The sequence below is a fragment of the Thermobia domestica genome, chromosome 13, assembly GCF_964235325.1.
Source record: "Thermobia domestica chromosome 13, izTheDome1.hap1.1, whole genome shotgun sequence".
NCBI classification, from domain to species: domain Eukaryota; kingdom Metazoa; phylum Arthropoda; class Insecta; order Zygentoma; family Lepismatidae; genus Thermobia; species Thermobia domestica.
Genome location: NC_137466.1, coordinates 113,563,209 through 113,707,387, shown reverse-complemented (window position 1 = coordinate 113,707,387; position 144,179 = coordinate 113,563,209). Strand labels below are relative to the sequence as shown.

Here is a 144,179-nt window from a genome sequence, read left to right as displayed (position 1 = left end):
GACTGTTGGGCGGCCTCTTCTGGAATCCATGGAAATCATAGAGGATGCAAAGAGACTGCTGCAAGGTGTGTACGGAAATGTAGGAGAAAAAGTTCGAAAGAAACTAAATGCAGTGCTGGAAAGAAACCCGGGTTACGACAGCCTATTGGCAGTGTGTGAGATTCTCAGTGGTGAAACAAGAACCCCCCTGAAGCTATTTTTCCCAACTACATCCCCCTGTTGGAATACGCTCCTGTTACCTGATGTGATGTGGAGAGATCATTCTCTGCATACAAGAATATTTTATCCGGTCGCCGACAAAATTTTACTTCTGATCATTTGGAAATGTGTCTTGTAACCCATTGTGCAACAAAACACAGTTGACTGCAGGCACATCTTTTGTAAGTACTTTATTTCAAATTAAAAATATTCATTAGTGGAAATATTCTTCAGTCTTAGTTCAACTGGTATTGTTTAAAAGATAAAGGACTACTTTTCCCTGCATGAAATAAATATATATAAAACAATACATTTCGTCTTAGGTTGCTTTTAGTATTTAAATTTGTATATTGCGTATAATTCATTTCAAGATTGGGCCGTGGTGACGGATGCGCATTTAGATTTGAAACGGGACCACACCACACCACATGAGATTTCTGACGTACAAATGCCGTATGCATTGCTTTTCTCGGGACTTTCCTGTTTCTCTCTAGCCGATTCACATCTTCCTTCATTAGCGTCTGATTTTTATTATCCTGCAATTAGTTACGTCAGTGACGTATGGCTGCCTCAGCTGTTCAAGCATTTCACTTCATTGGGGGATTTGCATTAAGCAGGATAAAGTGTAGTAGATTTTCCATTTTATTTCCATAATTCGTTTAAATATTTCATACTCATACACGTGTAAATATTACGTTTTCATAAATATGTAACATATGTAATATTACATATTCTTGTATACTATTACATATTTCTTACATTTTTAAGCGATTTTTGTTACATATTTATGTACATATTTAGGGGGTTGATATTACATAAAAATCCGGACTTTACTTATCAGAGTGCTGTGATTAAAAGTTACTTTTTCTATTTTTTCTTCTCATTTTTCCTTCTTACAGTAATTATACTATTTGTATAATTTGCTTGTTATTTATTTGTTTAAAAAATATAGGCTTGTTAGACTTCCAAACTATGCTATGCAGAAGTGTCAGAAGTATTATAGAATGAAATTGTCCGTTCGTTTGTCGATAGGATCAGAACAAAGACGGTAAAGAATCTCAAATGCGGTTTCTGGCAATCTATTTATTGTCTCAATTATAGGTTCTGTCTTCTCCATTAATCCTCTATTCAAACCGAAAGTGGTTAAAATAAACTGTTTCAAGTTTCAACATTTATCTCCGTAAAATAAAAATTATTAAGTAACAATAAACGGTATTTCTGCAAACGATTTTTTTTTTTTTTTTTTTTTTTTTTGTCGATGCTGAGAAGGCGACGAGGGACAAATTTCACTGCAACTTGACGTATGTTCAGTTCATCGGATAGAATCCGTTGATATGTACCAGTACAACAGTCGAAGCCTCTTACAAACATCGTGAATTGCCTGGCTTCTGTCTCCACGAATCACATCATGCACTTTCATTATTATTTCTGGTGTTGTGCATATTAACGGTCGACCAGAATGTTTATCTTCCATAAATTCGCGGCCTTCTTTGAAACTCTTGAATCATTTAAATATTCTTGTTTAACACAGTGCACTTTCATCAAATGCTTCTTTCAGCATTCGATGCGTTTCGGCTGCAATTTTCTTCAACTTGACACAGAACGTGATGCAAATCCGTTGCTCTTTAACGTCAGCCATTTGACAAATCGCAGAAACACTGAAACACGTCCCGACACGCACAACTACAACTCACAACTGAATGTGCCAAAGATGACACAACTTCGTGGTGCAGTGATTCATACATGTACCTCGAGATATCTAGCGGCGGAATGTTGTACTGCTACTGGTTTACCGGATATTCTTGGATATTTTGGGTAGCTTCGTATATGTACTACTTGAAATTTGAGTATTAAATTTCCATAGTTTGGAAGTCTATCGTAGTTTCACACTATGAAACGAAACTTACTTGTTTTCATTCTATAGTCTTCATTCAAGAAAATATTTTAAAATGTAATAAATAAATAAATAAATAAATAAATAAATAAATAAAATCCATGCAGTACCATATTTCTGTGGCTAGAAGGAACATTAATTTCAATGGGAAAAAAGTTAGGTTACGACCACTTCAGTTCATGAACAATGTCATGGAAAAGATTATGTTTGTAGCCCTTGGGTTCACTGTACTTAAAAGTGCCGTTAGTGATGCAGTACCGGTACATTTTCTCGCATTAAAAGATGCTTTTATAACATCCTCATTAATAAAATCTCGGGACCTACCTACGATTATTATATTATTAGTATTATAGAATACTTAATAATATAATAATATTCTTTAAAAGTATCACAAGACATTTCAATATCTCTAAAACAGAAAATAAATAAGGGGATTTAAACTAGCATTAATAATAATTGTAAAGTCTAAAAAAATGCAGTGCTATTTATTTTATTATTTACGTGTCGCTATAGGCTTAAGCCACATATCTTAAGAACGTCATGATTTAGCGTATTATGGTTTTCCTTCGTTAGCAACTTAGCTGAGTTCACTTATCAGCTGTCATTGGCCCTGAACATGAAAACTGATTATTTTATATACGTACTTGAGAATTGTTGTCCCGGAAATTTTGCCCCGATCTGGTGGTATATACTTGGTTTTAAGTATATACTTCGTCTATATTTCTTGTTTAAAAATTTCCAGATTGCAGTCTTTTGGCCAATTAATTTTCTTTCCCTCTTTTGCAAATAGCAATAATAGTAATTCTTCCACTTACTGTATATTGTTTTTGCCAAATTGGCTTGTTCGGAGAAAATATGATAGAAGATTTTAATCCTTCGCTTTAAAAGTTCAAAATCTCTCTCTGTCTAGATGCGGTCTCCAGTTTTGAAAAAAAAAAACTGATATATTTGCTCGAAAATGTTCTGTGTCATAGTCGTGTATGTCAGAGAAAGATAATGATTTCTAAGGCTATTCAACGTCACCAAAGCTAATTAAATCTGTCTTTTATTGTTCCCTGTACCTCCAATGCTATTCTATTCTAGTCAGTATTGGCATATGGCTTCAATCTTTCTCTTTCCGTATTTCGTTAACCATAAAACGAAATAAAATAAAATAAAATAAAGGAGCTTGAGGTCTAGTGAATCCAATTATACCGTCTAATTGAAGACATTATAATGAGAAACATATATCGTTTGAAATGTCATGTTTCTTTATTTTTTATTTAACTTGAAGTTTTTGTGAAAGGTTTGCAAAGCTTCATCTTTTTAAAAAAGAATGTTGGGTTGGCGGAACTTGCATCTTTTACTATTTTTTTTCTTTCTTTTCTCGTAAGCTGACAGTAATTAAAACCACGAACATCATGGCAAAAGTGGATTAAAACAATACCTCTGTGTGTGTGTGTGGGTGTGTGTGTGTGTGTGTGGGTGTGGGTGTGGTGTGTGTGTGTGGGTGTGTGTGTGTGTGTGGGTGTGGGTGTGGTGTGTGTGTGTGTGTGTGTGTGTGTGTGTGTGTGTGTGTGTGTGTGTGTGTGTGTGTGTGTGTGTGTGTGTGTGTGTGTGTGTGTATCTGTATACTTACCTTAGTAAGCCGTGTGTTTTTAAGTTATATATGCTCTACCGTTGCTCACAATTAAATTGTATAATACCAGTAGATAGGAGGAAGTATTAAAGAAAATATTGATAATTCTACAATTTTTAGCGTCGAACAAAAAAAAAGCTTGTAGAAATATGCGACATAAACCACCAGATACATCTAATCAAGATGAACAAAAGAGTAATACCTCCTGCGTATAGTTTTAGAGAAAATCGAGAAAAATTTATATACAACATATATGAATACCACTCATTCTAGCTTTGGAACTTCTTGTATAAATTAACAGACAAATTCTGACCAAAGCATATATTAACTAATAAATAATAGCGTTACACTTAAATTAAAAATTACATTAATTAAATTACATTAATTAAAAATTGTTAAAGGAAAGGACGAATATCATTGGTTCATGGAATGACCTCCGCTCATGTTAAGAAGTATATAAGCTGTAATCTTAGAAATTGTATTTCATACTGTGTTTGATGAAGGCAAAGTTAATTTGCCGAAACTGTAACGCTATTATTTATTAGTTAATATATGCTTTGGTCAGAATTTGTCTGTTAATTTATACAATATATATATATATATATATATATATATATATATATATATATATATATATATATATATATATATATATATATATACACGCAGGAGGACCAGAATCTAAGGTTACAAGGTCGACATTTCTGGAGTCACATCACTTTTAGAGGTATGAATAATGTGTTTGATACATGGACTTGGCAAGTTTACTCAGTTTCAGCCGCCCACCATCTACAGCGCTAGTTGCAGGTAAACGAAGAAGTCGGATCATTTATTCAATTTTTGTGGGCGAAATATAACCGCGACTCTAATTCACCGGTAACTGGTAGGGGTTTACGAAGAGACTCTAATGTCTCGACAGCATGTCGCAGAATGGTGTCGAAAGTTTGCAGTCAGTGGATATAACGTCTTCGACGAGGAGAGCGGTGTTGGAGCAGCTTCGCTGGGACATCATCGACCACTGTCTACAGCCCGGACCTCGCTCCAAGTATCTTTCACCTGTTCCCGCACTTGAAGAAACACCTAGGAGGCCATCACTTCGCTTCAGACGAGGAGGTGAAACACTTCGTGACAACGTGGCTGAACACGCAAGGACAGGATTTTTACCAGAGGGAATTTTCAAACTCATCCCATGATGCGATAAGTGCCTCAACCGATATGGAGACTATTTCCAAAAATAACCTAATGTATGTACTATTTGTTGGCTGTGTTGGTTTTATGAAATAATATATACATATTCCACTGTAAGCTTTGTAACCATAATTCCTGACTACCCTCGCATATATGTAAACTAAAAAAAATAAATATAGGTGATAAGCCAATGCATTACTTGCTGTTGAAGAAATTGGCTATATTTGGTGTACCTATTTGTATTATTAATAGATTTGTTTCCTATTTGACTAACAGAAAAGTTGTGATAAAAATATAAAGGTAGTATTTTAGACCAACGGCCAAGGGGGTGATAACTCCCCCTCCCCCACTAGAGAACTTTTGCCACTACATTAGAAATGTTCCTTAGGGTCCTTAGAATTAAAAAAGTAGTTGTTGGTCAATATATAAGTGCAACACCTGGGTACTGGGGCCCTTAACGCTTAAGCACCCTTATTTATTTACAGACATCGATGGAATCTCTTTAAATGACCGTAGATCAGTCCGTTAGAGCAACACTGGAACAAGTTATACCTTCATCGATTTGTAAGGGTGTAAGCTTTCAGTTTATGTAATGAACAGGACATTTCTGTGTACAAAGGAAAAACTAATTGAGGGATATTTAAGAAAATTTCCGTTAAAAACGTCCTTTCTCGCTACTTTTTAGTTATTACGTGGTAACACTGCGAACTAGGTGAACAATAAAATGTATTTAGGGTCTATGTGTCCTATTTTATGTTCAACTTAACTAAAAAATTTCGTCTTGATCCAGTAAATAGCAGCAGAGGAAATATGTTTTTACATAGTTTTTACAGAGTTCATAATAATAGAGTTTCATTGAAGTACGAGTATAACTATGTGTCAATGTTCCGACGTCAGTGCAACACTGGAACAAGTTATACTTCGATCGATTTATGAGAGTGTAGGCTTTCAGTTTTCGTAATGAACGAGGCATTTTTGCTCAAAAGGAAAAATAATTTATGGATATTTAAGAAAATTTCCCTAAAAAGTCCCTTCTTGCGATTCTTTTAATTAATACGTGGCAACACTGCAAACTACGTGAATAATATAATGTATTTATGAGTCCTATTTTATGTTCAACTTAAACTGAAGCTTTCGTCTTGATCAATCAAATAGTAGCAGTGGAAATGTATTTTATAGTATTCACAGGGTTCATAATAACTGATATTCATGTAAGTACGAGTATAACTTTGTGTCAATGTTCCGTTTTTTTTATTATTATTATTATTATTAATAGAAAACAAGTTATACAAATTATTGTAGTTGATTTTCTCATTCGTTATATTATGACAGATTTCCAATACCGAGAAATCCCCCAGGAAGGTTTTATGGTTTGTTGGTCCATGGTATAATAGAAAATATTTCAAAGCAATAATTTTACTGTTGTGCGGTTACTTTTTTTTTTTTTTTTGGAAAACACTTGTTGTTCTGGTATTCTACAATGAATACAACTTCCAAACATGTGTGCTGGTATGTGAAGTTATCAAAAAACTCTCGCAGTTATTTCGTGCGGCATGTATTCTTATTACATGTGCACATAGATCAGCGTTTCCCAACCAGTGTGTCGCCAATGAACCGCTGGTATGCCGCGAGGAAATCGAAACAAAATTATTAATTCTATAGCAACCAAATTGCAAGACATAGGAAAAAAATGTATATTTTTGTATTTCATATTACTATGAATTTCTATCATGGAAAAAATTACTGTAACACTGTTCAACAACGAAAATGTAAATTGAACAAAATCAGCTAATTCTTATTGATTTTGTGGTGCTGATCACGAATTTGAAAGTTATTTTCGAATATTAGCTCTACCTTTCGTTTTACAGGCATGTCTAATAATAACGCTTTAAAAATAAATATATTCCCTTCGTTTGGGGTAAAATGTTACACTGATCCGGCAACACTGGAGAAACTATATGAACGCTTGGTTTCATTGTGTTCCTTATCTCAGTAGTGTTCTGCTATTGTTAGAAAAGACATGTTTAGTGCAGTTATCAGCATTTTGGGTGTGACGTTTGTGTAGTGCAGGACATAAAAATACAACTACAAGTACGCAAAAATACTGGTATTTCGAATGTATATTTTTAAATAGTTGTCGGAAATATTTCAAGTGACATTTTGAGGATTTCAATAAACGAAAATGCCGCGAAATTGTGTAAACAGTGCGGACAGCTTCTGCTACGTTTGTGGGGAAGTGACATTTTCCTCACAAAAGCAGACTATAACACCACTAATAAGAAAAGCCTATCAATATTACTTTGGTTGTAAAATTGGAGACCAAGATAAACCTTGGGCACCCCACATTGTGTGTAACATTTGTGCCTGCAATCTAAGAAATTGGATTAATGGGAAGGGGCGCTCAATGCCTTTTGCAGTGCCCATGATTTGGAGGGAGCCAAGCGACCACATCAGAGACTGTTATTTTTGTATGGTTCCTTCCGTCAAGAAGGGAATTTCCTCGAAGAAGAAGCGGGCCTTGATCTATCCTAACATTCCTTCTGCAATGCGCCCTGTTCCACATGGAGAAGGACTACCTATTCCTGACCCACCTAAAGAATACGATCTTTTTTCTGATGATGATCAAGAAGTTGAAGCTCCTGAATCAAGTACTTCGAAGGACCCTACGTTTGTTGTAGAAGAACCTCCATGTGAACCACATAGACTAACTCAAGAGGAACTAAGTGATCTAATCAGAGACTTGTACCTCTCGAAAAGCTAAGCCGAAATTTTAGCGTCACGCTTAAAGCAATGGCATTTATTGCAGGAAAAAGTAAATATTTCAGTGTATCGGAATAGGGAGAAGATGTTCACTTCATTTTTTACTATGGAAGACACACTTGTGGCATGTACAGATGTAAATGGTCTCATGAGGGCACTTAAAATTACGAACCTACGGAGTGGAGGCTCTTTGTAGATTCGTCCAAGGTGAGTTTAAAGGCAGTGCTTTTACATATTGGAAATGAACTTCCTTCAATTCCTGTAGATTACGCAGTTCATATGAAGGAATCTTATGAAAAGTTGAAACATTTACTTCAAGCCATTAAATATTACGATTTTAGTGGCTCATTTGTGGTGACCTTAAAGTAATAGCACTGTTGCTAGGTATGCAGTTAGGGTATACAAAGTATTGTTGCTTTATATGTGAATTTGACAGTAGAGATCGTGGATCTCATTACCGCAAAAGTGATTGGAGTACCAGAGAAACTCTTCAGCCGGGAGTGAAAAATGTGCAGCATGAACCACTGGTAGATCGTAACCGAATTTTGCTTCCCCCTCTACATATTAAATTAGGTCTTATGAAAAGTTTTGTTAAAAGCATGAACCAAGAGGATGAGGCCTATAAGTACCTAAGAGGACAATTCCCTCGATTAAGTGATGCCAAAGTTAAAGAGGGTGTTTTCATAGGGCCACAGATTAGGCAACTATTCAAAGATCACAAGTTCGACGAAATTCTCCAAGGTGAGGAGAAAACTGCGTGGGAAAGCTTGAAGAGTGTTTGTTCACAGTTCTTGGGAAGACACCGAGCAACAAATTACAAATAACTGGTAGCAAAGTTGTTATTGTGCTACGAAAATCTTGGTTGCAATATGTCTCTGAAACTCCACTTTCTTCATTCACATCTAGACTTCTTTCCCGAAGATTGTGGAGCAGTAAGTGACGAACATGCTGAGCGTTTCCATCAAGATATTGCAGCCATGGAGAAGAGATATGAGGGAAAGTGGAGTTCTAACATATTGGCCGACTACTGTTGGACTATTGCAAGGGATGCTCCAGATGTAACCTACAAAAGGTAAGCCAAGCGAAGACGCTCAAAATAAAATAAACATAATCCTGTACAAGGGATCACTTGAAACTTTTGTCTACATTGCAGTGTAGTTCTTGCACAAAAAGGTATTTGTACATATTTTTCATGTTTTGATGTTAATACTGATTTTTATTACGGAATTGTTAATGTTTAACTTGACCACGGTTACTTTATTTTCTGTATCGCTGTGAAACTGGTATTTGCGCAATTTTGAAAAAGGAAGTACAAGGGTATAGAAGGCTATAGGTTAGGGTACTTCTTAACTCCCCAGCTTATCACATAACAGTGAAATAGATAAAAAAAAGTGAAATGTAGGTTTTTACAAGGATTTTGCTTAAATGTTCTATAAATATTAATACATTTGTGTATATATACAGCTACTGTTGTACAAGGGCGTTTTTTTCACAAACTGAGCTAAGAAAATTCTTCTATTATCATTTCCTTTCGTATTATGCTTAAATGAATGTAAAAATCGCAATTTCAAAGAATTTACATACTTTCGATCAAAATTTGTTGAACAGTGAATTGTAATATATTATTCTACATCTACAGAACAGACAGTGTAGCAGACAGTATTTCGGCTCGTACACATTTCCACGGTTAGCTGCTATGTTACGCTTCAATTGAGAGTCATACTAACACCGAGAAATGGAAGCACTTGTATGGTACGCGTCAAGTGAACGTTCGTAGAACATTCATTCGCAACACGTGAATGACAGAAGAACACTTTGTTCAACAGGTGTGTTTTGACTTCGATGCATCACAAGCTGTGTGATTGCAATCATATGCACCGGTTTTGGTTAAAACAGCAAAGTTAAAAGTACAAGACATTTGTTTGTTCGTTCGTTATTTAGTGATCTTCGTTCTTAGTGAAAGGTTGGATACAGTTTTCGAAAAAGAAAGCGTATTTTTAAAAATCTGAGTCCTATATTTCATTGCAATTGTTCTCTATTTTAAAATTAGAATAAAAAATAAGCATAATGAAATAGCATAGGGGAAAACCAGTGATCGAGGTTTCATCTCTGTGAGGAGATCAGTAATCACAGAAATAAATTACCATGGTATTTTATATTTGCAAATAATAATAATAATAATAATAATAATAATAATAATAATAATAATAATAATAATAATAATAATAATAATAATAATATCTATGAGTGTGCCGCGAGAATTCAAGTTACACCCGTAGTGTGCTGCAAGTTGAAAAAGGTTGGGAAACGCTGACATAGATAATCGCACTTAATATAGTGTGTAGTATGTAGTCTTTTAAATGAAGTAATATTTTAAAAAATGTTATATTCTTTGTGTTCTTGTCTGCCTGTAAGCTGATAATACTAGCACATTCGTCCTTAAATCTACGTGTTATCAGTTATTCTAAATGATGATGAGAAATGAAGGAAATGGTGGAATGAAGAAAGTGGGAGGAAACGGGAGAACCCCGAGCAAACCCACGCACACAGTGTTTGTCCACCACAAAGTTCACTTGGCGCGAGCTGGGATCTAACCAAGAACCCCATGCACCAGAAGTGAGCATTCTACCACTGAACCACCGCGGCCCCATATTAGAGATAATTAAATTTCTCTAAGTTCGATACTGCTTTACCGAAGGCCAATAGCCATATTTGTTATTGAAAAGGAAAATGAATCCGTATGGTGAGAGTAAAGCCAGGATATGACTTCTCATTTAGACAAATACTAGTTCATTGTCACATCATTTGAATAATTCCTGTACTGAGCCGGATAAATATAATAAGAGCGTTCATGGGTAGTAGGAAAGCAAATTACAGAAAGCAATATTTACTGTCTAAGATCATTTACTTATTTAGTGAATGACTTTAAATAAAAGTAAGTGCAATGTAAATAAGGGTACGTGTAATGTAAATAAGAGTATGTGTAATGTAAATTTATTAGTAATAAAGCATTATTGTTATTTATGACCCTTTGCCAGATAAGGGCTCATGTACACTCACCAGCCGAAACTTTATGACAATTCGCTACCTTTAGAACGAAGTCGTTGGGCTGACGTAAGAAGCACGAGGCACAGCAAAACCCCTCGCCACACGGTGACAAGGATGCTTATGTGTGGAATTGGGAAGAGTCTGATTGGGGCTACATTGTGATGACCAGACAGACAGGAATGGGCATCTCGAAAACAGAGAGTTGGCGGATGTTTGCGAGCTGCCGTGGTCAGTGGTTTTCAGAGCTGGGAAAAGGACTGTGAAACCAGCATCAAACCAGAAGTAGGGTGGTCATATCTTATTACAAATGTTGGGCATCATTGACTGTCGAGGTTGGTACAACATTATGGGATACCAAACTGTGACACAAGAACCAGTGGACTGATTGTGTCTGAGCACACAGTTCACTGTTCATTGTTAGATATTGGCCTCCGCGGTCGATGTCCTACAGAAGTAGCAATGTTAACTGCACGGCATCGTCGATTATGACAAGAATGGAAACATGCTCATCTTCAACGTCACATATGTCATCGTCATTGAACTGTCTAACAATGGCGTAAAGTTGAATGATTCAATAACTAACGATACTGTCTTCATTACATCGATGGCAGTGTCAGAATCCGTCGTTCTCCAACGGAACAGCTGCTCGAGAAGTGCACAGTAGGCAGACCTCAGGCCGGCCGTTTCTCCTTTATGATTTGGCGAACCTTCATTCAGTCATGCAGAGCCCGGTAGTGCGTGTGGAGGGCACCATGACTGCTCCTAGCTATCGGCAGGTCATTTCCGATCGTGCACACCCATTCATGTAGGCCATATTTCCAGGTGGCAATGGAATCATTCAGCAGGACAACACTCCTTATCACAAGGCAATGTTGTGCTGCAATGATTCGAGGAGCACATTCGAGTAAGTTTTATTTGTTGCAATAACCCCCAACTCACCCAACCTCAGCTCAACTAAACACCATTTTGATGTCATTGAACATCAGATCCGAGCTCATCAACCCCTCCATGGCATTTATAGGAATTAAGTGACTTGTGTCCAGTCACCTACTAAGTCCTCATTGTTCAATGCAAAACCACATTACTGCTGTCCTGCGATACAAAGGTGATCATACCAGATATTAGGTAAGTATTTTGTCTGGTCTTAGTATGTGTTACATTTAACAATAAATTTAACAATAACAGGTAGAAATGCAAATCGATAAACAAGTTTTAAGAATCTTAAGGTATCAAAAAGTAGCATTAAAGATAGTTAAGAAGAGAAAAAGGAACTGGTTAGTGTACTGTTAGAGAACTTGTATTTTGAAAGGTGTGATAAAAGGTATGATGAAAAGAAAACAAGCGAGAAGGACAAAAGAGAAGTACAATAGATGAACGCTATAAACACGTATGTCAGTGTAAGGAAAGTTCTTAATTAACTCCAATTAACTTGATAGTAATAGGATAATACTGACAATGATGATGGTTTTGTGAACTTTAGTATATTACTCGTTGGTGTAGAACATTTTCAGTAAAAATAAAAGAAACACTTTGACCAACAGATGTTAATTCTATTGTAAAGTGCAAAAGTGCCCTTCATTTCACCTCAAAGAGTTCCAATTCTTTGGCTGAGCAATTTTGGAAGTCTCTGAACACATAATGTATGAGTTCATTATCGACTAAAAAGTTCTCGCAGAAGGCCACGCCCATCAACTAATCCGATCACGTGATTTCCGGTTGCAGTTTGCCTCGGAGGAGAAGGAAGGGCTAAGTGTAATCTTAATGCCTTAGACATAAATCTTAAGAGTCACGAAAGAGGCATTCTTTAGTTTCTTTCTCTTAATATTATTATTTCGGTTTTAAAAAGTGAATTTTATGAATATTATTAGAATAAAGAATGCCATATTAAATGGTACAGAAAAAACTTACAGTAAATAATTTATAAAAAGATTAAAAGTTCATAGAAGTATATTATTAATTGTAAAATTAGCAATAACCTTTTGTTAGTTTTTTAATGAAGAAATGTTAGGGATGCTGGAAACAATCAGTACCTTTGATTTTTTTTCTTCGTTTCATCGTTAAATTAGGTTTAAACACCTGTTTACTGCGAAGGCTATATACGAAGGCCAAACCATTTGGATGCATCCTCATTCAGAGTGTAAACGGTCTTCAGCATCAAAGATAAGATTACTGAACATTTAGCGTCAGACATTGGTTTATCTAGTGACAGGAAACAAAATGTTGTGGCTCAACGCCATGGACACAGCAGACAAAGGGAAACTAATTATACTTGCTAGCTTCAGAGATCATTTAACTGATCCATCGCTATAATGTTTCCCGATTTCCGTACCTTGTTGGCGTTTATGTATGTATATGTAAACTACCCCTCGTGCATATTTTTTGCGGACAAACAGGTTATTCCATGTTGTCAGGTTAGCAATGAAATATTAATTCATGAAATATGAACAAGATCGTCTGCGTAGGTTTTGAGAAAAAAATTAGGAAAAGTCACCTCCAAGAATAAACTACCCCGAGAAGATCTTTCCCCAAAAAATGACTTACAGGTACATTACAGTATGGAGTAGTCGTTGAAATTTGATCGAAAAATAAGGGGAATCGTTCAAACCATTTTCGAGAAAATCTCGTTTTTACTTTATCCCTCCCTTCTGTAAACTACTATTATTTCGGGGTAGGAAATTTTTAAAAAATTAGAGAATCTTATGATAAGGTTAAGTTTGAAATTTGGTGCTTATTGGTTGAACGGCATGGTCTCCAGGCGAGTATATGCACGTGCACCCCCTTCAGAAGCTAGGAGTGAAAATAGCAACCCTTTCCGAAAATTTCTGTTTTAATGTTTCCGTTTGGAGCTTAAAAGAAAGGAGAACTTTGCAAAAGCAATAATTTAAGTAGATGTTCTGAATGTTGAAGGAAAAGGATTCACCAAACAAAGCAATATAACATTTGTAAAGTAGGGAAGAAGGAGAGAAGAATTAGAGAGTTAGAGGAGAGAAGAAAATTTTTTTCCTGCATAACACTTGTGACCCTCTTTGAAATGCCCTTCTCCGTTCTATGCATCAGTGTTGTCAGGGGTAAAGAATATTGTCACATGTGACTTGGAAGAGTTTCGGCGTGATTGGTTATTTTGTAGTTATCAGTGCACCCCCCTCAGACAATCCACGATCTGGCTCTGTATATATATATGTATATATCGCGACGAAGGAACGGGCGGGGACACGTGTTTAAATATCACTTTTTCACTATGTAAACATGTAAATCGTTTGAAATCTTGAATTCCTTTTTCATCACCATATTTTTGGATCAAAAGATCCAATATACTTCAATCAAAAATTTTCTTGTATGCGATATATCTGGAGAACTTGGAACAAAAATCTATAATTTCGTTCCTTTCCCGTGGTTCTTAATAAGTATTACTTGAGCCACAATATATGTAAAAGAACATTAGAACGTAAATATTATTTATTTTTACCTTCGATTAGTATTCAGGATACAAACTTTTAATTCCTTTAACATCAATTGTTCTGATGACTTCCTAATCTTCTACCCATCAACTTTCTATTTATTTAATTCAATACCGTAACTTAGGAAAGAGAATAATAATTAATAAATTACAATTTCCTTTTCTTTCTTTACAAAATCTGCTCCGTTATTGCACCTCTGATCTTATTCCTAAGACCAGTACAGATAGATAATAGTACAACATAATAATGAAATATACAACAACATACAACATACCGTTGTATATTGCGTCACGAACATGGATTTCATTTATTGATTAACAATAAATGAAAAGAATCCTGGACCGTAATAAATTACACACATTTTGAACGACCCTTGTATATATATCTAAGATTACATTTTACATCAATAACACATATATTAATCTCATAATTAAGCATATTCTTTAGCCTCACGTTATAATATTGATAACAAGGTCTATCAACTGAAAAATGACAATAATGATACGGTCCACAATTATTTTTACGTTCATTGGGATATATTTAATATAAGGTATATAGTTTAATGCATGAAATGGAGCATAATTACGAAGAGTTAAATATAAACATATTCTCTATTAAGATTGGTCCATTTTATTATTAGGATGTTAACACGGAATAAACATACTACACAAATATACATATAGAACACATAAAGTGATTATGGAGTAATTATAGTTTTGTGAACGCAATAAAACAATATAGTATACATTAACATTGAAAGAAACAATTGCTATACTAGATAAATAGTTAAAGATAAAATAACAAAGAAAAAGACAATAACTAAGTTATATAACTATAAAATACTGCGTTTATCTCACTTGAGATTAAGTTCCCTCTTTTAGACATTATTTATATTAACTTTACTTATAATCTCAGGAGGTCCTACATTTTTGACTAAGTCCATCCATTTCTTTCTAGTACTTTCGGTAGGCTGCCATAACTTTATTTCATCGACATTTCGTAATATTTCACAATGGCATATGTTTCTAACGTACATTTTATATTAAGAACACATTAACCATAGATGTAAGCAAAGGTCAATCTAATACAAATCCGTCGGACGCCTTTTTAATGGTTCAAGTTATACGTTCAAAGGTAGTATTTAAGCAACATTGTATAGCAGAATCTATAGTACTTCCTTGTCTTTCACAGGATGTTACCATATTTTGATTCCTATTTACAAAACTCCTGCCATTTGCAAACCGATTTTGTGAGAATCGGCGATGATTATTATTCCTACTGAAATTTCTGTTGCTGTTTCTAAAATTCCTAGTTCCATTTCTGTGATTAGATTGCGTTCGATTACCGGTATCATTATAGCCATTCATTCTATCATTAAAACTAGGCACCTTAGAATTATTTCCAGGTTGCACATTTATATTACGAACTGAAGCATATTGAGTCTGATTACGTCCAGAATTACCCTGACCTCTATTGGGATTTTTATTGTTCTTCTGCATTAAATATTGGCTTTCAAAGTTCTACACCAACATGACCATGACTAAAATTGACGCATTGTGCAGACATCAGCATTTGTTGCAAACGGAACGGCAATAGGATGCGAATAGAAACAATTATACGCGATTCTGGATTATTAGGATTTAAAGCTTTTAATTCATTATACGTCGATACTACAAATTCAGTGACATTCTTGTGGCTTCGCGGATCAAAGACCTTGGTACGTAATAAAGCATCTCTGTTGGCAAACATAAAGTCATTTTCATAATTGGATAATAAAGCAGCTTTAAAATCCGAATAAGCATGAAGATTTTCTCGAATTTCTTTGAACCACGTTAAACATGGTGCCTGTAGGACGTGCGGAAGGATCTTCAAGAATTTTGACTCCTTTATTCGTATTAGTTCATATTCATCCTCAAACTTTTCGATAAATACCCGTGGAGGAATATCATCGGGCCCACCACTAAATTTTGTCAATGATTTTACCTCGCTAAATCGCAAAGGTCTGTCAGTATTATGGGACTTTAATATTTATATTTACCATAATATTTTGGATTCCTACATGATGAATATTTCTTTCTTCTTCCATCTTCGGTACTTCCTTTGCTATATCCCGACGACTCACTGTCCTCAAAAACTCGATGAGGTGTTCCTGGTTCTGGTTCCTTAAAAAGAGGCTGATTTCTATAGTTACTATCGTGATGGGTTACTGGTTTTGATCCATTATGAGGGGACTGATGTCTATGTCCAACGTCGTGTTCTTCCTTAGTAGAATTGTACCACTCTTGAAAACAATTCATATCCTCTCGAAGTTCTTGGATGTTAAAAGTGTGTTCATTAATTACAGATTCCATTACTTTACCACATCCTCTATCTCTGTATAATTTTGGGATACTCGTTCCATCTTTTGATCATAATGCTTAAATTTCGTAGAAATTTGCTCCTCCAATTGACCTTCTATTTTGCATTGTAACTGGTCCATTTTATCTTCAAGTCGTTCCTCGGCTTTAAGTTGCAGTTGTTTTATTGAGTCCTCAAATTGTTGGTGATTTGCCCGCTGGAATTCCTCAAACTGCTGATGAGTTACTATTTTCTGCTGGAATGCCACAAACTGCTGATGAGTTACCATTTTCTGCTGGAATTCCTCAAATTGTTGATGAGTTACCTGCTGGAATTCCTCAAACTGCTGATGAGCTACCTGCTGGAATTCCTCAAATTGCTGATGAGCTACCATTTTTTGCTGAAGTTGATTCATTTGACAAGATATCTGTCATACTTTCAGGAGCAGGAATCTCCCTTTTCATAAGTCTGTCTTGGACGCCTTCGGTTTCCGACATATTTCTGTGTATTTGTTTACCACTTCTTAGAACGGTAACATAAATATTGGGCTCAATTGTGTTCGTTGTTACTCTACTTCGAAACGATACACTAATTCCCGGTGTGAAGGCACCATTTAAATATGGAACAAAAATCTATAATTTCGTTCCTTTCCCGTGGTTCTTAATAAGTATTACTTGAGCCACAATATATGTAAAAGAACATTAGAACGTAAATATTATTTATTTTTACCTTCGATTAGTATTCAGGATACAAACTTTTAATTCCTTTAACATCAATTGTTCTGATGACTTCCTAATCTTCTACCCATCAACTTTCTATTTATTTAATTCAATACCGTAACTTAGGAAAGAGAATAATAATTAATAAATTATAATTTCCTTTTCTTTCTTTACAAAATCTGCTCCGTTATTGCACCTCTGATCTTATTCCTAAGACCAGTACAGATAGATAATAGTACAACATAATAATGAAATATACAACATACAACATAAAGTTGTTAACTACATACAGTGTAGCTAAACTCAAACTATCACTTAACTGAGTATGATGTGCTTATTCCGTAGAATATACGAAAACTCGATTTAGGGGCCGTTCAAATATTTTGTGGCCCCTGATCCAAAAACTAATTATTGGCTAAGATCGAAATCTTTTGATGCATTTTTTATCATTCCTAAAATTCTTGTTTTCTTAGTTTTTCCTTCCTATCGTCACTCGAAAGTATAGTTGAAAAGCGTAGAAGACTCCTGTACCATTTTTGCAGAAGTTATTTTCAAGTGATAAGTTTTTCCACCCTTTGTTTCTTGAGTTTATTGATTTTCTGACTCATAACAACAGTAAAAGATATTTTAAAAGCGTTTCTAACAAGTGAATATCATGTATATATTCGAATATTGTGCTCAACATATTGCACACCCGATTGAAGAGTGTTACAACTCAAAAGAAATGGAAATACTGAGTTATCATCACTTCAAAAGAGAATAGACACGAGAATACTACCTCTTCATGGTGGTATTTTGGCATAAACGTAACTAAACAAATTAACCCCTAGATGGCAGAAGTACCAGTATTCCAAGGAGCGATTCTGGTACAAAAACAAACTTTAAAAGTCATGTTTCCACTAATGTGTAATTTTGACTTGTAACAGTCTTCCACTGGGTGTGCGATATATAACATTCAGAACACAAAGGAATCAAATCCAATTAAGAAAGTCGTGAGAAAAAGCTTTTTTTAAAAAAAAAACATTGTAACAGATTATAACATCTGGACATAAAACTTGTATGCTCTGACAGTAGCTTCAAATAGAGATCTTAATGATGAAATATATGCATATGACCAATACGAAGACTTGATTTCCTTGTGCACTGAACGCACCATATAAAGGTAAATTTAACGTTAAGAGCAAAAAATAATGTTGTCTTAGTGCGGCCAAGTTCTATGATAGACAGGTGGCCAACTAAAACATCAGTTAATAATGAACGTTTAATGGGAAAATGCAGGTTCCATTAAAAAAAAAAATGAGGCGAGGATAAGATGACCAAGTTAATTTATTTAACTGTACTTCGTAGATTTTTGTGAGATCTTTCTTCTATATATCCAAGATCTCCTTCGTGGCTAAGCGATTAACGTACGTACCTTTGGAGTGGGAGACCCGGGTTCGATTCCCGGCGGGAGCTCATATGGTTCGAATTCCACGTTAATCAGTAGGTTCCGTCTCACATAGTCTCGCTGCTGAAAGAGACGTTAAACTCAAGGCCAACTCAACTCGATATATCCAAACTAGAAGAACGAAGACATTAGAATGCAAATAATTCAAAGCTTTTTCAATTCTGTAAAAAATAAAAATATATGTAACCTGTGAGAGAACGTCATTAAAATTCACTTTTCGTATGAACTGCCTCAATTGTGTAGTTTCTTCTTGTCTAACTCTTTCTTTCTACAAATCCCAAGCTCCACTGCACCCTGTACGCTTCAACTGAGTTCCCTTGCAGTAACGTAATTTCAGCGCTACATACGAAAAAAAACCTTTGCTTCTATACAATCCTATACATACATCTATACATATATATTATCGTAGCTTCATGTGTTACCCACAATAGACCCGTGTTTGTTGTCGAAAGAACTTCTATAGTTTACCTAAACCCTAGAGAACTCGAGTGTTTGAAAACTGAAGTGTATATATATATATATATATATATATATATATATATATATATATATATATATATATATATATATATATATATATTCACCAAAAGAAAGGACAAAAACTTGTTTCGTCGTTCTCTTTTACTACAATATTAATCTTTTTTCACTGTTTCCTTTGTGCTTCGTCCTTAAATTTTCATTTCGGTTATTGTTATCAAGAAGTCTAAACACGTAACACTTGACGGACAGTCATCACAGGACGTCGTTATCAGCACATTGCAGTGTATATGTTCTGTTATTCTGGGTAGAGAACCTTGGATTATATGTAGACAAAAAAAATGTGTCCATTTGTATTTGAAGAAAAATTTATTAAACTGGAATCTGTTGCATCCCATTGTTTTCTCTAATGAGATAATCTGTATTCAATGTTTTATATACAATTCTTAAATTTTGCAAATTTGTGTAAAAATTGTAAGGATTATCTAGAGGGGGAGAGCAGCTGCAGAGATCTAACTACGATAAAAAAAAATATCAGCAGTGTTGTGATGTTACAACGAAATGAATATTTTAATGTATACTCAGAAGTATCATGTGGTACAAGGTACATATGAGATAGGAGGGACGATCTATTTTTATTTGGGAAGATGATGAAATGATGAATAAAAAGCACTAAACTTGTATTTAATGCAGAAAATCCTGTAAACTATGCAAATAAAAATAAGGAAGTACTGATATTATGTTAGATAATAAGCTAACCCTAAGCAAAATAACCAGAATTTTATTTTAAAACTAATGTCGTGAAACAGTTTTGGCAACTAAACACTTTGGCATTATAATACATTATCTTCTTTCTTCTTGCTCACCTCAACCATAGGTTGGTGGGCAACATGTAAATTTGGAAACTTTTCTCTCCCTTGGGAAAACTGTTTCATATTTTGATAGGGCATCTTCCTCATAACTGCATCTAGATATTCTATCCTTGGTCTTTCTCTTCCTAGTTTTCCTTCTGCCTTTCCCCTCTATCAGCACGGTGATCCAATCGGGGTGACGAATAAGAACGCCAAGCGTGCTGTTTCTTCTTTTTCCTATCATCTTCATGATCTGCCACTTTCATTAACTTCCTTTAGTACATCTTTATTCCTTTTCCTTTCGGTCCATGATATACGCAGCATTCTGCGCCAATACCACATTTCAATTGCTTCCAGCTTGGATATTTCAGCTTTTCTCAATGTCCACGTCTCTGATCCCTAAAGCGCCACGCTCTATACCAGGGTTTTAATAAATCGTTCAACGACACATTTCTTGATGTTAGTAGTCCTCTTTTCCTATTGAATGCTTGTTTAGCCTGCGCTATTCTGGAACTTACGTCTTTTTCACTTCTTCCGTCCGAGGATATTAGACTTCCTAATTAGGGGAACGTCTTAACGTCTTCGTTTTTCTCTCCATCTAGCCATATGTTTGCCTCTTCCTGTCCTGCTCTTGTGCACTTTATCACTTTGGATTTCTTATTTATCTTCATGTTGCATGAAAAGAGGTGTGAATATTTTTACGTTTACCAGATCTATGAAACTAAAGCCTTAGAAATTTGAAATTTTGTAGAAAAGATTTCATTGTACCATAGGCAGTATATAAAACGAAATTTTGCGAGATAAAGAGAGTATGGTGAGCTTCAAAGTTTTTTTCCTTCTTCAAATTTACAGATCTAACAGGTAAAACCTTAAAATTTTGTATAATTATTCCCCGTGTACCCTAGGCTACCCATAAAATGGAGTTTTACGAAGTGTGATTCCTAAAGCGGGGGAAGGGGGGGATCAGGGTGAAAGTTGAACGAAGCTCAGCGTTGACAACTTTAGTAGTATCGCATTTGCATCACTTGCATCAACAAGAAGTTTGAAACCAGGAAAAGATTTTATATTTATTTCAGATATGATAAATCTGATAACTATTTTATTAGTTGTAAATAAACTATCTATGCATATTCTAACAGATGTAATCATATATGAAATAATTATATTATTATTCACAACTATTTTCTTTCAGTTCTTAATTTAAGGCATTAAAAAAAGTAATTTTGAATTAAAATAAATAGTTGTGATATTTTTGTGCTCTTTCATTGTAAATCAAACTCAGGAAAATGTGCACAAAAGGCCCACACACTAGGCACAAAACTAGCGAAGATGACTTCATTTTATTATATTTAATGCTCCTTGGAGTAAGTATAACCTATAACTGACTTGATTAAAAAATCTCGTACGTTTACGTCATTGTGAATACTTGAGTTAATACAGCTTTAATATTCATATATATATATATATATATATATATATATATATATATATATATATATATATATATATATATATATATATATATATATTTATATATATATATATAATTTTGTTTCTCTGGACTCAGTAATATTTGGAAATAGAACTTTAATTCATCAATACTATCGTAAAAAATATAGTAAAAAAGAAAAGTATGTATCATATTACAGTCCACGTTATAGTGATGCATTTTTTTATTTTTATTTTTATTTTTTTATTTTTATTTTTTTTTATTTTTTTTTTTTGCTAATGAATATCATATAATATAATATTTGTAACTTAAATTGTAATATCGTAATGTAATCGATAATATTTTTGTTATAAATATTTTATTTCACTTCTATAATAGAATCTTTTTTTAAAAAAAGAACTTCTCTAAATATCAGGTTCAATTTTTATCTTACCTGTACATCCTGTTGAGCTATCAGAATAACCTTTAGAATACCATTAACTTTAAAATACTATACCAGAAGTAATAGAAGTTTCCCCACTGTATGAGTATGTTATATGTTAATAGTATTCCTGGGCAATGTGAGTGATAGATGTTGCCCAATAAGGTGAGCAACATATAGCCTATATTGAAGCTATAACTTTCAGAAGTGCATTAATAACTTTTAACATTGGTGTTCCAGCTATCTTGTAACCAACCGAAATCTTCTGATTATATTTTATAACGTCTTTCATATTCGATACTCCAACATGTATTTCACTATAGTAACTTCACCTTGGACGAAACGAGTCTCAAAATTACTAACTAATAGATCGCTGTTAGGCTAATCATATATTAAAAATTATCTGAGATATGGGACTATGCAATTTCCAAACTTTGATCTTGAAGTAAAATATGTTATCAATTTAAAAAATCAGTGTCGTGGGAAAAAACATCTTGAACTAAAATTTCAGCTAAAATCATTCATCCAGTTGTCAATGATCATGAATATATTATGATACAATACTTTGTCAATTTTGAACAACCGATCTCGTTGAAAATGATCTAGAAGCAAAATAATGTTGAAAGTTTTAAAAAAATCAGGATCGTTAAAAATATGATTACAATATCAATTCTGAACAGTTAATAACGTTATAAAAGTGATTTTACGCTTCAAAGAATTAATTTTGATACAAAAACATAATTAGAAATAATCATGCATAAAATGTTGATATATCCGTTATTATGCAACTTAGTTTTTCCAATTGATGATTTTTAAATTATAATTATTTGTGGTACCGTACTCATTGTCTACAATAAACTGTGAAATTTGTTCTATTTTTATTGTATAGATATTCCACCAATCAAGTGAAAACTAAGTGTAGAGTAGTCTCAGTTCCAAAAGAAATGCGTTCATTATTGGGAAGCGCAAGTGAGAATTACATATAATTTCATTTCAAACCAAGTAATACTAATACAATGACAAGCAAAACTGAAATTACTAAACATGTAAGTACGAAGTTTTCAGTACCTATTTAAAAAATATTACATTAATTTGATAATTGTAATTTTAATTCTTTGTATGATTACAGGCATGTCGAGCAAAAAAAATCAAATTTGGAATAGTTGCTGACTGAGCATCCTAAAATCTCGTTTTCAGATTGGGTGTCTTTTAAATATTTTTTTCCTCCCCCAAGACCGCATATCATTCAAATGAATTGAAGAGTTAATTTGATTACTATCACGATTGATATGATTGAAATATGGATGGCCTTTTCAGATACTTAATTTAGGCGATAAATCCCATCATGTTTTTTTTACACTACACGACTTTCACCTTCCCACACACATGCAAAGTGAGAGGAGGGAAAATAATTTGATACGTTGCGTAGGTGTTTTTAGTATCACAGAGAAGAGTCTGAACAGAGAGAGAAGGAGGATTACTGAAACTAATAAACCAACATTGGGTGAAGCAAGAGGATAACAAAAACGCTTCTATAAAAAAAATTAAACATATTTTTTCCCACTAGTATGTTTTTAAATTCAGTGATTTTTTTAAATCCTAAAATTACGGGAATTCAATTTCATGTTAAAATTTACACGTTTTAATATATTGTTTTGAAAATATAAAATAAGACATGAATACTAAGTTCAATTATGATAATATTTAATAATGAAATGTGAAAGGAATGAAAAAATATTTTTTGTTATAGAATAATGGAATACAAGTTTCTTTTTCCGAAAAAAAAACATTTTTCTATCTGATGAAATATTTTATAAGTATAAACCACCGTTAGGAACATCTAACTTCACAAACTAATATAAGAGCACATTGCACTATTTTCTATTCTTAAGCTATCTATGTGACTATACAGGTATATATTTTTTTTACTCCATTATAAAGGTGTAACCCTGCTAGAAACTGTGCGTTAATATATTATTTGTCCACCATAGGGAGAAAACTATCTCCTATTGTTACCTTATATATATATTACTACTGGCTACCGGAAGCAAAATCACTTTTCTGTGCTACTGGCTACAACTTTAATAATGCCTTGACATTCCACAAAGCCTAAGATCCCTGAAACAAAAGTAACATATTGTGACGATGTGCAGACTCTTTTTAATTATTTAGCTCGTTTTATTCCACCATAATATAGAGATCTGCTCACGCTAATTCTGTAGCGGATGTCACAAAGAAATATACTTGAATTACACCATGATTTTCATGGGAAAAGTGGTTTAATCTAGGGGAATGACAACATTATTTATAAAAAGTAAGTTTATTACATAGCTAAAATGGTAATATATAACAACACTTGATTTAGTGATTCAACAAAAGTAATGGAATATCTGATAGTACATGGACAGCTAGGTGCATTAATATATATATATATTGATTGACAGGCTAGAGATTGAAATATTTAAGTTAGAAGAAACGGAAGATGAAATACAAGTAAGTGACAACAGTTCGTAATCTTGAAAGTTTTATGGTAGGTACACAATTCATTTTAAGTACCGCATGACATCTCTAAACTTGAATTTTATGATGCAACAAGAGATTATACATACCTTATGGTAGTATTCCTGTAACTCTTAGAAACTTTGACGATGATTCTGTCTGGTCACAACCGACGTCTCGAACCTCTGCACCTTTGCACCGGAACAAGTGATCAACCGTTTGAGACCTTGAGGTTCTTTTATATTATTCTCGAGGGTCACACCCAAGCCTCACATCCGTCAGTACATCCGTTTTATCATCTCCACAAATATGGAAACTTATTGCTCATTTGTGTTTTGATTGGCTCTTAGAGACTGCCGCACCCAAAATACGTGGCGTGACACACATGTACATACGTGTACTGTCACAGCCGGAAGAATTCAATAGCGTGATCTCTAGACTTATCTACAGATTCATATCTGTATAACCAATTTCAACATATTAATGCGGTGTCACGTTGCCAAAATCATGATTATATATCCTGTAGGATGACTATGAGTAACCTTTGACATGTAAACTTCCTACAAAATTGCGCAGCAAAAGCAACATTAGTCACCTTCAGAAGGTTTTACGTATTTCCTTTTCCTGTTGCTAACCTGTAGCAAGTCAAGAGAGAAAAATGTCTTTTAAAATGCATATGAATCAAAATTATCTTTTTCAATTCCTTCAATAAAGAGCAATGTAACCATATTTTTGAACTCAGCGTCACATTCCCACTGCTTCATAATTTTCGACCTCGAAAATCATCAAGAAGCGAGCGGTGAAGCTGGAATACAGATATCCTTACTTTTCGAGTGACCCTCGTAAAAAAAAATTATATTGAGAAAAAAAAGTTTTCGCGAAGTGAAGAAAGCATAGGTTACGTATACTTATGAGTCTGTTGTCAGCATAGTCGCATTTCATCTTTTCTTAACAATAATACAGAGAACGTTTATAACAAAATGGTGTCTCTGTTCCTTCACATAACACAACGAAAATGGAAATACAGGTGATTATGAATGAGTTACATCAACTAACAAGAATATTTTAGTGATTAGGAATGAGTAACATCAACTAACAAAAATATTTTAGTGATTAGGAATGAGTAACATCAACTAACAAAAATATTTTAGTTTGACACATCATATAACATTACTGATGTACTATATCAAAGTAAAGATGAACAACATTTCAATGTGCTAAATTTGCAAGAAGTCACTTGAATGAGATATTACACTAAAGTTGAAAAGTCAATGACATATTGAACATGCTACATTAAGAGAAAAAGTCAATTTTCTCAATTATCATAAATGCTACGATTGCAAGAATGCAACATTAGAACAACCTACATAATGTTCATTAACAACTAACAGTTCTGAGTTCTAAAGATTCATTATTAAAAAAAATATCTTGCATAAAAACCTTACCGACAAGCATCCACATTTCATTGGATTTGTAATATATGCAAAAGGAATGCATTGGAATTGTAATATATACAGAGAATAAAGTAATGACAGAGAGTGAATTAGACTACTGAACAATAACAGAGAACCCTTCGGTTTATCATTCTAACGGTGATTTTGTAATGTTCAGCACACTATCTTAAATTCAATCCAGTTCCTTTAGTACAGTAGATTCACTAATGGCAAATTCTGAGCTTTAATAAAAGTAAGTATTAATATACGGTTACGTACGTTAAATACTACAATCTAGTGAGATGTGTACCATCTCATATTCAACGAAATAGGGTCCCATTAGAAATTTAACACTACACAAGTAAGTAAGAAATAGTATTGTTATACTTAGTAACAATGTAATATACTAAGGAGCACAATAGTTTGCATTATTTCATTACATTACACATATATTTTAATTTCAATCTTGTGCTTATGAAGTGATTGAATGAAATAAGAGAACATAAACCACTGATGAAGAGATTGGCACCTAAGATGAATGGAAAAGAAGATATGCCAATACATAAATTGTGATAATTACATAGCAAGACAGCCTTGTTTCGTTGTTTACAAAGATAAATGAATGATTACAATTTAGTCACCTCAAATAATTGGTAATGAGTAATTAGTAACGTAAACTATTAATGGGGTTTAAATAGAGATCTCTACAGTTACATAGCTCGTAGAGATTTGGTTACATAAGGATTCGAGATATCAACAAGGGTTGAATTACTATTATTGACTACCATTGATTTGTTAATTTATTATAATGAATTTCCAATATTTAAGTTCATGTAGATTCAAGGGGTAACTACCGTCAAACTGTTGATATTATGATCTTAAATTTTAATTTATCTCTTTACTATAGGTTATATTATTTTAAGCGTGACAAAACAAACAAATAATAGTTCAATATTGAATTTACTCGTAGCCGTTGCCTTGAGTCTACATGTCATGAATTTAAAATTTATTGGAACCCTGTTTCGTTTTAAGTAATCCTCCAAAATATTGAACAATCCTCTCTTTCCCTTCTCCTCTTTTGTGCGTTTTAAAAGTTTACAGGTGTATTCAAAAGGAGCGAGGAGGGAAAAGGATCCCTTGTTGTTTATTAGTCGGGGACTTCGGAGAATCGAACCAATACTTAGTTAGATTTGGAACCTCCACACCTAGTGGTTCTTGCTTCCGCTGGAGGTTGTGGGCGTTTATCAGGTATAGCGAATTTAGCCAATTAGAGAATTTTAATCATTCACATTTTACTAACTTCTCGCTGGCATTAAAGTATATTGCCACAGGCGATTATTCGCAATCTTAGATTAGGTAAAACCGCAGGCATTTCCTGTTTACTGTCTACAATTTGCATAGACAGGAAGCGTATGCCAATTCAGCTAGGAAAACGTTTACAAAATTTCCAACTGAATAAGAAGTAATGCTATATTCCTTTTTGTTTTTACTGTTAGAACCCACAAGAATCAGGGGCTTAAATGTGAGTGTTATTGAGTGTTCATAATTCACAAATAAAGTGTCGGGTTGGATACTCCTTATTCGAGTTAATGTTCTAAGGATGACACCATACATCATATAAGGAAAGTAATAGGTGTCTCAATTCTTTTTGGTCTATTAATTATTTCCAATAGCGGATGGGTGGATGCCGGATATTTTGTATTATACAAAGCTTGTGACCACGTAGTCAAACGTTGGTAATTCGCGGATTGACATGCACATCTTAGTTACTCTTATGCTTGAGAGTCGCGAAGTGATTGTAATGTAGGTGTTTTTGTGAGTGTTGTTTAAATAAGAAATGCGTATTGAATGCAAGTACAACAATTCTTACTAAAATATAAAAGTGCGTTTAATACTACGGGTAGTTAGGGATTTAAATCATTTTGGAAATATTATAATCGCGTCGGCGTGATTTACTTCAGCATTCTACCTATGGATTACCATGGGAAAAGTGTCCAGTGGTAAGTAGAAACTTAGAAACTATATTCTGACATAGTATAATACTCTAACACTTGAATGTAATGCCACGTTTTGAATTAAATACACCACTATACACCATTAAAGACAATTACTTCCTGAAGTTGTAGTCTGATGTCCGAAGTACAGTAAGGATTTCCAAATTATTTCCAATTTTACAAATTACAAATTTTACTCTTCTTAGGCATTCCTCCCTTTTTCAAGGAACAGAAGTCACACTCAGAAGTCAATTAGATCCATGAAAATAGAATAGAACACGATTAATTTATAATTTACCATTTTCAATTAAAAGATTTAAATAACTAATAAATAAATAATAAGGTAATTCTTCATTTAACTGAAAGACTGATATGATACACCATAGTATAAGCAGAATTTCCTAACGCAATGTTGATAAAAATTTATATAGATATAGCAAGTAGTAAAAAAATGAACTTATAGTAAGGAAACAAAATTAAAAGAAAAAAGTATTTGGAGCAAAGAAAAATAAAATTCTTTGCAATAGTAAATGGTAGTTACAATGATTAGAAAGTCTCACTAATATAAGGAGGGAGCGTATCCAATATTGGGCGCACAAGAAATACGCACAGGAAGCTATGCAAGTAGTCACAATGGAAGTAGTGGTATTAGAAGAAGGTATTCAAATAATATTTGTTATAGGAAGTAATACTTGTTTTATACAATAATTGTTATAGGAAGAGTAATGAGGGCAATTGTTATGTAACATGTACATTCTTCAATTGAACGTAAACGAATTTAAGTAAGTGGAGATCGATGGTAATTTAGACGGGGAATCGAAAAGTGAATAGCTTATATATACTCATTAGTATTACTATTTAACTTAGATGACAGTACAGATCATATGTATTTTATCACTGTTATTATTATTATTATTGGTATTAGCATTATTAGTATTGCATGAAAACTTATGGGTAAGGTTGCTGCTATTCAACTTGACCTAATTCCAATAGTAGAACTAAGAGTGTGTGCTGATAACAGTTGAGTAAGGAAGTAGATAACTTACTTCCGGAATGCAGAAACTATGCAAGAGTACATTATTACATAATAGCAGATAATACTGTTATGAAGTAAGATCGTTGAGAAAAGAAACAATATTTGATTTAACAAATATGAAGTATATAACAAAATTTTATTTAATAAATATGAAATACATAACAAAACATATACTTGATTGGAGAGGGAGACCTTTAAAAAGGGTACAGAACGTTGCAGGATCAGGCCGGAAATAGACCGGAAAAAAAGTAAAGGGGAAAGAAGTCGTCCTAGCTTCGTAACAGAATACTATACCTACATTCATGCCAATGAAAAAAAATAAAGAGGGGGTACACAGGTATTTCGGGGCTACCTATAGTGCTTACGCAAACGGTGAATCGTGAATCGTCATCCATCTGCAATATTTGTAATACAATAATGTATGTAACTATAATACTTTATATAGAATATACTATAATGTTGCATTGCAATAATACAAACAAAACAAGACGTAATTACTTACGACCAATGGCAATTAATAGAGACTTTTATCTGTAAAAGGAAGCAAAACATGATTATACAAAATTAAGATTGTTGTCGCTCGTGTTCTTTTCTTGTCTTTGTTTTTGTTTTCAAATGACAACTACGTTCTCACTGCTTCATTATATAGTGTTCTAGAGTAAAATAATACTAATAGAATTATGGAATTGATTAGTAATATAATACTAATAATGAATTGCATCTGCTTATAAAGGTAGTAGGCTACTACTTGAATAAGATAAGTAGTCAGTGTATATGAAATTTATAACCTATATTTGCACATATCATAAAAATGAGAGTTTCTAATATAACTAAGGAACAACTTATACTAAGCTAACGAAAACTAATAAGGGTACATACAATGCCATGCAATAATATTATATACATAATATTCTATTCCTTTATTGAATTTATACTGACTTCATTTACTTTTGAAGAACATAAGAACACTTAAAGCGAATAAGTACGCAAAAAAAAACTTATTTCCTGTCGCATAAAATAGAAAAGAGAGAGAACAACTTAGCTAATCTCGCATAGTTGAGATAGAGACATATGGTATAATAAGGAAGTGCGTTTCTAATTTACAAGCAATTAATATTTACCGTTGTAACAGATAACATTAACATATTAATTCATATATATAGTTCTACACTCTAACAACGGGTGTCTACAAATAACACATTGTCGAGTTGAGTCTGCACAGTAGGTGCACAGGCTAAATGATTACAATGATTTACGTATAGTAAATGTATATTGACATATACATACATTTATTTACAGCAAGCCTACTATATACATAGTGAAGACTATACTGTTGCCACTTGAATTAATCATAATTGAATTAAACATTCGCATTGCACTAGCTTTTGTGCACGGATGTCTTTTGAATAGTACTCTCGAATCATACATTCCAGATTCTGTTATAGATTGGTGGCGGGGAGTAATATCCCGTAATCGAAGGCAACTTAACCTAACTTATGAACTTATTCATGCTTCTTCATATATTCTAAATGAATATAATATATGTTTTGTGTTGTTTTGTTTTCGTGTGCATTGTTTTTCAGATTATGGAGATTATCTGGTGGATCGAATTCCTTCTAAAGATATGTCCTGCGTGAATTTTATTTACAAAATTCAAATTTGTCGAATTCTTGAAAGTGAGGGGAGGGGGTACCAATACGCACTTGAGATTTGGGCATTATTAGGAATTTCTACATTTTAAGTTCTACCTACATTATTGTTCTGTCTCTCCCTATTAAGGTGTCTTTTAGAATGTCGTCCCTCTATTATGCGGCTGACCTCTATTATTATAATAACCTCTTTTACCACGACCCTTATTATTATAGTATCATTGTTCTCCACGATTTATCAATACACTCTGTCGATTGATTTTAACTTTGGTTGACTACATTCCACATTATGGAGCTCCAAGGGAGCATCAGAGAGGGCACGTAAACCTGCTTGAACCTTAGCAGATTCATACAATTTAAGTAGTCTCTTAACTTCATTTACACACGACCTGGCTCACGAGTAAAGATAATTTCCAAAGCACGGGGGTTCAAACCATTTTTAATATGTAATGTGTACTCATAATTAACTCTAGTTTGTTACATGCTCTTAGAACTGCATACTTAATTCGAAAACGTTCATTCCGTCTTGCCAATAAGGCAATGGTTTACTAAGCTCAGATGAGGTTGCGTGGGCAAAAGCCTATCTGGACCTACAAAGTACAAAGGCGTATCCTGTTTTTAATTATTATTCTCTCCTTGTATTAAAATATCCTTTTTTTTTTAAATTATATTCTCATCAATGCGATTTTCAATCCTTCTAACGGAAGTTTTACCTTTAGCAAATAAAAATAACTTTTGTTTTTCTAACCACTTCTCTTTTTTCTTTTCACTTGGTGTTTTTTGTTTTGTCTGTCTGTCTGTCTGGCCATCGGTCTGTCTGTCAACACCAGGAATATAATACCTACGCAAGGAATCAAACTGTTTCCTTAGTTGTATATATATATATATATATATATATATATATATATATATATATATACATATATTCTTCTTATTCTCTTTTCTTTTTATTCTTTTGTGGCAGGGTTTCCGACCATATATGGATCTTGTACTTCTCTATACTACTCTTTTCTCTATTTATTTCTTCCTATACACATAGATATATTTACTTAATTGGTTAGGTACCTATTTACTTATTTATTTATTGATTGGTTTATTTAAGTATTAATATAACATTTCTTTCAGAAAGCCTGCATCAACATTGAATTTCACGTTAGAAGTTCCTACGCCTATCGCGATAACTTATTAAAATAACATTTTTAATTTGACTATGCAGTGTGGGATGATCTAACAAAATCGATCAGGTTTGGAACTAGAGAACTTAGATAATATAATTTCATTCGTTTAACATTAACTTTCTTTGGCTGATCTTCCTCGTTTACATTTAAGAAATAACCCCGGCTTAGTTGCCAAATTTCTAATGGAGACTAAATCATTTTCCTTTTACGTATGGGCTTTCCTATGCTTATCAATTTTGGCTTTTTGTTTTTACTGCTGACTAATTAAGGTCTTTTGAGCTAGTTTTCTTATACGACTAAGATTCTTTTTCACGAGTTTCCCATACAGGGTTCGACATGGTGTCTCGACTTCGATACCTAATACAGCCTTTCTACCAAACACCAATTAAAAAGGAGAATAAGGATGGTGTTCGTGTCTCGCAGTATTATAAGCGTAACAAGCAGTTCTAACAAATAGAGGCCAACCTTCGGGAGAAGTAGACACATATTTCTTCAATTAGTTTGCCAAATTATGATCATATTTCTCGACTATGGTCTGCTATTCATCAAGGAATCTAGTAATAGATTCTTTAGGACTTCCTTTAAATTTCGGCAATTTCAATACCGGTACACTGGCTACTCGATCTCCATTTTCTTCTCTTGCACTTGATTCATCAAGGTTTTGTCTATTTTCTACTTGGGGTTCTTTCGGAGGGGGTGAATTAACTTCTATTGCCTTATTCTCGTCCAAGGGTAATGAATCCTCTGAGCGAGTTTCACTTCATGATTATTTAAAATTTCTTGCCTAATATTATTATATAACAAAAATTCAAGTGCGTTATCGACAGTGGGGGAATATTTCATTTGAGGAGGGTGAGAAGCAATTTGCGGATATTTAAGAAAACGTAGATTTTCAATACAAGGTTCTTCATTTATAAACTCTGAGTTCTTCGCCTGAGTCATATGAGAAAGGACTCGGTGTTAGTACGTCACGTGCAGTCTTTTCCTGATAGAGCTCCTTCTTTGCCAATTGTTTAATTTCGTCTTCTGAATCATATTTACTTGATTCAGGTGGTGAATTTTCTGGGAGTTTACCCTCCAAGGGTTTTTTTTCACGTGAGGTGGTACATCAAATGGAAAATAAACTTCTTCACTTTCTACCGCTTATGAAACAACTATGTGCTGCTGTTTCTCTTTCTTTAAAGGTGTTGACGCTAACTTAGGGTCAAACTCAAAATCACTCGTCATAATGCCAGGAGACTCTTCGGATGAACTATCTGCACCTTCATTAGAAGGGTTAGTCAGTTGTTCTGGCTTAAGGAAAACCGTTCGTTTCGCGACCACTGGTTTATATTGTGTACTGTCCAAAGGAGTCAAGGATGACATTTTATTACAAGTTTCTTCAAACTTAGCTAAATTTTCCTTATAACGTTGCGTTTTCGTTATCGGTTGCCTATCCATAGGATCCGGTAAACTATACTGATGTGGATGGTTTATACGCGGTTCAAGTAAAGTAGGCGAACTGGCTACTGGGAAACTGGCTTGCTGCACGGGCAGATCTGTTGCTTCTTTTGCCAGGGGACATACTTCGGAGCGCAAAGCCTGCGTAAGCGCGGCGTTCTGAGCAAGAGTTTTTCTGCAATATTTGCAACTTGCTTCCCCCGATTTTACAATATAACAAACATGAAATTTTGGTGCGGATTTCTTAGGTTTGAAAAAGGGGAACCAATGGAAATACATTTTGAATTACTGTTTTCACTATTTTTTTCTCTAATCAGAAAAAATTTAATGGGGGGGGGGTATTTCACTATGAGCAATATAATCAGATCATTAATTTCCATTAGAATCCAAAATAACACAATTGCTGTAATGCGACAATTTACATAATTCACTTAAATTAACATTCACTATGAACATAATATCAAAACCTAAACATAAGACACAAAATAGAAAAGGAAAGATGTCATAGCAGCACCACAAAATTTTTCGTCCCGAAAAATGAAAAAGAAAGAAGAAAAGCTTTGGACGAGCCCCCATTTGTGACGATGTGCAGACTCTTTTTAATTATTTAGCTCGTTTTATTCCACCATAATATAGAGATCTGCTCACGCTAATTCTGTAGCGGATGTCACAAAGAAATATACTTGAATTACACCATGATTTTCATGGGAAAAGTGGTTTAATCTAGGGGAATGACAACATTATTTATAAAAAGTAAGTTTATTACATAGCTAAAATGGTAATATATAACAACACTTGATTTAGTGATTCAACAAAAGTAATGGAATATCTGATAGTACATGGACAGCTAGGTGCATTAATATATATATATATTGATTGACAGGCTAGAGATTGAAATATTTAAGTTAGAAGAAACGGAAGATGAAATACAAGTAAGTGACAACAGTTCGTAATCTTGAAAGTTTTATGGTAGGTACACAATTCATTTTAAGTACCGCATGACATCTCTAAACTTGAATTTTATGATGCAACAAGAGATTATACATACCTTATGGTAGTATTCCTGTAACTCTTAGAAACTTTGACGATGATTCTGTCTGGTCACAACCGACGTCTCGAACCTCTGCACCTTTGCACCGGAACAAGTGATCAACCGTTTGAGACCTTGAGGTTCTTTTATATTATTCTCGAGGGTCACACCCAAGCCTCACATCCGTCAGTACATCCGTTTTATCATCTCCACAAATATGGAAACTTATTGCTCATTTGTGTTTTGATTGGCTCTTAGAGACTGCCGCACCCAAAATACGTGGCGTGACACACATGTACATACGTGTACTGTCACAGCCGGAAGAATTCAATAGCGTGATCTCTAGACTTATCTACAGATTCATATCTGTATAACCAATTTCAACATATTAATGCGGTGTCACGTTGCCAAAATCATGATTATATATCCTGTAGGATGACTATGAGTAACCTTTGACATGTAAACTTCCTACAAAATTGCGCAGCAAAATCAACATTAGTCACCTTCAGAAGGTTTTACGTATTTCCTTTTTCTGTTGCTAACCTGTAGCAAGTCAAGAGAGAAAAATGTCTTTTAAAATGCATATGAATCAAAATTATCTTTTTCAATTCCTTCAATAAAGAGCAATGTAACCATATTTTTGAACTCAGCGTCACAATATTAACATGAAGAAATAATTAGAACTGACTAATCAACCTCGTTTATGAATGATTGACCATCTTTATTGCTGACGGTTGAAGGTTTGATCATTGATCATGTTATCTTATGCTGAAGAACATCGTGTCCGTGTCTTTTCTATTGTCTCTCCCGTAGTCTCTTAATATTTTCATCCCCTCAACTTTTTATAATATTTTACTTGCATTTAGGATTCGTCTCTGGCTACCAGTAACAAACTAACTATAATGGTAAATTTTGGATAAACTGAGTGAGAATAAGAGTTCATTGCTCTCAAATACATACTTTATCATGAAAAGTAATCCTTACAAGGGGCATCACCCAAGTGTCCGGCTAAGATTTCAATGAAAGTTTTCTTTCGGCATGTATGCATTATTTGTGATGCCAGAAATTTTTGCCATGGTGCATGTTTTCTATTATATATATATATATAATTCTTAAGAGTTGTGATATGGTTATGAGAGATTACTGCAGAAGTCCCTTACTACCCTTTGTAAACGGAGTGTTCATTAAAAATGTGAAGAACAACCATATGGATACATGTAAGGCCTAGGGGTAAGTCGTATGGTAGGTATGACCTTGACGGCAGCCATCTTGAAATCCGCCATTTTGAATTAAGGTCAAGTTTTTTTTAAATAGGAATAGGGTAATATGATACACAATTTCGGGCTAGAATTTTATCAGGAAAACAATGGTGAAGTTAGTTTTAATATACGCACATTTGGGGAAAAGTTACAGGCATATTAATTGTTTATACTTACTATGTGCGTAAGTCCCTTACCTCCGCTTCTAACCCGCGTACTAATGATAATAAGTGGATAAAAGCTTTGGTAACACAAGAAATCCGATAAGCAATGCAAATTACGTTCTAATGTGGGTAATGTCATTGTCATACCAACCAACTAAAATGGAGGAGGAAAAATCTTTAAAAAATTTACAGAAACAAACGGTTTCTTGTCCTAAGACATTTGTAGTGTGTAAAAAAAAAACAATTTCAAAGAGACTCATGCCCACAAGACACAACTAGATTCAGATAAGTTAAAAACGTATTGTTTTTTCATAATACAGTTGGTAATCTTTCTATTGTTGTTACTGTCTAAATAAAACATATTTCCAACGATCAGTTTCATTGTCACATCCACAAAAATAGGAGGTTGGGTCGTGTTTTGTGCTATGCCTTCCAAGTTTTTTTTTTTTTTTTTTTAACGTGGTTGGTGAGATTGATATTACAACCAATTTGCTGTATGTATGATCTAATTCTGTGATGGATGAAGAACCACCTACCTCGAACGAAAAATATTCCACTGAAAATAGTTAATGAGTAGGGGGTCTGTTGTAGCAGCAGATCTGGGTAAAATCAGCTGATATCAGACGATTGCTTCAACTACATTTTGGAACGGATTCGTAGCATATTTCTTTGAAATTCTACATAAATATCAAATGTGATGATATCCTTAGAGAGGAATAAGAAACAAAAAATGATGGTGCCAGAGGAAGAATGGAGAATTTGGAATATACAGCATAAGTGCAACGAGATGATGGTTCACACACATAATCATCTTCAGAAACTATTGTTTACCATACAAACACGCTTTGAAAACACGATCTTTTTTTTAGTTTAGTTTCGTGAAGTTTTAAGAAGAGTTGTCGTTTGCTTTTAATAATATTATCTCCTGCTTTGAAGAATGTTTCAAACCAGTCATTATTTATTCATAAGTCGTTCTATTTCAGACATTTCTATTTCATAACAATCATTTCTTTTATAGCTATCACTTTTATCCTGTTTCCATTATAATAAACAAACAATTACATTACATCATTATATCACTTTTGTCTCAGAAACGTCTTATCCCCATGACAAAATGGCTTCGTACAGTTCCAAAAGCAATCTTATCCATTAAACAGTTCCAAAACGACTCTTGTGCAAATTTCTTTTTAATATTTCCTTCAAACTATTGCATAGTTTTTGTTCAAATCTTTAGCAAACATTTATTTGCCCCTAATCAATAATTCTACAAAAAAAATAGCTGATATCAGTAAGCATTAGAAGTTCCCGAACATTTTCTTCGATTTCGGGATAATTTGTTTTGGTAGGCAAGATACTGTTTGGAAATGGACAACTCAACTGTCATACGGGACACGTCAACGCATTCTAGCAGATGAAGTGAACATGAAACAATTTGCAGTAAAGTTTGCTCCCCTTCGTTCGAGCAACATGATCACTGTCACCCATCCATCCTATTTACCCGACCTAGCCACCATGATATTTCTCCCTGTTACCTAAAACGAAATTTTAGTTGAATAGGCAGTGTTTTAACTTCATGGAAGAGATCCAAGCTAAACCGCAACAATTCTTGAATGTACTATAGGGTGTAGACTTCCAGATGGGAAAATCGCTGGCATCGCCGAATACAAATTCTAGACGATTATCTTGAAGATGATGGTCCAAAGAATGATTTCAGGCAAATTTTCTATTTTTTTTTACGTGGAAATTTTTGGAAAACTTTTGGCAGAACCTCGTATATCGATTAAACAGGTAGGTTCTTAAAAATAAAATTTTCAATTTCTACCTTCTCTCTCTCTCTCTCAATTTTCAGTAAATAGTATATTTCTGAGCTACTGCTCCCAATAGTATTTTTGTTTTAAATAATTTTTCTCAATGAAATATAAACGAAATTCATACTTTGTGCGTATGGGTCACTGTTGCCAAATGTCCAGGAGGAAGTAAAACAAAGATCTCTCTACAATATTAAGTTTCGGAAAGTACTGAATTATTATGAATAAAACAAGTGATAGTATAAGAATACTCTTTAAAAGTATAGCTATTCGCCAATATTTTACAACTAGATTATGCTATACTTGAAGATGTAAGGAATGGAAAGTGTAGGTTTATCTCATACAACGCGTAAGAAGCCGAGAGGAGAGAACTAGAATGATTCTTCATCTCGTAGCTCGATCAGAACGCTGGATGGTTATTTTGCATAATGCATGCGTAGAATATCTGTCCCTTCTTGTAAAAGAACGAAAATCCAGTTTAAAACGGGCTTAGTCAATTTTCTCAAGCCCTGCTTGGAATCTTTATATAATCTTTGTAAGTAGTGATGCTGTCTTCCAAAGATTTTTTTAAAGTAGCTTACTGCGGAGTAGAAATTATTTAAAATGTAAAACCATGTAGCTGAAAATATAATTTAATAAAACTGATTTCATTACGCCTTTATCCTTTCTTTTATCTGAATTGCAAAGTGAAAAAGAAGATTGCAACCATTTCCATTATCCATTTTTATTATCTCTCTTTTAAGACAGTAATACGTTAGACAGCAATATGACAAAATTGGAGAAATAGAAATATTTTACTATAGTCCCTAATTACAATCGATTACATGCGTGTATTCTACAATATTTCTTAATTTTTTGTTTGTACTTTGAATTATCTATAAATCACACATTAGTAACTAATATGGTGTTTTACTATTTTTTAAAAAATATGTTTTACATAAGATAGAAACAAGTGGAGGAGAGTGATTTGAAAAGCCGACCCCATATTACAGTGAAAAAGGTTTAGAAGAAGAAGAAGGGTACGTTCATTTTTGAGTATCAAACATCTTAAAAATCAAATTATCCTATCCTATGTATGAAAAGGAAAAGAGAATACCGTGGTTATGATTTTATCAATTTAACTTCTTGAATTAGTCATTTACAATTCAAGAATCTATGAAGTTCATTATCCGGTTGTCCCGTTCACAATAAACGCTTTGATTTGATAGTAGCGTCACTTTCAGCAGCGAGGCTATATAGGACGTGGATCTACAGCTTAACATGGGATCCGAACCACATGAGCTCCAGCCGAGAATTGAACACGAGTCCCCCACACCAAAGGCGCGTAAGTAGTATAGATTTAGTATGGTAAACATCAAAAGACTTGCCGCGCCTTGATAAGATAGTTTATCGCTTGTTTAATTAAGGATAAGGGGGGAGTATCGAAGGAGGTGATGCAATAGGATTAGGAAAGGGGGAAAGGTCAATTGATTGATAAAGAACACGTGATGTGTTTCACAATGATAGATGACGAAAGGAAAGGTTGAATGACCACTACGAAGGTCACAGTGGATGGTCCCTGGAAATGGCCCCCAGGACCCAAGATTGACCCCTGTATAGGGACCACGTTTTTTTAGGGACACCCTCCCCCTGTTTAATGAATTTTTTAAAAAATATGAAATTATATTTATGTGGACACAGGAATTGAACTTGGGAAAATAGGAAATAACTTTATTTTATTTTATTGCATTATTCAGCCATATTTGATTACAGTACTAAAGACGGAGTCTTGTTCTCGCACATCCATCACCGAAGAACTTAAGACATGAACTGAGGTTTTGCGCGCTTTAGAAATTCGGATGAATTGACCTTTGTACGATTAGATAAACTTGTTGAACGAGGAAACATCATGTGACGATGAGTAATTTTGACCGATGATACATGACTAAACATCATGTGATAAGTAATTGGGTCTACAACTGTGTGATTAAGTAACATGTGATTGATGACTAACCACATTGATTAGACATAAGGTGAACACGTGATGAATCTGAAAGTACTTTAAATACAAGTTCTAAGAGAGAAAATATATAAAGACAGACAATGCAGTCGTATGAGAAGAAGGATTACTGCGATATTGAAGCATCATTATCTGATGCTGAAACAGAATTATATGAATCATCTTCAGATGAAGAATTTGATATTGATGAAATAGATTCATCAGTATTAACAGTTTCAGAAACCCCAGCATCATCACCATCAAGATTTTGGAGTTTAGACTGTTCTTGTAATAGTCAAAATGTGGACCGAGAATGTATAAAGAAAGCTATTGAAAAATGGGAATTTAACGAGACGTTAATATGTGATGGTTGCAGAGAAGGATCGTATCATGTGTATGCGCATGATTGTATGAATTTACCCCCAAAATCATTGGAAGTCCGTGCTTGGAGTGTTATAGCAAGCCCTAGTGTTGAAGATGATGTGTTTTACCTGTATGCCAACACCCACATTATTGGAATACTAACAAGAGAAAAATTTTATGAAGCATATTTGGAACTATTAAATGATATAGACTATTTTCCGGAATTACTAGAGGTTCTATTAAGAAAAGACAGAAGGAAAAATGTATCCGAATAGTGTGAGTGTTTTATGTGTGTTATGTAGTGCTAAAAATATTAATGTGAATTGTGTATTAAAAACAATAAATGTATACTTACGTGAGAATAATCCGCTGGATTGCAAATCAAGTGCTCTTCATGATATTGGATCATTTGCAGCAAAGTATTTATCTCTTGATAAAACTCTTGGTGAACTTTTTGAATTGTATGAACAAGAACATAGTGAAATCTCATTTATATGCTTTATGCGTAAAACTTGTGATCTTTTAAAAAATACAGAATTTGTTGGACAAATTATACCATATTTTATTCAGCGCACAAATGAAATTTCACCTTGCGTAAATCAATACATTATTGATATTCAAGGTTTTAAAATGGCTGATAACGAATTTATTATTCGTGAGTTTTGTCTTAGCGCATGTGATGATACAGTAAATTTCCATTGCTTGGTAAAATCACCAATAGAATATAATTTATTGTCATTAGGTTGCCAAAAACAAATTGATTGGTTGACATTGAATTTACACGGTTTGAACTGGGATAGTAAAACAGGATATACTGTATCATTTATACGTAACCTTGTATATCAATTATGTACAATGAATTCAACCTTTTATTGTAAAGGTTTAGAAAAATCTCTTTGGATTAAGAGAATATTTGCATTAGATAATGTTATTGATTTAGAAACGAAAGAATGTCCAGCATTAAATGATTTGTGTGGAAATACATTTAATGAATATTGTTCTTTTCACAAAAATGTTGTAAAGAAATCAGGATGTGCATATCGTAACGCACAACAGTTGAATTACTGGTGGAAATATGAAAGATCAACAGCATTAACTAATGCATTATCAAGATTGTAACGAGGATTTGTAAATTAAATGCATGAATATAGTTTAAAAATTTTTATTGTAAAAAATATATATACAATAATAAAAATAAAAAAATTACTTGTGTTTTCTTTTTAAAATGTTGTTTACATGTTTATAAACAATATCATCATTCTTTTTTAAATTTTTGTTGTTAAACAATTTTAAACACTTTTCAAATGATTGAGTGCGAATAATATGATGCAAAAAATATAATACAAAGTATCCGCATAACACAGAATTATCGTGCTGATATTGTTCACTGTTTGTAAAATATAATTTAGTATTTTTGGATAAAAAATTTTTTATTTCCTTGGGAATGTCCATAGCAAGACTGTCAAAATAGAATCCATGTTTTTTCTCATTAATGTACACTGCTACCCAGTGTGATCCACTTGAATTGGATGTATCAAGATTAATTACAAGTGCTGCAGGTGGTTCTACCATTACAGGAAGTTTATCAATAGGATAAATCCCGGTAACACTTGCACCAGTCACTTTATCAGTCACTAATACTTTTAACAATTCGTCACTATACATGATTATTATTTTTTAATTATAGTAGGTATGTAATTATCACTGTTTTTCACATGTAAAACATAATCATACACTTTTACATATTCACTATATAGTAATGCTTCATGAATACTGCACCTATATTGTCCAAAACGATGTTTATTATGTGCACACTTGTGAACGTGGAAACTTAATGCAGTATACTTTGGACAGTCTATTTCTTCCAAATTTGTTACATTTCTTTGCAGAATTTCTTCAAGAAAACACTTTCTAGTTAATCCATACGTGTAAATACTGGTGGTATTTGAACAATATGATTGAATTATTTCCTTAAGAAGTGAATACTCTACATCGCCTTCGTGCCAGGTAATGCCATATACATTTTCACTTAGATATTTGTTTGTATTTATGATTGGCTCAGACAGCTTATTTAATGGATATGGTGGTTTAAATATCCAATTTTGTAAAAACGGAACGTCAGGATTTACAATTGCTAGTTCCTTTACAATAAATTCCTCATCATTATTATGGAATGCGGAGAAGTGTACAACAACCCTCATTCTACTCAACTGAATAAATTAGAAGGTGTTATCAGTATAAATATTTCTATCTTTGTCTATTTGTGCTAACGAATCAAATTGCGCATAGACAATACATGTAATTGGTTCAGTTAAAGTTTCTGAAAATGATACTTTTAAATTTACAGGAGAATCACGAACTACATCCCAAGTGTTGTCATCTAAAGTTCCAGTTGGAGATAGAATAAATGCATACAGAGTATATCCATTAGGATATTCTTCAAGAGTAACAGTATGTGAATAATTTTGATAATATATACCAGTACCTGATATCAGAGTATAGTAACTTAGAAGGTATAAATCATTATTAAAATCAGGCGTAAGGGGATTGGGAGGGAATGATTTTGATCCAACATGTAATTGCAGTTTGTTAACGTTAAAGTTTCGGAACTCATATGGATTAAGATGTGATTTACCATTGAAGGCTGTGTTGGAAATGAAACCAATAACCAGACCTTTAGGAACATTACCCAGAAAGAGATTATCAAGGTTATATGACTTGACTTGTGCAGGAATAGTATAAGATCTTGTTTCTACTCTTGTGAGAGGTAACTTGGCCGTTTCTGAAACCATTCGTTTATTTAATTGCATAGCTAAATCTGCAGCAACATCAATACGACGTACATGTAGAATAACTTCCTCAAGTGCAACTTTGTAACTTGTATTTTCAGGAGACATTAAACAAAAGTTATCTTTACTACGATGTAATTTTACACGTAAACTTACTTTATTAGGAAGCATACGATCTAAACTTACAATATCAGTATGAAGACGTCCGTACATTTCAAAAGATTTACTATTTTTTATTTTATTGGCACGCTTTTGAAAACCATCATTTGTATTGTCTAATTTATTAAAATTTTTTGCAGTATCTTTATGCCACATAGCACATGCTAAATGTGTTTGAGAAGCATCATGAGAATAATTTAATAAAGTTTCAATGTATGCACGATAAGGATAAGATCCTGATGAAGAACTAATTAATTTATCATTTAACGAAATATCAATTTGACTAAATAATGAATGTAGGAAATTATTTACTGGTGCAACAACATCATCATTAACTAAATTTTTACCATCATCTTTTGTAATTTTACAACGTACATAAAGATATAGATATGCTGGATGAATAAATTCTCCTGTTTCTCCAGGAATAACAAATTCAATTGGTCCTTCAGATGTTAATGTAGAAATAGGTCGATATTCAGCATTTATAGTTGCTTCAATAGCTGTTTGTGTCATTGGTATTGAAAAGAAATCAAATTCATTGGTACAGCATTCAGAACTATCGGAATTTAGGAGCGACATTATGAAAAGATATCGTTTATATGTTTACGTTTTGTTGGTGGTCCAAAATTTACAATTGCAGGAGCCTTTCTTTTGCGTGACCGTCTCTTACCACTACCAGTTAGCAACTGTCCAACTTTATTAATAGCTTTTGTCTTTAAATTATTACCAGCTTCTTTTACACGTGCACGAACCGCTTCTTTAAATGGTTTATTTTCCAATACATCACCCGCAACTTGTATACCGGTTTGCAATGCTTGACGTCCTACAGTTTTTGCACCTTGTTTAAGAAATGGTAATGCAAAACGAAATAACCCTTTAAAGAAACTCCCTATACCATGTCCCCTTTGATATACAGGTCCTGAAAAATATGGTATTCCACGTCCACGATGTAAAGTAACACGTCTAGATCTCATTTTATTATTATTATTATTATTATTATTTAACCGGAGAGCGTTTAAAATGAAGTGTTACGGTCAGTGTCCCAGATCGGAATGGCAAATTTCGCCCTGCATGATCTTTTAATAGTATTTCAATTGTATTAAAACAAAATTTTGCAAGTGGCATATAATGAATATCTTCAAAGGTAATTGTTTGAACTTTTCCATATTTAATATCTGAAATTGTTGCTATACGTAGTAACGGAGCTTTTGTATCACCTAAAAATTGATATTGAATAATGTCGGTATAAATAAAAATTTGATGTGGATATCCAATATCTACGTATGGCTGTTTGAATCCACGGCGTTCTTTTACAAGATCTGATTTTTCAGAAAAACCTAATTGTAAAGCTAATGTAGGTGACAATGTAACAGATTCTACACGTTCATCGCATTCAACACGTACAATATTTGAAAAGCTAAACCGTATAAATCTTGATATTGTATTTAATTCATCTATTAAATGATGAATGGATGGATAATATCCAACAACAACTTTACTTTTCATAGGGTCTGCATTTTTAAATTTGTACCATACAACATTTTCACCTTCGGTGACGTTATAACTGTTAATGGAATATGTACTTCACTTAACCCTACGTACCAATCGGATTCTGATAATCGTATATTATTTTTCAACTGATTAATAAAATGTGTTGGATTATTTGTAGGATATACATTTGTACTAGCATTTGAAACTAATGTAATGTAAAAACTATCATCAATACTTTCAGAAATCATTTTCGTTTAAAGTGAAGTGTCAAGTTTGAAGTCCCAAAACGAAATGGTAATTTTAAACCGTGTTCATCTTTTAAGTTTACTTCTATTGTATCAAAATATTTCTTTTCAACTTTAACATAATGGGGTGTATGAAACACAAAAGATTTTACATTACCGTGTTGTACATTATATACACTAAGTTTTCGAATTAACGGTCCAATATTTTGTTGATGTTTTACAATATCAACACATACATTAATTGAATTGGGAATATTATAATCTAAATTACATGGAAATTTACCCCGTGATAATAATAAATCAACATTTCTAATTTTTGTGTATACTACATTTTTAATATCGTGTGTATTTTCATTAATAAATCCAAAAATATGTTGTAATCCTGGTGTAATACCAATCATACACTGATCTTCTAATTTTAAAGAATGTTTAATTACAATTTGATTTTTATTTTGTAAATATTGTAACATACGAACATTTTCAGGAATTAACTCAAGAATAGATTCGATAGACGAATAATATCCCGGTGTTACACGAACATGATGGCGTTCAACTTTATCATTGATAACAGTAGTAATTATTATTTCTTCATTTTCACCAACATTATAAAAACTCCACGGAATATTAATTTGTGTTACTGCAACACCCCATTCCCCATCACTTAAATCAATAGGTTGTGCTAATTTAACGCGAAATGAAGCTGTTGTATTATTATTAAAAAGTTTACTACTGGCATTTGAAGGAAGAGTAACGTAAAAGTCATGTGTAAGGTTTGAATTCATTTTGAAGACTGAATAGAATCGGATCTAATCCATGAATTCATACTTGACGGATATCCCAACCATTTTACATACATCCACCCATTTTTACGTTTTAATACTTTTTCAATAAGATAAGTTTTTTTTGAATTTATAATTACTTTTTGTAATTCTTGTGCATAAAATATTCCTTTAATTTCTTCTCCATTCCAATCTTTTAATTTATAAGTCACAGGATTAGATTTAATACATTTATCGACAATAAATATTTCTTGTGACCATTTAGGTAAATATCCTTTTTCCAATACATGTTTATACTTACTAACACGAACATAATCACCCGGACTAAATTTACAACTTGTATTCTTTTTATTTATTGTATTTCCGTATAATGTTTTCCACACTTGATTCACATTGGATTCATTTACTTCTGCAGGCGCCATTTTAATACTTGAATGATATGAATGGTTATAATTATTGACAATTTGATCTAAGACATTAATATATCGATAAGTATTTTTTGCAGTAAAGTAACGATACAATTTTTCTTTTATTGTTCTTATAAAACGTTCTGCTAAAGCACATTTAATTTCGGAATGAACACTATAATGATTAATTTCATATTCTTTAAACAATTGTTTTACATGACGATTATAAAATTCTGTACCTAAATCGGTTTGGACATTAAACACGGGTAACTTGAATTTTTTTAAAATTTTTCTTATTGCTTTTACCATTTCAGGACCTTTCTTTGTTTTTAAGGGGACACAATATGCATAACGTGAAAAAATATCAATACAACATAATATATACTTATAATTATTATTATACTTTGCAATGTTTTGCATATCTGCCAAATCCATTTGTAATGTTTCATTTGGTGCACTAACATAATACTTTTTCCGTTGAAAAACTTTACGAATTGGTGCATGCAATGTATATGCATCTTGAGAAGCTAACCAATTTTTAATTTTCTTTTTAGATAATTTTGTTTTACGATGTAATGTTTGTATACTTGATAAAGAATTAGGATTTGAATAATCATAATATATTTTTGATAACTTTGTCATTTTTTACATACTATATTCTTTCCAATGTTTAAATAAATTAGATACTGCTTTAGGACTGGATGATTTTCTTATTTTACGAATACGTTGTCTACTACTACTAGTATTCAGTTTTGATGCTGGTGTACCAATAAATTCTTTAGGAACATTAAGATCTTCTAATAAATTTTTAAATTCATAAATACCTATAGGATTTCTTGAATATTTTCTTGTACGAACAACATCATTTACTAAATCTATAATATTTGAACCAGGTATTGTTTTTCCTTGGATACGGACTATGCCAGACTTATCCCACTGAATTTTATCAGAATTTGTTAACTGCTTTAATAATAGATCTGTTTTCCTACGTAGTGTTTTTGGTACTGATTGTAAAATGTCTGATACAAATGGTAAAATAGAAGTATTGTTATCCTGTTGCAAAGCAAGTGATGATAATTTTTCTTCTTCTTTTTGTTCATCCTGAATAACAGGTAATGTAATAGGTTTATGTGAAGAAGAAGATGTATACTGTAAGTAACGATGCAAAGCTTGTTGATATAATTTCCATTTTTGTTGTACACTAATATCATGACGTTTTAAAATATTATTCATTTCTTCATCTAAACGTGATTGATGTGAATCTATTGATTTAAGATTGGACTGAATTTCATGTATTGCATTTTCAGGAACTAAAATCATTTTACGTAATTCTGACATAATTATCGACTAAAAATACTACTGCCTACTGCTGCTAGAAGTGGTCCCAAAATTAATGGTAAAAGTGCACCACCTTTCTGTAGTAACAACCTCTTCTTTTTCTTTAATGCAGTACGCTGCTGAGATAAAGCGCGCAAGATCTTTTTATGTCTACGTAATCGTTGCTTCTGACGAGGATTTAAAGGGATGTTTCCTTTTATTGTGTTTTTAGCTACTTGAGAAATTGTTCTTATTAAATCCCCTGAAGCATTTTGTAAAATTTGTTTTCGTTTTGTATTTTTGCATTTGCACAGAGCACGGAGCGTGTTGTAGTGTTGTTTTACCTTCAACATCTTGATAGCAACTAAATAAAAATTTCTGTATGCATGTCTTTTATGTTGGCGTATACATGCATGATTTCATTAGGAAAAATATTTGTACGTATTCGCAATGCATCGTTTGTTTTTTGGGTTAGGTCAAATAACAAATAAGTGTGAGGCTCACGTGTTACCTCTTCGAATACATTCACAATTTCCTTACTATATCGAGGCATAATTTGCCTTGCTAAATATTGTATTTGTAATTTATCACGAGGATTTTTAAATACTATAATATAATGTGCATTTAAACTAATATCACGTGCATGTTTTCCTTTTGGAAATAAATTTTGAATAATAAATATAACAGTTAACTTTTTATGATGTGCATACTTTGTAAATAAATTAGCAACATCGCCATTAGTTTCTGACATTAAATCATCAAGTATTAATAATGAATTTTCTTTAATTTCAAAATTATTCATGTCAGGTATTCCTTCTACAAAACGTATTTTTGCATGTGCATCCAGGTTTGGTATTACTGCACCATAACACCAAACAATATCATTAAATTTTATACTAAACATTTGATCACGTTCATTAAGTAATCGATTTACAAAACATGTTTTTCCTGCCCTTGATGGACCCGCAATTAAAATGGTAGAGGGATGTTGAAACTTTAACATGTTGTACTCAAATGAATGCATGCAATAGAGCTTTTGCTTTATATACACTCACACACATTTAAAAAGAAAAGAGATAGAGGTTTGTAAGAAAACAATCAACGATTGTCCTGAACTTCTATAAGAAGCAAACAAATAAATAATTAACAATAAGCTCCTAATGAAGCGAAAGAACAATAAAATAATTAACAACGAGCTTCTATAAGAAGCGAAGGAAAAAATAATTAACAATGCACTTCTATAAGAAGCAGTCCAACAAATAATTAACGACTTTCCACTGGAAATTTTAACATAATTACATTCAATTTTAACAGGAAGTTTCCAAAGAAACAAAAGAATATAAAAGCAGAGTTTCCATAAAAAACGAACTGGTTAAAAAAGAAAAAAACATTCACACAAGTCACATTTACTCGTTCGTGGGCCTATATCCGTAAGGTAAAGTCGCACGTTTTGTTATTGGTATATCGTCAGTCACGTCATCTTCGTCAACACGTTTACGTTTTTTATTTACCTCACGGTGTGTCTTAGTCTCTGTACGACTAAAGATGCGGAACCCTGGTTTACGCACAATACTATTTGGGTTTTCTATTACTGTGGATTCTAATTGTCCAGACACTAATTTATAGAAACTCTCAAAGTTAATTTTTTGAGAGGTCCTATCGTTTAGTGTTATCCCCCTAATTTTGAGTATGTGCCGAACATCCCCTTTGGCATTAATTAGCCTATAACAATAATTTTTCGCACCTAGACCGTAGAAGGTTGTAAATTCCCAACCTTCTGGAATTTCATCTGTTAGATCACCCAGATAGTTTCCAAGTGGTAACAAAGGTTCCTCATCTTTTTTCTGTATATACATAATACTGTCAGTGTCACAGTAAATGGCTCTGTCTGGTCCTACAGTCGTTAGTAATTTATATAGTTCAAGTCTAGCCCACGAAGTAATAAAGGCAGCTAATATAACGTTTGAAAATTCCAGTGGGACATTTTCAGTTTCATTATCTCTATATGTGATAATTAAGTGATCGTCATTAATTGGGACCACACTTTGAATTTCATACCTTGCCGACGTTAAATACCTAAGGAACGTAACTTCGTCACTAACGATTACACTATGTGACATATCAGTGCGCTGTCCCCATTTGCCATATAATGAATTGAGGTAAAGTTTTGCACATTGCCTCAATCCCGGGTTCGTCCTAATGTTATCATAATTTAACTGTATGCCTTCATGGGCATAATAGTCCTCGATATATTTTTGCTTGTCTCCTTCATTTTTACAATAAGCAGGAAAACCAGAGGCTTCCTGCTTCATCTGAAGAAAGGAATTCACATAAGTTCCGAACAAACCACCTGAATTCCCCTCTTCAGGATCCATGAGTTCGAATTCCAATATTTCATGTATATCGAGTATTTTGTACCCTTTTTGAAGAGCCAGGTGTAACTCTGGAGTACAAAACGTACCTGTAATAGCACACTCATTGTCACTATGAGTACAATCATCAGTGTTTTCCTCTTCCATACATGTCCGGCATAAACCAAAAAGTAATCGGCCTCCAGCCACATACGGAATAATCGGAAAATACAAGTTTTTCGGGGGCAAAATAGTGCATTTTACTACACCATGAATACTTTCCACATCTGGAAAGTCCGGCCCCGTATGTATCTTAGGTGATTTAACGGGCATAGGCTTACGTGACATCACATATGGATATAACGAAGTTATATCGGCGTAACATAACTTCTCATTACCCGTACAATTCACAAAAGATTTGAACACTTCAGTGCGTCCGCCATTGTAACAATTCTTGGGAATAAGGAAATCAGGCAGGCTAGTACAATGTTCTTTAATAAACCTTTGTACGTCCTTATCCGTCTTTACCTTTTCATCCCAAGAACATTCCCAGATTTCGTATAGGTTTATACCTAAACGTTTTAGGTACTTCCGGCGGAGCATTGTTTGTTCATATCTTTTTTCCATTGTATTGCATGAGTCTTGAGCGTCATGTAAAATGTCGTTACGGTTGAAAGGGTAACAACGCGGGCACGAGTGCCAGTAACAACCATAAAATTCGAAGGCAGCGTTGAGTCCCTCATGCCATCCATCAACTTGGTACCTACCAATATACTTTTCCCCACCTCTCCTAGCATGCTGGATTTCTATCCCTAATTGTTTTTCCATATACATAAGCCATTGCATAGCTTTAGTACTATACTTTGTCTTATGATGGAAACCCAACGCGGGAATTACGGGAATAGTATTTTCAGGTAAGTACAAAGTACGATATGTACGCATTGCAAGACCTGCAATGGTGGATGATGTCATGAAACATTGCAAACCATTCGTTTTCTCCTCGATAATGTCACTAAATTTGATGATCGCTTCTGCTAGAATTCTAACATCGTTTTCGCAATAAGACAGCATTTCCTTTTCGAGGTTAAACTCCTCGCCACTTGCCGCACGTTCTTGGTGCCAGGCTATTAATTCTTGTTTTTCTTCAGTGCTTCGTCCTTCAGGGTCATAGAATTCAATTGGGGGATAGGGACCAACATAATTTTGATTTTCCTCGGTGTTAAATAAATATGGGAAATCTCCCTTTCTTAAATTTCCGCGCAGGCCTAAAGTTTTGGGAAGTCTAGATAATTTACATCCAATAAATAAATAAAAATCTTTAAAGAAAATTCGATTACCAATATTAATATTAAAAATTTTCTGACCCTGAATTACCACATTAGGAATAAGATGCTGCTCTTCTATTAGATTTCTAAGGCAGAAAAGACCATCATATCTGCTAGCATTATGTGCAATACAAATTATACGTCTAAAGTCAGGTCGGTCTGCCAATACATGGTTAATAAAGTCCGTCATTGTCTTAAAAGAAAACGAACGATTTCCATTATTATCACCACAAGTTTTACAGGACTCATCGATACCTTTATTCATACAGTTGTGGCAAATATGCTTACAGCATACAAGTACTACCACATGTTCCCTTTCACCGCGCGCATTTGGTGCCTTTAACATCGTTTCTATATCATATGCAATGTACATAAACCTATCAGTATGTACAGGCTTTTGTTGTTGTACAAAACATGTGTGAGTAATATCAACATGCTTACGACAAGTCGTGCAAAAATGTTCACCACACACATGGTTTGATTTTCGACGCCTGTTATCAAAGATGATACCACAATTATTGCAAATCTTAACATTATCACACACAGATTTCCCGCCTTTATTACATTTCTTATGATTCTGAAAACATGTACCCTCAGCAAACTCTCTATTGCACGCATTACATTTAATTTTATCACTATCATAATTTCGTACGTGTTTGCATTCACAAAGAGAACAGTGAGTTTCACACTTATGTTTATATGCTAACCCATTATATGCTTGCAAACAATAATAGCAATACTTCAATTTACCAAGTAATTTTTTAATGTATGGAATGGGTTCAAAATGGCCAACAGTGTCACCTCTCTTATAAAAAATAAAGATTTTATTCTCGGCATACTCTCCCGGGTAACGTACTATATATTCCCGGTCATTATTTTCATCTTCCTCATACACCACAATTTGATACTCACCACTTAAATATGATTGTATCAAATCCAGGTCTTTAAAATCACATCCACCCTTTGCTTTAACGTCAACTCCTGCCATTTCGCAGAGAACTTCTGCTTTAAGAACCCATGTATCATAATCTCTTGTTCTTAAATTATATAAACTTTGCTTACTTGCGGTGTGCTTCGTAATCCCCCATACAATTGCCATGGGAAGGCAGTACATATTATTGTTTTCTATGCGTATTAAACGCTTTTCCAAATAATCTTGATGTTTGGAATACTTTTCAACAGCACTTGCTGCATTTCTTCCGTTTCCATGCATACTCTCCGCTACATGGAAGCGAAACAATACCTCATGCCCCAAAAGGAAATCCTCATTTGAATTTAAAACTCGTTCAACTGAGGAAAGGACAGTTTGAGCAGAAAAATCGGGTTTTCTTCTAAATGGAACATATACAGACTTGTTATTTCTACTATTGCTACTATCAATGTATAGTCCAATATAATCTGTGGGGCGAGCATTAGATAACACATGTTCTAATGCAAAATTAAATAAGCTTTCAATATAGGCCTGTGGATTATCAATACGTCTTTCATTATCCACTGGTCTAACCGCGATTTCATGGCCCGTAAGATGAAACTTACGAAACCGTTTTCTGCTCTCTCTTACTACTTCGAAGTTATTATTACTCTGATTTTTCCCCTCATTATTATTTCCACTACCACTACTACTAGTACTACCACTAGCACTACAATCAGTACTATTTATACTTTTCTTATTATTGCTCCCATATCCAACAAACAAGGGGTCAGGAGCATGTGAGGGTCCAGGTTGAGGATCAGATTGGTCCCCATAACCATGATTATCCTGTACACAAGGCTGATTGTATACAGGATTTTGTCCCTGGACTTGTTGCGTGGGTTTAACCACAGCATCGTCCACATTTTTAACCAATCTCCTCACTTCTTGTTCTTCATCGGAATTTAGATTTACTCCATCTAAAAATGCCAAGTCTTCATCACTCAAGTTACAATTTTCTTGAGGGGTCACAGTTATGGGTAATTCAGATGGAATTAAAGATTCATCCAAAACAAATCGCGAACCAAAATCAAAAAAGTTGGATAACTCTGTATTATTTATTCTATCTATTTGCCCTTCTCCGCACGCCATTAAATACATAAATCTGTCTTGAGCATAATTGTAAAACTCCTTATTACGAAAAAATCCATGTACAAATAACTCAAGCACATCGGCGGCTGAAACGCAATGATTTAAAAGTATAAGGTCATTACCTTCTAAAGCACGAAGAGCGTGTAGTAAAGCCTCACATCTTACACTGGCTCGATGACCTAATCGCTGCAGCTCCATTATCGCCTTCCACGTACTGAAGACACGAGAATAGTCATCAAGCCCGCGTAAAACTTCATGCAGGAAAAGTTCATCAATCATATTGAACTCACCAGTTGAACACAGGAAATTCATCTAAAACAAAAGAAAAAGAAAAATTTTGAGTTCTATGTAATAAAAAAATCTAGCAAAACAAGCAATAATCAATAACTTGCTTTGAAAAAACTAGAAAAGAAACTTGTTTATTAATTACCGGTTAAAAAACAAGCTCAACTAAAGAAATGTTCATGACTTGGTTTTAAAAAGTCTTGTTTACTAAGTGTTGGTTAAATAATTAATGGTTAAAAAACAAGCTCAGCTGAAGAAATGTTCAATAAATTGGTTTTAAAAAAGTCTTGTTTACCAAGTGTTTTCAATAAATATATTAATAATAATTATGAAATACACTCACCTTCTAATTCTTAGTTGTTCTTCAAAAACTGATAAAAATGGCCTCGCTAATTTTTATATATTGCAACTGCAGGGTCAACACACTGTAAAACAGTAATAATATTTTTTACTAAATGTTATATTTTTAATTCAGTACTACTATTAGCACTAATAATAAGTCAGGGGTAAACAACACGTTACGTCCAACGGCGTACAATAAAATGATATTAAAACGGAATATATATTAATATATATGTCATTACATTAAACAAGTTTACGCATGTTTTGACGCAATCATGTGGTAAGTATTGCCACCTAGCGGCCTTATTCAAAAGCATTTAGTATAGTATTAAGTCGTCTGCAAACGGGTTCATAAAACAACACGTGTCTGTGCATTTTTTTCCGATTCACATTCTATACGTGTTTCCAATAACAGTACACATGTATGTAGCCTTGTTCCAATTGCAAAATATCCTAAAGCCCATTCTGTCCATCGCAATATTTATTCTCAAACTAAATATACCAAAACAAAAGGCCCTCATTCTGTACTGCGGCCCACCGTAAAATTTATACTTAAACTAAGTATAGCAAAAGAAAAGGCCCTCATTCTGTACAGCGCCCCACCGCAAAATTTATTCTGAAACTAAGTATAGCAAAAGAAAAGGCCCTCATTCTGTACAGCGCCCCACCGCAAAATTTATTCTGAAACTAAGTATCGCAAAAGAAAAGGCCCTCATTCTGTACAGCGCCCCACCGCAAAATTTATTCTCAAACTAAGTATCGCAAAAAAAGTCCTCATTCCGCACTCTATAATTAAGCTTCCCCTGAATATTCCTTAATATCCCCTAATAGTCCTTAAATATCCTTAGTATGGGCTAGCTACCCTTTAAGTATCCCCTAATAGTTTTTAAATATCCTTAGTATGGGCTAGCTACCCTTTAAGTATCCCCTAATAGTTTTTAAATATCCTTAGTAAGGGCTAGCTACCCTTTAAGTATCCCCTAATAGTCCTTGAATATTTTTAGTAAGGGCTAACTACCCTTTAATTATTCTTAATATCCCCTAAATACTGATTAATTATCCTTACTATGGGCTAACTAGCCTTTAAGCATTCTTAATATCCCCTGAGTATTCCTTGATTAACCTTACTATGGGCTAACTAGCCTTTGATTATCCCCTAAATAGTCGCTGACCATATTTAGTATTCCGTAACTACCCCTTGATTATCTTTAGTATTCCGTAACTACCCCTTGATTATCTTTAGTATACCCCGTTTGATTATCCAGTAAATAGTCCTTGATTATCTTTACTATTCCGTAACTAACCCCTGATTACCACCTAAATAAATCTTAACTATTCTTAGTTTGCCCTAAATAGTCTTTCATTAACACAATGTTTCTTACTAAGTTGTCTGTTACTAACACATTGTGTCTTACTAAATTGTCTTCGCATTCTAGTTTGCGTAAATAATCCATCGCAAAGTACATAAAATAAGCAAATGTGTTACATTATAGTCTGTGGCTTGCAGTCTAAATATCATAAAGGGTAGTAAATCGGCTCATATTCCTACAGGCTACAATACAAATTGACCTAAAGCATTTTCATTTATTTTTATTTTACAAACTAGGCAACACATATACTTTTTCTGCACTTGTAAATAAAGTATACCAAAAAACAATTCCCCATTTCATAATAATTTCTTATATATTAATCTCTTTAAATCAAAAATCTTCCATTACCATTCTCTAACTAAACACAAAGTATTAAGATTTACCAACACTGCTACAGGAAGTTGAGTCACTTCCTGTCCACGCGCATATAGGAGTACCTGTAGTTCAAAATGTGGTTTCGAGATGGAATTCAAAAGAAGATTATGTATAAAGGTAAGTTTAATATCATTTTTAGCATTAAATTATTTAGTATATAATAGAAATGAAGTATTTCAAATTGATAATCTTTTTTTCTACATTTATTTTATAAATACTTATGAAAATCGTATTCGTCACTATGTGCGTTAAGCAAATGATGGTACTCTACACTATTTAATGGTATTTCAACCAAGTAAATGTTAGCCGAATGCAGGCTAATGTTGTTTTCCGTGTTTTAAAATCAATTATATTTAGTATTTGTTAATGTAGGTTCATAAAAATATAGCAGTGATTAATTTTAAAAGCGTGGCAATTGGTTCCCATGCGTGCGTGCATTTATACGGAAGCATGTTTATATTTATTAGTTTTAAACGTGTAGCAGACGGTGTACATGTGGAAAAACGTTCGTGCATTTATACGGAAGCATGTGTACAATAATTACATTTATTAGTTTAAACGTATAGCAGTGCAAGTCCATTCGGAAAAATTGCAAGTCCATTATTAGTTCTAATCGTGTAGCAGACGGTGTACATGTGAAAAACGTGCTTGCATTTATAGGGAAGCATGCGTACAATAATTACATTAATTACTTTTTAAAGCCGTGGCAGTCAATGTCCATTTATATAACAAAAAAAAACATCCGCGGCAACAAGTGTGCAGGGCGGGGCAGGGCAAAACATACGCGCAAACAAGTGGTTCAGGGTAGGGCAGAGCCGGTGTGCATTTCCAAGCAATTATTCAGTATTAGCAAACGCGTAGCAACAAGTTAAAACAAAATAATAATTATTTTATACATTATTATCAAAGGTGAATAATGTTGCGTTAAGTTAGGTTATACGGTAAAGGCGCGTTACCGACGGTCACAATACCATAGGTGGCGTTAGCAGGTATAACCAGTTTAAGTTACTTTAGTAAGGAACCATATGGTTTTCCAGTAAAGGCGCGTTAGCGACGGTTACGTTACAATAGCTTTGTAAAAAAAATGTGGTTTTCCACTAAGGCGCATTAGCAAATATAAACATCTTAGGTTAGCTTAGTAAAAAAAACATGTGGTTTTCCACTAATGCACATTAGCAAGTATAGCCATCTTAGCTTAGTTTAATAATAGATAGGCAATTTAAATTTTGTGCTAGGCAACTAATTTTTCCGCGGAAGTTATATATAACACAAACTATTTTATAATGCGTTCTTAAATGTAATCTGGTGGGCGTACGTGCAATTTTAAAAAGTACAACCAATATGTGCTAGGTGTACACAGTAATTTTTTATTTTATGTTCGCGTTAGTGCAATTGTAAAAAGTGCAACCAATATGTGCTAGGTGCACACAGTAATTTTTATTTTATGTTCGCGTACGTGCAATTTTAAAATGTACAACCAACATGTGTTAGGTGAACACAGTAATTTTTATTTCGCTTTCGCGTACGTGCAATTTTAAAAAGTACAACCAACATGTGTTAGGTGAACACACTGATTTTTATTTCGCTTTCGCGTAAGTGTAATTATAACAAAGGCGTAACCAATATGTGATAGGGGAAAATGGTATTTTAAAATTATTTCCGTAAATGCTTGCTATAATTAAAAAATAAATCTTTTGTGTAAGCGCACAACATGAATAGCATTTTAAACAAACGCGTAGCATTAATGTTAAAAATATTTTACAATTAATCACTTTTTTCTCACGTTTCAATGTGAATGCCTGTGGTGGCACGTTAACGATTATGTGTTATACTTTTAGAGTCAATTACAATTTTACATTTGTTCGTTAGCCCTAGGTTTAAATATTAATGTACAAAAGGCGCGTCAGTGAATATGTGTGGATATATACATCAACTACAATAATAACTTACAATTTTCGCTGGTCGTCCAAACTTTTTAGAAATCGCAAACACACACACGTAAAATCACACAAATAATTACTATAAAAGACACTATCAGTAGCAACAATTATAATATATAGAAAAAGGGAACATAGGGATTTATATATAAGTACTTTATTTAGTATAGGCGGAACCATTTTTTACCCATAAGTCCGTGTGCTTTATTGCATATAGGCGGAGCATGGTCAATGTTCTCACTGTGGACATTGAGTCCATACAATAATAATAATTGTTCAGTTCGGGGCATTAATCTCTAAAGTTGCAGTTTATTTTCTCGTATTAGATTGTAATAACAAAATAAATGTTTTCGCCGTTCTCTGGTTATCTCTAAGTAATAACGTTTCCAAATTGTTTATATATATATTTACAAATACAAGTTCAGTTTGTAATAGGGCAAGCGTTCAATAACCCATCAGTTCTCGTGATTATCGGTTTCTCTATCGTCAATATCAATTAAACTTAGACACATAAACTCGTGATCCATCTGTGATTAACTCTGTTAGATATCACTCATGGTTGTCAATAATAAAGGTTTTTAACCTTGCACGTGATTGTTATTCAAAGTTCTGATTAAGTTCAAATCATACAAATGTTTGTAGATGATTGCAAGCAAGCGTTCAATAACCCATCAGTTCTCGTGATTATCGGTTTCTCTATCATCAGTATCAATTAAACTCATACACATAAACTCGTGATCCATCTGTGATTAACTCTGTTAGATATCACTCATGGTTGTCAATAATAAAGGTTTTTAACCTTGCACGTGATTGTTATTCAAAGTTCTGATTAAGTTCAAATCATACAAATGTTTGTAGATGATTGCCAGTAATCTGTGATTCGTGTAAATAAGTAAAGTCTATAATCACTTTTATCATTCTGATACGGTACAAAGTTAATCTTGACGTCACTAAAGCCACGCCAAACGCCTTCTTGCTCGTTCATTTCAATTTCAACGGCTCTCAAGGAAGGACGTCTGTGCCACTCAGTCTTCAGCTCACAAGTAAAAATAATGTTTTAATAAATATTACTCTTTTCATAGTATACTTGTAGGAGGGGGAGGGGCTTATTTTTAACTTTTCACTTTGTTCAAGTCGAGGGATGCTCACATCTTTTTAACAGGTAGCTTCTAATCAATTATATATGCTCACATACTGTTCGTATAGGTCCTGCATAGGGGCAATGGGTCCTGGGAGTCATATTTTTACCAACGAGTAATATTTTACATATTACGAACCATTACATAAGCTGCAAGGCAGGGAAGGGAACCATTTCCTTTTATCTGCTCCTACCTTTTTAACATGGAGTATGGCTTGCCATACGAAACAATCTCACATCTTTTTAACAGGTAGCTTCTAATCAATTATATATGCTCACATACTGTTCGTATAGGTCCTGCATAGGGGCTATGGGTCCTGGGAGTCATATTTTTACCAACGAGTAATATTTTACATATTACGAACCATTACATAAGCTGCAAGGCAGGGAAGGGAACCATTTCCTTTTATCTGCTCCCACCTTTTTAGCAATGAGTATGGCTTGCTATATTTTTCACTTCTCACATTCTGTTCGTATGGGTGCTGCATAGGGGCCATGGTTCCTGCACAGGGGGCAATCTTCAGGGGCCATGGGTTGGGGTCATTTCCAGGGGGCCATGAGGCCTGCTGTCATTCACTGTTCCTGCAAGCAGGGAAGGAAACCATTTCCTTTTATTTGCTTTTTAATAGGTAGCTTCTATTGAAGCGTAGGGGCCATAGGTCCTGCATAGGGGCTATGGGTCCTGCATAGGGGCTATGGGTCCTGGGGTCATTTCCAGGGGTCATCCATTGTGGTCCTGCACAGGGGCCATGCGGTAGGGACCATCCAATGTGACCTTCGTAGTGGTCATTCAACCTTTCCTTTCGTCATCTATCTCCAGGAAAAAAAAAAACCTGACCCTATTTCATCACCTCCTTCGATACTCCCCCCTTATCCTTAATTAAACAAGCGATAAACTATCTTATCAAGGCGCGGCAAGTCTTTTGATGTTTACCATACTAAATCTATACTACTCGCGTACGCTACGAGGGAGCTCTCACAGTAAACGCAACTGGTAGTACGTTCAGCAGACAGCGGAACTTACACATTATAGAAGCAGTGTTGACAAGTGATTAAAAGCGTCAGTAGCGGAATTAATAGTTTTTAAATGCTGTAGTCGCGGACTCATTGCTGCTTGTTCACTGCCAACACTTATTATTAACTCTTACTAAGGACATCCATCATTTTCTTAACTCTCATTGGTTTCCAATGTATTTGCACTCCAAAGAGGCTTACTCTGACTTTACACACCAGTCAGTTGGAGGGACGGCTTTAAATATATTAATACCATAATGGCATAGGAAATCTAACGATACTCGACAAAATATGAAATTATCATTGATACTCACTCCTATAGCCCTACGACTTACAAATCGCCCTCTGCACACAGACCATTGAGGGGAGGCTTTCTTTCCCTTTCTTAGCTTGGTGGCTGAAGTAAGAAGAAATGGATATTACTTTCCCTACTGCCAACAGTGTTTCTAATGTACTCAACATATACAAACAAAAAAGTAGTTGTTTTGACGAACGTTGGTTATACTCTTTAGGCCACAGAAAGCGAGATAACTGAAATGGAATGGTAAAGAAATAAGTAGAGTAATGAATAGTTCATCCAGAGGGAAGGCAAAACCCTGAGAAAATCCATGCATGCAATACGAGCTAGGGAGTAATCAGGAATTTTCAATAGCCATTAATTTTAAGTGCTCCCTCATTCTGTACACAATTTCACGAGCTTGTCCTCTGAGAGCCCCACCTTCTTTCCTATTGCTGTTATATTATTATTTTATTAAATAAACGAAACAATTTCAAAGCACAGAAACCATAGTTTCACGCAGTATGTACTGGAATAATTGGTATTTTTTTTTAATGTATGGTGTTCTTCTTCATAGATAAACATCTCATGCTCAGCATCGTAACACTTCACAAAACAAACTTAATAATACAGATAAGTAATGAACAGAATAAGTGACAAGTTTAATAATAGAAAAAAAAATGAGGTTATAGTGTTTAATCAGTAGACAGGCAGTAAAACAGATTTTATATTAAGTTTTGCGAATGAAATATCCACACCATTTCCAAAAGCCGGCAATATGTAACTTACAATGCCTGGTTAATCCAAATAGGCGCCGTCTGAACATCATACTTATCTATCGTTCAGCCGACTATTACATTCCATGGCGAAAGAAGATAGAATCTGTGATGCGAAGAAATCCTCAACCGTACGTTGCACCACCCAATTCTCAAAGAAAGGCTTCTCTTCTCTCATCAGAAGAGATTGAGATGTCGGAAGAGGAGAAATCGGGGGAATACAGTGAGTGAGAGTTTCATACTCCAACTCATGGAGAGCCTAGACCATTCTTTGATCGACGTGTGGGAGTGCAACATGAGGACATGTTTGTTGGTCATTGTTGGATTCTTGTAGGCAAGTTTGCAGTGAATTTCATAGAGTTCAGCGCTGTAATGATCTACATTGAATGTTTAGAAACTTCGCTTTAGAAAGACATGTTAGGTTACTACCACGATATCTGCAACAACAAAATCTGTGCATGGAGAAGAGATTGAGAAACCATTCTGGACATTGATCACCATCCAATCATTGTCCTGGCCGTTTACAACTGCCATAGTATATTCATTTTTCATCTAAATTGACAATCCAATAAAGAAAATTTTCCAAAACTCTGAAAAACTGCACATCTGCATATACCAATTCTTCTTGGCCGATGTTAACTCCTGTGGCACCATGTGAGTCCAAGTATTTCACCTAACCGATTGCGCGGAACCTATACCGAACTCGTCTCCAACGACATATACAGGATCTGCTTCCAGTGTTCCGGGGGTGCTCATCCGAACATGATGTTGGTGGTGCATAAGGAGCTCATTTTGTTATCCTGCGTAACCGAAGTGAAATTTGAGAAACCAACGGCGAATGGTGTGTTCATTCGATATTCTAGGTCCAATGCGACTTTCAGTGTAAAATATTCCTGTTGGAAGTCGTAAAAATATCACTCGCAATTGTATTATTTTCATGATGCACTTTCATAAGACACTCTTCCAAAACGCACTGCTTCCTGACTGTCTGGGTATTCTAGTCTGTTTGCCGAACATGTACTGAGTTTGTAAGTTGAATGCATGACCTTACTGTTCCTGCATTGTGTTCCTGAAGTGAGTTTCCTACCAAACATCAAAGACGACACTTCATTTGCGCCACCCTAAATAACACTTCCTTGTGGCTATATAACTAACTGGTGCGCCATCAGTCTATATGCCCCGAGTTTGATTCCCGCTGCTCGTGTAATTCCGATTCAATGTTCAGCTGTAGGTTAAAGACTCATATAGCTTCTGTGTTCAAAAGAATTCAACTCTAAATCAAGCAACCAGGCAAGCAGCACGTTTTGTAGTGATGAAAGCTATTCATTGCTCATTTATTCTTAACTTGATCTAGATGAAAAAGGGATATATTCTTAAATTGAAAAGTGTGTACATGTAATACTATAAAGTGTATACTCGTTTAACATATAATAATAATAATAATAATAATAATAATAATAATAATAATAATAATAATAATAATAATAATAATAATAATAACGTGAATTTTATAGTTTCAAGGAATTCAATGTTTTCTCTCCTTTTCGATGAAGAATTTTGGTCTTAATTCTCAGAAGCTGATAGTTTCATTCATCAAAGAAGAAAGATTTAATACGCTAACTTTCAATACTAGTAAAAATTACGAAGTTCATTAATTGTTTTTAAAATCTTTTTGTGGTTTCATTTGCAGATTACAAATTTCTGAGCGAGCCATCAAATTTGCCGAGCAAAATATCTTTAATTTTTTAGTTTAACGTTCCACGTTTATGCCGTTTCGGCTGAGAGAGACGGATGATTAAGGCAAGTGAATGATGATGAAAGAATTGGTGGAATAGTAATGTGGGAGGGAGCGGGAGTACGTCTAAAAAAACACGAACAGGATGTTGTTCACTACAAACTTACTTGGCCGGAAATCGAACCAAAGGTGAGCGCTCTACCACTGAGCTACCGTGCCTAAAGGAACACGAAGATTTATCGCCACCGAAATAAAAGCCCACCAGTACTTAGCATCTCAAGTAGGATTACTACTTCTTTTCATATGATACACTTTATGTAATCATTCCATCTTCTCGATTTCCCCGGACAGTATTTACAACTGACACTTTGCGTACACTGTAAAAAATTTCATAGGTAAATTTACAAAAAAACGGTGGCAATCTGTTTGCCAAGCCTCTGGGTAAATCAATTTACAACTATAAAGTAAAATTACTAATATGAAATGGTATAAAATTACATTTTTATTAATAAAATATATAATTTCTTATAAATTTAGTGTAAATTTGTAAAAACAACTAGAAAATTTTGCAATTTAATCTAAGGAAATGTATATCAATTTGTATATCAAAATGAAGAGTAATTGATTTTACGTTGATGTTTAGTAATTTAATTACATTTTTTTTTTCGTGTACCAGATGAGTCTCTCTGATTTTAGTGATATACTCCGGCTATGACAGATTCTTCGATTTACGTGGTTATCCGCCTCCCTTCATTTTGTCATTGCTACTTAACTTTCTCTATACATTTATTTATTGGTCTCTTTTTGTACTTATTTTCCTTATCGATGTTGAATATTTGCGCCACCTTTGTTTTTCACCTCATTATTTTTTTTTTAAAGTATGAGGAATTATTTTCTCTGTTTCGTTTTTGAAATGAACTAGAATCTTCATGGTTAGAGTATATTGAATTCTTCTTCAAGTCAATTTAAATGTAACTTACTTGCAATTTCAATTAGTAATAATCAAGTATACTTTAATTTTTTTTAAAGCAAGGGATATTTTACTGGAATTGAAGAAGAAATTAGTAAAATTACATTATTAAAATTCCAGTTCATTTCAAGGAAACCAAAAAGAAAAATCCGTGTATAAGCTAGGGTATAGATATCCAACACTACTGCTCCATTTTAATTTAAATAACTATTATAACTCTCTGCATATCCCTACAAAGTTAATACCCCTTTCTCCTCTTTATTGGCATAAAAATTATTTTAAAATACGCATATCAATTTTTTAATAAATATGTGTGAGAAAACTAGCGAAAATATTGCACATATGTGTGGAGAAATTGTGAAACGTTGAACACACAGAAATGGAATTTCTTCCTTTTCCTTTATGTTCTCTTTATTTCTTTTCTTCTTTTCTTCCTTTTCCTTTCTTTCTTGTCTCAATGAAAATACGAAATCTTTGCACGAGTCGTGTAGGTTTTCAAGAGGTCTCTGGTACACAGTATCTAGGGACTCTTTTTTTTTTCCTTCTTGACGGATTACAAGAAAGATCAAAGAGAAACTGCTAAGTATACTACTGCAAGAAAATTTCTGGAAGCGTACATTGCCCGCGTTAGAAGAATATTTTTTATTTAAGAAATAGGAAAAAGAAACCTGAAATACGAGAAATAAAAAAAAGAAAGTTTCACACAAACACTGTGAGAACGAACGCAAAGAAAGAAAATTTCTTCGAGCATAGCCGAATCGTCCTCAGAGATAGAAGAAACTATATAATAAAAGGGAGAGAGACTGTAGAAAAGAAAAGATATCAACCGGTATACGAACAGCTTCAGAGTGATGCTTGTGAGAACAATTTGCAGTCCAATACAATTTAAGTGGAGATGCGGGAGTTATTTGCCAAAGTGTATAGAAGAAAAGAGTAAGAGGAGGAAAATAGACATGTTAAAGCAGATGCAATTTTCAATTCTTGCCTTTGAAGAGTACGAATTGAAAATTGTTACTTTTTCTACCCGATTTCTGGATAAAGTATGGATGATACTACTAATATTTTTCAGTGTTTTAGTATTCTTCAAAATAAATATATATATATATATATGCAGAGAGTCACTCGTGACTAACTGGTAAATGAGAAACGAAGTATAATTTCCGATTAAATCTCATATGTTTAAGATCCTGCCGTAAGCTGGAGATTCACGTGTCATCTACTCTCGGTGCTGAAAAGAATTTTAGGGCAAGCTATACAAATCTGTATAGTAGAATCAACAACAACAAAAAAAAATGTTTTCTCCTGTAATGTTCTCATATGCAACATACCTGTGTTTATGATAGTACAGTATAAGGAAAGTAGGTTAACATTCAATGAATAGCCTCTAGTTTTGGAATCTCTGCAGCCATGTTCCTACCAGTTCCTCGATTCTACATCGATGCCATATCTTGCGCTTAGAGGCAATTAAGTCAGTTTTAGATGATTCTACCTTCTTCTGGCTGTTGAAGCATTGTGATTTTCGCAAGTGGGCCATGAACCGAATAGGTAGTAACCTGAAGGAACAAGGTCACTGATGTTGGATATAGTATCAGTTTGATATCATCAAGTTTCTAAATTTGTTGCGTTCTATCAGACGAGTATAGTTTTGCGTTATCTTGTTACAGCAGGGCGCGTTTTCAGTTCACCAATGACGGACATATTTTTGGCGTAGTGCACCATACATCCGTTACAACTGTTCGGAATAAAGGTTGTCTTTGACGGTACTTTCGTTAGGAACGAACTGGAAGTGAATCGTCACGTGTAGTTCTACCACATACAGAGCACGAGTATGCTCAAAACGATCCTGTTTGACGATCTGTTCTGTAAGATGGTTCTTGCTCAACTACTGTTTACACACTTTCGGATTTCGGGAAAACGACCCCCTTTTAAAAACAGTTTTAAAATGCACAGGACTATCATTTCTTGTATTTATCCAAAAACAGTAGAAATTGTCTTATGCGGAAAATAAAAGCAATTTACAACTTACGGGGAAAACGTAAGATCTGACAACTCTAGGCAATGGCGTAAAGATAACTATGCAGGCCCTCCCCAACGGGTTCCCTAAAAATATAATAAAAACTTACAAAAATTAAATAAGTTACAATTAGTTATGGGATGTTGCAACTGACAAAAATGTTAATGTACTGTTTATCATTGCTAGATTCTTATATTCTGAGAGTTATTAATTATTTATCAGGTAAATTATTGATATTTTATATTAATATAAAGAACAGAAATTCAATTTTCAGTAACACTGTACTTCCTTTCTTGGTTACCTGCTAATCTACTGTAAAATACCATAAAATTTACAGACTTTTGCCCTTCAAGATAGCATTATTTAATAAGCATAAATTTTTATAGTGATTTGTTGGAAATAGTGATTTCAGAAGATTACACCTGGCAGGTCTTTCAATACAAAGGGAATGAAAAGTAGTACTGCGAAAATACCGGTAATTAACGTTTAGTAATGAGCACGATTGGAAATATAACTTCCAGGGGAATTTTCCTCCCATGCTACCCCTAAAATCATTGATTTCACAATGTTTTTGCTCTAAGAGTAGTATCACTCGTTTACAATTCTTTATTATTCTAAATTATGATCCACAGATGGCAGAATGCACATTAGTCATTAGTCATTAGTCATTGCTCATTAGTGATTAAAATGTAGTTAAGTACTGTAATCCAAAAATATAACGTATGTTTGAATGTCTACATAAATGTTTATTCACGAAGTTACTTTTGATATACAGTGAAACTTCTCTATGTTAGCCACCGTCGGTTCCACTGCGAAGTGACCAATTCATTGAAAATAAATGATTTTTATAACAAAAATTATTATAGAAAGTGATAAAACTTAAAATGAAGCAACTAATTATTATCTATGTATCCAGATTTTTTCTTTCTACAGTTAATACATGGTAACGCTGATTTCTGGAATATGAAAATATTCTGTAAAGTAAGTATGCAAAGTCAATTTTCCGTGATCACGTGTGAGCCTTACAGTAGAATTCTTCGGGCTAGATACACAATTCTGAGCTTCGAGTTCAGTGTTTCCTTCAATTAGTATAATTCGTGGTCGTCCACTTTACCATTGATCATACACAGAACTAGTACCCTCGAATCGTTGGCTCAGGTTTCATAATAGTTGGAAATAAGTCTGCTGTCACCACAAGTGTGCTTTGTTGTGTTTCCACAGAGCTTGTAGCACGAAAACGTTGTTTCTTTGTCAACTGTCAATTTTCAATTCAAAACAACACTTGTCTGTAGCGGCACAACTTCACTGTAAACAACACTTAAACAAACCATGTACGAAAACATGATTACCAGTCCCAGCCACACTAAGAGACACAGTAGTGCTAGTTGTAGTCCAAAAAAGAAAAAGCACTCGCTGATGGCTCGCGTATTTCTTTCATTTCTTTACTAGTTTTGGAAAAGCGATTTTTTGTGCCTATTCTATGTATCTTAGTTCGTCATTCGTACAAACGTCCAACATGTGTTTTTATTACAAACACCTAACATGTGTTTTTATTTACAAACACATACTATGTGCTTTTATTTACAAATACCAATCTTGTGCTTCTTACTATAGATTACTATGGCTGCAAACAACAGAGACAACAGAGACATCACTGATCACATGACAACGAAGAAACAGCAGCCTCACCGCCTCACCAAGAACATCAATATAATCAAAAAGAATTCAAGGAAAGGCATCAGTCTGCGACTGGTCATCCTTCCTTTAGCTTGCTCTGGAGCTCTAGGAAATATCTATCCCTCAGTCCTCTAATTTGCTTCGAAACTCTAGGCTTCCCATCTGCGCTCTTAGTTGCTCAGAGCTCTGTTAGGTACCTTAACCTCGGTCACCTAGCTTGCTTCGGAGTTCTGTGGAGATCCTGCCCTAGGCTGCTCTGACCTTGAGTCACCAATTCTCACCTAGAATTAGAGGATTTGCGTTATAATAACATTTTGTAATATATTGTTTATAGAAGGTTTTATAATAAAAACCGGTAGTGAAGAAACGATTCCAGACTATAATTTGGTTTACCTATCCTCTACCAACACCTGCACAAGCAAAACTTTACAATATATAAATTCAACGTATTAATTAGCTCGACAGCTCTAGCGCTCCTTGTTATTTTATTTTCTCTGATCAAAATTTATGACGCTAGATGAGATAAAGAAAAATGTCAGTTCAAGGAGATACTCAGAACATCCTCAGTCTCTCTCTCACTCTCCACTCTCTCAACAATGAAACACAAAAGTGACAGATTGCATTATCTGGAAAATGGTTGTTGATCAGCAAGAAACAATGAAGACATGTTCTATTATCTTATACCAGGGAAATTTTTTAAAAAATACCTCAATTTGTGTATGTGCGAGAAATGTCTAGGAGGAGCGATGTAAGTCCAGGGGCGCTGTGTGGAGTAGTTCAGTAAATAGTGAGAAGTGGAAGGAGAAGATTGTGTTGCAGTTCACACGTCCGCTATAAAGTTGCCAACTGGCCGGTTTTTCACCTGCCTGGCCGGAAATATTGCTGTTATTTTGATTATAGCTGGTGACCGACAAACTTCTTACTAGCCCCTTTATGTCCTTTTTTTTCAAATTTTATCTAGTTCGAAACAACCTCATCTACTTTAAAGTATAGATTTAAAAAATAACTTTCATTCTGAAAATCCAAAACTGTCACCTTTCACTATCTATCAACGTTTAATATATTTTGTTCATCAGTTTACATAAGTTTAAAGAGTTGACAGGGACCGTATCAGGGAAAATTTTAAATTTACTTGTAAGGAATTTTCTACATTTATTGAAAGTGAAAAAGGACTTCTTAAAGCAATTTTCTATAGTTGAAGTATAAGTTTAAAGAATAAATCTCATTTTCCAAATCCAAAATTGTCACCTAAAGATTAATATACTTTTGTTCATTTGTTTCGATAATTTTAAAGAAGTGGCAATTACTGGTAAATACAATAAAATTATCAAAGCCGATTTCAGTTTCTCATTTATAGCACAATGTATTTTTTAAGCTTATTAGTGAATGATCTAAGGATATGCAGAATGCAGGTGCTAATGCACTTTTCTTCACGATAGTATATTTCCTTCACATGGATGTGCCCGAACAGAGATACTTCACCCTTGACCTATATCATAGGGAATTTTGAGAGGGTACCGAATTTTTATTTTCCAGAGCTGGCAACCTTAGTCCACTATAACAATTAAAAATTAACGCTCCAATAGAAAATCCCGCCATATGTGAAATGAATACGGTAATATGATTCCTCCTAAAGAAAATTCGCCATCTGCTATTCATCGCGAACTGTGTAGTGTCTATGGACCAAACGTGATGAGTAAAGGTGTTGTATGTGAATGGTGTCACATGTTTATAGATGAACAAACTAACGTTCACGATGTGGCAAGAAGTGGGTTCCCACGTGTAGTCAACGATGAACTCGTGCAGGGAATTGACAAAACTATCCTTGAAGTCCGTCAGTTCATGACATCTGAACTTTCCGTTCCCTTTCCCCAAATTTCTTGGACTGTTTTGTACGAGGTGGTGACAGAAAAGTTGGCGGGCGGCTTCATTCCAGGAGGATTTTTTTTTCAGAAGAAATTTTGAAACTTGTAAAACGTTATGAGAAGTGCCTCAATTTGAATGGTAATTATGTTGAAAAGTAATATAATATTTTACTTTTCTAATGTAGGCTATATATCTTTGAGTGTATGTTATTGATAACCAACCGGATTTTTTTCTTTCAAATTGACTCATATGTATCTTTCTTTTTAACATTTTGCGACATGTATCCGATCGCCATTTGTTTTATATTGCCTACAAGATTCCCAAAGTATTACAGCAAAGATTATGAATGGGAGAAGCCTTAATGGTAATAATATATTGATACTTTTGCCGACAATAGTCATAAATACAAGGCACATCCAGAAAGTAAGTTTCCCACGCGTCCCATAGCTAGGAAACCGTATGATGCGCGAAGCGACTGTGTGTACGTGAGAGAGTAAGGTCCTAACATGGCGCATGCGCCAGCATAACTTCCCTAATTCTCTCAGTAGCGTCGTGGCAGTGATTGAAGTTCGGCATTCCTATTCCAGCTCCCGCCGCGTGTGAAGTGCGAGCAGTTATGATGTAATTGACGCTACTTTACAAGAATATAAACCAGAAAAGTCAGTAGAAAACATGTTATAAAATTTATATATTGAGGCTCGCTTTGGCGCCCTCCTGACTGTGATGCCCCGGTAGTTGCCGTGGTTGCCCGGCCCTTGGTCCGCCCCTGAGCAGAAGATAGCGGTATACTGGATTTCGGTGTAATTGCTTGAAACCGTGATATGTTGTAGATTTTGTGACCCTGAGGAAAAGTCTTAAAAGGCACAACTACCAGTCACTGCCCGTTTGGCCAGTACGAGGCCACTTTTTTGAAAGCAACTGAATATAGTGATGTTCTGAATTTCGGTCCAAATGACAGAAGCCGTGATATGTTGTACATATTGCCATCCTGAGAAAAAGTCTGAATGCACCCAACCACAAATCTCTAATCATCTTGAAAGGCAATTATAACAATGTTCTGGATTTCGATACGAATGAGTAAAACTGTGAAACATTGTAGATCTTCTTATCGTGAGAAAATGTTTTAATGGACATAACTTTCAATTATTGACCGTTAGGCCACTACAGGTCCAGATTTTTTAAAACATCCGGGTATAACGATATTTTTGACTTCGGTGCAAATGAATGAAACTGATATGTTGTAGATGTGATACTGAGAAAAATTCGCTAGGGCTTTCCAGGGTTTTCCTTTGTCCCGCAAGATGAATATCGAAATGTTATCTATGCTTAAGTGATGTTTACCGCTACTCTCCCCACCCCTTTTCCGGACCATGGGATAGGACTTTCCAGGGTTTCATACAATTCCTCCAAAATTCCAGAATATACTTACCTTCTGCTGTCTTAAAAAATGTGGCCCCGTAGTTGTCAAATGGTCAGTGATTGGTGGTTATGCCCATTGAGATTTTTTCTGAGGATCACATTATCTACAACATATCAGAGTTTCAAGCAATTACACCAAATTCCAGAATATCGTTACTTTCTGCTCGTTTAAAAAGAAAGTGGCCCTATAGTGGCCGAACTGTCAGTGATTGGTAGTTGTGCCCCTTGAGACTTTTTCTCAGGATCAAAATATCTGCAACATATCACGGTTTCAACAATTCCCCCGAAATCCATATTATTGTTACCTTCAACTGTTAAAAAAAATAGCTCTGTCGTGGTCAAATGCTCAGTGATGAGTGGTTGTGCAAATTGAGACATTTTCTCAGGGTCAAAATATCTACAACATATCACGCTTTCAATCATTTTTACCGAAATTCAGAACATTGTTATCTTTAGCTGTTTTCAAAAAATGTGGCCCTGTAGTAGCCAAACGGTCAATGACTAGTAGTTGTACCCATTGAAACTTTCTCTCAGGAACACAATATCTGCAACATATCATGGTTTCAAGCAATTCCACTGAAATCCAATTGCCGTAAGGATTATGAGGGGTCCTTTGTCATTTCGAAGGGTGCCATTGCCCCTACAACTTTTTTCTCACAAAAACGACAAAACACGTATTTCCTACTTTGAAGTCATCTTTGCATCGGCAGAGTTTCATTTCTTAAATGTTGCTCTTTTTAATCAAGGGGACCCTTTGCCCCCTTAACGTATTTTCCGAAAAAAAAAAAAAAAAAGTACGTGTCGATTTATTTTCGGTCTAGTATATATGTGCCAAGAGTGAAGAAAATTGGATAACGGGAAATCCTTGTGAAGTTATCTCTACGTTTTCACTTTTTAGTTTTAACGGGATTTTGCCCCAAAGTCTTCAATTGCTCAACATAATATCAGCACATTCTGTTTGCAACTTGAAATGATGAGACGCGAAGACATATTTCTCAAATATTTTTGATATTACGTTTGAAAAATTTTCTATATAATTTAAGCATGTGCTGACTAAGGTCTTTCTACAAACCTTAGTGAAAACTACGCTACCAAGGCAGTAGATATTTGACGTTTCGACTCGGTATAATAGTGTCACGGACTATGGAAAACTGTTGTCGGTGATTGTACTTTTAGTTCATTACTCATCAAAATGACTTGCAAAAGATGATGAAAAGAAACTTTGGATATTTCAAAACTCATTTATGATTAACTTAAGAATTCTTTATTTGTAAAAACTGTTTTATAATTCTATCTTTGAATTTGTTTCCACGTACCAAAGTCAACTAGCTTATACAACGTCACCGTGTAAGTTCATGAATTGACAAACATAATTACGCAAGTATATTCCTGGACGTACATGAACCTACTATTTCACCAGGAGTACAATAAGTGTATAACCTCAATATTGGTCGAGGAACAAAACCACTTGGAGATGGACACTGTAGCTCAGTGGTAGAACGCTTATCTCTGGTGCGTAAGATTCTTGGTTCGATCCCCGGCCAAGTAAATTTGTGTTGGACATCATCGTGTCCACGGGTTTCCTCGCGGAACTCTCGTTTCCTCCTACTTTCTCATTCCATCAATTCTTTCATCTTCATTCACTTGCCATAATCATCGTCTCCCTTAGCCAAACGGGATAGCAGCCAAATTCCGCAAAGAAAATGAAAACTGACCTGCACTGCCGTAAGCATGTTATACACGAACAAGAGTTTTGGGTAAAATCGCTGATTTGGAGGCTCTGTAGAAACGATTCTATTAAGGGTAGAAATATGTTGTTCAGAATTTAAGGAGATATCCGAGAGATGTGTTCATACAACAAATCTCACATTCCTAGCTTCAACCATATTTAACTACTGGCTTCCTAAAATATGCTGTTTCATGAGTGTTTCATTCATTCACTCATTACATTGATTAGCTAGTTCCCAATGAGATAGAAACTGAAACTCTGCATAAATTTACATTATAGTGATTCGAGTATGGAAAAAGTCCGAAATATGAGGAATGTGCTATGGGAATTTTTGTGAGCGATAAACTGTTCTTAGCCTAGCATAAATCGTTTCACTCACTCACTCATCACATTGATTTGGTACTTCCCAATGAGATAAGATGTGAAACTCTGCATAAAAGTACCTTGTAATGACATCAGTACGGGAAAAGTCCGAAATTTAAAGAAATATGTTATGCTAAATTTTTCAAAGGTGAAAAATTGTTCTAGCCATCATGTAGCCAAAACTGTCCTTAGCCAAGCAGAAATCGGTTCATTCACTCACTTGTCACATTGTTTAAGTATTTCTTAATAGGATAGAGACGCGAAACTTTGTATATGGGTACTATATAATGACTTGAGAAATGTCTGAAATTATAGGAATGTGCTATGGGAAATTTTTATGGGTGAATACTGTCCTTAGCCAAGCATAAATCGGTTCACTCACTCACTCATCACATTGATTTGGTACTTCCCAATGAGATAAGATGTGAAACTCTGCATAAAGGTACCTTGTAATGACTTGAGTATGAAAAAAGTCCGAAATTTAAGGAATATGTTGTGCTAAATTTTTCAAAGGCGAAAAACTGTAAGTAGCCATCATGTACTTCCCAATGAGATAAGGATGTGAATGTCTACATAAATGTACCTTATAATGGCTTGAATATGAAAAATGTTCGAAATTTAAGGAATGTGCATTGGAATCTTTTATGGGCTAAAAATTGTCCTTACCAAACAGAGATTGGTTCATTCACTCACTCATCATTGATTAGGTACTTCCCAATGAGATAGATACTTGAAACTCTGCATAATGGTACCTACCTTAAGTAATGACTTGAGTATGGAAAACGTTCCGAATTTAAGGAATGTATTATGAAAACTTTTTATGGGCGAAAAACTGTCTGTAGCCATTAGGTACTTCTTAATGTGATAAAGATGTGAAACTCTCCATAAAGGTACCTTATAACGGCTTGATTATGAAATTTGACGAATTTGCTATGATATATTTTTCATTGCCAAAAAAAAAACTGTCCTTACAATCAGAAATCGGAAACAATTCCCTTATTCAATACATTATGTGTGCATATTGATAATGTCAATCGTCCGAGTGGTCGACTGAGTGCCCTCCTCGCTGGTCTATTAACTATCACATGCGTTTTTGGTGTATGGGGCCCGGGGTCGATTCCCGGTTTGAGAGCCTTTGGAATTTTAACTGTTCTCGATGTTTCTGTGTTCGTATACCTGTCGTTCTAGGTTAATAGAAAAACGAGCTAAGCTACTGAGAAAAATCCGTTATCCGGACAGTGATACCGTATGTTTACTACAGAAATCAGTACTTAGCATATGTTATCCATATGCTACGTACGTACTGCCCTCTTTCCAGCTTAGATGTTACATCATGTTGTTGCTGGATGTCTGACATCTAACAGTCTTCCGTGCATTACATATGTATACGTATGTTACATACGTCAGCTATATGTTATATACATCTATCTGTATGTGAGATTCTGACCGCCTATATTCAATTCTTTTGTTCTCACGGAAAGAACGTTTATTCGGAACACTTATATGGAAAGTATGTATAAAATATAATTTTTCAGTTATACGTTTAGTGTACGTTAAGTCCAAAAACTATAGGATTTAGACACGTAGCCTACATTTTTACGTACGCCACATATTTTTTTCTCACAAGGAACCCCTCCGAGTGCGAGGTCGGGAAACCAAGAATTCGTTGGTGACATTAAAAGCCCCTTCCCATCAAATAGCCGTACATAAAATATTAGCTCCTAATGGCTACCACAGGGAGAACCAGGGGGGCTTTATCAAAGACACGCACGTGATGCAATTTCAGGAAGACGTGATGGACACGAGGGAGGTGGCAGGAATGTGAATCTTTGGAAATGAATAGATAAAGCAAAAATAAGGCGTACGTATTTCATGAAAAAAGCTGAACAACGACAGGGGCCGGGGGCATAAGCCCCGGAAGTGCTGCATCATGCGGGTTTAAATATAGAAATATATATATCGAAAATACAAACACTAGTACTATAGAAAAATAACAATGAACCACTAGTGACGTACTTACCTCAAATAGGTGACATAGATGTAAAGCAAGGTCCCATTAGTGATGCAAAGTCCAAACTCTTACGGAACATACCATTTGCACGTCACAAAATGTGCATCTGTCATGTTGAAGAAATGGTCCAAACACACTGGCACTTTGCACCACGAGCAATTAATAAAAAACGATAAGCCATAATGGTTACAGAATGTAATCTCGGTGAGATCAAAGGCAAACTCCTTTGGAGGAAAGCATTCAGGACGAGAACGTTGATAGTCACTTCTATGAAATGCGTACAGAATCATATTCGTATATCATGGTGAACAGAACTGATGAAAGGTGATTGCATGCAGTCGAATTCGAAACAGTCGGTCATGGAGTTGTTCCTGCAAACAAGCATCCTGAAGAGCGTAACTGCAAATGGTGCGAAAGTAAGTCTTGTATGCTCGAAGAAACAAACGACCAATGGCTGAATTTGTCCAGTGGTTCCAGGTGGAATAAATTTCAATGTTACACACTTTTCAGGAGGGATAGTTTGATCCAGAATATCGTGATTTTTATACGCAGACCAGGAGTCCAGCAGCAGCCAGTTATTGTCACCAGCTATGAGCCAAAAGCAATGTTCATAAAAATGTCGCAGTTCCTGCAATCCCATTTTACCACTCTTGCTGGCAGTGACGTACACATTCCCTAATGCATTTGTAAGTTCGTCCACACAGGGCCTAATTATGGGCGGTAGAGAACCCGCTACTTCATGCAGAACAATAAATAATTTGCGTGCTAACGTCCCATCTAACCGAATAATTGGCATTATGGTGTAAGAGTGTGTCAAAGCACTGATGGACGTTGTTCGTGCCACAACTGTCTTGTTACCACGAATAGCCAGGACACATTTCTTATGCATTTCCTCTTCGAATCCTGACTGGTCTACATTGAAAACACAGTTCTTGCGGAAAGTTGGAATCAGTGCGTTCATCTCATTTAGAAATTCTTGTACGGATGCTGTAGTTGTTTGTTCATCGGCACATTGTGATTTTACGTCTCTCTATTCTGTAGTGTTTCTTAAACTTCTCCAGCCACCCTTTGCTTGCTTGAAAGTCAATGTACCCAATATCACGTGCACATTGAAACCGATAACGTTGTATATCACTACCATTGACATCGTGCAATTCGTCCCGAGCTTCTTTGAACCGCATGAACACCAATTATAGTAACAATCTTGCTTTATCCTTCTGTGACTCCCCGTATTTTTTATGTACTACTCGATCATATTTATGTTCACTAATACGAAATCGGTTAATAATCGTTTTTTTTATGACGCGGATGTTCATTCACATAGGTAACAATAGTCTGTATCTTTTCCACTGGCATTGCTTCCCCTTTCCGCAGTTTACCTTGTGGGGAGGGGATAGTGGCATCTGATGTTGCTGATAACGATCCCGCCTCAATATCGGTTGCTGTATCACTGTCCGTATTATATGCCTCGTCTTCATGTGCCTCCAGCTCTACGTTGTCGTCACAATCCAAAGTATCTGCTATTATGCAATCAACTCTATCGTCCTGTAAAAATGCGAGAATTTCATTAACCACTTCCTTTTCCTTATCGCGTATCTCTTCTGTTCTTGGCACGCGAAATATCAACTTCGGCAACTGGTGTTGTAAATACCCTGCAATATAAGCCCTATTAACGCTTTCCATTGCTACCTACCTTTTCTGCTACACACAAGCAAATCACTACACTGTTGCATTTGCCACATTCGTCACGCCCGTTCACGTGTTTTACTGTCCGCATCTTCCACCCTGTTCGACTACCTCTCGGGCGGACCCGTCTTGTCCACTACTAACACGCATTCGCCGTGAGTACCCAGTGGCGCTTCGGTCGCCCTTTACAACGTTTCCCAGTCACTCAGTCAACTTCTGCAGTGACCGGATACCACTGATGCCAACCTGTAGGGAAAATTCCATATCGTGGGAGTTTTTTACCTTATTTTCTCGGAAAGAGATAATAAGCAGAATATATGGGATTTTTCGACAAGATCGAAATTTACGGCTTATTCATTTAGATATTGTAAAAAGTGACTAACACAAAGAAATTTATTTTTTTATATTATAGTATACGTTTAATTAGTATAACGTGGGAATTCGCATCTAAAATGGGATTTTTTGCCTCTCGACATGGAATTTCATATTGTGGGGCATCACTGCCGGATACCATTCCTTCACTTCGTCGAATGTGAAACACTTCGGGGGCTTATTCCTCCCAGGCCTATCGTTGTCTAGCTTTTTTCCATGAAATACGTATTCATTATCTTTGCCTTGTCCATTCATTTCTAAAGATTCACATTCCTTCCACCTCCCTTCTGTCCATCACGTCCTCCTGAAATTGCTTCACATATGCCTGTCTTTGATAATGCCCCCCTTCTGGTCCCCCTGTAGTGGCCATTAGCAGCTAATATTTTGTATACGGTTATTTGGTGGGAAGGGGCTTTTAATGCCACCAACGATTTCTTGCTTTCCTGACCTCGCACTCAGAGGGGTTCCTTGTCAGTGTGCGAGTAAAATAAGTGAAACCTAGTTTATAACTAGCCAAGCAATTTAATGAAGCATGTTCGGTAAATCAGTTAACTTTAAAAAGAAAAGCGGGCTAAGGTGCGCACATACTGCCGTAAATTTCGTGGTTGGAAGCCCATACAAGGAAAGCTAATATTTTTCTTTTTACGGTGAATATTTTTCCTTTATTGTAGTCATTGGTATTGAATAGATATTGAAATTAAATTGATAAGTAAGAGAATGAAGAGGTGGGGATATTTAGAATTAATGAAGTTTTCCCCCCAAAAAAATAATAAGAAGAAGAAATCCAATTGTTCGATTTTTATGTGAGATATGTAGGTGGCAAATATAATTGAGTTTACAAGCTATTTGAAAGATGTATATCCTTGGAAGGAAAACCCGAGGTAGTATGAAGCTGCGCAACATGCGCGTCATGTAATGGACTCTGTAATTTCCCAATGCGGAAAGATAGAGAACAACTAAGTATATTGAAACACCAGCCATGTCTAGTCATGTTGCATCGAGGATTCTGCATCAAGGGTTTTGGGGTCATGTTGATATTTAGGTAATGAAAAATGAGATGTTAGCGATCGTAATTTTGAAGCTCGGGTAAATGAATTAAAATCTCGTTTGGACATAACTCTCTAAAAGATATTTAATAGAAGAAATTTTTACTGCTGGTCTAGTGGCTAGCATGTGCGCCTTTATTGTAGAAGGTTCTGGGTTGGGTTCCCAGCGGGAGAGCCCTTAGGCACTAATGTTGCATGTGACACATTATGACTTCTTTAAAAATGTACAATTCTAAATTTAAATCCAGCAATATGCCATAATTGAGAATCCCAATATACGATATTGATATGATAAGGTACAAAAAAAAAGTGAAATCTGAACAAAAACACCAGAGCTGCAAAAAGTGCAGCCAAGTTCGTCAGCCTCAAAAAGTGTTGAGATGAGCATGGATGAGCCAAGTTCCTTAGCCACTGTATCTAAAACGAACACGCAACACTCAACGTGGTGTTTTTATTCAGAAAACAGTTTTAGTGTTTGTACTTCTGTACTTCTCACCTTTTGTATTTTTCAGTTACTGATGTGATAATTTTCATTGTAAACACATATGAAAAATAAATACTACGAAAAGCACGTTTGCGTAAGATAAAAAACAGAAATTTATTATTATGTCACAACAAAATATTTGTTGAATCATCTGAGAAATAAGTATTACAAGCAGAAGAGACACTTGGATTTAAACAAAAATGCTTGGTTCGTTTTCGACCCAGATTAGTTTAAGGGAATGCAAAATTACATTGATTCTAGTTAGTGTTAGTCTGGTGTCCGAAGTACATAACCTCCCACCGGGAATCAAACCCGGATTTCCTGTACCGAAGACATCCATAGAGCGGGAACACCAGATATTTCAGAGAAAAAAATGAAAATATTTAATGTTTCAAAACATATATAGCACAAACATACAGCAGAACACAAATTATCTGATGGACAGCGTTGGCTTAATGGTAGAGCGTTCACCTCTGGTGCGTGGGGTCCCCGGTTTGATCCCAACTCGCGCTAAGTAGACTTTGTGGTGGACAAATACCGTGTGCCAAATAAATAGGGTTTACTCCCACTTTCTTCATTCCACTATTTCATTCATTTCTCATCATCACCGTCTCCTTTAGCCTAGTCGAGATATGCGAGGGACGTAAAACCGAAAGATTTCATTTGAAATTATCATTAGAAAATAAGAAGTAGATTGATAAATCTTATTAACGTGCAAACTGTATGGACTCGTTCGTAAAAATATATTTGTTTGAAATTTCTATAAATGTACGAACAAATAACAATCCAAATAAATATAACTTTTAAATGTATGTAAGTGCGTACTGCTATATTTTTAATTATGTGTAGTAAAAGTGATCTTATTTTGGACACACGTTAGACCTATTTCTTTATTAAATAGAAACTACTTTACCGTAATGTTTGTTTTGTGTTTTTGTTTTTTCTTAAAAGGGTTGCTCCAATTATCCGGATTTCTGAGTATTTCAGATTGGGTGAAGAATTCATTAGTCCAGATAATTCGTGTATTACTGTATATGGTTTTATGAGGAAAATTAAAATGTATAACGAAAAACACGAAACAAAAATGTAAAACGTACAAATAGTTTCCTTGCCTATGCCCTAGGAGAATTCCTGAACGTTTCTGAACAGTATGTATCAGTTCGCTTATTTAATCGAGTGCTCGGAGGTTAGTGGAAATCATTCTTCCTGCGCAATCATAAGGTTCCTGGTTTGAGTCCAGTAGTTGGGCATCTTGATTAATAAGTTTTTGTGGAATTCTCCTCAGCCTCACTTGGCTGATGTCGAGGTGGTACCTCATTGTTAGATATCGGATTTTTATGCAAATGCATATTTTGTTTGCTTATGTGCTTCTCTGTTAAACTTTCTAGAGGGTTTCTAAAAACAATAATATAGCTTGAATTAGAAGTTTTATTGTGCATATAGCCTAAATGCATATTTCAAAAGGTTAGAGCATATATTAATGCTTAAGAGCATATTCACTAGGGATGGCCACAAAGTTTCGGTTCCGACGGAACCGGTTCCGCGAAGAACCGGTTCTTGAAGATCCGGTTATCAGAATGGTTTCAGACCTGGATCCGAAAACCCGGTTCCAGAACCGGATCTTACAAACCGGTTTCAGACCTGGATCCGAAAGCCAAAAGACCCGTAATGGAGGTAAAAAGTTCACCTTCAAAACACTGCAAAGAGGACCACGTGCTTCTGCCCTCCCCGCCCAGACCCGCTTGAGCCAACCAGAAAAAAGTTTGGTCCACCAGTGGATGTTTAGCCAAATGACTTTGCCAATTTGCTTGTTTAGCCAATGAGTTTGCCAGTTACTCAGTTTGTTTAGCCAAATGAGAAAAGTGGCCGCAGCCTGGGCGCCTGCCTGTCGCTTCCACCATTTCATCTTGCACACTGTTCACAGCCTGCCACCAGCTCGGGTTTAGCGTAGGGATGGCCACAAAATTCCGGTTCCGGCGGAACCGGTTATTGACGATCCGGTTTTCAGAACCGGTTCCAGTCCTGGATCCGAAAAACCAGTTCCGGAACTTTATGTTGGGAACTGGTTCTAGACCTGGATCCGAAAAACCGGTTCCGGAACTGGAATTTCTAAAACCGAATCCGTTCAGAGCCGTATACCGGTTCCACCAAGAACCGGTTCTAGCCACCCCTAATATTCACCACCACCGGGGAATCAAACCCGGGTTTCCTGTACCGAAGACGTCCATAGAGCGGGAACACCAGATATTTCAGAGAAAAAAATGAAAATATTTAATGTTTCAAAACATATATAGCACAAACATACAGCAGAACACAAATTATCTGATGGACAGCGGTGGCTTAATGGTAAAGCGTTCACCTCTGGTGCGTGGGGTCCCCGGTTTGATCCCAACTCGCGCTAAGTGGACTTTGTGGTGGACAAATACCGTGTGCCAAATAAATATGGTTTACTCCCACTTTCTTCATTCCACTATTTCATTCATTTCTCATCATCACCGTCTCCTTTAGCCTAGTCGGGATATGCGGGTGACGTAAAACCGAAAGATTTCATTTGAAATTATAATTAGAAAATAAAAAGTAGATTGATAAATCTTATTAACGTGCAAACTGTATGAACTCGTTCGTAAAAATATATTTGTTTGAAATTTCTATAAATGTACGAACAAATAACAATCCAAATAAATATGACTTTTAAATGTATGTAAGTGCGTACTGCTATATTTTTAATTATGTGTAGTAAAAGTGATCTTATTTTGGACACACGTTAGACCTATTTCTTTATTAAATAGAAACTACTTTACCGTAATGTTTGTTTTGTGTTTTTGTTTTCTCTTAAAAGGGTTGCTCCAATTATCCGGATTTCTGAGTATTTCAGATTGGGTGAAGAATTCATTAGTCCAGATAATTCGTGTATTACTGTATATGGTTTTATGAGGAAAATTAAAATGTATAACGAAAAACACGAAACAAAAATGTAAAACGTACAAATAGTTTCCTTGCCTATGCCCTAGGAGAATTCCTGAACGTTTCTGAACAGTATGTACCAGTTCGCTTATTTAATCGAGTGATCGTAGGTTAGTGGAAATCATTCTTCCTGCGCAATCATAAGGTTCCTGGTTTGAGTCCAGTAGTAATAAGTTTATGTGGGAATTCTCCTCAGCCTCACTTGGCTGATGTCGAGATGGTACCTCATTGTTAGATATCGGATTTTTATGCAAATGCATATTTTGTTTGCTTATGTGCTTCTCTATTAAACTTTCTAGAGGGTTTCTAAAAACAATAATATAGCTTGAATTAGAAGTTTTATTGTGCATATAGCCTAAATGCATATTTCAAAAGGTTAGAGCATATATTAATGCTTAAGAGCATATTCACAAGGGATGGCCACAAAGTTTCGGTTCCGGTTATCAGAATGGTTTCAGACCTGGATCCGAAAACCCAGTTCCAGAACCGGATCTTACGAACCGGTTTCAGACCTGGATCCGAAAGCCAAAAGACCCGTAATGGAGGTAAAAAGTTCACCTTCAAAACACTGCAAAGAGGACCACGTGCTTCTGCCCTCCCCGCCCAGACCCGCTTGAGCCAACCAGAAAAAAGTTTGGTCCACCAGTGGATGTTTAGCCAAATGACTTTGCCAATTTGCTTGTTTAGCCAATGAGTTTGCCAGTTACTCAGTTTGTTTAGCCAAATGAGAAAAGTGGCCGCAGCCTGGGCGCCTGCCTGTCGCTTCCACCATTTCATCTTGCACACTGTTCACAGCCTGCCACCAGCTCGGGTTTAGCGTAGGGATGGCCACAAAATTCCGGTTCCGGCGGAACCGGTTATTGACGATCCGGTTTTCAGAACCGGTTCCAGTCCTGGATCCGAAAAACCGGTTCCGGAACTTTATGTTGGGAACTGGTTCTAGACCTGGATCCGAAAAACCGGTTCCGGAACTGGAATTTCTAAAACCGAATCCGTTCAGAGCCGTATACCGGTTCCACCAAGAACCGGTTCTAGCCACCCCTAATATTCACCATATCCTATAATTTTTTTTTTCATATGTATTCTTACAGCATGGAATAAATCCAGTTTTAGATTGTATTTCCAATACATTTGCATGTCTATATAACAGAACGGCTTTTCGCATGGGATGATGAAAGAATGCCGAGTTTATGGAGAACCTACAATGTTAGCAACCAATCAGCAGCGCAAAAACGCTTACAATTGCCAAGACATTAAGATAAATCTGATAGTGATAAGGACATTGTAATATCGTGTAGACATCAATTGAGAAACAAGAGACGCGAGAAATGTTGCTCAGTGAACGCTTAGCTCTAGTTGATGAAGTTCGGGACTAGCTTAAATCAGTTCTTGGTAAATTTGGGTGCTCTGTCGAAAAGAAATTGATTGGATGATATTGCTAGAAACTCCGACTACAAAACCATTGAAACCATGGGAAAATGTAAGGTTTAATTTCAACTTGTCAGAAAATATACATACTAAACTTGTTCCTCTTTCTAAATGTTGTCTAGCAACATCTACTGACGTTATTGTCATATTCTTAGTACAAATGTCACAAACTGACACCAAGAAATGAAGAGAAGCATTTTGTGCAGTGACGACGCCAGAGGGGGGCAAAGGGGGGCGAGCGCCCCCCTAGTGGTTACTACTGCCCCCTGACTGCAACCCGGACTGCCCCCCCCCCCGAGATTTCTACGATCTTCAAATATTCTACATAGGTAATTTTATACGTCAGTATCATAACCAATCTCATTGTCAAATTATATTATCTATATACTACACTTACTAGGTGGCAGATTAGTCCTCAAGCTTTCTTCTTTGAGCATGCACGTATGTTTCTGTTCTCTAATTTAGCGTCTTTCGCGGTAAATTTTAGTTATAGTTCTTTCTTATGATTGTTAGTTTCCAACAGTGAGAATAGGTTACATTGTAGGTCCGATTCAACTGAAAACAGAACTTTTCATTGTGCCTAACAAATAACAATAATAGAGTTGGTCGACTTATTTTCTACGTATTGGATGAACTTCTATTAGAAACAGAAGGAAGGTAAAACCGTTAATTATATTAAATACATTAAATAACTCGTGTGTATTGATCCACGTTTGAAGTTTTCAGTTACACATTTTGTTTTATTTAAAGGTTCTGTATTTTTTTTTTCTGAAACATTATTCACAGCATTCAATATTCATAGAATGTTCTTATAACAGCTTAATTTGCGAGTACCAGAAGTTAATTTATGAAGGAGATAAAAAGAGTTGTGTTTTTTCTTACTGCAAATAATAATAAAGATAGGGAATTAAATTGATTTGTCTCAATGAAACGTATTGTCAGAGTGTTGATCTTTAGTTATTAATTAGTGCTCCCTTAGTTACTTTGCTTCAAAGCACTGACGTAACGTGAGTAGAAATGTACGAGAAACTGCTAGAAAATTCGTACGTGGAATGGTAAAATTTTAGTTATTCTATATACTTTCGCCGAGGTTCAATACTCTTCCTTGTACAGTGCTCCAGTTTTTGCAGACCAGTTCAAAAAATCTGGAGACTTCCTCGCACCATTGTTCGTAGCATCATCCTTAAGGCCAACATACACTAGCGTATTTTCAGCGCGCATTTTCGGTCCGTAAAATGATGTCGTAAATTTCGGTCCGTAAGTTGGCCCATACACCTAGCGTAAAAATAGGCGCGTAAAAGAAGAAGAAAAAGAAGCGGTCAGTTTTCGCTCTTCCTTTTGCCTGTTGTTTCAGCACGCGGTCGTTTCCCAGTTTGCTCAAGTTGTTTGAACAGGACAGATCTATGTTTTAAATGCAGGTCCTATAAACATTATGCTATTAAGAAAACGAATAAAAAGAAAGAACTAAACAATAGAAATATTTGGACTAGCAAGTGATATTCAATGTAGGAGTACTTTTTATTTCTTTTCATAGTATCGGAATGTGAAAATTCCCATAAAATGTTTTAACAAAGTTAAATCAGACAGATTTAAAAAGAAAGAAAGAAAGAAAAACAAAGGCTAAATCCATGATTTTGCGGAAGCAGTAATTCAATTTAATAAATTTTCTCACTAAATTTGTTAGATTTCTCGAATAAATAAATAAATCTACCCTCTGTGGCGTAACATATTTCATGGAACCAGGGCCTACCATCCAGCCTGTGCCACTCATGCCTTTAGGGCAGGGTGCGAATCCCGGGGCGGAATTTCCTTCTATTTTGTTTTAATCCTTTCCAAAAGCAACAAATTGAAACATTGGTCCCTCACAAAGCAATCAACTATCTCCTGTTAGGAACTATTTTATCCCCCTTCAAATATACACAACCTAATTCGCGCACTGCTATTGGGTAATATATGCTCAGCACATCTGCTGCTCTTGTAGAATCTAGTCCTTAATGAGAGGGTCAACAAAAAGAAGGAAAGTCAACCGTCTTCAAGTACAAACAAACCAAGTTTTAATTTCGAAGCGTGACTTGACAAGCTATTTAAAAGTTACAAAAAATATCTAGAATAATAAAATTTTATATTTAGAAAACGAATTAACACTTAATCTGGGATATAACATAACCAAATGAAAACAATATCAATTGTATTGTTGTACTTTACTAATATGAAATGCGGCAATTAATTCACTCTCCTGTTTTCTTTCACAATCTTTGAAGTATAGCATTTGTTCTAACAGTGACGAGCTTCTCCATTAACTACTTGTATCGCCAGGATTCTCTTTTGTACTTACGTATCTAGTTGTGTGATATTTTTTATTTATCTACATACATACAAAATACACAAACACACATTACATATATATATATATATATATATATGTGTGTGTGTGTGTGTGTGTGTGTGTGTATGTGTTTGTATTTTAATATTTTTATTAATAAAAGTAACCTTAAATTCAGAATTTTCAGTCATTAAGAAATTAAGTAAGTACTATAATTTTAAACATACACTATGTGATCAAAAGTATCCGGACACCCGGCTGAAAATGACTTAGAAGTTCGTGGCGTCCTCCATCGTTACTGCTGGAATTCAATATGGTGTTGGCCCACCCTTAGCCATGATAACAGCTTCCACCCTTGTAGGCATACTTTCAATCAGTGCTGGAAGGTTTCTTGGGGATTGGCAGCCCATTCTTCACGGAGTACTGAACTGAGGAGAGGTATCGATGTAGGTTGGTGAGGCCTGGCACAGTCGGCGTTCCAAAACTCCCAAAGGTGTTCTATAGGATTCAAGTCAGGACTCTGTGCAGGCCAGTCCATCACAGGGATGTTGTGGTTGTGTAACCACTCCGCCATAGGCCATGCAGTATGAACAGGTGCTCGATCGTGTTGAAAGATGCAATCACCATCCCCGAATTGCTCTTCAACAGTGGGAAGCAAGAAGGTGCTTAAAACATCAATGTAGGTGTGCGCTGTGAGAATATCACGCAAAACAACAAGGGGTGCAAGCCCCCTCCAAGAAAAACACGACCACACAATAACATCATCACCTCCGAATTTTACTGTTGGCACTACATGTGCTGACAGATGACGTTTACCGGGCATTCGCCATACCAACACCCTGCCATCGGATGGCCACATTGTATACCGTGATTCGTCACTCCACACAACGTTTTTCCATTGTTCAATCATCCAATGTTTACGCTCCTTACTCCAAGCGAGGTATTTACCTGCGTGATGTGTGGCTTATGAGCAGCCACTCGACCATGAAATCCAAGTTTTCTCACCTCACGCCTGTCATAGTACTTGGAGTGGATCCTGATGCACTTTGGAATTCCTGTGTGATGGTCTGGATAGATGTCTGTCTATTACACTTTACGACTCTCTTCAACGGTCGACGGTCTCTGTCAGTCAACAGACGAGGTCGGCCTGTACGTTTTTGTGCTGTACGTGTCCCTTCGCGTTTCCACTTCACTATCACATCTGACACAGTGGACCTAGAGATGTTTAGGAGTGTGGAAATTTCGCGTACAGACTTCTGACACAAGTGACACCCAATCACCTGACCACGTTCGAAGTCCGTGAGTTCCGCGGAACGCTCCATTCTCTTTTCTCACGATGTCTAATGACTACTGACGTCGCTGATAATGAGTACCTGGCAGTAGGTGGCAGCACAATGTACCTAATGTGAAAAACGTATGTTTTTTGGGTGTCCGGATACTTTTGATCCCATAGTGTATGTAGTAGCCAAACTACATTTTGCATTGCAAGTACGAACATTAAACATATTCTTTACCTCCATCGATCAATATTAAGAAATTCGCAAATACTGTCTCTTCAGAGTTTCCGTTACATTTCACAAAATATTTTTGACCGTAAAACGATCAAAATTAAAATCTTCTTTATGTGGTCACATACAGAATGAAATTACAAAAGTTTTCAATTATTACTGGAAATTGATGCTGTTACCCATTTCGAACATTTTTAAATCACATAGTTTCTAACGTATTAAAATTTCATTTCTTATATATAGTATGAAACGTAAAAAGTTGTAAATTTTTATAACTTTTCTCAAAGTGGATTTGTGTATAGCAAAGGCAATTTGGTAAGTTTAACAAAAAGTCCAAAATAAGCCTCTTGAAAACAGCTTTTATTTGTAAAAGAATAGAGAATGATCACTTTCAGTTGTTGCAATAGTCTGTCAGCATGATAAAAATTCAACTTAGCATAACAAGAACAGCTGTTTCTCTTATTTGTAAATAAATAAATAAATAAAGGAAGGAAGGAAGCTTGATAAGGTGAGTGTAGGGGCGCCGAATTCTACTTCGCCCCTGGCGCCGAAATCTCTAGCTACGGCTCTGTTTTTCATCCACCTTCTAAACATTTGTATTGTTTACTAACACTTATCGATTCGACTGTGATATTCCTCATTATTGTAATATATATATATATATATATATATATATATATATATATATATATATATATATATATATATATATATATATATATATATATATATATATATATATATATATATATATATATAATTCTTCGAACTTTTAATATTTTCCTACACCGGACGCAAATTCTTATTAATTAATACACTGAGAAAAGTCCGTTATCCGGACACCGGTATACTGTACAATTATACGGAATCATTATGTTTACTACAGAAACCTGCACACGGAGTATACGTTATCCATATGCTATAGACTTTCCCCGCTTAGATGTTACATCATGCCGTTGCAGGATGTATGACATCTAACAGTCTTCCATATATCACATACGTATATACGTATGTTACATACGCCAGTTGTATGTTACATGCGTATATCTGTATGTGAGATCCTGACCACCTATATACAGTTCTTTCGTTCGTACAGAAAGTACGTTTATTCGAAACATGTATGCGGAAAGTATGTATAAAATGTACTTTTTTCAGTTATACATTTGCTGTACGTTAAGTCCTAAAACTACATGATTTACACATGTAACCTACGTTTTTAAGTACGCCACATACATTTTTTCTGAGTATATAATTTCACAATACGCCCTATATCCGCCTCTCATGTTAGTGTATAAGACAGCGTTTCCCAACCTTTTTCAACTTGCGGCACACTACGGATATTACTTGAATTCTCGCGGCACACTCATTTGCAAATATAAAATACCATGGTATTTTTTCTGTGATTACTGATCATCTCACAGAGATGAAAGCACGATCACTGGTTTTCCCCTATACTAATTCGTTATGCTTAATTTTTGTTCTAATTTTAAAATAGAAAACAATTGCAATGAAATATAGGACTCAGATTTTAAAAAATACGCTTTCTTTTTCGAAAACTGTATCCAACCTTTCACTAAGAAGGAAGATCACTAAATAACGAACGAACAAACAAATAAATGTCTTGTAGTTTTAATTTTACTGTTTTAACCAAAACCAGTGCATATTATTGCAATCACACAGCTTGCGATGCATGGAAGTCAAAACACAGCTGTTGAACAAAGTGTTGTTCTGTCATTCACGTGCTAATGAGTGTTCTACGAACGTTCACTTGACTCATACCGTACATGTGCTTCCATTTCTCGGTGTTAATATGACTGTCAATTGAAGCGTAACATAGCAGCTAACCGTGGAAATGTGTACGAACCGAAATACTGTATGCTACACAGTAATAGATGAAGAATAATATATTACAATTACAGTAATTTTTCCATGGTAGAAATTTACAGTAATGTGAAATACAAAAATTTACATTTTTTTCTATGTCTTGCAATTTGATTGCTATAGAATTAATAATTTTGTTTCGATTTCCTCGCGGCACACCAGCGGTCCATTTGCGGCACACCAGTGTGCCGCGGCACACCGGTTGGGAAACGCTGGTATAAGATATAAGAAATTTACAGCATTTAATGTAAGGTCTACTGAAAAGCTTTTGACACAGTAAGCAGACACTTTTGATCGGTGTAAACCAACTTTTAAATTAAAAAATGATTGATTCAAATGACTGGACCAAACCACATGTTCAAATTAAATATAACAAATTTGGTGTTTTTTTAAATAATTTAGTTAATTGTAAACAAATTAATTTAAGTTTTTGGCCAATGTAATGACTATTAGTGAATATTCTACGTTTGAACGCATCGTTGGATGATTAACAGTTAATGAAAATATAATGAAACTAATTGTAAATCTGAAGTGAAGTGATTCAAATAAAAGCGTATAGATCTAATTAAATACTATTAAAATTATTCCTCAACAAAGTCTTAAAATTCACTTAAATTAGGAATATTATTAACAAATGTGCTGTCCATCGGCGATTAGGGGCGTGAAGGTAATTGCTGCCCCCACTTTTTTGGCTTTACACTATAACCTAATTACATGCCCCTTACTATTAGTAGTGTTTTGTCCCCCTTTTTAGTGTTCATACCCAATTGCCGTCACTGGTACTTTCCATTGCAAGCGAAAAGATCTGTGTTTTTGCGCAACTACAATTGATTACGGAAAGTAAGATAAATTTAACGCTTGATTAAAATTATTATAGTTATTTAGTATACTAAATATTAAATTTGTCTTTAAAAAAAGGTTTGCACGTGTATGTTACATGGGAACATAAGAAACTGCAAATAATAAAATGTGGAGTTGTTACAAATGATTATAGCTGTTTCATGAATTTGGCGTAGCTATGATATTTGGCATATCACGAAGCTTTACCACAATATAGACCTTAATTTATTTAATTTCGAACTTAGTCAAATTCGGTCCAAACATTAGCTATTCACAACGCTCTATTCTCCAATTCAACTCAGATTAGGTCTTTTTCAAACAAAGTTAAACTATTCTGAACGACTGGTTTGTTTAAATTTCACTACATGTTGGTACAAACATCCAACTGCTTATTAAAATTAACTGAGCTACCCAATCTTAGTTCAGATTTCTTTTTCAAATGAAGTTTAAACTGTTAACTCATTAAAGACACTTTGAACCAAATCCATTCGTTCGTTTAAATTTATTATTATTATTATTATTATTATTATTATTATTATTATTATTATTATTATTATTATTATTATTATTATTATTATTATTATTATTATTATTACATTTGTTTCACAACTTATGAACCAATGATTTGAAGCAATCTATGTCGGAAGAGTTTCCATTTACTGGTTCAGAAAATAAACAGATTTGTTTTATTTTAAATTTTCATTTTTCTCAGTGTAAAGATCCGTCGAATTGTATGTTTTTAATACTCATAGTTCTTGTATTCATTGAATAAGACATATTTCACTGTAAGAAAACATAGTTATAAGGAATTAAGCAGAAAGTAAAAAGAAAAATGTAAACAAACTTGTATGTTATACGAAACTGAAAACAATTAAATATCAATTAATTTCGAAGCTCTAGTAGTAAAAATGACACTAAAATAACACTATTAAGTAAGAAGTTGAGTCAATTATTATATAAATTCTCTTGACACTGATGGACATGCTACTTATAAACATAATAAAACGATTAAGTTGAGTTGATTTTGAATTTAACGTCCCTTTCAGCAGCGAGGCTATATGAGACGAGACCTACTGATTAACATGGAATCCGAACCACATGAGCTCCCATCGGGAAGCGAACCTGGATCTCCCACGCCAAAGACACGCACGCTAACCGTTTAGCCACAGAGGAGTAAAATGATTGAGTTGTTCGTGAAAGAAATTATTTAAGTATCAGATATTCATTGTTGTTTAATATTTTGTGGTAATAGACCTTAAGTTAGCGTTTATCTGGGAAGAATTGATAGTAACCACACCACAAAAGTTGAGAAATGCTTTAATGGCATACTACAAGTTAACATGAACTATTATGAGTGTAATCCTGTTTCCTGCAAATGGGTGTCATTTCAATTTTGATGTTAGGTATGTTCTGTTTTGAGTCTACTTAAGCTTTTCAAATAAGTGTTGGTACAGTCCCCATCATGACGAGATATAATAAAATGTTGAAAAATATTCAACATAGCTGGTACCCTGGATTGAACTAGAACTTTTAAGCTGAAAAGCAAGCACACTAAAGCGAGCAGTACAATGATTGTGCTATTTACTCTTAGTATGTCAGCATTAATGGTGAAATAGGATTATTAGGTCTATTACATTTAAATACCTGTATATGTACAATCTGAGGTTTGAAATAATTCATAAAGAAAGAAACATTAGGCCTGTATTGCGGTTACTCACATTTTCTTTTTCACGAGTAATGTTAAGATCACGGGAAAAAAATAGTGACTTTCTGAACCTATTTTGTTACAAGTTCTTGTAAAATTGAGAAGGTACTTAAAATAACAAGCAGCAGGTGGTCGAAATAGCAAAAAATTTTCACCGAATTTCGATAGTCAAACGCAATTTTTTGCTGTTTTATCAGGCAGATATCGAGATAATACTGTATCTTGTTGAAGGTCAGGATTATTACTTTTTATTCTTAAATATACCTAGTAAGTACCTGTAGCCTCTATGCTGCTAGTGATTTCTTTCAAAAATATTGTACGGGTAGCGTGGGACAAAACAAAATATTAGAAAGCTGAATTTGAACATTATTTGGTGAAGGAGTGTTCTTCATAACAGTGAAATGTAATTTATCTTTGCTACTGGGAACATTTTTATTCATATTCGACCGGAGAGAACCAAGTGAAAGAGAAAGTATGTCTGGAAGTAACATTTTATGTTGGTTGCCAGGAACGTACGCAGGGGGTGGGTCCTGGGGGTCCGGACCCCCCAAAATTTCAACTTTTGTGTAAATTTAGCCTAATTTTAGGGACAATTTTAGGAATTTTAATATAAAATACCCTCAAATTGAGTTCGGACCGCTCCCGAAATAAATTCCTGCGTACTCTACTGTTGGTTGCCCTAACCTTCTTTCCCTTCTCTTGCTTTCTCTCTCTTTTCTAAATAGCATGACATTTTTAGTTTGGCGGGAATTGGTCACATGCTATTAAAAGTCATGTTATACTTCTTTTTTAAATATCAGAATATGAGCAACTCTAAAGGTGTGACTTCATTTTTATAACCATCTTGACCTCTGTGTGTGTGTGTGGAAGGGGGGGGGAATAATTGTCAAATATTAAATTTAATGTTAAATTCGTAGTCGAAAAACATCATGTTCGATTGGATTTGGTTTGAATTTAGCGACCTCTCAGACAGCGAGGCTATATGAGAAGTGAGATCCAAACTGCGTGAGCTTCTGTCGAGAATCGAATAGGATGTCCTGCGCCGGAGAAGCTTACGCTGACCATATAGCCACGGAGGAGCTCTCATCATTTGCGAATTCTAATTAGAAAGTATTGGATTTAAATACCTTTTCCTCTATGTACTGAAAATTAATTATGAATTTTAATTAGGAAATAATGTCTCGTTTTGTGCAATAGAAAATATTAATTTAGCCGAAATCATGTATTGTATAGAAAGACTGAAACTAGATTGGAATGAAGATTTCTGGTGAGTCTACCAGCAAACCTCAGCAACGATTCGCGAGGACAACTCAAGAACAGGTTTTCTCTTCTGAAAACAATAAGACCAGACCAGGGAGAAGGCCGTGGAAAGGGCAAGAGACCACCTGCTGCTCGAAAACCCTTTCATCTGAGCCGTTTTTACGCGCCGTATTTACGCTCGAAGTTAAAAGCAGCCAGACTTTTCAAGCGTATAAAAATTCGGTACGTAAACGTACGCCAGGTCCCATACACTAACGTATTGACAGCTGCTAACAAGACTAGCGCATGAAATTTTATGGCTACGACTGAAAAATACGTCAGTGTATGGCTGGTGTTAGAAATCTAAAATGACATCCTTTCAAATCTTACTTGAGTTTGCGAAATCAGTAATAGTTGGACAGAGCTAAATCTGGGGAATGAGGATGATCTAGACATTGAAATCCTAGATCATGCAAGGTCAGTTGTTCTTGTCATGTTTGATGAAAAGGTTTATTCTCCTGAAGTAACAAAATTCTTTCTTTTCATTTTCTGCGGCGTTGTATTTTCAATTTTTCTTTGTTTTGTGAGTAATGCTGAGACTTCGCATTAAATGTCTGACGCTTGGGCAGGTAGTCTATGAGTACGACTCCGTCCTTATCCCAGAAGAATGCTGTAAACACTTTCTCAGACTACTTCTGTCTCTTGAACTTCTTGGGGCGAGAGAAAATGAATGCTACCACTCCATTGACTGTTGTTTTGTTTCAGAATCGTAGCAGTACAACCAGGGGTAAAAGAGAAGGGAACGCGGAGGGACTTCGTCCTCTCAGTTTCAGAGAATATCTGTGGCGTCCCCCCACTTTCTAAAAGAATTACAATGGGCAATGATAGACAAGGTTGATGGCGTGACGTTATACGCCCCCCTAGCCCCTACCTTTTCAGTTCCACTTTTAACCTAGAACAACTATATTTCGTCCATGGTTACTATTCGTGACAGAAGTTGATGTGCATCATCGTCAAAATGGGAGAAGACTTCCTTTGATGTCGTCACTCTTTTACTCGTTTAATCTCCTGATAGATTTTATGGGAACTCAATATACCGAGAACTTGCGCATGCCCAAGTCATTATGAATTATGCTACCGACACGTTCCACAAAAATGCCCACAATCTTTGACACACAATCGAAAGATTGTGCTGAAATTTTGCAGTTTTCAGGAATAATATCACGAATTGCATCCATGATTTTGGGGACAGTCACTGCTTTTGGTCATCCTGGATGTAAAGCATCATGTGTTGAGAAATCACCACTTTTAAATCCTGTAGCACTCATTTCTTCACCATTGTGTATAGAGATGCAAAGAAGCCGGCTTTTTTGAATTGATGCTTTTTTGGGGAAAAAACGAGAATTTTGGAAATTTTGGCTTTTTTCATTTTCATGATTTTTCTATTTAAATAGCTTTCTTATAGTATACTCTAAAGTTAAATAACATTTCATGACCTAAATGCTATATTTCGCTCTGGAATTTACCATAATGATGGATGGAACATATGTTTTATGAATTAAAGTAAACAAAAAGTACGTAGTATTTGAGGGCAGCTGTAGAAGATATTTAACTTTATTTTAACTCCTGAGTTATTGACATTTTTTTCTTTTCTACATCATTTCTTTTTAGTCATCTGTGTTCCATTTCCTAGAGATTAGTAGGCCTACTCTAGCTTCTACCACATAAGTTAAACTTTTGTTTTTCAATATATCGGTCAGAGCGTACGTTTGTCAGTATATCTGTCAAATGGCGATAACGCATCTCCTTGTTTCAGGCCATTCTCGACGTGGGAGCTCATGGACAAGAATTTTGTTGCTTGAACTTTACTCTGGGATTCATTTAAACACATTTTAATTTATCTAACTAGCTTTTTCCGTATTCCAAATTCTGTAAGAATTGTACAATACTTCCCTCCTATCCGAGTCGTAAACCTTTTTAAAATCAATAAACAGCTGATGTACTGGGTAATATATTCCCATTTCTTTTCGAGTATTTATCGAATAGTAAATATCTGGTCGATAGTTGATCGATTTCCCTAAATCCACACTGATAATCTCCAATAATTTCATCTGCGTATCGAATCAATCTTATTAATAGAATGTTAAGAGAAATGCCTCGATAATTATTACATTCAGTTTTGGCGCCTTTCTTGTGAATTGGAACAGTGATTGATTCTTTCCACTCTTCTTAAATGTATTCCATAGCTTTCCTCGTTTTTCTTTTTTCTTTCTTTTTTTTCTTTTTTTTTTTTTTTTTTTTTTTTTTTAAGGTTCGTAATGATATGTTGAATTCCTGTCGTTAAAAATTCAGAAACCTTTAGGACGGGTCGGGTAAACCGTGATGGTGGTTATAAGTCTAGGAAACCGCACGATCAGATGAACAGTCTACTACGCTATAACGCATATGATCCATTAACACAAAATTTGGTACTTTCCCGATTCTGAACAAGCTTAAGGAACAGTCAATGCATTATAGAATTCGGAATTTTACCGATTTTGCCCCTGATAGGTGGTAACATTATTACGTATGTGATCAATGAATGAAAAATTTGTTCGAAATATTCATACAATGTATATGAAAGTTAAAACTTAAAAATTTCAAGAATGTACAGGACCACTCGAAACCAAGTTCTTATATATATATTGGTTAATCCTTTGGAATTCATAATGTAAATATGTTAAGAATTTTAGAAAAATCTTTTCGAAATTCATGGTTTATTTTAGAGGTTCTATATTATTATCTACATCAACCACTAATCAAATGAGTTCTTGTGTTGTAGAGAAGCGAAACAAAGTCTGCTTTATCAATTTAAAGCAAAATTCCGAAAAAAGCCCAAAATTTCCCAGAAAAAAAGCGAAGTAGAAAATACCGAGATTTTTTATCCGAGCCCTTGCATCTCTAATTGTGTATAACGGAGGAGAGTTCCATAATGTTTCACGATTTCCTCATGAGTTTACCTCTTCATGAGAGCTGTGATCTCGATGTTCTTAAAGTTCGCTGGTTGGGCACACATAATCACTTCAGACACGTCTGAAAACGCAATAAGAATTTCATTATTAATATGAAAATTTATATTTGTATATACAGAGATATGTTCTTCAAAACTATACAATTTCATCATTCTACCTACACTTCTTCTCGGTTGGACTACTAGTTTTTCAGCAGCCCCTAGTTACATATATATATATATATATATATATATATATATATATATATATATATATATATATATATATATATATATATATATATATATATATATATATATATATATATATATATATATAACATATTACTACATATAATAAAGAGAAAATGTGTTACTTGTAGCATACGCAAAATTTATTAATTTATGTTTAAGCTGTCATAAGTTGTACTGAAAAATATTTCATGTGCAGACGTTACCTTATTTGTTAGATACAAATTTTACTTGAAATAAGTTTAATTTATAATTATACAATATGAGAACAACAACGAAATACACGTTATACTGTAATGTAAGTCAAACATAATAAAACTATTATTTTTGGCATGAAGAATAACTGCCCCCCAAAAAAGTATATCTGCCCCTCCTTTGCCCCCCTACGAAATTAAAGCTAGCGTCGTCACTGATTTTGTGACATACTGTTAATTACTAATTACAGCAAGAAGTAAATCTTAAAAGTCTCTGAAAGCTAAAGTACACTTTCAATGTTACATTTCACCTACAAAACTTGGTCACAATTTTGATGAATATTTGAAAATGTTCTCTTTTATTGCATTGTTAGTGCATATTAAGTACATATTTTAACACATTAAACAGCATAGCTGCATGCATTTATCATGAATTTTAACCGCATAAAAGTCCAATGTCTACTTATTGTATAGAGTCTGACAGTTTCTTCCCTTATTATTGTTGGTGTTTCATGTAAATTAGCGTCTTACGCTGTATCTGGAAATTCGTTATTATAAACAGTGGAGTACGCAAGGGGAAGGCTAGGGTTTGAAACTCACATCGAGCAAGATATTTTGCATATTAAGATATGTACGTATATATCGTAATATGTATGTTTCTTCCCTTATTATTGTTGGTGTTTCATGTAAATTAGCGTCTTACGCTGTATCTGGAAATTCGTTATTATAAACACTGGAGTACGCAAGGGGAAGGCTAGGGTTTGAACTCACATCGAGCAAGATATTTTGCATATTAAGATATGTACGTATATATCGTAATATGTATGTATTTAAACATCTGAAATTATAAGAACTTGGGAGCTTGAACAACAGCCCCTCTGTTGACGGATTTCTGTTTACGCCACTGATAAATAAAATAAATAAATAAATAAATTATACCTTGAAATTTTTAGGGTTATCTCTTAGCAAAGCACAGATGTGAGGATTCCACATGGATTTCCCATCCTATTTCTTGGGGTCCAAGTTTTTTTCTTTCCATAACAACAAAAATATACTTTCCAGCGTCACAAAAAAAAAAAAATAGTGGAGGACGTAGAAAAGGGGCTGCTGAAGATTTATCTATCCAATTCCCACCATTTTCCCATTTCCTTTCCCGAAGAGACTCAGTCATAACTGTGATGAACTTCAATCACTTTATATATATATATATGCGTGTGAGTGTGTGTGTATGGGCGTAACCTTATCCCTCAAAAAAGAAGAAGTAAAGAAAGACGGACGCTCATCATATGAAAAACTCGTATTTCTTTTCCAGATGACAGGTTTTTAAGGTCCTCCCGCAGATATTAAAGGAGATTGGGAAAAATATCGGTAGGTGTCCTCTTCGTCGATTTTTTCGTCTCCTTTTCCTTACCGTCTATTTCTGACCACCCTTTTCTTCAATCTTTTCCTCAACTTTCTTTCCGAGAGAAGGACGATATGTAAGAAGACGTTTTCGTAGATGGTCAGTTCTCATATCCAGGCAGTATTCCACATTTAAACTGTAAGAAATTTTCTGTAAGGAAACTGTTCGTGAAATAGGATTCTTTCTTTTTTTCCTCGAGAGGACAGAACTGCATGGAAAGAAGATGAAATATGTTCAAAGTTCTTCTATTTTCTTTCTCTAAAAAAAGAAGAAAAATTTATAATCTATGAATTTTCATTTTGCTCTCTCTCTCTTTCTTTCTTTCTTTCTTTCTAGTTTTCCTACAATCACATACATTTCGTTTTCTCTTTCTTCAGATTCAATCCCTTTTATTTGTCATGAATGAAATTAATAGTAAATCCTTACATTTGTGAAGCTGAAGGAATCTGGGCAGACAGATAAGAAATATATGAATTAACACATAACTTTCCAATAGATGCATTTCTTGCAATCTTAGCACATATGTTTCAGGAGACTACGGTTCGATACCCTGTTGGATGTACCTGGACCAGTGACATGGTCCTATTATCCAATTCTCTTGGAGGCGTAATAATGTGGTTACGATCTTGCATGTTAGTCTGTACACCAAGAAACTTCACCCAATTAGAGTCTGGTCGTAATCCGGAGCCCGTTAATAGTAGATCTCATCCTTCATAACCTTGGTGTTTTGATAAGAACACAAAACACAAAATCCACTGAATCCAGTGAAAGTACGTACTAAATAAAATTGGGATTAGAATATTTTCTTGAAAAAAATTGTCACCTGCTATCAGAAAACGGTGAAAATTTGTTTACGGAATAACGATGATGGTATAATGCCATAGTGTAGATTGATATATATTGAAGGAATTTAATTTAAAGAAAGGATTAAAATAGTTTAACTAGTCAAGTTTTCACTTTCTAATCAGTCACATATTTCAAAAGAACTTCGAACCTATTCTGGAGACTTTCTACAGTAACAGTTTTATAATAAAATAGTACAAAGTCTCTTTCAACATTCCACATTTATCACGAATTTTATACTAAACACTTTCCTGGAACCGTATTTGTTCGTACAACAAACTGTAAATTTCGAGTATTTGGCATTACTGTTGTTCCTTTCAGGTGTTCTATTGACGTTCAGGTTGTGTTGTATAAAAATGTGGTTCTCGCAAGAGAAAGTACAACGTCATTTTCGGTTTAACAATGAAAAAACAATTTCCCTCATCCTAATATCTGGTAATAACATCAGAAATTTATGAAGGATGGGTACATGTTAGATAGAAATCGTAGTAGCTGTTCGCAAATTATCGAATCAAGACTTCTGGCATCGTCGTGACTTAAAAATTAAGCCATGACTATCATTTACCTTCGTATAGATGTCAGGATGACCAACTATCGAAAAGAAAATAGCTAAAAATTGAAACATCATTCTTTGCCATCCTCGAATAGATTTAATAGCATACGAAGTGCAACTGCTGCTAGCATAGACCACAGCAAAAAGAGTTTGCATTAATAATACTGGACAGACTAGATGAAGATTCTAATTTTTTACAAGTATCTGATTTCCGTGTAGGGTAAATATCGTTGTTTGGACAGACATAAATTAAGGATTTGAGGGTCTACAAATCCGTAATTCCGATATTGAATCAAGCATAATAGTCCAATAGGATTGTGAACCACCACCACATTAGAAAGATTTGGGACATTCTAAACACAGCGCTCTCTAGGAGGACGATTGGACTAAATTACCCAATTGCACACCACCTTTTCTTTAGATGTCACGCCTGTGAACTTTTCTTATGTTCGATATGTGTGACATATATCAGACAAGGGTGGGAAATCGAGGACTGGTACGAAGGACGTGCTTGGAATTGGGTTTTTGGTTAGATGCCCTACGCTCAATAAATAGTGTGCATAATGAGGTTTTGCAATAAAGGTAAATGAAGCATTAGTCTTTACTCTTATTTATCTCCATCAGATATTCTACCTCACATAATACATCCATCCGTAATAAATATACAAGATATACAAGATATTTTAAAAGATATTTCATATAAAATACTTTATAAATATACAAGATATAAAGTTGTAAAGATATTTTGATTATAGGCTAGAAGTAAAAGTCCGGAGGGGACAAGTCTGGGGAGCAGAATGAATGATTGAGTGACACATCTCCCCTGTTGGACAGGAACTGCTGCACAAGAAAACAGTGTGTGCCCATGCATTGTCGTGAATCAGGTCTAGTTGCCTTACTTGGCTTACAGGGGACTTACTTACTTAATTTGTTGTAGCAGATATTTTTAGTATTTCCACATTCATTGTGGCATTTAAAGCAATGGTACTCTCAGGGAGAAATTCTTTATGGATGAGACCTTCAGGATCAGGGGCGGCTCTAGGATATTTTATACCCTAGGCGGAAAACATGTCTGCGCCCCCATAATCTCCTTCTACCTCAATTCCAAACCAAAGTGAAGCCTTGTCATTCCTGACATTTTCACATCATGCTATTGTTACCATTTGTTTAAGCATTAAATAAAATAAAACTTACTCCCAATGCCTCCCTCCATGGTATTAACAAGTAATCTGTAAGCCAATTATTTTTTTAAAACATTTTATTGTTGTGGCATTTGGAATGACATTTTACTAATATAACCACAGAGCAACAGGAAATTAAAGTTTTATTGCAATGTAAACCATGTCAATGTTCATTGTAAATATAAAACGAAGGGTGGCTGTAATTGTTTCTAAGAAGATTCCATAGAAAAACGTGATTAGTGGCTACAAAGTGTCCAAAAATTTAATTTTTCCTGTTTAAGGAAATCATTAAGAGGTGTACTATAAACAGCTCTATGTTTTGAACAATTTATACGTTAATAATTGGTGTAAACTAGCAATATAAAGTTTACTCTTATATATAATTTTTGATTGGAGTAGCTCTATCTACATTCAACAAATATCACAGAAAAATCAGTTATGTTTGCACCAGTGCAAAAAAACAACATAATGTTCGTGATGTTGGGATAGTACATTTTAATATTTATATAAGTCTCTCACTCATTGACATAAATTGGGCAACAGCATTTATAATCTTAACGACACTTTCCTTACTTTCATACTTGCAAATTCTTTTATTAGAACTGTCGGGTTGTGGCTAGACTACTAGTCTTTACTGGCACATTTTAGAACGAAGATATGTTTTACTAAGTTTAAATTTGGAAAAAACTTCGGACATTGGCAACGTGAGCAAAATACGAAGAGCTACGCATACGTTAGGAAATCCATTTTCAATTCAATGTAGCCTAGGACTTCTTCAGGGGTTTATACTGAGTCATTAAGATGATGACAAATTCTTCTTAGCTCAAACCACAGTCCTAAAGCGTCAACATCACATTCCTTCTCATCTTCTTTTCTATTTTCAACTGTTAAGGTCTCTTCCAAGTTTTCATACAACAGTCTGATCTCTGCTGCGTTTTTGTTTTTAAGATCATGAATGTTGTACAAAACTCCGAAGATAACATACATAATTTAACCGGAAAAATTTTTCTTTGACTGCATTCATAGCCGTGTCTAAAACAGTAAAATAAAAAATGGATCTTGAAATTTTCCGCGGGGTCAGCTACATTTCCAGATTCATCTATTGATTAATAGTCAAACATTGTCTTCTTATTTCTTTTTCTCAAAAAATGCTTGTATTACAACTTCTGCTACCTTAGGAGCATCATCCAGAGTTCTCTCAAGTTTCAAATCACTTCTAGCACTGATTAAATACTGTTGTGTTCTTTTCAGATGTCTAATTGCACTTTGGAGAGATAAATCTTTTCTTGTAGTATGTTACTTGCTAAATTGACTTGAAACAAAATGTTGGGCCATGTGACAAGAACAACTACAAACTTGAAGTCTGAGAGGATTTTAAGTAACCAAGTGCTTCTACCTTTGTTCTAATGTCACTCTACCCTGTAAGAGAGGTATCTTCAGTTATTTATTCCAAAGCATCACATAAACTTGACAATTGATAACGCAGGGCGTAAGTGCATCAATTCGACTGGACCATCGTGTATCACTCAGGAGTTTTATAGTCAAAGATGCCACGTAACGGCGAAAAATCTCCTGCCGACGAGTCGATGCTGAAAAGAACAATGTAAAAATCTTCCATCGACGAGATGATGCTGAAAAGATCACATAAATTCGTTCGACCACATAAAAAAAAGTTACTTCCAAGCAACATGAAGCTTTGTCATTGACCACGAGGTTTAGAGTATGCGAGCAACATGGAACATAGAATGCACGTGGATTAGTGTCCAAAATCCTTTTCTGAACACTGCTTTCCTTTTCTTTCATATTACTGCCATTGTCGTAACCTTGTCCACGAATAGTCTCGATAGGTAATGATATACCTTTTAACTTTTCAAGAATTACCTTAGTGATAGACCAGCGTTTCCCAACCTTTTTCAACTTGCGGCACACTACAGGTGTAACTTGAATTCTCACGGCACACTCATACTTATTATTATTATTATTATTATTATTATTATTATTATTATTATTATTATTATTATTATTATTATTATTATTATTATTATTATTATTATTATTATTTGCAAATATAAAATACCATGGTAATTTTTTTCTGTGATTACTGATCATCTCACAGAGATGAAAGCTCGATCACTGGTTTTCCCCTATGCTAATTCATTATGCTTATTTTTTATTCTAATTTTAAAATAGAAAACAATTGCAATGAAATATAGGACTCAGATTTTTAAAAATACATTTTCTTTTTCGAAAACTGTATCCAACCTTTCACTAAGAACGAAGATCACTAAATAACGAACGAACAAACAAATGTCTTGTAGTTTTAATTTTGCTGTTTTGACCAAAACCGGTGCATATTATTCCAATCACACAGCTTGAGATGCGTCGAAGTCAAAACACAGCTGTTGAACAAAGTGTTGTTCTGTCATTCATGTGCGAATGAGTGTTCTACGTACTTGACGCGTACCGTACAAATGCTTCCATTTCTTGGTGTTAGTATGACTCTCAATTGAAGAGTAACATAGGAGCTAACCGTGGAAATGTGTACCGTAATAATTTTGTTTCGATTTCCTCGCGGCACACCAGCGGTCCATTCGCGGCACACCAGTGTGCCGCGGCACACCGGTTGGGAAACGCTGTGATAGACGCTCCAGTACTTTCTTGCAGAGACACAAATCGCAAAAAGTGCCCTTTCACCAGAACTTGATTAAATTCAGATTTGTTTTTTGACATTACCTCAGAAGAAGAAATTATTTACACGAATCTAATGATCATAGTCATTTGCTCTGTATAGACTAACGTCTGGAGGTGCAATCCAATATGATGAAAAAATATTTAGCTTTTTGAACTAAGGACTATTTATGGCACTAGTTAACAATTTGATCAATTAATTTTCTATATTTTCCCCAGGTAATGAGTATGTCTTTTATCATCACTTCTGATTCTTCGTAGATGCTCATTCATAATTGGGTTAAACATTGCCAAATATTCATAATTTTCAGCAAGCTTAATAAATGTCCACGTCAGTTATCTGATTATATTATTTGGTGCTCTGTGAAAGAAGGACCTTTGAATAATCGACAGTCTAGGGCGAGAAAGGTGGAAGAGGTGGGTATTTGGTGCTACATGGGTACAAATGTGAAGAGGTAATTCTTAAAGTAGGGCTTCAGACCTTAAGTTTCCACTGACTACCTTATATAGAAATTTATGTCAGTGACATTTCTGCGAGCACCCGGAGTCTGGATATTCAGATAATGCAGGAGACATTCTTTAGCCATAGAATGAACAGTGGAAACACTAAAACGTACTATGGACAGATAGATGTTTCCCTTCTCCATATAGGTGAGCAGTAATCGTCCTTGGGTGATCCCACTTTTAATTAACTTCCTCTTCCTAAATGTGTAGTGCACTGGTGCACGTACGTTTTGGCTAATATTGATAAACCGCACGTTAAAAAATACCATTCCTCCCCTAAGTGTTTCTGCCCTAGGCAGCCGCCTAGGTTGTCTATATGGAAGAGCCGGCCCTGTTCAGGATGGAAAATCACCACGAGCATTGTCTCTCACTTCGAACCTTCTTGGTTTTCGGCGAACTTGAACCCCGCCACTCCATATGATGCTTGCCTTCGAGGTCGTACCTTGGACACCATGTCTCGTCACCCGTGACGATGGTTTCCAGGAAATTTGGGTCTCGATCTACCATATCGATGAGGTCTCCAATGGCGTCAAGCCGAAGTTGCATTTGTTCCGGCGACAAAATATGGGTCACGAGTAGGTAGCAAAGCTTGCGTTTACCCAAATCCTTCGTCATTATGTGGTGGACCGTCTCACTACCAATTCCCACTTCCTCCGGTATCACTTTTACTGTCACACGATGATTTTGTTACAAAAGTTTCTTCAATTTCTGTACATTGTCGGCGGTGCCTGCAGTTGCAGGCCCGCGAGTTAGAGAGGCGTCTTTCACGATGTCCCACCCTTCATGACAGCACGTTCTTCGTAATCTTTTGTAAGCATATTATGACTGTCTTTCACTGATTTTCCGAGTATGGAGCAACAGTATACTCGTTCGCTGTTCTATTTTGGTATCCATTTTTGCTTTCGACCGCGCGCTGCGCCTTCAGTCTACAATGTGCTGCTTACACATAATAAGCACAATCGCATAACTTATTAGACTGTTCAGGCATGTCTTGACCAGTCCGATGCGGGAGATTGCAATGGCGAATTCTTAAGGCCGTGAGCAGTATGACGTTATTCATCGGGCTTTCTGAACAAAGGTTGTATAACACAGATCATATCACATAAACCAAAACAGTTAGCTATGGGGTATTGTTTGACTGCCCTCTAATTTTTCTTTAAGGGAAATGCAAAAAAAAATATATATATATATCTAATTTTTCTAAAATATTTAACTATAATTTCCAGTAATAAACATGATTTTTTAGCACACAAATATTAAATATATTCATAAAATAAACCCAAAACGATTAGTTTCGCTAAAAAGATAATATAAGTTACGTTAAAAGCTATTTCTTAGCGAAAACGGAAGGTCTTATATCTTCATTTTAGTCCCTTTCCCCCAAGGGCGCCCATCAGGGGGGGCAAGGTGGAGCGCTTGCCCCCCCTAGAGGAAATCGTTCTTCGGAATATCGAAAACCCAATTGAATTTTTACATTAGTTACAGCAAAATTTGAACATATATTTGAAATGTCGCGTATTCTTGCCTCACCTTGGAAACCATAATATGGGCGCCCTTGCTTGCCAGAAGTAGATTTTCGCTAACTAACTGAAGTTGAACATTTCTTTTAGCATCGATACCATACGAAACAAGCACATTGCTTAAACTGAGATCTAACTATTACTCGGGGTTGCATATATGGCGAATAAGCATAAGGGATTACGTGTACAGAAATCCTGCGCACTAGCCATTTAACGATGAAGGACCGAGAATTTACTCACACTTATCCTTCTTTAACGGACAAAAAGGAAGGCTATAGCAGTTCAATGTTGCGGATTGTCCCCAAATTCCGAAACTAAGTCTGCAATGGCTGATATTCACATCAGTTACATATTACGAAAGAAATGGGAACAATACTGGGTGGCAAGAAAGTCTCTTCACATTCGAAGTAAATGTGTGTAACTATATATGATGTTCAGATATTTAAGATTTCAACCTCTCATCCTGGTCATTAATATGGTAACAATGCTCCTCACTTGCATTACCACGTGATTGCCACTTAACTGTAATGTGGCTGCCTGCGGAGGAAGTGGAATAAAGTCTATGCGTTGACCAATTCATTCGTGTTTGTGAACAACAATGGTAGATATCACTGAATTCACTTTGGAAGAGTGTTTAGTGACAAGTGTGTGGGTCTATGAACGGAACCACGGCGAAAATATGTTTCAGATTATGGATAGGTTTCGTGAACGGTTCGGTAAGGAGCCACTAAGAAGTCAAACTTGGATCACATGGAGGAAGAAAGCTTTTTGCGTGGGAAATGTTTTGGATGTCCCTCATTGTGATCATAAATCAACCCGAAAGTAAACGTGAGCAAAAGTTAGTGCATCAGTGGTGCAAGTCGACCAGAAAGTGTTATTATTAAGTATTATTAATGTAGGGATGAAATAAATGCAGGCGTACAGGGAGTTTCCGGCAACACTATACAATATTGTACTTTGAATCAAACCCACTATCCAATCTGACAGTGCAAAATACAACTACACTATAAATATATAGTAAAATACTATTCTACTATAGTATAAATATACTAAAATACAATAGATCCAACATTTTAAGTTTCAAATCAAGAACTAAATCGGGTGATTTTCTCCATTGCGTCGCATATTCGTTAAATCGAGGTACTTTGAGTGGACTGCTATTATTAAATTATTGTGATATCAGTTAAAATTGTTCTAGTAACACAATACATTAAATATTAGATTAAACGATAAACCACTTCAAACAAACAGTTACCTCAGACCCGTAGAAAGAACACTAAGACAGAAGGAACTGAGCTTATTTTTTATTCTGAAGGGGGCTAATTTGAGATCACTCCTCATATATAGGACCTGCGTTCCAACAAACAACTGAAGGTTTCAAGGGACTGAATGTTGTGGGAGGAGGATCAGCCCCATGTCCCCTCCCTACCTACGGACCTTATCTACCTACAGAAAACAAATATGGATATTTCACATTTTTTGATTACTCATATTATCCCGCGTGCGCCATCATCTCTTCTATTTCATTATTGTGCAAACTGTTCTATTTGTGAAGAGGAAAACGAACTCGCATAGTCTTGAGGGGAATTTTTCAGACTAGCCATAAACTACGTACAATGCTAGTTTCGATAATGAACTCAAACACGCATAACTTTTCGTCACTTAACATCAAAATCTTCCTATCTACCTAACGCTCAGGAAAATGTACGTACTTACTTTGCACTATTCATACGAAATGTGGAACATGTTTCTCGGCGAACGGCTTCTATCGACACATAAGTTTAACTGACAACTCTATTTGCAAACTTACCAATTTTCCGTTAGTTAAAACTTGCCACTCCTTTCCTTTCCCATATCACCTCCGCGCAAACTCCTATACTGCGCGATCTCTCCCGACTTTACATTACAGATACTGGGCGAACCCCTGAACCGCGTTCGAACGAGGGTAGAATGAGAAAATAACTCGTACCACCGGTAAGAATCGAACTCGAACCACCAACTTAATAGATAGAAAAACTTTACCCACTATTTCACGGTGGTACTGCTTTAGGAAATATCAAACACAAGTTATTTTTAAATGAGTGTTATACCAAAACTCCTTCATTTATTTACCCTGTGGCCGTCCATGGCAGAAAGTTAGTCGATCTCTGCCGGAGACAAAAAATTTCAAAAACGCCGATTCCGAACCGATAGCGAAAAGCGGTTTCCTGCAATCGATAAAGCGTCCCAAGAATAGTTTCATTTTCATCCTCAACTTTCTAATAAAACCGGAAATCATATAAACTCACTATAACTTCCGGTTTCAATATTGATGTGCATATATTAAAAATGATAAGGGAGAGCGAGAATCGTTTTTTTTTAATCGATTTACCGTTTTAAGAATAGCTAGTATTTTCTCTATTGCGCCTCTATACAAGTGGCAGGAATCATCCACTTCAGTTACAACGTTGATCGCTATAGAGTAAAAATGGTAATAGATAGCGAGAAGCGGAGTGCTGCCATCAGTTAAGCGATCCAAGAATATATTTCTTCTCCATTCTTATCTCTACTAAAACTGGAAGTGATTGAAATATGCTACCACCTCCGGTTTTAATATTAATGTGGAGAATACAGCGCCAGAGAAACCAAACTTCTTTACGTGGTACATTCGTATACGTGACACTCCGACTTGTTGTATACGTAAAAGTGCACAGAAAAACAATCACAGAAAAGTTGTGGTTATGTAAATGTTATTATTTGTTTTAATTAGAACACCACGGAACATGTACAAAGGCTCAAGAAGATTAACGTTGAAATTTGAGAGTCTCCGCACCAGTAGCGTTGAAGATCTCAACTTTTCCCAATCTCTCATTCTCTCTCTCTCTCTCTTTTGTTTTTTTTTTTTTTAAGTGAAAAAAGGCTCGCTTTTGCCTTTCTATTTCCTTTCCTTTTCATTTCTCTCATTTCGTCTTTGCAGTAATTAAAACCACAACAGGCGCCTGAGTAATGGCTGCCGGATTAAAATATATATTTCTCTGACTGCAGACGCCGCCGCTTTAGCATTGTTTTTACATTTTTTATTTCCTTTTAAAAAAACAAGAAAAGGATTCTAAAGATAACTAATACGTAACACTTTAAATATAAAAAAAGTTATTTTTTCACTTTTTTTTAAAAAAAAATATTGATTTTCTTTTAGATACAGTTCAACTATGAATAAATTTAGCATTCAAAATTTTAATTTCTTCTTTTCATCTTTAAAGTGTTGTATTTATTTCATGGGGAGTTATTTATACATTTTATTTTTACACTTTTCTTTTGTGTATCTAACACAGAACGAATTTGGAATTAAAAATGGTATACACAAACATTATTATGTAATATTACTGATTAAAAAAAACAAGTGATTTTACTTTTACACTGTGAAACTCTGGTAAATTTTCAAACTATTCACATTGACATTTTACATTCACATTGAAATGCGATACAGTGACACAGTGGCACAGTGGTAAAGCGCTTACCTCAGGTACGTGGGGTCCCTGGTTCGATCTCCGGCCAAGTAAGATTTTGGTGGATAACATCGTGCTCGTGGGTTTCCTCGGGGTACTACTATCTCCTCCCACTTTCTCATTACACCAATACTTCCATTATCATCCACTTGCTTTAATCATCGTCTCCCTTAGCTTAAAGGGCAAAATCGTGGCACGTTAAACTCAAAGATTTCAATTTATTTTTTCACATTGAAACCAGAAATAACAGTAAATCTTTACTCCCTTTGGTGGGAATGTGAAGTTATCGGAGGAGATGGAATCAATTGTTTAGAAGCTGAATTGATTCCCAGAAATCCTTCTCGCTATCTCTTACCGTTTTCACCAAGGATCTTATAAAATAGAGGATCTGCCCTTACAACAAAATCTTGAAGCCATACGTCACAGTTTCGCCACCTCTAGTCTGCCCACTCCACCCAATAGGATCGCAATGTTTTGAGCCAACAATCATGGCAGAAACGAGAATAGCCAATCACACGTGCCGATGCTCGGTTGTTTTTTGACTTCATCGATTTAATAGGATGAAGATACATATGGGCAGATCCTCTATTTATAACATCCTTGGATTTCACTCTATGAAGATCAATATTGAAATCGGAAGCAGTAGTTAATTTCTAACACTTTCAGATTTCGTAGTTTGATGTGAGTGGAGATGGTCTCTTTACTTGAGATGCTGAATCGATTCCACGAAACCGTTTGGCATTGTATGTTAGTTTTCTTTCTTTTTTCCTGTTTTTTTTTTCTTTTGACGATCAACATTGAAATTGGAAATTCTTAATTTATATCACTTCCGGCTTAAATAGAAGTATTATACCGGTTTAAAGTATAAGAATGGAACCTATTCTTGGGATCCTGATTCCATTCCCCAAAAATATAGCTTCTTGATTTATTTCTTATAGTTTTTTCTCGAATCTCAGTCGGAAGCCAGATAGAATTTACCATTTTATAACACAAAAATTTTTTGCATAAAATAAAAGACAAATTCTGACCAAAGCATATACTATTTAATAAATGCTTCGACAAAGTATATTTGCCTTCATCAGACACAGTATATCTTAAGATTGTATTTGCTGTCTCTTAGATATCTTTTTCCTTCTCCTGTCCTTCCACCCGTTTCTCCTCTTATTCAAACTTGGAGATTGTTCTATCTGAACACCATTCATTCTAACTTTATAACGTCTTGTATAAAATAAAAGACAAATTCCGACCAAAGCATATACTATTTAATAAATATACAGTTTTGGCAAAGTTTCTTCGCCTTCATCAGACGTGTTATCCGTGCCTGATGTGTTCCCGGAAATTGTAACGATATTGCATATCATAATTGGGAAGTTCAGTAAGGAGAAAGTAAGTAAACATAAGAAATACCCCTCAAAAACATTCTTTGGACCCCTCCGAGAAATTGTATTTAGGGAATGTTGGAATTCAATAGGATGTATTAGAGACATTGGCAAATATAGGACATCTCATGGACATTCCAAATATCCCAGAAGTAACCTCTCTCGGATTGGTCCAAAAAATGTTTCAGTGTTATGTAACTAAAGAAACATAATCTTCTAATCATTTCCAGTCTTTACCTTGGAATAAGGAAAATTAGTTTTGATTTAAACATACAACACATTGCGCCTTTTATAAAGTAAAGAAAAGCGGGATTAAAAACTTCAATCAGAAGGGGCGAATTACTGAACACGAACAAAAATTCCGATTGCGAAGATGGTATGTTACTATCTACGCAAATAATAGAAAAGAAACAAGGATGAGACAAAAAACTATCACTGAAATTCAATTGTTATATGTTTACAAATACCAAAAAACTTCAGGACTTTTTGTATCAAAATTCCATATTATTAGGGAAGAAGTAAATATGTAAGTTATTTTTCTACGCAAAAATATCTTCTTCATTGTTATTTCAAATAGTATTCAGAAAACACATACTTCGTGTACAATAGATGCAAACATGATTCAGATAAAATAATTTTCCATTCAGATCGCTTCGAACGAGTGTTTCTTCAAGAAGTTTCTAAGATACAAGCCTCGTTTCGGGTGGAAGAACATGCCTGCGTTACGTAGCAACTAAACAAAGCATCCCGTTACTTAGAACTGAATTTTTCTTAGGAACTTGGATTCACAGAATCAGGACAATATTCACTATTCACGGAATCAGCATTTCTTTTTCTTTTTCTTATAGCTAAGGTGATTTCAGAGAATATTTTATTATACAGAAAAATACGTGAGGAATTTGAATGTAGTTATATTTCAGTCACTTATTTGCGTCGTTCCTTCCCATTCAAGCAAATTGTCTCGACTCAGTGTCGCTGAATTTCTTTTTCAATACATAATTGCTATGTGTGACAAACATTTCGTAACTTTGTTTTGCTCAGCCCTGTCTGAGTTTTGTTTACAAATAGTCTGACAGCAGACTTAGTAAATCTTATGGGCAGGGCTGCCCACGAGCGATTTTTTTCACAGGTAGCACCTATGAGAATAATTGAGGAACATAATTTTACATTGAAAATGGTACAATAAAACTGGAGATTTGGTGAGAAGAACTGTACCTTTATGGTAAATTGAGAGGAGAGAATGTTAAATTTGGGGGGGAAGAAAGATACATTTGCGAGAAAAGTATGATACATTTGGGACGGAAGAATTGTAAATTTAGGGGAAGAAAGATATATTTGCGATTGAAGAATGGTAAGTTTTGGGAGGGAAGAGTAGTAAATTTAGGAAGGAAGAATGGTAAACTTTGTTGAAAAAAGATGCATTTCCGAGGAAAGATGGTAAATTTGGGAGGGAAAATTATAAATTTCGCATAGAATAACGGTAAATTTGGAAGGAAGAATGGTAAATTAGAGATGTTACACACAATTCCTTATCACCATGGGAACCACTGCTTACGTAGGTAAGTGGTTGCCATGATTATGAATTGGGAACAGCAAAAAGTTCTTAGAAAGTGCATTGGTTCAACGAAGTTTAAACTATGTGTTCGCCAATCAACAATATACCATCATTTACCCAAGAGTTTCGACCGCATAATGCCAAATCGCAATTTTTCCTTCTTCGAAGGAAATATGCTGGCAATACAGTTCGATAGCAAATGCTCGGTAAAGCAGCCAGTTACTTATAGGGACAAAGTTGACTGTTCGATAACCGACCATTTCCCACTGTTGGGCCTATTGTTTGTGCTGCAAGGAGACAGGATATGTCACATTTATTCACAAATGCCAAGTGTTCTAATATATAAAAGTAACCAAGAAAGTTCTGTCGCTTTTTCACCCATCACTCTGGAACATCTATATGTCACCTAAGACGTACCGGGAAGGACAAAAATAGTCACCATCAGCATCAACAAAATTCTGTCAACGTTCTGGAAGGCCATGGATTCCAGCTCGGTAGAACTTAGTGGACCGTGAAGCGAAGAAGGTAGCAAGTGCATTTTGCACCTCTACTAGGAATTTGAACTGGTGTTCTCTAAGGTGCTTGTACAAAGAATGGAACAGGTGATAATCGGACGGTACAATGTACAGGAAGTATGGCGGATGTCATAGTGTTTCACATCCAAGGCATAGAATGGTGTCCCGGGGCATCCTAGCCACGTTGGGCTTAGCGTTGTCCTGTAACAGGAGGACTCCATTGCGATTCACAAGTACTGGCTCCAAAGTTCTGAGTTTTTCTTGAATACGGTTCAACTGATGACAGTATACAGTTGTATTGATGCTCTGACCAACTGCTAGCAGTTCCCGATGCACGATGCCGCGAGCAGTTCACCAAATACACAGGAGGACCTTCTGATGCAGTGTTGGTTTCGGCTGTTTCGGAACCGGTTCATGGAATGCTAATCAATGATGACGGCTCAGTGGAGCTACGTACAGGATCCATTTCTGATCATATGACAACACTCTATCCAAAAATGGCTCCTTCCTTAAACGAGGCAGCAAAGAAACACAGGTGTTTGCTCGCCTAGTCTTCTGGTCTAAGTCAAATCATGTGGGACCCATCGACCCAACTTGTAGTGCCTCCCAAGTTGATGGAGGTGATGTCGAATGGTTTCTTCACTCTCACTGAATTGTAGTCCCAGTTCCTCACATGTCTGGCCACTGTTCGCCTCAATTGCCGCCTGAAGATCTTCGTTTTGTACATGTGTTGGTCTTCCGGAACATGGTGCGTCTTCGAGTGTTTCGTCATCATCCTTAAACTTGTTAAACCACTGCTGCACTGTCCGCATAGTCACGACGTCCTCACCAAAGGTCTGGCATATCTTCCGCTCCGCTGGATGAAGTTGTTACATTAGGACCGGAGCTACGGCCAGAAGAAGTTGATTTCTTGAGAGCATCTGAGTAGGAGCGAAAGATGGGGCAACCTCGATAATTGGATGGATAGTCCCCACCGCAGTTTGCACAGGTTGCTGGCGTGGATGCATGTGGCTTGGCACAGGCTTTCATAAAATGATTTTGCCCACACTTGACACACTTAGGTTGAGCTTCGCAAGTATCTTGTGAATGACTAAGACGTTGGCAGCGGTAACACTGCAGAACACTCGGCGGCCGATAAGGCTCAAATGTAACTTTATAATGAAGCAATGCTCTTATGTTATAGATCTCCTGTATATTTGGAATTTTCTCGAGGGAGATGAGAAAAAGAGGCATGAGAACCCTATCTCCACCAGTGGGGACCCGACGAGACATTTGATGAATCGTGAGTGGCTTAAAGCCTAAGGTGATTAGTTCAGACAAAAGATCAGCGACGTCTTATCGATGGGTAATTTGCGAACGACAACCTTTAGGGATCGGTCACTTTTGGCGATGCCAGTAGCGTATTCAGTTTTTGTCTGTTCGCAGTAGTTTTTTATAGTTGTGAAGTCGTCCCTAGAAGACCCCTGAATCATGATACTTTCTTTGTTATGCCGAACCTGAGGCGGTTCTATGAGGGCCTTGGAAAGACTTCTGGTAAAATTGTAAGTGTTTTGGATGCCGTAAATGTAAATAGGAGATGGTTTAATGTCTTTAGTGGGTTTGGGTCGTGACTCTAGCACACGAGACCCGTCAGCTGTGAGAGTTGAGAGAGGCTCAAATCTGTTGCTCATTGGTAAAGCAGGGAAGTCTGATGAAGGCTGTTGGCCCAGTGTGGACTCCAAGGACGAGCGACGTCGCTTTGGTGTAGTAACCAGGGTAAAGTCCATGGCATTGTCGTCTTGCGGTGGAGCAAGGGTGGGACGTCAGTCGCTGACAGGTTAGTCGAAGATGGTCATGGGTCGGCAGTAGCGCCAGAGGTGGTGGGCTGACCCAGCGGGACAAGGAAGTCCTCAGGCCGGTATTGAGATCTGCTGACTTTCTTCGTTGGGATCTTAGTCTTCTTTTTCTAGATGACGGGGTTGGACATAGCCATCGTGGGAGTTGAGAAGGGGTGGAGTGTACTCGTCCCCAGCAGGGGAGAGACACGTCGTACTCAGAATTGACTAAGTGAATGTAAGGTCTCGAGTATAGGAAATCCAGACAGTAATTCGGTCTGGGTTTAGTTCAAGATTACTACAAGGCTAACACCAGATGTGTGTTAATATGCATTATTGTGGTGAAAATATAAATTCGACCTGGGTGTAGCTCACACCTATTACAAGGTAAGCACCAGGTATGTGTTAGTGCGCGTTGTTGTGATGAAAGTATCATTTCGACCTGGGGTTGGCTCAAACCTATTACAAGGTAAGCATCAGGTATGTATTAGTACGTGTTTTTATGATGCAAATAATAATTCGACCTGGGGTTAGCTCAAACCTAGTACAAGGTAAGCTCCAGGTATAGGTTAGTACGCGGGATATCACTAATTCTGTGAACTCAGATCTCAAAGAGGTGAGTTGAAAATGATAATGATCAATGATTAAGTAGATGTGAAGAATGCCAGATGAAGATGCGGCTGTAACCTCGAATTCTACTTGTAAAGGGTAGCTCGGGCCATGTCGATCGTATTAATGAAAATATGATCCTCCGCTTCAAAAATATGTTAATCTCGATCTATCGATTTCTTTTCTAGTTATTTATATCTCGATCTCCCTCGTACAACAAAAGCGCCTGATCTCCAACCTATAAACTTCGATTTCAAACCTTTGATTTACGGTTATCTGTGATTTCACGTTTAACAGAAACAAACGTTTTAAACTATGTATACTTTAAATAAATTATTTAAGTAGACATTTTTTCATATAAAGTTTACTTTTTTAAAAAATTATTGTTTAAAGCCTTTGCATTTTAATAAGCCTTTTCCAAAATCAATGCAAATGAATTGTGCTGTCATCTTTGGAGTTTTTTAAACTATACGTTTGTGGGCGTTTATATGTTTGTGGCCAGTCCTTTCGACAATGAGATCTCGGAAACTACAGGCTCTAGAAAGATGACGTTTTCACTGATCGATTGCAAATTTTGTGTAGATTGTCAAGTTCTAATTGAATATTTAAAAAACATGGCCATTATTTTTTTATTACAATTTATCGTGTACACTGGAAATGTTGAAATTAAAAAGGAAAAAACTAAAGTATCATATCTTACACATTATATATTCCAACACCACCTAATTGTATATAGGGGTTGCATACCTCTTGGGCGTTTGTTTCATGGCCAAATGATAATGAAAAACGAAGGATAGCCATTTCTCAATTCTAACAGTAAGTTGAATCTTTATTGTTTGGAGTGTTTTGCCCAATGAAGTGTTTTGCCCACCATATATAACTGACATTATAATTAATTGTGTGTGTAATTTATTTGCTTATTACATACTGCATGCAAGAAGAAAGAAAACACTGATCATACATGAACTAAAAACTCCAACCGGAAGTAGGCTTAAATCTTTCAAACGGTGCGAGATATTGAAAACGTAATCAACAAAATCTCCCCTTTATGATATCTCTTGCCAATTTTTATCAAGACGTCTTTCACTTGTATCTGCAAAGGGACATGTACAGATGTGAGGAATAACAGGGAGATTCATGCTCATTTGTGAATGATGCGCTGTGTAGAGAGCGCAGATTCAGCTAGTTTTATATTAAAAATGATAGGTTTATATGTTTGTCTCTAAAGGAAAGTGTATATATTTGTCTCCAATCCTTTCGAGAAAGAGATCTCAAAAACTACAAATGCTAGAAACGTGCCATTTTCACTTGCCAATTCTAAATATTGTGAACATTGTCCAGTTATAATTGAATATTTTAAAATGTGGCTATTATTTCTTTATTACATTTTGATGAGTACACTGAAAGGGTTGATTTTTTTTAAAAAAAGTAAAGCATTATATACAGAGTTATACATTCCAACACAACATAGTTGTATACAGGGGTTGTATATCCCTCAGGCGTTTGTTTCATGGCGAAATAACAATGAAAACGAAGGATAACTATTTCCTTAAGCTAAGATGAATCTTTATTGTTTGGAGTTATGGCCCCATGAACACCATATATCACTGAGATTATAATTAATTCTGTATGTTATGTATTTGCTTATTACATACTGCAAGCAAGAACAAAGAAAACATTGATCATACATGAATTAAAAACTCTGCGAGATAATGAAAAAATAATCGAAAAATCTCCCCTTTATGGTATCCCTTGCCGATTTTTATCAAGACATTTTTCACTTGTGTCTGTGTGAATCCTGCGCTATTCTATATATTAAAATGCTAGGTTTATATGTTTGTCCGCAATCCTTTCGACAATGAGATCTCGAAAACTACAAATTCTAAGAGTATGTCGATTTTACTGGTCGATTCCAAATTTTGGGTAGATTGTCCAGTTCTCATTCAAATTTTCAAAAACCTTGTCGTTATTGTTCTATTCAACATTTTAGGGGCCGTTTTGAGCCCATAAGATTAACATTGTTGCAGGCCGATTGTCCAATTCTAATTGAATATTTATAAAATGGACATTATTTCTTTATTACATTTTTTACAGGTACACTGGAAATGTTGAATTCTTTTTTTAAAAAAGAGAAGTATCGTATCCTACGATTTATACATTCCAACACCACATAATTGCATACGAGACTAGTATATCTCCCTGACGTACGTTTCATGGCCAAATGATAATGAAAAATGAAGGATAACCATTTCTCCAATCTAAGATGAATCTTTATTGTTTGAAGTTTTTCGACCAGTTGAAACCATATATCACTGATATTATAAGTAATTATGTTCGTAATGTATTTGCGTATTACATACTGCATGCAAGATGAAAGAAAACACTGATCGTATATGAATTAAAAACTCCAACTGGAAGTAGGCTCAAATTTTGCAAACGGTGCTAGATATTGGAAAAATGATCGAAAAAATCTCCCCTTGGTCTTACCCTTTGCCGATTTTTCTCAAGATATGTTTCACTTGAGTCGTCCTGTTCGAAAACGGCTCTTATCCATTTACAGAAAATCCCAGAAAACCGAGAAAACTCTAGGATCGATGCGTTTTGTAGAACTGGAAATATTTCAGGATGTTCCAGTTCATACATGACCACCCTGAATTATTCCCAGCTCTACGAAACATGCAGACTCTTCATTCTTCCCAAGTTTTCTGGTATTTTTTATAAATGATCAAGAGTCGTTTTGGAACTGGACAACCCACTTGTGTCTGTAAAGGAACATGTACAGATCAGGGGCGTCATTTCAGACTTCGCTTGAGGGGGGCAATAGCACCACTGACATAAGTTTTGCAGCAGTATATTAGTAGAGAATCTATTAAAGTATATGTATTCCTCAAACTCTTGAGGGGGGCAATTGGCCCCTCCTGCCCTCCCTAAATGACGCCCCTGGTACAGATGTTAAAAGGATTGACAAGGAGATTAATGCTCATATATGAATGATGGGCTGTGTAAAGAGCGCAGGTTCAGCTAGTAACATTTAAACTGCTTTAAAAAACTGTTGGATACATTGCAGCAGTGAAAATCTCTGCTCCCTTGTTTCACAGTGCTCGCCCATTAACTGAGGTAAGCACAAGACTAGTGTCCCTGCCAAAATCAGCATTGCTAGACTGGTCAGGTAATACTTTGAATGTATGTTTTCCAACTTTTTTTGATTCAATTATTTTATTATGGGAATTATCTCTCTATATCTATTTACTCTATTTTATCTCAAATTACTTTCTAACGTAATTTGGTAGAGTTCCCTGGCTTTACGAGATTTTTTCTTTCTAGGTCTTGTAACTTGTTAATCCAGAAAGCACTTGTTTTAGTGCATAATTGTTTTGTTGCTTTTTTGTTGAGTTTCTAATTGCTAACTTTATTGTGTCTCCTATTTTCTCGGCTATTTCATTTATGTTTTTGTTGTCTGTTTGTAATAGGTTTATCGTTTGCCAGAACTTTGTTAATTTTCTTTGGGTTATATAATATTGTATCTTTAATAAATAAATTATTTTTTTCTTCTTGTTTATTTGTTTTTATGACATCGACTCGTATTATATTATGGTCGCGTCGCTAATTGTTGCTGACTCTAACACTTTGATTCATTGCTCAATCTTGTAGAAGCTGTTGTTTGATCTATGTTTGATTTTGCTCCCTGATTGTTCTTTATTGTTTTTGGATTTTCGTCCTCATTTACTACCATTAGATTGTTATTCATGACTAAGTCTTCCACCCATTTTCCTCTCTTGTATGTTCTGTTGCTGTGCCGTAACATTTATTTGGCATTTCCCTCCATCCAAATCAAAAAAATCGGTTTTATATTCTCGAAAAAATTCATTTATCAATAACGCACTAGAGTAGTAAAAAGCGGTTAAGATTAAGCAAAAGTCATGGAGTCAAATGGATTGGTTAAGGGAATTAGAACGAAAAATAGCTAGCACGTATGGTTTTGGCAGAAGGGATACCGGGTTCAATTCTACGTTGGAAAGCCTTGAAATTCGAATGCATTTGCATTGAAGTTTCACGCTCCATAAACTATCCTGTCAGTGTTGAAAAGGGAAGCAAAACTCAAAACAGCCTAAAGGAATGTTAAAACTTCAATCTACACAAAAGGAAATATTTTTCCCCTTACAAGTCAGAAAAGAATTAATAATACATGTATATGTGCAAAACTTTAAGGACCGGAAACAAAGGGGATGCAGATGTAAGGATAATGACGGATCTCATTTCACAGTGACGCCCTTTGTGCTCTTTGGAGTAAGTGATTTAAACTTCTGCCAAACAACATTAGATAAGCTAGGTTTAAATATCTAACTCCTACTCTTTATAACTCGCTCCGTCTCCGTTGACTGCCTAAAGTTTGAAAATCATCCCACTAGTTAATATGCAATTATAAGTTTATATCCTGCGGGAGAATCGACTTGCATACCCGCTGCGAAGGAATGTCAGGATAGGAAATGAGCACCGGCTGTCTTTCACTATCCAATGGGAGTCAATCAGGATTTAGATTCAATGGGTTGAAGGGAGGAGAAAACCGGAACAGACCGTCAGATTAGGAGGGAAAGGGTGAGAGAAAGCCCCCGGGTGACGAATGCCAACAATCAAAATCTCTTCACTCAACTGTCTCTTAGCTCCTTCAGTGTATCCAACTCGCTTACTATCCTCTTTAGATTTTTTACATTCTTCTGTAATAGGAGTTCATTAATATGATAATATGTATTCCACCCGACTCTTCGATCCGCTGTACAGTATAGATTAAAATCGTGCTCTTAACACCTTTATTCCTTCAAACCACAACAATCGTATTCAATAACAAAACATAACATGAAGGGACTGTGTCTACTGACATTCACTGCTCTTATATTCTGGCAATCCCGTAATTTAATGCAGAAAACCAGTCATATCTCCTTTCCCAAAACACCTTTCACTCAATAACACCCATGAAAACTTTGCAGCAACGATTCCACGTAAGAAACGCAGTAACGTAATATTTGTCATCAGATATGTAGTATTTGTTTTTTATAGCCAAATATTGCAACTTTCTTTGTTTACAAATGACATCAGATACATAGCAGTGTTGTCAGAGGTGAAATCCTAGCATACTAACTACAGTTAGGAAGTTTTGTACAGATACATAAAGTCGATCACTCTAGACAAGGGCGTCGATTTCTCTGTAATTTGGGGGGCATTCAGATGCAGAAGGTATATATTTGAAGATTTTAAGACAAATTGCACTCAAATTATACCAAATATTGTATATTCATAAATATAATAGGGAGCCCACATGAGTTTTGGGGGCCTGGGCCCCCTCGGCCTCCCCCTAGGATCGGCGCCCTTGGCTCTAAATCATTCATTTCCAATTGAATCCGCTGTGATGTCACACTTTGCTGGTCGCCCTTTCCTGAGAGAGAAAAGATCTAGGAGGAAACCTGACTTTGATAAAAGTCACTTTTAACAGGCAAATCAAAACACTAATAACGTAGTCGGTGCTTTTGCAAGAATAATACTTATGAATCTATTACTGCGCGAGAACTACCCACCTTCTTTCTTTTTTCTCCTACGTCAACCCTTTTCCTCTTTTTCTTCTCATTGTCTTGCTCTTTGCTTTTCTCAGACTCTAAAACCGCGCGCGTGCTTAATAAGTTGGCCATCTTTTCTAGGCTATCGTTTTAAATTATTTAATTAATGCCTACAATATTATAAGCGTTTAACGGAAAGAATTTTGTCCAATGATGAAACATACGCCAATCGATCATAGTGATCTGATCAAAATTATACGTGTGAGTGCAAAACCTTATTCGTCTTTACCCAGAAAATTGTGAAAAATAATTAATATATATGCCTGAAAACTGATACTGGACGAGTTACCATTTATTGAGAACAAACTCAATATAGAAATATGCCTTAATCAATCTCTTTATGATGTTACTACCAAGAAGACAGTACATAGGTTGTTAATAAGATAGAGTCTAAAATTATGATTAATTCTTAAGCTTCAATTTATATTTAACTAAAACATAATATATTGTATCAGTCGATAGATTGCAGTAAGCTAAACAGTATAAAATGCTCGAGGATTGATTCTCATTTGTAGTTTACGGGATAATCAAAAAAAACTAACTTTCGTGATGGTAAAAGGTGACTATGTGGGTGATAAGAGTTTAGCGAGGCGCTATGAAACGTGCATTTAGAACTTAATGTCGGATTCGAGTCACATGACCTCTTACCGAGAATCAAAATGTGATTTCTTGCTTATAACCATTAACAGTTTTTAATTTGTTAGATTTTTTTTAAATGAACATTTTCATTCCATTGGGTGGGCCATAGAAGGTAACTCCTTCTCTGGAGCCATGACCATTCATTTATGATAGTATTATTGGCAGATGGGTATTACGTTTATTTATTTATTGGTATATTTATCTGATTAAGCATACAGAAGAAGGTGACTTGAGCATGGTATGTAATTTATATAATGAAATGAAATGCAGTAATAGAACACAATGATATATGATGTTAGTTGCGAGGGTGTTAATCTCATGCTCTGGGGCTACTCAAACCGGGTTTAAACACTTGGAACCCTGTTAGAAAATAAAGGAATACGTTGATGAAATTGTGTGCAATGGATGTTTGGATGGTGATAATATATAAGAGAACGGGGGCTATAGTGAGCGGTGGCCTGAATTTGCTAGACTAAATTATTATTTGTTTATGTACTCTTTCTGTAACAAAGTACACTGTCAGCTAGCAAATTTTTGTTTTGTCTTTTCCTATTGTTAACACACGTACTCTTTACGCATATGCTACTTACATTTTTTTTCTTTTTTTTACAAGTAACTACATTTCAACAGTAGATTTACAGTGTTACGCAATTCCGCAGAGCGAATAAGTTATGCGGGTTGCATATCAGCGTCACAGTATATTAATGAATCACCATTCACCAGGTAGAGTATCTTGATCTCATCGAAAATACGTATAAATGTGAAAAATACAACCAAGTTCTCGTATCTTTAACATCACGTTCAACCAGAAAAACTGTAGAAATCTGAAAGAATACCAAATTCTATTGAAATCCAAAGATCAGAAAATGAAATTGCAACTTTAGTACTGACGTGAGAACAATTTGCTAAGCAAAAGGTATATTGTATAGCACTTGCTCTGAGCACTAAAGTTGCAAATTTCATTTTCTAATTTTCGGACTTCAGTAAAACTTGGCGTCATTTCAGATTTGCAAACTCCAAATTTCTCCCTCTTATGGATGTAAATTTAGAGGGCAAGGAAAATTGTATTCTTACTCTTTTGGCTATCATGTCAAAAGTTTTTTTTTCTTAACTTATTTAAAAATTAAATTTAAAAGTCATCCTAGTTCAAACTTATACTGAACAGAATTCCAATCTTTTGATAAATGTTCTGAAAAATGTCACGTTCTATTGAAATCCGAACACTGGAAAATGAAATCTGCAACTTTACTGCTGAGAGCAAGACCTATACAGTATCGTCTCAGAGGCATTTGCTCAGAAAACTGTTCTCAGCAATTCAGTAGGACATTTTATTTTCAAATTTTCAGATTTCAATAGAACTTGGTATCGTTTCAGAAATCTATTCGTTTTCTCTAGATGAACGTAGTGATAAATGTACTACAAATCGGCTCTTTTTTTTAACAGTTTTCTATAGGTGAAATGTCAATGTTTCTTTGAAAATCCTATAGAATAATCTTCCTACTGCCCAAAGCGACAGACAGAACTTTAGAGTGCTCGTGTATTAAACAGAGATTAATATTCGATTATTATTTTACCCCTTATAGGGAAAAATTTGGTGCTTGTGCATTTTTCTTTACTTGTAGCATATGTTTTACATATGTGCTAAATTTCAACTTTTTATGTTTACAGCTAGTTTACACCGAAACGCTATAATATTCAAATCATTTTCACTAGTTATGTGGCAATAAGTAATTTTGTCTTGTCTCCTAGTCCTGTCAAAAGAGGGAATTTCAAGCTTTTGGACTTTTCCCTTCATTTGCAACACAAACCTTTATTTCTGCCAAATTACAAATTTCCATGTTTACCAAAAATATTCTTTAGATTTTGAGTCGTTGTTATAAATGATAACAATAGTTTTGCCCTCGTCCTCTATTTTCCCACTTGGAGAGCCAAATTTGTATTTTCCGATTGTTTGCTCTTTGTATTATAAATACTACATGGGTGTGGAAGATTTCTAGTTTCTATGTCTACTGGAAATACCCTATAGTTTTTTAATTGTTGTCGTAAGTAACGTAACTGCATGCAATTTCCCGTGTCCCTCTAATTTTTCCTCTTCAAAGGAAAAATTCTCCTTTTCGATTTTTTCCCTTTACTTGTATCGTAAATCCTACATTTGTGTCGAACTTTTATATTTACGGGAAGTACCCTATTAAGTTTTGATGAGTGAATGAGTCAGTGACAAATTTTCAGTTTTTTTTTCTTTCTTTTTTAGGTTTTCACGACCTTTTATCTCATGAAGAGTTCGAGATTAAGCAGTGAAATTTTATGTGTGTGTGTGTTTTTTTTTTTTAATGCAGGTTAGCAACACACCGCTTTTCATTGCACTATCTTTGTGTAATGCGAAATTACGGATGATCGAAAAAAGTCTGAGTTTACTTCGTGTAAGTAGATATACGGCTTGTTCCAGATGAGAGTTAGCAAGAACTTGACTGAGCACACTAACGTGCACCTAAACCAGCGTTACACACAATTTCTGTTGTAGTGCATTTGTTCAACAAAGGAATTCGTTGCGTCTTCTTCTAATACTAATTTCACCATACAGAGTACACAAAGGAAATAAAAATAACCTTAGAGAAATCTTAAAACAATGCTTTTAGGAAATTCAGTAAAAAGGAGTTTTTTATTGTTTTTGTTGTTGCTTAAAATGAAGAAATTTGACTAAGACTAAAATCATGCTGTGCTCTTCCTGAGTTTTCTTATAGACATTAGAAGGTTAAGGTTTTCACAGACATTAGAAAACTTGTTGTTTGTTATAATGTATCATAATCAGTAAATTATTTTCTTCATTGTGGAGAAAAGGCCAAGGTCAGTTGTTGGTATGTGTATATCCAACATACTACCTGGTTGTGTGCGGTTCAGTTACACCGTGAACTTGCGTAAGGACAGAGTGAATATGGGACCTCCACAGAGCGTATAGGAGCCCTATGCTGTACAAGTTCAAACTGGGTTCAAACTCCGCTGCAGCGGGGTAGAAGATATGCCAGGCCTTTGATGAGGGTGTCGTGACTACCCTCACGGTGGTTTAACAAGTTTAAGGACTGTGGCGAAACACTCGAAGACACACCACTTTCCTTGAAGACCAACACATGTACAAAATTAAGATCTTCAGGCAGCAATTGAGGCAAACAGAGGCCAGACATGTGAGGAACTGGAACTACCTCACATGTCAGTGTGAGTGAAGAAACCATTCGGCAGCACCTCCATCAACTTGGGAGCACTTACAAGTTGGGTCGATGGGTTTCACATGATTTGAATCCAGGCCAGAAGGCAATGCGGGCAGATAGCTGTGTTTCTTTGCTGTCTGGTCTGAGGAAGGAGCCATTTCTGGACAGGGTGTTGACATATGATTAGACGTAGGTCCTGTACGAAGCTCCACTGAGCCGTCATCATTGATTAGCATCCTATGAACCGGTTCCGAAATAGCCGAAACCAGCTGCACCAAAAGAAGGTCCTCTTGTGTTTGGTGGATTGCTCATGGCATCGTGCATCGGGAACTGCTAACAGCTGGTCAGAGCATCAATGCACTATGTACTGACATCAGTTGAGCCGTGTTCAAGAAAAACTCAAAACTCTGGAGCCAGCACTTCTGAATCACAAAGGGTCTTCCTGTTACAGGACAACGCTAAGCTCCACGTGGTTAAGAAGACCTGGGACACCATTGTCCTCCTTGGATGAGAAATACTGTTCCATCCGCTATACTCTCCGGATATTGCACCGTTCGATTATCACCTGTTCCATTCCTTGTACAAGCACCTTAGAGGACACCAGTTCTAATCCCTAGTAGAGGTGCAAAATGCATTTGATGCCTTCTTCGCTTCACGGCCCACCAAGTTCTGCCGCGATGGAATCTGTAGCCTTCCAGAACGTTGACACAAGGTCGTCGATGTTAATGGGGACTATTTTTGATCTTCCAGGTCTTAGATGACGTATCGATGTTCGAAGGTAATGGGTGAAAAGGCGGCAGAACTTTCTTGGTTATCTTATACATGGAAAAGGTAATAAAGTTTTATTTTACATTATAATAATTATTTACAATATTAATGTTTAAACGTCTGAAAAAAGTATCAGATAGAGATCTTAAACATAAAGTATGTCCAAAATGACCAAAAGTGGACTTGATTGCTTTGTTCTCTGAACGTCCCATTTATTTATCATATGTCAATAATTAGAGACCTATGATCTTCAATAATAGGAACATCACTTAATCATCAAAGCACGCCCAATGATTTTAGTCATAGTCCCATTCTTTTTCTTTTTACTTTTTAGTATATTTTATTGAAGCATTTTTACAGAATTTTTTACAGTGTACGTTCTGTATTGCTCAAGGGCAAATTTGACATAGTTATGAAGAACTGGCTGAGTTTGAAGTAATCCGTGTTATTATGATACCTTATAAAAATGTGATAAATGTTCATCCAATCAAATTGCTTGTTATTTGTCAAGTTGTAATTACCTTGTGTAATGGTATTGTGAAGACTTGAAGTAACCACATGTGTGCTTTGAACACATTCAGTGGTACGAGGAGATCACTTGAAAATATTATATATCATCGTCCTACAGGAGAGGAAACACTCAGGATCATTCTTCCCTATTACTAGCGAGTAGTCTTCTGTATATTTGAACGATTACTAGGTGACTGGAGAAACATCTTTGCAGTCGTCCTTTATGTTATTTGCCTTGGTTGGGTATTAGCCGTTTGTAGCGTTATTGTGAATCGGGGATATGTGCAGTTGTACTGAAGCATCACTATACAAAGTTCATGAGATCAAATTTTGTGTACGCATACGTGACTATCATCCTGAAGTGGTGTACATTGGGCACAAAACTAATGCAACCTCTATGTGTGAAACTTATTCCTGGACTTCCTTAGGAATGTGATATCTGTGGGTTTACGTCATCATGTATGTATCTTTGTCTAACGGTTGATACCGCATTCCTATATATTACTAGTTTTCATTTATCCTATGCCTACTTCTTTCGCTTATTGAACATATGTAAAGTCAATTGGGACTGCAGCTTCGACTATGAATCGATACGACAACTATGTCTGCATTCTGGGCCGTATAAATCACATTTTCCCATGCTTCAAGCAGTGTGATGTGCTTGACTTCTGGTGCATGCCAGACCCATTTATCTTTATATTCTAATCATATATTTCAAACGTTATTCTCATTGCTTCTTCCAAATGCATGGAACGTTAACTTGCTTCCTGGTGTTTTATTCCGTAAGCAATGAGTGTCTTATCAAAGAACTAATTAGCAAGTATGTCTAAATATACAGATAATCATACAGTGACATCTTTGATATATTCCGTCATTTTGTATGACATAAGATGTCGTTTTCTTAGTCTTTATTTAAGAATATTTTCTCATATTTGAAGTTCTTATTTTCACTCATAATATTGTTAAATATGAAAGGAATTCTGAGAAATCTCATTTAGAAATAGATTATGTGAGAAGTTGAAGATTATGTTTTAATTAATAGATGAGTTATAAATAACTAAATAAAATGAGCTGCCTTAGTTCCATCTCTGTATTTTGGATATAGAAGCTCTTTAATTTAGGAATAGAAGCCGATACGAGATATGAAGTACGTAGGAAAAAAAGCACAATATGTATTCACCAAACAAAGCTGCTGGATGGAATTTAATGAATGATCTATAGATAACAATTTTTGCTCTCAACAGCTAGCAACTCTGACATGCCTAAAACCATGACTTATTACCATGGAAACGGAGTGCCTATCTGTCGAACTTGGAATTGTATGTAAATGAGGACCAAAGAGAGAGAAGGGGGGGTAGGAGGGGAAACAGGAATTCCTGAACCAAACCAACCGAGTGGGCTGATTGCAATCCACCTCCCTCTTCCTCCTAACCACCTCATACCACTACTCTGTCACTCTTATTCAAGCCCTCCTCTACTTCCTACCCCACTCCTTCTCCCACTGCCTTCTCGTATTAGGTAATGCAATTGGATATCACAAAAGGTGCGACGCATTTCTGATTCATAGGAATTTGTGCTGATAACATTATCCTTGACAATCGACACTTCGCATATATGCTGTCTCTGTCTCTTTCTCTCTCTCTCTCTCTCTCTCTCTCTCTCTCTCTGTTGATACTGTCGTCTTCTCATCTATGATATACTTATTGTTATTCTGGCTTTGCCATTCATCTCAACAATCCACATACGCATTTGTATTTCTCAGCAATATGCATTTATATTAACATACTGTTTTATTAGTATTGTTTGTCTTTGTTCTCCTTGCTTTGTTTGTATAACAATCATAATGCAAAACATTCACAAAAGGTTGGTGCGGTTACAAAAGTTCATAATAAAATAGGTCTCGTCGTAAACAGGAAAAAGATATGCCATCACTAGTGGTAACTGTCCAAGATTATCATGTGTTAAGTGCAACCCTTTCGGAACATACTTCCACGCGGTACTCAAATTCACGCCAGACTTGGTGTAGCATGTCACGAAGTTCTTGGATGTACACAAAACGCTGACTTGAAGGAATTTCAGTGGAAAATATCGCATGCTGTAAGATCCAGCGAACTGGATGGCCAAATGAAAAGGTTACTTCCTTGACTTGCAGCGTATCTGGTCCAGCGCTGTTGAAGAACACTATTGAAAAGCATTCGTACATTCTGAGAAGACGGCGGTATCCATACCTATTGGTAGAACATAGTTGTGGTAATTGGTATTCAGTTTTCTAACAGATAATCCCCAATTCGCAGCTGCTTCAATGTGGAGAAATAGTTTGCACTATTTTATGATTCGCGAGGAGTTTGCTATAACGCCTAGCGCACTCTTTCAATGGTATCATTAGACACAAAAGATTGAAAGGACGCCTTTACAAAACATCCATTTTGCATAAACTATCCCCTTAGTTACTAACGCGTTGCTTTCTGGTACATGTGATTGTAGGTTCGATTCCCGGTGGGAGAGCGTTACGGAAATTTGGATTCCACTTTAATCCGTAGTCCATCTTTCATATAATCTCATTGCAGAAAAGGAACGCTAAACTTCAACAAACAACATTTTGCACAAACTGACATTTTTGTCGACAAAACTCGGAAACAAGATTTAGTTTCAAGGAAGATGGTAACTAACTCCTATTTGAATGTTTTCTCGATTTTTCAGTTTAAAACAACATCAATACCAATATTTCAGTATTAACTTTGCAGACAATCGTGAAAGTATTTATATATACTGTTAAAATATCCAACAAGGCTTTTATAACAATGTCTTATACATTCTGAACGACGATGTCGTCTTTACCTCTCTCTTTCATCCGAAGGAATAACTGCAACTTATGCAATATATCTGGACTAATCTAGTCTTTATTCATGATATTCATTCCTAAGTATGTATCATGGAAAATAGTCTAAGTAGAATGTTCAAACAAACCAACAAGCTGCTTCTCTCACAAAGCAAGAACGGGAACTTTATGTTAATTGTGAATATTTGCATTGAAAGCATGTGGGACTATTTTTCTGATACGCTACGTGCTGGACAATGTAGTGTTTGAATGTGTACTGTAAATCGAACCTACGGTGTAGCTCTTTGGAGCTGTAACTACAGTTGAGTTGATTTTGAGTTTAACGTCTCTTTCAGCAGCGAGGCTATATAAGACGGGATTTTAACTACAGTTAATAAACTAGTACTTTTGAAACTGTCTTTTGTATTTCTCATAGTACAGGTGTTTAAATAAAAATTCTCTGTTGATCATTATTTATACTCGAATTATCACAACGTTCCTAGACAATAGTTATTGACATTGTACGAACACTACTAGTCAAGAAATATAGTGGAACACTTAAGGTTTCTGCTTAAACCAAGATCTACTTTGTATTAGTCTTCATTGGTCTATTTTGTATTAGTAAACATATGAATAAGGTATCCACGAGGCGAGACGAGACAAAATTTTCTTGACGTGATACGAGACAAGGCAAAGCTCTTTCAATAGAAGCAGTCGAGACATCAATTTTACGTCATATTTCCGAGTTAAGACACACTCACAATTTTTTAAGGTTATCGTATATAATTTTATGACCTTGTCAGAATATAGGTCTGATGCCACATTTGATAATTGTGAGCACTAGAACTTTTTCAAATCGTAATTCAAGTAATATTGCCACCTTTTAGTAAATCTAAAGCTGGATATGCTTATCGAACATGTGCTGATTGTCGGATCTTCATACTCAAATTTTTACATTCAACAATTTATTAAGAATGGTAAAAGGTACACTTACCTTAATAAGGAATAAGGAACACTTACCTTATTCATGAATGAAAATTACAAATAAAATTTGAATAAAAACACACGAAATAGAAAACTCCTGTTGCGTTTCTTGGCGATTTGTTAAACTGAAGTATCATATTAATATATCTATTGAAATTTACTTGTCACTTTAAATATCATTGTCGCAGCATATTTTGTAAATGTTTTCGATAATTTCCTTTGTTTTTGATTTGAGTTTAGGGACCTTTTCAGCAGTACGTTAACCTATCAAACTTGGAGTTACAGGTTAACGTGGGATCCGAACCTCATGAACTCCCACCGGAAATCAAACCCGAGTCTCCAGGGCTACAGTCGCGCACTAAATAACTTGGCATCTCGCCATATAATACGTCTTACTTAGGTCTAGTTCGGGAGGCTAAAAGTTTTCTTAAAACTCAAGATATCCAACCTAATTTCGGAACAGGTGGCAACTCCAGATCCAAGGTTCTGCGTGATGCACTCTATTTTGTCCCGTTACTAACATCGTTATGTTTTAACCTATTTGTCCGCAACTAACCACCTGTTGGTAGTGTGACATAAAATTTTGCTGGCTGTTATTGATGTTGTCTAGTAGTCTTCAACCATGAACGATCCCTACAACGCCTTCCTCGTCGTCCGTTAGATGATACGTATATTAGATATTTCTTGGATTCATTTTTCTACAACAGGAGTTAGATATCATTAACGCTGAGATGTCGAAAAGGGTCAGGAAGTATACATGAAGATGGATAGTTCACTCAGATCCCGATATCTTCTGAGGAAATATCCACGAGATACTGAGCTATATTAGTCCAGTTACAACGACCGCCACCGTAACAAGCAAAGGAAAATAGGAAACACTTTTGATTCATCAGAACAATTAGTAGACAACAGGATATATTTATACGAGTAAATGGTAATCACAACACGCGCTGAAAACATCAGTCTGGATTTAGTAACAATTAAGAAGTAATCAATACGATTAAATAAATGGCTTCAATACAAATTCTGACACTATGTAACAATTATATTGGATTATTATGTTTACTACAGAAACATATAACAAACATTATCAGATAACACATTTGATTAACATAATAACAAACGACATGTACATTCGAAGCGATGTATAATTCATGATTCATATATCAATAGTATGAAACAGAGTATTTAATTTACCACATCCTTACGGTTGCATTCCGAAATCTTTCATTCCTCGACATTACGCTTCTACGGGTAACTAATATTCAAATGGTGTAACAGACATAAAACAACATTAAAATAGTGTAGATATTTACAGGTAGATGACTTATGTTTTACTTTTCTTCTTCTTATCTCTTTCCATTTACTATTTTACTGTTTTAATTATCCTATTTGCTTCAGCACACGTACCATCTGTAGAGATCTACGATTTGTCGGCTATTGTCTTTGGATGCATACCTAGTAAGTATTTTACTTTTTTTCTAAAAAAAATTCTTAGTTTTCTTTTCCTATTTTTCTATTTCCTTTTTTATTATTCACTTATAGTTATTTCTTTTTCATTTCATTTGATTAATTATTTTGTATATTAATTACATTGAAAACCACGTAACTTTTTCCCTTACTCTTAGAAAAGATCAGCTTCGTATTATTTGTGTTCCTTAACTAAATAATCATTTAATAATACTAATAACGTTATTTTTATACTTTCAGATATTTCTGATCACCATACCGACGCGCTGCAGAATAAGAAAAGTGAGAAATGGATATCCGCTACTTCAATAAGAATCAGTGTAAGTTGTATTTGCAAATATGCTGTAATTGTCTCTGGATTAAGTACGCATTTCAATGAGTACGAGTTTATTTGGCCTGTACCACAATATTATTATAGTCATAATGCATGTTGTATTGATTTTAGAAGAATAGACAGAATACAGAACGTTGTACCCAAACGTAGACGCCAAACATTTCTCACATAATTTTGCATTAAGATTATTAAATGGATTATAATCTAAATTTCAGTTAAATACTTAAAAATGTTAATGCAAAATGTCCATTTAGTTATAACTGCAACATCATTGAGATGGATTTTAGCACAGGGTTTGTGATATACGGGGAAAGAAATCCCGAACCAACGGAACTTTTCCTGATCAGACTTATAAGTGCTATTTCTCCCATAAAACAAATATTAAAAGATTTTGTACTTAAAATGTATAAATTGTTGCTTTTCAAGATTGTTTCGTTACTTGGGAAGTCAAATTATTCGTTAAAATTGAATAATTATGAACTTCCTCTCTAGCTAAATCTTTAAATATTTGATTTGCATATGTTTTGTAAGTAATTTCTTCTTTTTTCTTTCACAGGTACAGTTTAAAATGCATTTCACCTACTTCAAGTGTTAACTAGTATTCGTATGCAAGTGTTCTGGTGGCACGGATTTGGAATATGACTACTATTATCAAATTAAGCAATACCCTATCAGATTAACAACTTCAATTATATAACTTTTATATAACGTTCAACAATAATAATCAATAAGAACTGGAACAAATAATATTAATTAGACCGTAATGCGCAACAACGTGTAATGAGACCTTACATGAGTATTTTCTAACTACACTCACAGCATGCGTTTCTCAAACCTTTTGAGAGGTAGCATGCGTTTTGGGGAAGCACATGCATTTAACAGACGATTGAACTTTTATTTGTACAAACGAGCATTCAGGACATCTATTAAGACATATAAAACATAAAACGAGACTAAACTAATCATAATTCATGGACCTTTTCATGTGATTGAAATCGGATATAGAATCTGAGAGGCTGAAAAATAGCAAAGTACTTGCCGGCTGTTTCATCATGACAACCGTTCATTTCTTCCTGAGGACGATACAGTTCCGAAGAACAATAAAATATAAAGTTCATCCTCCAGTCTTCTTTCTCGTATTCCCTAAAGCTTGCTAATGATAAGCATTGTTTCGACAACATAGACAAAATCCAAATGAAATTGCAGATATCGTTTAACTTTCACTGTTGAAGTCACTGTACACATTCTGAAAGAGTCCATTTCAAAAGTAATACAAGCTACCTTTAATTGAAATAAGGTCTAGATTTTTAGGTTTAATCCAAAAAACTTTCTGATAACACCTCGTATTTGCAGATTTTTTTAAAATAATTTGTCAGTACTTGACATCTGTTAAACGTTGACATTATTTATAGTCATTGCGTATAAAAGAGTGAAATGCAAACCAATAATTGTAATGTAACTAACTGTACGTTATTACTCTATTTCTAAGTAATTATTCCACTAATTTCATAATTTCTTCTCTCTCTCTCTCTTTCTCTCTCTGGCTCTGACTCTCATTCGCTTCATTCTGAACAAATTAAAATTCCAGGAAAGATTCAAAGCATTCAATGACCAAGTCCTTTTCTCTTTGGAATGTCGATCTCCATCCAACTTTCTGAAGTTCGTATCTCACCAGTTATTATCTGTATGCGTAATTAGAAATGGATGAATTAACGGAGCAGCCAGCAGCAGTTGAGAAATGGAATTTTGCTCTCTCGATTTCTTGTGTGATGTGTAGCCAAACTATTGAGTAATTACTCTCGGAATTTAATTAGAAATATTAAACAAAGATTAAGTTATTGTGCCTAACTTCAGTCATTGCATTTTTTTTTAAAACTTTGAAGTGTTCCAATTATTTAATGAAAATTTTATTTTCATATTACTAAACTTTAGTAACTTCTTTACTTACCAATGTAGTGATTAAAAGTATTGATTACTTAAGATTATTGCATTGGTTATGACATTCGGATAATTGAGCACCACGTTTTAATTATTTCAAAATTATGTTTAAGCACATAAGTAGAAATTTTGTTTGAGGTACTAAATCAGGTCTTGTGTCTTTGCCACTATTTCGAAATTATATTTCATTTAGATCTTATTTTGCACAGGCGGCTTTTGAGGGAAATCAAATTGGTAAAACTTTGAAGTTTATAGCTACATGAGAAAGTTACATCCCAGAATTAGTACATTTGGTAAAAATTTGAATTTATAGTTACATGAGAAAGCTATATCCCAAAATTAATGCATTAGGTAAAACTGAAATTTATAGCTATATAAGAACGCTATATCCCAGAATGAGTACATTAGGTAAAAATTCTAAATTTATAGCTACATAAGAAAGATATATCCCAGAATGTGTACATTAGGTATAAAATTGGAAATTTATAGCCATATGAGAAAGCTATATTCCAGAATTACTACATTAGATAAGCTTGTAGCGATAACATTTGTTTTTTACAGATACGATCAACAGCTGTCATTGCGGTCTTGAAAACCAAGGATAACGGTGATGGAACTGATGTGTTGACCATACATCCATCAAAAATGTCACCTAGCTGGCCATAACTTCTCATGACAGTGGCAGTAAACTATTGGGACAGGTGTGTCACCTGTCTTTACGAACTGCCACAGTTCTTTCAATAATTGTGTAAAATAAGCTACATAGAACTTAACAAAATGCATTTTTCGTAAAGTATGTTCTACTTTACATTAAAATAGTTTTAAACCTGTCGAACATTATGCCTTTAAATCATTCATGATGTCATAAGCTTTGGTTTCGTATTCTTTAGCACTAATTGGCTTGGTGAAAACACTGGATATTTTATGTAAAGTATTTCACAATGAGTTGCTGACTTGAAGCCCTCAAGACAATAAGCACTGTTTATTTATTTATTTATAAATATTAACAGTGTTACATATACCTCTAGTCATTTTTGCACTTAAAACAATAATAATGAAACTGAGGAAGGAATTTTTGGAACAAACTTGATCAAGGGCTACACAATAAAAGCACTGATGTATCAGGTACAAAAGCTTTGTACCCGAATTTTGGTAAAAGGTACGCGTATAAGTAGGCAGATATAGAATGTAATTAGGTAATAGTAAAGGTGCCTGTAGATAAAATTACCTTAGGTACTTTTGAAGTATTCTTCCGATAAATTTAAACAATAAATATGCTAATATGGATCTATGTTTTTTTTTAATTGTAGTACATTCTTTTGATATTAAATAAATCAAATTAAAATTAAAACTGTTTAATTTTAAAATTAATTTAAAATTCCTTTCAGTTAACTAATCTCAAATCAATGAAAATAAAGGTATTTTAAACAGAAAGAGATGCTATTTATTAATCATACTAAAATTGCTATAACTTTTTGTGTTTGTTAGACTAAAACAATCATATGCATTCACTATACATAAACTTGGGAAACTAAAAACAAATTCACAAAAATTTGTTTAGTACAATTGGCTTCATCAGTTATTTGACTCATGTAGTTATTATTTTTAAAACTTAAGAATTGATCAACTAATTTAAGTATTATTTGCTATGTTTTAGAACTTTTCCCTTTACGTTACAAAAAGAAATATCCACCGGTGTTGAAGTAATTGGAAAGGGAAGACTATTGAGGATTAAGAAATTTGATGTTTGATAACGATTTTACAGCCAATAGAGTTCCTGGGTTCGATTCCCGGTGGGGCACTCGGTCGAAAAAGTGTACAACACTTTTTCAGGCCAGCCACCCTGAATGATGTTTTAATGGGTTTTCCTCATTCACATCTGGCAAATGCCGGGGTGGTACCTAACTTATAGGTCCCAGGCCACTTTCGTCCTTCCCTTTCCCCGGGTAGTGTGCTCGCCGAGGGACGTCATCCCTCAAAACGTGACGGGCTAAATGGCCATAGATGCCGAAAACCCAGAAATTTAAATCCTAAATCCTAAACCCTACAGCCAATAGAACAAAGCGGTTACTGAAACTTATATTTGTACCAACTTTACTTGCTGCACAGAAGTTTTAATATTTTTGTAGTATATTTAAATGATATTTTTATGAGCAAATATAAAAATGGCGAACATTTTTGACCGACCGAGTATTAAACTAAACAACGTGATGTATTCGAAATATACTTTTGATGTTTTTTTAACTCTGGCTCGGCTTAAGTATTTCTTTAACAAAAGATTGAAAATAGACTTCCTAAGGTGAAGGAAATATGTGTTGCGTGATCGTTGTACTATAGCTCACAACATTCAACTTTCCCTAAATTGGAAGTTCACTTGTCGAAATACTGACCGAATACCAAATACCAAATATAGACCGAATATCGAACTTGTCGAAATACCGGACACAGTATTCCTGATTTCGAATATCTAAAACGCAGTGCTTCTCAACCTTATTCACCTGGTGGCCTTCTTCTTAAACCGTGCATACTTCAAAGTACTTCCTTCTCATTTGTTGGTAATACTGTTTTTGCTGCTCTCTCTGCGATTTCTCACGTCTTAAATAATAATAATAATAATAATAATAATAATAATAATAATAATAATAATAATAATAATAATAATAATAATAATAAGAAGAAGAAGAAGAAGAAGAAGAAGAAGAATACTCCACACGAAGCATTTTGTGAGCCTTTTTCTCAACTCTTTATTCAAATGTTCACAGAATTGACTTTCTTTCTCCTGAAGACTTGTTTTGTCATTCGTATCTTTGGTTTTATTTCACTTTTGCACTTGATATTATTACTAATATTACTACCCAGGCGTCGAAAACTAGCCATTTGTCCAATTTTATTCTCTCCTACTTCTATATTTGAAACGACCGCTTCGTTACAATGGTTTTTGCTTAAGTGAGTTTCTTTTTGTTTGTTTCAAAATTCAAATGTGCAAAAACAGTGGTTAAGCTAGGACCAACTTCCAAAACCGTTCGCCGAACAGGGTCGTTTCGAGTATCTGTGTGCGGTGGAACTATGAGGGGTAATTCATTTCGAGGTTGTTGCCGACCTTTATTCTGCGCATTTGGAGGAGACAAATACTGCACTACGCTAAAAATATCTTAAATTGCTGAACCAAAAGCTCTCCTTCCTGTAAGAGGAAAACAAGAAACCAAGCTTGGTTCGAATAACACAACAAAGAATGCAGTACTTTAATGGTATCGAACTGGTGCTACACCCGACTTATAGTCCTGACCTAACTCCTTCGGATTAGTACTTGTTTCGATCTATTGCGCACTTCCTGAAATTACGATGCTTTATCAATCAGTAGGAGGTGAAAACAACAGTGAATGCCTTCCTTCCTTGCCTCACTAACTAACTCTATGGCCTATGGAACCCGGAGGTTCAATGCCGCGTTCACAAAAGCTCTCCACTGACTTCTATCCTTAACTAACTGCATCCAGTTTCTACTTTGTATTCCAATCTCTGCGAGATCTATCTTAATATTGTCCTCCCATCTGCGCCTAGGCCTTCCTAATGGTCGTTTTCCGATTGGTCTTCCAGTCAAGACTTTGAAAGCATTTCTACTTTCTTCCATTCTAGCTACATGATCCGCTCACCTAAGCCTCCTAGACTTGACGACCCTAACAATGTTGGGTAAACCATATAACTTATGTAGTTCCTCGTTATGAAGTTTCCGCCATTCCCCATTCCCGTTCCTCTTGGGTCCGAATATTCGTCTCAGGATCTTGTTCTCAAATACTTTCAGTCTGTGTTCTTCCCTCAGAGTAAGTGATCATGTTTCGCAACCATACAGAAAAACAGGCGTGATTATCGTTTTTTTATATTTTAAGCTTCAAATTCCTCGGCAGAATTCACGACAACAAGAGATTTTGAACCGAATAATAACACGAATTCCCTGCTTTTAGTCGACATTTAATTTCTTCGTAAATATGATTTTCTTCTGTTAATATTGATCCTAGATATTTGAAACTATCCACTTTATCAAAAGTATTATTTAATATTTTAACGCACCCATAATTTGCTGTATTACGGTCCCGACGCACTTCCATGTATTTAGTTTTCTCTGCATTTACTTCTAAACCCATGTCCCTACAAGCGTTTAATAAAACCTCTGCATTTCTTTCTATTGTTCTCCTATCATCCCCTATTAAATTTACATCATCAGCATATGCCATAACCTGGTGAATACCCGGTTCAACTCTAGGCCCTGGTTGTTATCTTTGATTTTCCTTATTGCGTATTCCAGAACAAAGTTAAATAATAATGGCGACAACGCATCTCCTTGTTTCAGGCCATTTTCGACGTGAAAGCTCGTACACAAAAATTTTCCTACCTTGTGAATTGGAACAATGATTGATTCTTTCCACTCTTTGGCAATTCTTCCTTGTTCCAGATAAGGAGAATGAGGTTGTGTATCTTGTTCCACAATTTTTCGCCTCCAGCTAAAATTAACTCAGCCAGAATTTCATCTACACCCGGAGATTTGTGTTTCTTTAATTTCTTTATAGCGGTTTCTACTTCTATTCGGTTGGGTTCTGGAATATACGGTTCTGCGGTGTGTATCTCCTTTTCTCCACGTACATTAGTTTTTGGCTGCGTATTCAGCAAATCGTCAAAGAAATCTTTCCATCTATTTAAGATGCTGTCCGTATCAGTGAGAACTGTACCGTCAGATTTCTTTAATATATAAGCACGAGGTTGATAGCCTTTCTTAAATTCGCTGATCCCCTTATACATGTCCCGGATGTTTTTATTTTTACTATTATCTTCAAGTTCCTTAATTTTAGCTTTCAGAAAATCGCGTTTGTTTGTTCTAAAAGTTTTGGAAGTTTCCCGCCTGATATCTACGAAATTTTGTGTAGTTATTTCATTCGGATTTTGTAGGCAGCGTAATTTTGCCTGTTTTCTCTTCTCTGCTAGTTTTATGCATTCCTGGTCGAACCATGGTTTGTTCCTACGTATTTCCGCGTGTCCCAATTTTTCTTTTGCTTAACTTTTAATGCTATCTTTTATTTCAATCCAGGTATCCTCAACACTAGTGTACTCCGAATCTTCTAAAGCCGAGAATCTATTCGAAACTTCAATCTGGTATTCCTCTCTTACCTGGTTCTCTTCTAATTTCTTTAAATTAAATCTCTCCGTTTTCGGACAATGAATATTACCTTTATTCAACGATAATCTCTTTCTTATTATCGCTGCTACCAGGTAGTGATCAGTGTCATAATCAGCCCCTCTAAACGACCGGACATCAATTATGCTAGATTGCCTTCTTCTATCTACTAACACGTGATCAATTTGACTATGTGTTTTTCCATCCGGTGATGTCCAAGTGTATTTATGAACGTCGCGATGTGGGAATTTTGTACTCTTCACGATTAGGTTTTTGGATGTTGCAAAGTTAACGAGTCTAACACCGTTGTCATTACTTTTCTTATGCAGACTTTCGTTCCTTATAATCGGTTTGAAAATATCCTCGCGTCCTACCTTCGCATTGAAATCCCCTAATAGAATTTTCATTTGGTATCGCGGGAGTTGGTCAAATATCCGTTCCACTTTGTCGTAAAAACTGTCTTTTATATCGTCATCCTTATCTTCAGTTGGGACATTTAAAACAATAATATCCCACCACCGTCCCTTAAGAGTAATAAAAGAAAGTCTATCAGTAACAAATTCAACTCGTTTAATTGCTGGTAATATTCGTTTGTGAACGAAAAACTCTGTTCCTAACTGGTGATTTTTATTTCCTTCCCCGTAAAAGAACGTAAAATTTCCGGAATTCACAGATCCATTTCCTTCCCACCTAACTTCCTGAACTCCTACTAGGTCCATCCTGTATTTCTCTAACTCACTCGTTACGGATTTTAACGCGCCTACCCTATAAAGACTTCTAATATTCCATGTTCCAAATCTCATGTCCATTTTCTTTTGCTGAGGTCGTGCCAAGTTATCAGTCCTTGTCCAAGGCTTTTGTGAATATTTCTGAACAAATGCTTTGTTTTACAGGATGAGGTTGTTAGCCTTACCCAAACCCCCAAGTTGGAGGACCACTCCTAGTCGGCTGTCCGCGACTGCTTATTCAGTATATTCGCGGCTATCCTCTATATCTAGAGGCCTTCTCCTCGATCCGCAACCTGAGAACGCGCCATGCCATGGTGACAGGAACCCACGTTACACGGTTCCTTCCTTGCCTTCCAAAGGATAAGACATGGTATCTACACGAAATCGAGGAATGGACAAGAATGTGGCTGTAGACAGTCAAACACGAGGATCTATATTTTAAATGTTAACTAACTATCATTGTACTGTAATAAATACGGGTATGTTGTGTACCAGAACATTGCAAAGACTTATGATTGACCCTTGTATAACTTTTTAAGTAGCTAATGAAAAGTTATTTTGTACTTTTGATCTTAAAGAAACAATGTACAGAATATGTTAATTTAATAAGAGGGCATTATTCCAGAAAATGAAAAATAATTGTTTTAATAATGGAGAGCTGTCATTAGTTAGTTTCAATTTTATTCCGGTACACTAATGGTACTATTAAATCACATGGTTTGAAAACGGCTGGGTTAAATCATAAATATACATGTTCAAATAAAACAACGACTGCCCTAATAAAATTGCGGCATCAAATATTGTTGTAATCTTTAGTTGCATCACATAGAATCGTTAGTTGAATTGGAGTTTAGCGTTCTTTTCAGCACCTAGCCTATATGAGACATGGTCCAACAGTTTGTGGGATTAGAACTACATAAGCCCCTGGCTTAAATCGAACCCTGGTATTTCACTCTGAAGGCATATATTTAACATATAGAAAATATTTTTCGAGTATGTCCAAGTAACTTTAACACGATCTTATTTGTTCTCTTCTCAAAGCAGTTGTAAATTAAAGGAGAATTTCAGATTTGCAGAACGTTGTGTTCTGGAACTCTCTTTCCATCTTCTGTTGCTTATATATAATCGATTGTGATTAACCTAATTTCAGTGGAAATATATATATATTGAAGAAACGAATAACCTCACCTAAGACTGACGACGACTATATGTGAAATATAGACCAGAGTATATGAGAAATATCCCACAGCATTAAAGCATCTAGAATTTAATACTGACAACATAGGCAACAATTACTCCTTAGAACCACAGGCGTGATTACCGATGTAGGACTCAACGCACCTATATTTATATATAACAGGTTCGCCATTTTACTTCGCTTGAACTACTTATCCACAAGGCGGTTTCCTTCCATGGCATCACCGTGATTATATAAATATAAATTGACCTGGTTATCTATAGGTGCTGACTTTTCAAGAACATCTCCCATACTCAGTTGTGAACAAGACCTTACTATAATATCTATCAGCCATCGTCATCATAACGGAATTTAAGGTGAGTTAACTATTAATCGATCACTTTATCAATAAATTATTCAGAAGATATAAGATATGATATATATAAGGTAAGGATATAAGATAAGGAATGATATAAGAATGGATAACATCATATTGTATGGAGAAACTGAAGCAATTGGAGGACCCTGAACTTGTTTTACTCATACATATTCGTTATCGTTCATATTGCAAAATTATACTTTAAAATTCTTCACAACAACTTCAAAATTGTTATAGGAAGAGGTTTAATGGTTTCTAATTAACTTACAATGTTTTTGTATTATCTATAAAATCAACAAACCACTTAAACAGTGTCCGTCAATCCGTAACTATGTATTTTTTAAACATTACATATTCTTGTCTTGTCTTCTTCACCGTTATCGGTGTTATTTAAAGGAGCATCAGTTTTAAGCCTAGTATGTTAAAAATGTGGATAAATTGAATTACTTGTACTGAAATTGTAACGAATTTTACAAATGGTGGAAGCCGCCATTTGCATTTTTTGGTCGACTTTCTAGTCATATTACCTGTTATATATAGTAAGAAATATGTATTTAAATATAAATTGTTAGTTATGTAGGTTAAAATATAGAAAGAACAATTAGTCGAATCCAGGTAATAGATGTATAGTCATAGTCAGGTGTGAAAATAGTCAAAATCGAGGAGTTCCAGCGGGAAGAAGAGGGCCAGTTACCCAGATGTTCAGGGTGAAAATGTTTGATAAACTGAAAAATAAATTAAACGAGTACGTGTAGAGTAATTGACAATGTATGTAAATGTTTACATGAATATGTGTAAAGTGAGTAAATGGTGAACGATGAGAATTTTCCACTTTAACCACTTCCTCTTCGGCAGCTCACTATAGGAGATGTTTAGGCTTTCACACTCACCGCGGAACTCTAAATTACATATTCGACGACGATATATATTTTTTCTTCTTCTTAACGTTAATTAGATTTCCGATTTACATTCTATCGAAATCAATACATATTTAACGTACTGTGCATTGGAAATCATTCTAATTAATGATATAAATTTTATAAGACGTATTTTGTGAACATTCAGTAGATTACACACGTTCAATTATAATAAAGGATATAGTATACAACAGGTCCTCATCATTTCCCAAGGACTCACGAAGTTCAGTTTTTTACGGATTATTCATTGAGGATCTAGGAACTTGAAAATGGGGTAACAAAGCGACTTTTATTTACTTATCGACTGAAACTTGTACATGACATGCCACCATTTCTGTACGTGGTGCAAGAGTTTCAACAATTCTCGAGTACGTTGCACTTTATGTGCGCCTCTGTAGTGCCCTTGTACTTTATATTTCACTATGTGTGTGGGGGGGAGGTACTTGAACGCATATTGCATGTCTTGTGCTCGTGGATAGTTCTTACTGTTTCATTACGTACAAACGTGATGGTATTTCATGTAGAAGTTGTAATAGCACACATAAGAAACGCAGATCACGGTGTACTCATACTGCATATTCCAGTGTGAGTACAACATGATCTGGGTTTCTTCTGTGTTCTATTACCACTTGTACACGACATACCCCATTTCTGTACGTGGTACAAGAGTAAGAACTATCCTCGAGTACGGAGCACGATGAGGAGCTGTTGTATACTATTACCATTAAACAAAAGGTTATCTTAAGATATTTCTTAGCATAAATAATCTCTGACATAAGATATTAAATTCAAGGATATTTATAAGATCCTTGACTAAATTGAACATTTTTTTTTATTTCTCCGGGACGGAGCTACTTAAAGAGATGTCACAGTTTATTTTTCTGTAATGGAACAAATCTAAAATTTGGTTCGTTACAACTTAAAATACAATCAAATGCAATCATATGTATTTTCTGATGTTTTTCATCTGATACTATGACACTTTTAGTTGTGAACATGTTCAATGTTTCTACCAATGTAATGTTTCTACAGTTTTTACTAGCATTAGCTACGAAAAAGTGGTTCTTATAATTTAGAGAACCCTATGTATTATAAACTTTAATTTGGCTCTTTTTTATTTGTAGTTATTTTGAAAGAAAGGAAAATGTTGGGAAAAAAAGAGAATGAAAAATATTCTAATGGACTCATAAGTAAGTGATTGTAAAGTAGCCATATTGACGATATTGAATAGAGTGTTTCTCTACGTCATTTGCTAGAATCGTTTTTTTTTCTTCATAGTTTTTTCTTCATCTTACAATTTTTCAATCCAAGCCTTCTGGTTTCCAATGCTCTAACGCATTACGTAATGAACTTGAATACTCCCTCTCTCTCGTTTTTCTCCTTCTCTTTCTCTCTCTCTTTTCTCTTCCAGTTCACATATGGCTTCTTTCTCTCTTTTTCATTTTATTTTCATCCCAAACACTGCCTGCACTTACTGGATTCACACACAAGAGCTCCTCAAACCCTTGCCCTCCCAACCCATAGACGCAAACTCAGCTGCATAGAGAACCAACCAACGAGACCGTTCAATTCGCCGATAACCGCCACGCCAACCAACGCCAAGTGTCCACCAGAGTTAAGCCCTGACCTGAGAAGATTGTGGAATGAACTCTGGGTGATAGAATCTCCCGCAAAATTTTACCCTTCTCTAACTCTTTGAGTGTAGGCTCCTCTACAAACTCCCGTAGTTTACTTTTACTAAAGCAGAGAGGAGAGAAAGAAAGAAGTGTCAGATTTAAGAGGAGAAAAGTAGGTGCAATACACCATTTTTAGGAATATGTTTTTTATCAAATTCCTATTGTAAAATGAACCGCTTCAGAAAAAGTGATATATCAATTTTCTGCAGAAGAAAAGAAGAAAAATAATAATAAAGTCTGAAGGTTTTCGTGGATTTTATAAAATCCTGTATCATTTGACCTTAATTGCGCGATATTGCGTTTTCTTTAACAATAAAACTCCCAGGTTAACAAAAGAAATGACTGGTCAGACTTTTGTTGGTTGGGTGATATGTTCTAAAAACATTGCTTTCTTTTCAATACCCTATTTGGTCAGTTTCTCTTTTTTAACTAGAGTTCGGTTTCAAATAGAATGGATTTTTTTATGTTTCATTACTACTAATATGGACTTTGAACTACGAACAGGGCTTGAATTTCATATAGTTAGCGGATGCACAGACCATTAGACCATCATAAAGGATACGATGCTTTGCACCATACTATCTTTTTCCAAGAAAGCTTGTGCACATACACAAACATGCATACATACATATATATACATATTTATATACATATGCATACTATATGCCTCTATATACCACATGACTAACAGAAAGACAATGGCAAATTGGAAGAGCATCAAATGTGTAAAATGTATTTTTATCTGACAAAACGGAGCTAAAAGCAGAGTAATTTTTCATGCCCTCTTGTACGTGTGTGTGTGTGTGTGTGTGTGTGTGTGTGTGTGTGAGTGTGTGTGAGTGTGTGTGTGTGTGTGGGTGGGTGGGTGTGTGGGTGTGTGTGTGAAAGGATATTAAGAGATTAATCAGAACCTCGAAGACAACATTGGGGAATTGGAAGCAACATCACGTAAAATTCACGGACTGTTCACGAAACATTATTGAAAAAGCAAATTTCTATGAACAGAGTGAAAGCTTGACAAAAATTTGATGAGTGCTGTGTCAATAGGTTTGACATAATTTCAGTACCGCGTACTATGGCGTCACCCAAAATTTAATGATAGATGCTAACCATAACATCGCTGAAATACTCTAATTAAATATCAATGAAACATTCTGTCCTGATTAAGGAATACAAGAGCTGGACCAGCGATTTCTAAAATGTACATACATTGCTTATGAAGGCATAATTATGAACAAATCATTGCATTCTTTAAAAATATGTTTGTCAAATATGCTAGGAACTGTTATGTATTTTACACATTTGAAACATTTAGTTGCAATTAACCGCCTTTCAACAAGAAGTCACTTGTTTTTTCATAAGAATCTTGTAAAAGGGAAGATTGTTGTCACCACAATTCAGTTAATTTATAAGAAACGAAAAACAACTTTAGTTTGGAAGATTATATGTGCGCGAATTAAGTTTGGAAATATTAATCAAAATAATTGTTCAAAATTTTTCTATTAATTGTCGTCGCATTCTTTTCTAAATGGTTTGCACTGAGCGATATGACATTAATGATAATTGGTGCAAGTAAAGACAAGCAAGACCACCAGGGACACACCCACGGGGGACCCTCCACAAAACTTCCTAACTCAATATACATTTGAACATTTTCTCAATCATACTATGCTTATTTAACAGGAGAATGATTGATATAGCATGCAAATTTGTAAATAGACATATTAATGTCCAATGGTTATGTTTCGAGGCAATGATTATGACAATGAACCAAATGGTAGAATGAAGAAAGTAGGAGGAATCGAGAGAATTCCAAGAAATCCTACGCATTCTTACCGTGTTTTTACACCAGAAAACCCACTAGGCAAGAACTGGAATCGAACCAGGAACCCTTTCTGATAGAGGTAAGCACTCTACCACTAAGTAACAAGCAAGCTGTATTATTCTTTATACTACATGCTCTTCTTTCCATTGTAATGAACAGATTTTAAATAAGAAACCAATAAATTTGCACATGCTTACAAGTTCTGAAGCAAGCAAATTTATTTTTGTCATGGTTGTATCATACAGTAGGATTCCTTGTTTAAAATATATTTTCGATGGTTTTTAAAAGTCTATCTCAAGTCATATATATATATAAGGCGCTTGACAGAGAATTAGCGTCTCCTATTAATCATTCCTCAGCGATCGATTGTAGCGGCGATGGATCGGAAGAAATGCTATGTAAAGCCAAGCCTTGTGAGAAGATGAACTTCCCCAGTGGATGTTCTTCGGAAGCCTTTGAGTAATTTCAGTTTGAAAAGACATTTCCTGGTTGAACAAAGCATGGCATTTTCTCAGCTTCTAAATTATAGAGGGATTTTTATTTTTTTTTTTTTTTTACCATTTGACATTTATGAAGTACATAAATATTATAAACAAACAATTTATTCCAGTTGAATAAGAAATTATTATTATTATTATTATTATTATTATTATTATTATTATTATTATTATTATTATTATTATTATTATTATTATTATTATTATTATTATTATTATTGGCAATGAACGCCATACATTTTAGCACCATAAAATGTATTTTCCTCAATTTTCTCGAAAACTAATAGAAACAATTCTCATGCAAGCATTTCACCTTGTTCAGATCGATTATTTTCGTTTCATTTATGAGTAATATTACACATACAAGGGTGATTCAGAAAGTAATGGGTTCAAGATGATATCTTTATTTGTGTTTAACAGATAGTACCGATACAGGTATCAATGGAAAGCTTCCAATGTCAGCTACAAATGGTGGCATCATTTTTCCACATAGTCTCCATTACGAGCAATTCTCTTGCGCTAACGAGAAACAAGCTTTTTCATGCCGTCAGCGAAGAATTGTGGGGTTGTTGGTAACACCACTGCCAAACTGCTACTTCTACCCCCGTGTCACAACTGTAGCGTTGGCTCTTAATTCAACGACAGCCCGCTTTTTCAACCGGAC

General features: G+C 35.1%; 1 long non-coding RNA gene across 1 annotated transcript; it reads left to right on the top strand.

Annotated features, from left to right (window-relative positions):
• Window positions 1–55,045: 55,045 nt before the first annotated feature.
• On the top strand, window positions 55,046–132,434 carry LOC145669272 (uncharacterized). The gene is made up of 3 exons (XR_014128178.1): window positions 55,046–55,111; window positions 129,121–129,200; window positions 131,714–132,434. It is a non-coding gene; the product is annotated as an uncharacterized LOC145669272 (long non-coding RNA).
• The last annotated feature ends 11,745 nt before the right edge of the window (window positions 132,435–144,179 follow it).